This window comes from Hibiscus syriacus, unplaced genomic scaffold (assembly GCF_006381635.1).
Source record: "Hibiscus syriacus cultivar Baekdansim isolate YM2019G1 unplaced genomic scaffold, ASM638163v2 tig00110450_pilon, whole genome shotgun sequence".
Classification (NCBI taxonomy): Eukaryota; Viridiplantae; Streptophyta; class Magnoliopsida; order Malvales; family Malvaceae; genus Hibiscus; species Hibiscus syriacus.
Window position 1 is genome coordinate 6,401,920 of NW_024062743.1, and position 130,799 is coordinate 6,532,718.

The 130,799-nt window shown below is 34.7% G+C and overlaps 1 protein-coding gene and 2 pseudogenes across 2 annotated transcripts; 1 reads left to right on the forward strand and 2 right to left on the reverse strand.

The window, feature by feature from the left end:
* The first annotated feature begins 28,839 nt into the window (after positions 1–28,839).
* Positions 28,840–58,960, forward strand: LOC120126186 (annotated as a pseudogene).
* On the reverse strand, positions 45,228–61,391 carry LOC120126018. 2 transcript variants are annotated; one of them, XM_039144324.1, is made up of 4 exons: positions 60,461–61,391; positions 60,297–60,362; positions 46,836–46,844; positions 45,228–45,238 (listed from the first exon to the last, which is right to left on the reverse strand). In XM_039144324.1, exons 1-2 carry the CDS (start codon positions 60,998–61,000, stop codon positions 60,306–60,308), a joined length of 597 nt encoding a protein of 198 aa, XP_039000255.1. In that variant the 5' UTR covers positions 61,001–61,391; the 3' UTR covers positions 45,228–45,238; positions 46,836–46,844; positions 60,297–60,305. The 2 variants fall into 2 exon arrangements, with proteins under 2 accessions (XP_039000255.1, XP_039000254.1); XM_039144323.1 differs by lacking the exons at positions 45,228–45,238; positions 46,836–46,844 and adding an exon at positions 59,045–59,409 and having other exon boundaries at positions 60,285–60,362.
* Positions 61,392–86,134: 24,743 nt separating this feature from the next.
* Positions 86,135–91,949, reverse strand: LOC120126034 (annotated as a pseudogene).
* Positions 91,950–130,799: the final 38,850 nt, after the last annotated feature.

Genomic DNA, 130,799 nt, shown 5'->3' on the forward strand with positions numbered 1-130,799 from the left:
TAAAAGACCAAGACTTCCCCCGATGGTAAAATATAACCCAGAAAAGACATACTTGATCAGTTATCAGAAATATTGCATATGATTGAATTGAAAGGAATTGCTGAAATGTTCTCGAGCTTCGTAATAACTATAATAACCTCCATCGGTCAAAGGAACAAATACCCTTAACTCTAAAGGAACTAGAATACTTGAAGCCTAATATATCAGGACTAATGCCACTGATAGATTTAAATGAAATGACGATGATATGCTTAAAGTGTAAAAAAGCATAATGGATGGCTATGATAACAGAGACGACTTGAGAACTTATATTTTGATCCACTTGAACCTTGGAATCATCGATTTAAATTAGGATCTGTATTGGAATGTCCCTAAAGTGTAAAATAACCCAAAGAACGTCTAAGCACTAGAATAAATAAATAAATACCCTCTAGCTCTGAAATGAATAAATCAACCTCGAATACCAAATGACCTAGAATTTTTATTTTCTAAGATAACACACGGAGACTGAATTATTGAAGGTACTTTACACATATGAATTTTTTTAAATGACTAAATTAAATGACCAAGTACAACCGAAGGGAAGAACTATATGTATCCAAATTTGTGAAATGATGGAATTACTATAGAAACTTCGAAGTGATCGGGAGATACTTTACTACTAAATGACCTAAGTACCTTCAAAGACCTGTAATTAAGTGGATGAATCATACCAATTTGTAAACGATGATAAACTTGTATCTTGTACCGCCCTCAAGGGTTTTACACCCCGGATCAAGCAAGTCGACATTTATTGATATCGTTGCAATACAGAAAAGAAATAAATACCACTGGAATACATATTTGTCTCCTCAAAAACATATCAAGGATTATTTTGATATTGATCATATCATCTGATACAGTCAGTATTAAGAAATGAATAATAATAATGAAGTATCACAGTCCAAATGATTGACAAGTATTGTAGTGTTGGGATCTTTCGTTCAATTGGACTCAAAATCCTGATAATTCAATAAATAATCTTGAATACCCCTGATTGTTTGAGTAATAGAATCACTCTCAATAAATCTAAATCTAGCATTGTTATGATATAAAAGGTTGCTGAACACATTCATGAATGCACCTGAATAAAAAGGGGTCATAAGGTATAAAATTTAATGGTCTGATAGATCTGTTAGTAACCGATCCATTTCAATAGGTACTAGTTCCTGGAATCCGATCAAATTGGATAAGTTTCATGTTTTCCATTCATGTTACCTACTGAGTGCCTCTGAAAAATACTTGGATCCTCTAGTGTGTTCCTCATGTACTACATGACTGTCTTATACATTTTGAAATACGTTTCACTAAAATTATTTATTTACTGGCTTATGAACCATGGCTACATGGTATATGTTCTCTGATTACAGTTTTCATTAAAAAAATATGATTGTTCCTAATTTATGGAATCATGAAATTTACTGGTTTATGAACTAAGGTTTTATGTTTTCACTGGTTACTACTTGAACTGTTTTATTGGGACATTATCTGGGTAGGCGGAAGGTTAAGCTCTGATCAAGCTGATAAATCCTTATGAATCTAAAGTGACCATTGGGTAGGCTCTGAGACCCCGAGAAACTTTTTTGGGTAGACTCTCAAGCCCCAAGGAACTCCTTTGGGTTAATCATGGGACTACATATGGTGTACGGGTGGAGGGCAGTTATATGGCTCATTTCATTCACGTTTATGAGAATTTACTAGATCATGATCCAAATATTATAGTTTACGGTTAAAATTGATTTCTACTGGGTTTTTATATGGGTAGGATTCTAGAGTATGGAGGTTCGGCCCTGATCCAGCTGGTAAATCCTTACAGACCTAAGGCGACCATTGGGTAGGCTCCGAGATCTTTCTTGGGTAGGCCATGCAGGCCCGATATCTTTATTAGGTATGCCCTGTGTCCCCGAGTAACCTTCTTGGGTAGACTCTTCAGCCCCACCTTAGGGTTGTTCCCTTTGCTGTGTGCTTAGGGTAAGCCCTTATGGATGTAGTTCTGGGGAAATATATATCGATGTTCAGTTGGAGGGTTCCACTATGGTTTTGAAAACATGTTTTAAACGAATATTGTTTTAAAAAAGATCTATATCTTTTCATTAGTTTTGGTTGGAACACACAATACATCATAGTCCAATATCTTGATAACATGGCACTCTGAATGTTTCCTATTAACTGAGATCTTCATGACTTTTACTCGATAAAATACCAGTGGAACTGTAGCTCATTCTGAAAAACTGTATACGTCTGAGTCAACAAGGAAATTTTATGACTTTCCATTTATCTGCATGTCCTTCAGTATCATCTGGTAGTTTTGAATTACTGACCTTTCAAAGCTCACTCCTTTACTTACTATTTCAGGTTAAAAGAATCAACCCAAGGTAGCTATCGACTTCAATAAAGGAATTCCTCCGGTGTTGCTTGCGGAGTATGATGCATGTGATTATGGGGATTGTAGGATGTATTTTATTTTATAAACGAGTTTGAAATCTTTTTTATTTTTTAATAATGGTAAATTTTACTTTTGTAATTTTAAATTATTTTATGATTTTATAGGTTTTAACAAAAATTTTAAATTATTTTGGGATTTTGAAGGTGGGTCGCTCCAGTGGCTCTAATGTGACACCCCAGACCAGATCGTGTCACCCGCATCGGTCTGTGGAGGTTACAATACAATAGTAAAACCATGATACCTTAATGACCCTAGTGGAGTATTGTCAGTGTGCGAGGCACTTGAGGATCTAGCTAGGGCACGAGGCCCGAACACTCATGAGGAGTGGGTTAGCAGTGTCAGTGTTATTTTGCCTTTGGGCCTTAAATATGCATGTATAGATGCATCAGCCTAGTACCTCAGTTATCAGAAAAGCATGGCTTGATGATGTGTGATACCAAGCCAACGCTTTAGTTGAGTTGGAATATACGATGCTGTGTGATATCGGGATTCCTTCTCGATGGTCTACCTGATGCTATGTGATGCCAGGAGATCATCCAGCAACTTAGAGGGACCTTACTGATGTTGTGTGATATCGATACCCCTCTCAGTAGGCTAGTATATGATGTTGTGTAATTAGGGATGCAAAATCAGGTAATCATTTATGTTTCAGTCGAATCCTATCAGGTAAGATAAAATCAGATACAGGTCATGTGAGATTAATTTGATGGTTTGACTTGGATCAGGTCAACTCCAGTTTAAATCATATCGGGTCATTTTCAAGTTGATTTGACATGAGCTTAAGTTTGGGATCATGTCAAGTTAATTTCAGTTCGGATCGATGTCAGTTCAGGAAAAAATGGTTTAGGTTTGAAGCTGTTAAATACTAGGTTAATTCAGGTTTGAATGGACTTCAGTCGAATGTCGTTCAGATGGGGCCATATCATTCACAGACAAAATTCATATCGGATCTTACTGGATATGGATTGACATGAGATCGGGTTATTTTTAATTTTTGGATTAATTATTTTTTCCTTTCATGAACGTTGAATTGTAATTTATAATTGTATATGATTTAGAGTAAATTACAAAAAATATAAATAATTATATATCAATTTTGATAAAAATATAATTTTAAGGACTAAATTGAACAAGTATGAAATTACAAAAAAATTAAATAAATTAAACAACACGCATAGATGAGGGATAAAATCAAATTAATTTTAAAATGTGAAGTTGAAATTAATATAAAAATGTTCTAAATTGTATCAGATTTTAAAAGTTGGTGAATAAAATTTTATAGGGTTTGGAGATTATAATATAATTTATAAAATTTGTAAAGTTTATTATTTGATTTATATGGTTTGAAGTAAAGTACAAAAATATAAATAAGTAATAAGTATGGGCCAATTTTAGATCCAAATGTAATTTTAAGGGCTAAATTAAGCAAATATGAAACTATAAATAAAAATTTAAATAAATTAAACAACACATAGGGATCAAATCGAAATAATTGTAAAATATAAAAATTGTATATTCTGTATATAAACTAATATATATATAATATGTATGATGAATGCCATGATAATATAATTCATGTATAAATAATGTATATTATACATTTATACTTACGCATTCATTATAATTTATATGTATATACTTGTAAAAGTATATAATATAAGTGTGTGTCAATTATATTATCGGTTCAATTCGAATTCATGTCATTCTCAGATCGGGTGTAGGTCGGGTTCAGATCCACAATTTCCAGGTCCAACTCGGGTTCAGGTCAACATAGTTCAGACTCGAGTCGGCTTCGAATCACCACTGCTCGGGTCACAAACAATTTTGACTCGAGTATGTTTCAGTCAGTTTTATAGATTGGGTCAACTTTTTATATCCCTATGTGTAATACCATATACTAGTGTAGATGCTCATTTTGTCTAGGAATCTCGTCTGGATTTCGTTTGAGTTTTACATATATATATATATATGCTAACATATGATACTATTAATTAAGTTTTAGTGTTCTAGGTTAATAATTGCTATTAAATATATAGGTAAGTTAATTAACATATAAATATATACATACGAAAGTACGAGTGTGTGGGTTCATATTATTTACGTGTAAATATATATATTACGCGAATCTATCAGCATATATAAATAATTAAATCAAATATATTTACGTACATAAAATACTAATTAAAATGCATTAATGTTTATCAATGCAATTTGTAGACCATAATTACAAAACCAAAAACAAGAGTGGCCCAAACAGTAGCAAAACCCGAGCTGAAGCAAGCCCAGTGGATTATGGCCCCGAGAAAACCCTAACCTTCCATTCTTTTGTCTAGCGCCACCAGAAGCTTGGAGCCGTCAGATCTGTTAACCATTCTGACGGTCCAGATCAAGACTTCAAATTAGGGTTATTATAACCCTAAAAAAGGAAACATACGTAGCCACGGGTCCACCGTTGGATCTGATGAGATCAAATGACCCAAACGTGAGAACCATTAGGGTTTGTGTAACCCTTCAACGCCGCCTCTCCCAAGAACTATCATATATGGGCCCATCCAATAATCTAAATTGGGAACAACATTTAGGGTTCTCAAACCCTAGCCACCACCGTCGCTTATGGATGTCAATCATCAGATCTGACCCGCATTTGATGCATACAATGTTCTATCTTTAGATCCCCACAATGTTCTAGTTTCTACACATGCCTCAAACCATGCTCGGTACCCTCTGTGCCTGTAGCAGTCGAATGTCCCATACTACATTCCCCCTGCCATGGAAGTGGCAGAAGGACATAGCCACCTCGACGCATAACTCCAACAAAGCACGAAGGGGAATTTTGGGCCCTCATATCAGCAAGAAGAAAAATAAAAAAAACCCTCTCTGTTTATGAGTGAACAACCGACCAATAAAAAATCAATCCTAAAGAGAAATAAACTCACCTTCCCGATCCAGAAAATTTCATCGCCATCTCTAGGAGCCAAAACCCCATCAAGTCGAAGGTAAACCCTTTATCCCTTGGTCTTTTTCTGATAATTTTGGGTTAGGGATCATCCTTATAGGGGGTTTAAGTATCGAGTTGGGTTTTGGTCTTTAAGGGAGTTGGGTTTAGGACCTCTCAGTTCCTCATCGGAGCACCGTAGGGGAGGAGGCCATGGTGGATGCATGGTTTAGCGAGGAGAGTGGAAGTTTCGAGAGTCTTTTTTCCTTGTGGGTTTAGGGTAGTTTTGGTATCAGGTCTCGAAAAGGTGGATTTTTGAGGTATTTTGGTCCCTTATCAGAGCCATTGAGCGAGAGCGGCCATGGTAGCCGTTGGTTTAAGGGAAGGAGGTGAGGAAAAAAAGAGGTAAGAAATGAGAGAGAAGAGAGAGTGGCAGAAAGAAAATGGCTTAAGAAAAATGGTTGATATAAAATGAATTAGGGTTAGAAATTTTACCCAAAATAGGTTATATATTTAGTAGCCGAAACGATGTCGGTTCAGGGAATGAGGGAACCCACATCTGGTAAGCGGGGTAATAGCGCTTTAGGTCTCTGTTACCTTTGTAATTTTTTTCTTCAGTCATAAATCGAAAGTTTACATTTTTTATTTGTGCCGTTGATTTATTTGTGTTTATGTTTTAATCACTGTTCATTTTATTTACTTGCTTACTGTTTGAGTTTGTACATATGTAATTCTTGGTATATTTGCATGTTTGTCCCTATTAGCTCTGTTTAGTAGTGATTTTTAATACCCCAAATATTAGGTCAGTGACTTTATTAAAAAGATTTAAAATGTGAGGATTTATTTTATTAAATGTTAAAAGATGAGAAATGATTTGGAATAGTGGTCCTGACTAAATTGTAACAATGGATGATTAAAAGGGTATTTTGGTCATTTAAAATAAAATAAATTTAAAGTACATATCTTTATTAGGGATTTAATAGGGGAAAAGAGGAAAGGGAAGTTAATTACTCTTCTTATTCTTCTTCCCGTGGGTGGTACTCTTCTCCATAGTAAAAGGTAAATCTCATTTAATTAGTTTTTCCTTTCGATTATGGTTTGTTATTACAACCTTAAGTGATGTGTAAGCTTAAAGAAGGGTTAAATGAGGTTAAAACGAGGAGATAGATGAGTTATTATAGATTAGAGAAAATGGGTTTTTGAAGGATATGTTAGAATATGAGTTTTTAATGATGTTTATTAGTATATTTGACTTGTCAAAAAAGTAAATAAGAGATTATAAGCTTTAGATATGAGTAAAAACATGTTAGAAAAAGTGGTGTAATTCTTAGATTGAAATGTTCTTGGGAGATATTAGATGTTTTAAGAAGCAAAATGAAGGAAAGTTAATAAGGATAAGTAAAGAAGAGTTTAATAGTATTGTTGGGTGTAAACCTAAGGAAATTTGACCAAATTTGGGTAAGAATCAGGCTGAAAAATGGAAAATTATCGGTACTGATAGAACAGTACCGATACTATAGGCTTAAATGGGTAGAAATGTGACGAATAATATCGGTATTGATGCAAGTGGTATCGATATTGATGGGGTATAGATACTACAAAGGAAAGTATAGGGATAACAGAATGTCAAAATGGTATCGATACTGAAAGGGAGTATATGTACCATAGTGTAGTAGTATCAATACTGATAGAAAGGTATCGGTACCATAGTATATAAGTATTGATACCATGGTAGGGGTATCGATACTATTGAGTCTAGAACTATAAGATAGGTTAAAATTGTTATAGAAATGTAAATAATAGTACTTGTGAATATTATTAAAGTATAAATGTTAGGAAATATAGTAACATTTGATATTGCACGTATCTTTAATGGATGCTTGAATAGATCGAAATCAAACTCCCGAGTAAAGCAAAATGAAAGACAAAAGCGAAGTAGTTGAGTAATCAGATTTACATTCTCGATATAATCACGTGGCAAGCCCAGTGAATACATTTATTGTAATTATTGAGATGAATAAGATTCACAGTGATTCAAATTAGAACGTTTTAAGTTAATGTATGTTTTATAGTATTTAATATGTTATCGTTATATGTATGGAAAGGATATTATGAATGAAGTTTTGAGTATGAACTGCTCTAAAATGAATACATAAATGAAATGCATGAAAGGATGCATTAAGGCATGAAATGATGCATTAAGGCATGAAAGGATACATTAAGGAATGAAAAGATGCCATAAAATAAATGCATGAAAGGATGCATTAAGGCATTAAAGGATGCCATAAATGAAATTAACGAATAATTACTAAAGAAAAATGAAAGGAAATATGTATAAGAAAGAAATGTATGTTGGACATACTAAGGATGTTTATGATAATAGTATAAAAGAAGTTTGGTTTCAATAATAGGGACTTATCTAATCCTTATGGATGACACGAATTAGTTCAAAAGCTAAGAAATTCATAATAAGTTTATGAATTTTCGTATTGGTAGTGGGTATGCAATCCATGTAAATTATTGTAATGTTTGGGGAATGACTGTTTTGGCACTACAGTTGTAAACTATAGAATTTATAATGAAATTAAATAGTTAATTGATAATATGAATAATTATTAGAGTAGGATTTGTTCTAAGATAAAAGATTAATGGCCTAGTTGTGTATTTGACAGAAAGGTGTCAATCATGCCAGTTAGATGAAAGGTTAAATACCTTTGGCTAAAAGACTAAATGTCTAATGGTGTATTTGGCAGAAAGATACCAATAATGCAAATTGGATAAAGGACTAATTGCTTACTAATGTTAATTGATATGAAAGGATGCCACAAATAAAAATACATAACGATATATTAATGGTGTATAAGGCGCCACTCATTGATAATAATAAAAGATAAATGATTAATTGGCACTTTGGTGTAATACATATGCATTAATAAAGAATAATTGGGAAGAATATACGAAAGGATAGGTAGGTTGGACCTACTAAGAATAAATTCGATTAGTGTATAAAAGATAATTATGGAATATACGATTTAATTCGTCATTTAATAGTCATGAGATATGTATGTATAAATTTCAGTTTCTTTATAATATTATGCCTCACTAAGTAAATACTTAACGTGTGTTGATTTCACGCGTTGGTAAAAGCAATGACTAGTTGGATACAGGGTGCAGTAGCATCTATCATAAACATAAGGTTAACTCTCATCAGTAACGGCATGACATTCATTTTTATTTTGAACATTGTTGACATGTAATCAAAATTAAGAAAAATGCTTTGGAAAGTATGTAAAGTGAAAATTTTGGTAGTATATTTCAACAACTGTTTTATGATGGTACTAAAATGTTTTAGTTTAAATTTCGAAACAAAATTTTACGGGTTTTAAAATGAAAAAAATGTTTTAAAAGTGATGTGACATCTATATCTCGTGTACGGAAAAAGTATATGAGAGATGGGTGTTACAGATTTGATTCTTGTTTTAAATGGTTAAAATATATTTTAGTCATACTTTTCTTATTAAATATTTTTAGTCCCTATATTTTACATACACACCCACCCACATATATTTATAAGGCCTGTTAAGCTTAAATAAAAAAGATTACCTTTTATGTTAGAGTTTTAGGGAAAATCACGTAGAGGACCTCTCTATTTTGGCTTATTCTTACACTCTGGTCACTAGTCTTTGTGTTATTCTTTCTTTAGTCCTTATAACTTAGGCGATTTTCTATTTTGGTCACTGATTTGTGTTGTTTTGAAGTGATTTGCCTTTGATGTGTTGTTTTAAATTGAATCTTTGGATTTAGGTCTCAAATACTTTATTCCTAATTTAGATTACTTTATCTTTTAAATTTAGTCCTTATATTTTGATTTCTTCTAATTTAGTCTCTTGTTAGATAGTTGTCTTATTTAATTAGTTGTATATATTTGTTTTGCATGTTGATATGTTTACATATGTGCGAGTATACGAATGATTTATTCACATATCACATGATATCGTTTTTGTATTATATGTATGATACCCTCATAAGCATAACTCGACTTGACCAAATAATTGGACTAAGGGTAACCGCTCTTCATTTTAAGGTTGTAGTGGAACAACTATCTTAATGTATGAGAAAGTCGTTTACGACAATTTTAAAACGAAAGTATGTCCCACCAAGTGGAACCCTAAAATTTAACTACGCTTAAAAATTTGGGAACGAATGAATGAAAAATATTCGTCTATTAAAATATTTCGAGAAAATATCGTTAGAACTTATAAAAGGTCCGATCTTGACGTCTTTAAATAATCGAATATCCTTCTTCTTTTTAGGATTGGTAATTTTTAATTGAATTTGTCTAATTTATTCCATAATCCTTCATGCATTCGAATCGGTAACGAATTTTTGAAAGGAACTGTAATATTTCTTTATTTCGATTATAGTAGAAATCGATCGCCTCAAGGTATGAGAGGTCGTTTCTTTTCTATAGGAAATAATTAAATATTATTATGTTTCTTTATAAAATTCGAAGAATATTTTTTAAAGGAGCTTAAATTAAATTTGAACTTGTATGTTTCATTGTAAAGACAATTAATTAATCGACCGAGTACCAATTTAGGCTGCTATGGGGGTGTTAATCCTTCCCCACGCGTAACTGACTCCCGAACTCAATTTTATGGTACATAGACCTTAAAATGTTATTTTAATAATTTTTAAAAATTAAATCTTATTAAAATGACAAAATGTTTTTTGGTGCCCAATCATACCCTAATCAAAGATTGGTAGCGGCTCCTCGAATTGTTTTTCAATTTACTTTTAAAAAGGAATCCCAAATTTTTTGAGACAAGATTTTTTAAAAAATCACATTTCATTAATTTAAAAATGTTAAAATTAAATCTTGTGTGGATTTTTTTAAAAATCATAAAAAAATTGTTTCAACAGCTTAGCGACTCGACTGGGGACCTTTTTTTAGAGAGTCAAGCCGATAGTCAATTAATTAATTGTCTTTCCAAATTCTAATTTGATTTTTTATCCCTTGTTTGGTTTTAAATAAAATTTTGTTTGCAATTTGATTAACCACTAAATAGTTCTACAGACTTGTTTGCTAATGTTTTCAGATTAATTGTGTGTTTTTGGATTTGAGGAATGACTTTGTTGTTGTGTAACTGTTTATTTTTTCCTCTTTTCCTCACACACTGTGAACTTGCATTATTATAGCATGAGCTAAAACTCTGCTATGTCCTATTTAAGTAGGAGTGAGAAACTACTCCCTTGTGTGGTTTTCACCTTCGTATGAGATAGTGGATCGCTCATGGAGCTCACGCCTTATGGCCCTCCTAATGGTATTCACCTTCGTATAGACATAAGGAGGTGTGTTCCCTCGAATTGAACTCGATCTGAAAGCTTGTGATGGGCCAGAATTGAAGGTCTGATAGCCCAATGGGGCACTGAGAAGGACAGTTCGAGAACCTTTTACTTTAGAGTCGAACCCAAAATATAGTGAACCTAGAACATGAACATAAATAGAGCATAACCCAAATCTTAAGAATCCCGTGAGGAGAGTATACAAGGAAAAGCTTTTTGAGTCTTTTAATTTTTGTAGTATAATTTTAATTTTCGAATAAATGTATGAGAACTAGAGATCATGTGGTTATATTTTTTTTTTCAGAATAAGCATGCGAACTAGATGGCATCTAGTTAAAATGATATGAGAGAGCTAGAGGAGAAGTTGGGGAAAACAAAGAAGAGCTCAAGCAGAGTAGACATTAGGCGAAGATACTTTGCAAAGAAAATAATGCATTAGAGCAACAATGTAAGAGAGTTGAGCCCAAAATGAAAAAATTAAAATAATTGTCTTGAGTTTAGAGGTAGCACTACGAAAATACCAAAGCTGAGAAGGCAGCTTGAGTCATGGGGAGGTTGAAAGCTTGAAGAAGAAAGTGAATAAGCTTGAGACTATGGTTCAAGATTTTTAGAGAAGGGAAAGTGAACTTTGGATAGTCCCTTATGAAGGAGCTATACAATGGCGCTATCGTTGTGAGCAGGCTCAATGGAGAGTTAAACAAAGGGATGACCTCATCGCTAGCTACCAAAAACATGCTCAAGGAGTGGCTCAGTACTTGGTCGACTTAGCACATGAACATTTTACTGTGAGCGAATGATTGGAATCCGAGGATGAAGAAACCTAGAGGATTTTGGATCTACTTGGAAACATGCAACAATTAGGGGAGATAGATGAGATCTATCTGTTATATGTTTAAGACTTGTAATTAAACTTCATTTATAATATAAAAAAGTTGTTCTAATGAATTGTTATAGAATAATCACCTTGCATTTTGCATTTGCATTTTACTTTTCGCACTTCATTTTACTTTTTCGTTGCATTTTATCCATTCATAGTCATATTTCCATATTCATTAATAAAATATCAACTTTAATTAAAAAAAGGACTATGTGGCAGAATACTGGGAACTTTCAAGCATCCATACAACACCAGGAAAAAGGCAATAGATGACATAATCGCCTATATTGAGAAAACTCTTCAAGAGATACAAGAAAACATGAGAAAGATGCAAAAAGACATTTTAAATGCCCAGAGAGAGATATTTGCTAGGTTCGCTAGCTTACTTGAAGGAAGGAATTTTGAGCATGGAAAAAATGTGACTAAGGGACCACTCTACCCACCTGGGTTCACGCTGGCTCAATCCCAAACACTACAAGAAACACCTATTCACACAGGGAGGGTGCACATTAACCCAGTTGGTACCTCTGTGAACTTATGTACTGGAGTTATCTCACACCAAGAAGAACGTCAGCATCACCAAGTCCCAGATTTTGATGAGGAAACCAAGTTGGAGTATAACAAACGGATAAAAGAGAAGTGGAAGTAGTTAGAGGAGGACATCAAGGCTGCTAAGGAGTTGAGTTTGGTTCCTGACTTGGTGCTTCCTCCAAAAATTAAAGCTCATGACTTTGAGAAGTTTGATCGCATGAGGTGGCCCTCTGTCTACATTACAGAATGAAAAAATGAAAAAAAAAAATGAAATGAAAGGTCTTGAGTTTAGAGGCAACACTATGACTATACTAAAGCCGAGAATGCAGCTCGAGTCATAGGGAGGTTGAAAGTTTGAAGAAGCAAGTGAATGAGCTTGAGACTATGGTTCAAGATTTTTAGAGAAGGGCAAGTGAACTTCCGATAGTTATTATGAAGGAGCTATACAATGGCGCTATCATTGGGAGAACACTCAATGGAGAGTTAAACAAAGACATGACCTCATCGCTAGCTATCTAGAGATACTCAAGGAGTGACTCAGTACTTGTTGGACTTAGCACATGAAGCTGCTACTATGAGCGAATGATTGAAACCCGAGATTGAAGAATGATGATTTTGGATCTACTTGGATACATGTAACAATTAGGGGAGATATATCAGATCTATCTGTTATATGTTTAAGCCTTGTAATTGAACTTTGTTTCTAATATAAAAAGTTATTCAAATGAATCGTTATAGAATGAACACCTGACATTTTGCATTTACATTTTAGTTTTTACACTGCATTTTACTTTTGCATTGCATTTTATCTATTCATAGTCATATTTCCATAATCATTAATAAAATATCAACCTTAATAAAAAAAAGTCTGTGTGGCATAATACTAAGAACTACCAAGTATCCGTACAACACTAGGAAAAAGGTAATGGATGTCATAATCACCTAGATTGAGAAAACTCATCAAGATATACAAGAAAACATGAGAAATATGCAAGAAGACATGTTAAATGTAGGTAAGTGAGGTGAAATCACTAATGTATTGGGTTTGGGGTCAAATGATCAAGGCAAGCCTATTGGTTTCAGGCCTAGCAGTTGAACAAGTCAAGAATGGTAATATGTGACATTATCATAATTGTAAAGGACATACCATACAACATTGCCCTGAATTCTGAGATTTGGTGCAAATAATGATGGATGATAAAGAAAGGAGTTCTACAAAGAAGCCGCTGAAGAAGAAAAAGTGAATATTTGTGCATCTAAGGGTTCTTCTAAAGGAGTTTGCAATACCAATTTTCCTCTAATCATCACACTGAGAAATCGTGTGGCAGATAAAGTAACTCCTAAGGTGGTCATTATACCCCATATTCATTCCCTTATAAGGACATAATAAAATTTCGTGGAAATACGAGTGCAAAATGGATGACATGGAAAAGGAAAACGACGAAGTGAATGAAGTAGGTCATTTCACTAGGAGTGAGAGATGTTACTCTCCCAACTAGCCTAAGGAAAGAAGGTTGACCTGTAGTTGAAAGATGATGAGCCAACCATCAACAAACCAGTGACTGATATCGAGGTTGTGAAGTTTTTGAAATTTCTAAAACATAGGGAATTTTGCATTGTTGAACAGTTACAGAAGCTGCCTGCTTGCATCTCAGTACTTGCTCTCCTATTAAGCTCTGAGGCATACCGAAATGTGTTGTTGAAGGTTTTGAATCAAAATTTCGTGCCTAAAGTTGTACCTGTAGACAATCTGGATATGTTGGTTGCGAATATCCAAGCTGACAACTTCATTTCTTTTTCTTATGACGAGATCCTATTTGGGATGATGGGAAGCCACAAAGCTCTGCATATCACTATCAAGTGCAAAGGACATGTTCTGTCTCGAGTGTTAGTTGATAAGGACTCTGCCCTGAATATAATACCATTTGTAACTCTGAAGAAGTTTTATGTTGATAGTACTCATATGAGGAATTTTCAGAGTGTTATTTGAGCATTTGGTGGAATTAAGAGAGAAGTGATAGGTAAGATCAACATCCCTTTGACTATTGGCCCAACCATTTAAAAAGTTAAGTTCCTTGTGATGGATATCATGCATACTTACATTTTTTTGCTAAGAAGACCTTGGATTCACTAGGCAGGGGCGGTTCCATCTACATTGTACCAAAAGCTGAAATTTGTAGTCGAGGGGATGTTGGTATCCATCAATGTTGAAAAAGACATTATTGCTTTTGTTTCCATAATTACCCTTACGTTGAAGTAGATTAAAAAGTCGTGGAGTGTTTCTTCAGATCCTTGGAGTTTGTCAATACAACATTCGTGGCTGAGGGAAGAAAGATAGCCAAGCCTAGACTATCTAACTGCACCAGAATGGAACTCAAGCTGAACTTGAGGAGGGGAGCCTGATCTCTTGTGAATGTATATGCTAAGGCAAGCTAATCTGTGCAAGTATACACAATCGATGCAAGCAATATAGTAGTGAGTGAGTATCGTCTCCATAGGGATTGGATTAGAAATATCTTTTCACCACAACTAGAACTAACGCCACAAATTAATCCTACTAAGTATTAAAGCTAAGAACTAATATTAAGGAGCTAATAATAATGATTCAGTGATTTCAGACAAGTGTGGTTGAGACAAAGAAAATATGAATACAGATAAAGCAAAACAAAACAAGTATTGGATTAAATATAATGCAAACAACCTCACATATTCAGACGTGTCACAGAGCACTGATGCTAAACCATTGTCTCGGCAACAATTATTTTAAGCCCATAATGAATTATTATGACTCACTAAACTGCCCGACATGATTACTAGGTATTCTTAGACGGTTGTTATGGCAATGCCTCTCGGCGTTAACTATATACATTGTCTTAACCTACTCTAGCCTTTATCCCTTTTAGTCGTTTGAAACTCACTCCTTATCTATAAGGTAGACAAGTTAGAACTTCACCATGCCGGATTCATTCCTTTGCTCACGTTAATCTATCTTATTTCTCTCAAATTCAAGAATCACTTTATAGACAAAAGGCTATCTCTCGATGCTCTTACAATGCCAAACATGTTTTACCGAAACCCCAGGCAATCTCTCGATGCTCTTACAGTGTTAAGGCAAAATATTTAAACTATGAGAAAAACAGTCATAAGCAAACATAATTCATCATTCATAAACATAAAATATTGTTCAGGCAAAACAAAGTTTAACACCAAGTAAAGCATTGATGGTGTTATCAAAGATCATCCAAGATTAAACCGTTTAATATAACCCCAAATAAAATAAGAGTTTAAGAACAAAGGAATAACGACTCCCAAAACCAGGGGCTCTATCACGACAATCCTGATCAGCACCACACCTGCCTTAGTGATCACCCTCTCTCGAGGCCTGATCATGGCTCTGCTATCGTCTGGCTATGGAGGATACCAAAGAAGATTGGGGGGTAGACGGAGGGAAAGCACTGCAGTTGCTTGCTCACGCCTAAGGTAAAACGCTTATTTCTTCTTCCTTTCCCTTTTTTTTGTGGCTACGGCTGGTAATTATAAGGAGAATCTCCTAGGGCTTTGCATGCTTTTGGATTTTCCTTAATTACCGTTATTAATTTCCCAAACTTAAAAAGGAAAGGTGGTTGGCGGTTGGCGGGATATTTAAGGCTTGCTTGTACGTGAAGCAGGTCATCCAGCTGGCATATGACATAGGCGGTTTCGCCACATTTGCTTCAGACTTCTTCAGATAAATCTTGCCTCAGCGAGATAAATCTACTCCTCACACTTTCATCTGCTCCATTGGCCTTTGCAACTTTTCATTGTCACGACTGAAATGTTTTTCCTCTGTAGAATTCATATACAAACACATCTCAAACAACCCCTTCTCCTCAGCAGCATCAGTTAAGACAAATAAATCTTGCCTAGGCAAAACTTATCCACCACAACCTATATGTAACTAAATGCAACTAAAAATGCAGTACATACTTTGTTTAGATGAGCAATAACTTAAGTGAAAAGACTAGAATTTAAGTCTTTTTACGGAGTTATCACACCCCCAAACTTAACCTATTGCTTATTCTCGAGCAATGGATAATAGCTAGAAGAAAATCAAAATTATCATGGCAAAACAGTATTAAGAACATCATCAGGTTTTAGATTTCAGCCCTCAGAAAAAATATGTGGCCTCAACATGTTCGACAGTCATATTAGTCAAGTCCCTTCCCTAGTCAGGATCATTCGCTATTGCGTGTGCATGATTGTAACCAATCTATACATAGAGGTAATTAGAAAACTTAAAGTAAGCACTTCTAGGTTGTCAAGGCAATAAATTATTCATCAGGCTTAGTTAAACTCCTAGTTATTTATCAACTTTTATTCTCTTTATTCACACTTTTTTTATATAGGGGAGTCTGCTCATCACAACTACCGTTCTACACTCTAGGTGAAAGGGAACATACCTTCCACCCCAAGCTAGTCGGGTAGAGTCATCATGTGACTACTTTCATTCAATCATATGCCTTGACTACTCTTAATTTCTTTTGGAGTTTTTATTATTCATGTCTTTGCACAGAGGAGTGTCCCTTTGTATTTTTCGAGTTTTCAAGTTTTTAAACACTAGAGAGTTTTTACCTTACCCTTATAATATTTTTGAAGTCTCGAAAATTATAAAGTTCTTTCCTAAAAATGTTACAGATTACCTAGAGCAAAGACAACCTACAATCGTGTTTATAAATTTCAAAGGATCAAGACTAGGGTTGGTTCTCTTTTTCAGACAGTCTTTATAATAATTATGGCCTAGGAAATAAAATTTTGCATTCATCATTGGCATCCCTAATTCATTTCTAACAATAATCCTAACCTGCTTATGTCATGACAACCAAAATTTTCAACCAATTAACATCAATTACTATTTAACAAAGTATGGCAGAATAGAAACACCACCCCCAAACTTGAGGGATGCATTGTCCTCAATGCATGAAAACTACACTAAATGTTGTTATATACAAATGCAAAAAAAATGAAAACTATAAAAACTTATTGTGGTAGTGTGGCTTGACTGAACACCCTCCTGCGGCGTCATTTGGGAGGGGAAGGGCTCTCGGATCCCAAGTCTACTGCTTCTTGCTGAGAAAGACGGTTGAAGTATACGCCCCGCCGTTCTCTTCTATCGCTTCTTGTTGGTCAAAGCTCAGGCTGGAGTGGATTGCTCGGTCACAGGAGTTGGTTGTGCTGGAACTGGTAGTGGACTAAGAGATGTTGTTGGGGCTGGTGGTGTTGATCGAACAAGGGATGGAATAGGGTCCTGCTCAGGGTGCTTCAGTGCTGGCGTGAAATCTTCATCAGTGATGAAGTGGGGTGGAATATCACTGCTGCTTTCGGTGGTGGAGAATGATGAGGAACTGAGGAACTCCTCGGTGTCACCGTGGCTTTCTTCTGATACGGGTGGGGCATGGGTTACCAACTATGGCACATCGGTGGGCACCTCTGGTGGAAAGTCTAGAGGATGACACTGAGGAAGGTTGGCATTCTGATCATTGTGGTTGGGATAAACTCTTTGATGAAGGCGTTGAGTTGCATGTCCCTTGCCTTGGCGTATTCAAAGTAACTTTTCATGTGGTCCTCCAGGCGCCCGATCCTTTCACGCGTCTCACACGTGTGCGTGACCACAGTGGCCATTCTAGCCACGACAACCGATTTTGTTCCTCTCTCCAGACCCTCCTTTGGGTTGTCACCATTAAAACTCATCAACTCGGGGACATTTTTCTTTGTAATACCCTCATTGGGTTTGATGAAGTATTCGAATGGTTCCTCAAGAACCTTTTTCTTCCTGCACAACACGGTTATAAGGTTTGAGAACAGTAGGTTACCATGGTTCTTCTTGGCATAGTCATGGATCTGCTCAAAGATGATTTCACCCATATCGATTGTCCTACCATATATGATCGAGTGCAACAGCATTAGCCGCTTGATGAGGATAGTGGTGTTGTGGGATATTGGCATCAGCTTGCCTTTAAGAAAATGGTTCCACAGTTTCACATGTGGTTTGAGGGCTCAACGATCTACTCACTTTCTTGTGGGGGCATTCCCTTCGAACTTGGCCCACCCAAAACATAAATCCTGTAGAAATCCACTGTACGTTTCTTGATCTGCCTCGGCAACAAATCTCTTTTGCTGGTCATCCACTTTTCCCAACTTAAAGTATTTGTTAAGTACAGAAGGGGAAAAGCGAATGAGTTTTCCTCGAACATATACCGTGTGGTTGGAGGTATCCGCAAGATGGGCATAGAACTCCCTCACCATTGCTGGTGCTACGGCATTAGGATTACAAGCAAACTTCTCCCAGTTATGCTTCTTTATGACGTCCATTACCTCAGGGCCAAACTGCTCTTCTCCCTCGGTTGGAAAAACGAATCCATCTTCCAAATAGACTTGGCATTGGTGAATGGTTTTGAAGCGTGCCTCTACTTCGGTTGTTTGGAAACGTTCAAAACTCTGTCTGGGGGCTGGGGCCGGTCTCGATCTCACCATTTTTCTTGGCTGATTTTAGTGGTGGCGAAGGGGAGGTATTTTGAGAGAAAGAAAAGAAATTTTTTGGTTTGTAAAGAAATAAGGAAACACGATGAAAAAGAAGAAGAGATGATAGTTTTTCTTGGAAAGTGATGGATGGTTTCGGGGCATTTTGGTCTTTACACGGTGGGGAAAAGATTTCTCATTATATGAGAAATATTTGATAAGACATAAAAGGGAAGAATGGGTTTCTTTCCCTCTTTATTCTGCCGCCAAAACACGTACCCTAGGGCTTCTTTTTTTTCTTCATGCATGCTTCAACTCCCCATGCTGCCACGTGTTCCTTGCTCGCCTACAATATGAAATAAGAAAATAATAAAATAAAATGGATTAAAGAATAAAATAACTTAACTTATTTATGTACAGAATTCATATTTTCGTTTCCTAGGCAAGTAATATTTGCTCAATTAGGAAAAGCAAACTCTTGGGTGTCATGTGCCAACGATGCCAGTTTGTTGCGCATGACTGGGGCTCCTTTGTACTCATTGAGTCTATTCCCATTCACTTTGAAGATGGAACCATCATTTTGGTTCTAAATTTCAATTGCGTCATTAATATGGATTTGGTGTACGATGAATGGTCCTAACCATCGTGATTTTAGCTTGCTTGGGAACAACTTAAGACGTGAATTGTAGAGAAATACTTGTTGTCTAGAATAAAATTGCCTCAGAAATATTTTTGTCATGCCATCATTTTGTTTTCTCCTTGTAAAGGCGGGCAATCTCGTACGCATGTGCTCTACATTCATCCATCTCTTTCAGTTCCAATAGTCTTCTTTCTCCAGCAAGTTGAGCATCCATGTTTATCTTTTTGATGGCCAAATAAGCTTTGTGTTTGAGTTCAAAAGATAGATGACATTCCTTTCCATATACTAGCTTGAACGGGGACATTCCCAGCGGTCTCTTGAATGTTGTGCGATAATCCCATAGTGCTTCATCTAGCTTCGGCGCCCAATCTTTTCGACTTGGGTTGACCACTTTTTCAAGGATATGCTTGATTTCTCGGTTAGATACTTCGGCTTGTCCATTCGTCTGAGGGTGATACGCCATAGAAATTCTATGTCGTACTCCATATCTTTTCAGTGCCTTTGCAATCAATTTATTATCAAAATGTGTCCCTTCATCGCTAATGAGAGCTCTTGGTGTTCCAAAGCGAGTGAATATATTTTTGTGCAAAAACTTCAACACCGTCTTGGAATCATTCTTAGGTGTTGCAATAGCTTCAACCCATTTTGATACGTAGTCCACTGCCAAGAGAATGTACATATCTCTGAATGATGTTGGAAAAGGTCCCATGAAATCTATGCCTCACACGTCGAAAAGTTCAATCTCCATAATATTTTTCCATGGCATCTCATGTCATTTCGAGATGTTTCATGTACATTGACATCTATCACATGACTTATAGAATTCATGCGCGTCTTTGAATAGGGTTGGCCAATAAAATCCCGACTGAAGCACTTTTGCTGCTGATCTCATCCCACCAAAATGCCCTCCATATGGTGACGAGTGGCATTGGAGTAGGATATCTTGCTGCTCTTCTTCTGGAAAGCACCTTCGGATTATTTGGTCTCCGCACTGCTTGAATAGAAATGGTTCGTCCCAGTAGTAATGTCGCACATCATGTTGAAATTTTTGTTTTCCCTGGCTAGATAAATCAAGAGGAACAATACCATTAACAAGAAAATTAACGATGTCAGCATACCACGGTGCAGCCGTGACAAATAATATTTTCTCATCAGGGAAATCCTCTTTAATAACTATGATGTCAGGACAATCAGGTTTGTTATCTAGCCTAGACAAATTGTCCGCCACTTAATTTTCTATACCTTTTCTATCATTGATCTCTAAATCAAATTCTTGCAGTAATAATATCCACCGAATTAGTCTAGGATTTGCATCTTTTTTATTAATCAGATATTTAATAGCTGAGTGATCTGTGTGGACAATTACCTTAGTGCCTATTAGATATGGTCTAAACTTATCGAATGCAAATACTACTACTAAGAGTTCCTTTTCAGTGGTGGTATAGTTCACTTGAGCATCATTAAGTGTTCGGCTTGCATAGTAGATAACATAAAAAATTTTACTTTTCCGTTGCCTTAGCACTGCTCTGACTGCATACTCACTAGCGTCGCACATAAGCTCAAATGATTTATTCCAGTCTGGTGGGATAACTATTGGCGCTGCTGAAAGCTTTTTCTTCAAATCTGTGAAGGCATTCAAACAATCATTAGTAAACTCAAATGGATGATTTTGTTGAAGCAAAAGACATAAGGTTTAGAGATTTGAGAAAAGTCTTTTATGAACCACCTATAGAATCCTGCATGTCCAAGGAAACTGCGTACACCTCGCACATTAGTAGGAGAGGGAAGATTTGAAATTGTATCCACCTTGGCTTTGTCGACTTCGATGCCATGGCATGAAATTTTGTGTCCCAACTTTATTCCTTCAGTTACCATAAACTGACATTTTTCCCAATTCAGTACTAGGTTTGCTTCTTCACAACGTTTCAACACCTTGGATAAATTACTGAGGCATCGGTCAAAGTCATCACCCGAAACGAAGAAGTCGTCCATAAATATTTCCATGCACTCTTCCACCATATCTGAAAATATTACCATCATGTATCGTTGGAATGTAGCTGGAGCGTTACACAGTCCAAACGACATTCGCCTAAATGTATAGGTACCATACGGGTATGTGAACATTGTTTTCTCTTGGTCTTCAGGTGCTATGGAAATTTGGTTATACCTCGAGTATCCATCGAGGAAGTAATAAAATGCCTTTCCCGCTAATCTATCCAACATTTGATCGATGAAAGGGAAAGGAAAATGATCCTTTTTTGTGGCTTTGTTGAGCTTCCTATAATCTATGCATATGCGCCAGCCCGTGACTATTCTCGTGGTGAGTAACTCAGTATGCTCGCTTTTAACCATGGTTACACCACCTTTCTTTGGCACCCATTGGACTGGGCTAACCCATGAACTATCAGATATAGGATAAATCACTCCCGCATCTAGCCATTTTATTATTTCCTTCATGACTACCTTCTTAATGATCGGGTTGAGCCATCTTTAGGGTTCTACCGAGGTATTGTGACTATCTTTAAGATTGATTTTGTGCATGCATATGGTTGGACTGATTCCTTTCAAGTCTGCCATCGTCCATCCTATAGCTTTTCTGTGTTGTGACAAAACATTCAACAAATTCTTCTCCTGTTCGGAGGTTAGGTTGACAGAGATTATCACTGGTAAAGTTTCATCAACTCCTAGATAAGCATATTTCAAATGTGATGGTAAAGTCTTAAACTCCAATTTCAGTGCATGTTGTGAAGATGACTCTTGAGATTTAACTTCATCATAATCTAAAGGTTTGAATTTCATACCTGACCTATGAAGAAATCTCAATTGGTCCTTTCTCTTTCCTTCGCATCTTGCCTTGGTATTGCTTTCAGGTTATTCATTGTGCAGATTTTCGTTGTCGTAGCCATGATTGTCAGAACCATCTTCTGAAAATATTTCGTCAGGGCCAAAGTTTTTTACTTCATGTATTTCGGTTGTAGGTTCATGGTACAAATTGTTGTACTCATCGAGCCTTAGGGATTCACCTCGTCCTAGGATTGCTTTTTCTTCAATCTTATTAATGCATTGGCATTCCTCTAGATCGTGACACTTTGCTTGCCAACTCTCATGGTGAATTCTCCCTTTTCACAGTCTATTAGGATTCTGCCTGTGGCTAAGAATGGGCGTCCCAGAATTATTGGTGCGTTTTCATGAGCTTAGCAATCCAGAATGAGAAAATCCACTGGAAATACGAATTTATCTACCTTTACTATGATGTCTTCAATTATGCCCTAGGGTCGCACATAAGACCAATCAGCTAAATGTAGAATGACCGAGGTGGGATGGGTGTGATACCCGTCAATTTCATGAATATCGATTTTGGTATCAATTTTACACTTGCTCCCAACTCAATGAGAGCTCGTTCGATGAAATCATTACCAATGGAACATGGTATTACAAAGCTGCCAGGGTCTTTTTGCATTTGTGGGAGTTTGCTCAATGCCGAACAGATTTATGTTGCCCTGACAACACATTCTACCTTCATTTTTTTTGTAACAATTTCCTTCAGATACTTGGCATATGAAGGCATTTACTCGATGGCTTCGAGTAGGGGAACATTTATACACAACTGGTCTAGAACATCAACAAATTTCTTGAACTAGATGTCATCGTCATATTTCTTCAACTGTTGAGGGAACGGTGGTGGAGGTCTCACATCGACTACTAATGGTGCAGGGAAATCGTTGGCCTTGACCATGAATTTCTTATTATCCAGTTGATGTTTTTCTGAGCTTTCACTTCTTTCCTTCTCTTCATGCGCTTTCTCTTGTTTAGCATTCTCAGATTCCTCATCCGGTTGTGTTACGCCTTGGCGAGAATTGTTCAGCTGTTCTCCTCTAAACTTGTCATCTTGATCAACTTGTTTTCCACTCATTAGTGTAAGTACATTGCATTGCTCCTTCCTATGATGCTTAGTGACTTCAGTATCACTAGGGAGATTTTTGTGTGGGCGAGAATGTAATGCCGTGGAAATCTGTCCCACTTGATTCTCCAATGCTCTGAGAGATGAATTATGGCTTTGAAAAAGTGTTTCCTGGCTTTGTAACAAATTTCCTTGATTTTTTATTGTTGCAGAATGTTCGTTCATCAAGGTTTTTGTAGACACCATGAAATCTTTTGGCGAGGCCATGAATTCCTGCAAGGATAATTCCAAGGAGTTAGTATTGGAATGAGTGTTAGAGGAATAAGCTATACCTTTGTTGTTCTGCCAGGGTTGCTGATGCTGATTCTGAATATGCTGACGGTCAGAATTATTTTGCTGTGGCCTGTAATTTATGGCTTGATTGTTGTTATTCCCTTGATTATTCCACGAACAATTTGGGTGTTGTCTCCAACTAGGGTTGTACCTGTTCGAATAGGGATTATTGTTGTTCCGGTTATAGTTGCCCACAAAATTAGTTGACTCATGGTTTTCAGGACATTCACTCTCATGATGGTTGCCTTGATAGAATAGGCACACATTATTGGTCGCCTTGACTTCTCTTACCTCATTAGGACGTTGCAAATTTTTTAACATATTAGTTATGGCAGAATGTTTGGCTGCTACCGAATCTTTTCTTTCTAATTCATATGCTCCAGAAGTTTTTCTACTGGTTCCCAATCTTGCACTTGCAAATTGATAGTCATTATTTGCTATCTTGTCAAGGATGTAAAAAGCTTCCTCGGGTGATTTGTCTAGTAGGGTGCCATTTATTGAGGCATCTAACATCATTCGAGTTGGTGCGTTGACTCCATTGTAAAACATCACCACTTGCATCCAATCATGAAATACATGATTAACACATTTGCGAAGTAAACTTTTATACCTATCCCAACATTCGTACATTGATTCATCATCACCCTGGTAAAAACTCGCAATGTCGTTCCGAAGCTGTGTATTCATATTGGGCGGATTATATCAGAGTATGAAACTCTTGTATAAATCTTCCCATGACTCCATTGATCTGGAAGGAACTCCGCTGAGCCAAGCTTTTGCTCTATCACGTAAGGAGTAAGAAAAAAGTTTCAATTTGAGCACATCTTCATGTACTACTTGTTGTCTAAATGAATCACATACTTCAAGGAAAGCACACACATACTGTCTAGCGTCTTCATTGGGTGTACCACCAAATTGGCTGATAGAGTTCAGCATATTAAACCTCACCAGTTTGAGTTCAAAATGAGTGGCTTGTATCTCTGGTGCCACTATGACAGGATTGAGTTCATCGAGAATTGGGTTCAAATGATCTCGTATCGCTCTTGGTCTTGCAACTTGATCTTCTAAATCTCCCATGCCATTTTGCATTTGATTCAATTATTCTCTGGTTCTTTGGGAATGCAACCTTTGTCTGAATGATTGCTCAACTTCGGGGTCGAATGGTTCCAAACGCTTACCAGTAAATCTCAAGGTCATACAATAATAAAAACCTATAAAAGAAAATAATAAACTATGTTAGACTAAATAATTATAAAGTGACACAAAGAACTTGTTATGACAGGAAATTTCATCAGTTGCCAATCCCCGACAACGGCGCCAAAAACTTGATTGCTTGTGAATGTATATGCTAAGGCAAGCTAATCTATACAAGTATACACAATCGATGCAAGTAATATAGTAGTGAGTGAGTATCATCTCTATAGGGATTGGATTAGAAATATCTTTTCACCACAACTAGAACTAACGCCACAAATTAATCCTACTGAGTATTAAAGCTAAGAACTAATATTAAGGAGCTAAGAATAATGATTCAATGATTTCAGACAGTTGTGGTCGAGACAAAGAAAATATGAAAAAAAATAAACAAAACAAAACAAGTATTGGATTAAATATAATGTAAACAACCTCACATATCCAGACTTGTCACAGAGCACTGATGTTAAACCATTGTCTCGGCAACAATTATTTTAAGCCCAGAATGATTTATTATGACTTACTAAATTGCCCGACAACATTACTAGGTATTCTTTGACGGTTGCTATGGTAATACCTCTCGGTGTTAACTATAGACGTTGTCTTAACCTACTCTAGCCTTTATCCCTTTTAGTCATTTGAAACTCACTCCTTATCTCTAAGGTAGACAAGTTAGAGCTTCACCAACCCGGATTCATTCATTTTCTCACGTTGATCTCTCTTAATTCTCTCAAATTCAAGAATCACTTTCTAGACAAAAGGCTATCTCTCGATGCTCTTACAATGCCCAGACATGTTTTACTGAAACCCCAGCCAAACTCTCGATGCTCTTACAGTGTTAAGGCAAAATATTTAAACTATGAGCAAAACAGTCATAAGAAAACATAATTCATCATTTATAAACATAAAATAGGTTTCAGGCAAAACAAATTTTAACACCAAGTAAAGCATTCATGGTGTTATCAAAGATCATCCAAGATTAAACCGTTTAATATAAACCCAAATAAAATAAGAGTTTAAGAACAAAGGAAGAACGAATCCAAAAACCGGGGGCTCTGTCGCGACAATCTTGATCAGTACCACGCCTACCTTGGTGATCACCATCTCTCGAGGCCTGATCACCACTCTGCTATCGTCTGTCTATGGAGGACACCAAGGAAGACTGAGGGTAGAAATAGGGAAAGCACTGCAACTGCTTCTTCACGCCTAAGGTAAAGCTCTTCTTTATTCTTCCTTTCCCTTTCTTTTTTGCGGCTAGGGCTGGTAATTATAAGGAAAATCTCCTAGGGCTTTGTATGCTTTTGTAGTTTCCTTAATTAGCCATTATTAATTTCCCAAACTTAAAAAGGAAAGGCAGTTGGCGGTTGTCAGGATATTCAAGGATTGGTTGCACGTGAAGCATGTCATCCAGCTTGTATGTGATATAGGTGGTTTCGCCATATTTGCTCAGACTTCTTCAGATAAATCTTACCTCAGCGAGATAAATTTGCTCCTCACATTCTCATCTGCTCCTCACGTTCTCATCTGCTCCATTGGCCTTTGCAACTTTTCATTGTCACGACTGAAATATTCTTCCTCTGTAGAATTCCTGCACAAACACAACTCAAATAACCACTTCTCCTCAGCAACATCAGTTAAGCCAAATAAATCTTGCCTAGGCAAAACTTATCCATCACAACCTATATATAACTAAATGCAACTAAAAATACAGTGTATACTTTGTTTAGATGATCAATAACTTAATTGAAAAGACTAGAATTTAAGTCTTTTTATGGAGTTATCAGAGCCAGGGTTGGAAAGGGGCTAGGGAGCCACCTACAAGGACTCGTTAATCTCATTTTTCTCATCACTAAGAGAGACCTCTTTGGCTTAGGGTATCAGCCGACTCTCAGGGAGAAATTGAAGGACATCAAGAAGAGCCAATAGATGAGAAAAGCGAGGTTAGCTGGAGAGAAACTCAGTTGGGAGTTGATGACCTTCCCGCCATTGCATGACACATTTATGTCTGGAGGACATATGTTTCAAGGGGTCACTGAGACAAGGAGCCAATTTTTGAGAATGTCCTAGGGAATCTAGGCTTTAATGTCATACATGGCAATGAATTTGAGGAAGGGATAACTATAGGCATCTATCTCGCATCGCAAAGCTTTATGCTGAGCAATTTGATTGCAGAGGAGTTCCTGTAGTTTACAAATCTGTTTCAGAGTAATACATGAAAACTTTTCATGTTGTCTAAACCCAGGGCAATAGGCGATCTTATGTAATAGGCTAATCTATTTGTTCTTAAATTTTCAATGAAATATGCATTTCTATTAATTCACCAAGTGGAAAACTTTCTCCCATGCATTTGTTTATTCCTTATTATTTATATATTATTATTTATCTAGATATGGGATAGATTCTCCTGTATGTGTATATGTATATATCTCTTCTACTTCATTATTCTTTCAGGACCTCACATATCAATAGTTGATTTCGAGATGCCCATATATCAGGGGAAATCGAGGGTTATGATAATGATGTGGAATACAAATTGTCTTCTAAACTATTAAAAATATTGGAAAGGGAGGATAAGCAGATTCTACCTTATGAAGAGCCCACTGAAACTTTGAATCTGGGATCAGATGAAGATAGAAAATAGATAAAGATTGGCACCTCCCTACCTACCGAGGGACATCATAATCTAATCAAATTTCTTCGAGAGTAAAAATATGTATTTGCTTGGTCATATAAAGACATGTCGGGTTTGAACACATAATTGGTGGTACACAAGTTGTTGATAAAGCTAGAATGTAGACCTGTACAACAAAAGCTTAAAAGAATGAGACCCGAGATACTGCTAAAAAAATAAAGAATAAGTAAAGAAGCAATTCGATTATAGTTTCCTTAAGGTGGCCAAGTATCTTGAATGTGTGGAAAATATTGTCCAGTACCAAAGAATGATGGAAAAGTTCGTATGTGCGTTGACTATAGAGATCTCAATAGGGCCAGTCTGAATGATATTTTTCCTTTTCCACACATAGACATGCTGGTGGACAATATTTCTAGAAAATATTTATTCTCATTCATGGATGGGTTCTCTAGCTATAATCAAATAAAGATACACCTTGAAGATATGAAAAAAACTACGTTTATCACTATGTGTGACACATTTTGCTACAAAGTGATCCCGTTTGGGCTAAAGAATGTAAGGCAACGTACCAAAGAGCCATGGTAACACTGTTTCATGACATGATGCATAAAGAAATAGAAGTTTAGGTCGATGATATGAATTTCAAGGCCAAGATAGAGAAAGAAAATATTGAGAATTTGAGGAAACGCTTTCAAGGGTTAGGGAAATGCCAGCTGAAACTCAACCCAAATAAGTGTACCTTTAGGATAATGTGTGGGAAACTCTTGGGGTTTATAGTTAGCGGAAAAGGATTGAATTAGATCATGATAAACTCAAAGACATTCAAAATTTGTCACCTTTATAAACACAAAAACAAGTTCGAGGATTTCTAGGGAGGTTGTATTATATTGGTCGATTTGTCTCATAGCTAACTGAGAAATGTGATCCTATTTTTCACTTTTTCCACAAAGATAACTCAAGAGTATGGAGTGATGATTGTGAAGAAGCTTTTAAAGCAGTCAAACAATATTTGTCAAATACTCCAGTTCTAGTGCCACCTATCTGAGGCAAACCTTAATTCTCTACTTGTCAGTCTTTGAGAATTCCATGGGGGGTGTTAGGGTAACATGACCACACTGAGAAGAAAGATAGGGTAATTTATTATCTCACAATAAGTTCACTGATTGTGAGGCGAGGTACTCACCGATCAAAAATTTGTGTTGTGCTTTAGTTTGGGCTAATCGAAGGCTCAGACAATATATGTTGTACCACACCACTTAGTTGATCTCTAGACTAGACCCTTTGAAATACCTGATAGGTGTACCAGCTTTTTCATTAAGATTAGCTCGTTGGTAGATCCTGTGGTGAGAGTTTGACATTAAATACGTAAGTCAAAAACCAGTCAAGGGGAGTGCCATAGCATATTTCATTACAAGTAGGGCTTTAAACGAATATAAGCCGTTTAGTTTTGATTTCCAAGAAGAATATTAGATGGCCATTTCAGTTGAGGAAGCAGTTACGTCCACCAGGGAACATTGGAAATTGAACTTTGATGGTGCTTCAAATGCCTTGAGGTATGGAATTACGACAATTATGGTCTCACCGAATGGAGAACGTTATCCTTTCACCAGTCGGCTAAATTTTGATTGCACGAACAATATGTCCGAGTATGAAGCTTGTGTTATGGGTGTTAAAGTTACTATTTAATGTAAAATAAAAATACTCAAAGGATATTGGGAATCGACCTAGTAATTTATCAGCTTAGGGGAGAATGAGAAATAAAATATCCCAAGCTGGTGGAATACCATAAATTGGTCATTAGACTTATCAAAGAATTTGAAGAAGTAACATTTAATTACCTTCCCAAAGAAAAAAATCAAATGGCAGATGCTTTGGCCACTTTGGCAGCAGCCTTTAAAGTTAGTAAGCCTTCAAATATGATGCCCGTTGAGATGCATGCCTATAAGTATCCAACTCATTGCTTTAATATAGAACAAGAAGAAGATGGAAACCCCCTGGTATTATGATATTTTACAATACATCAGATATCATAGTTATCTTGAGCAGGCTACTGAGAATGAAAAAATAACTATTAGAATAATGACAGCATGGTATGTGCTTGATGGTGATATATTGCACTAGAAAAGTCAATATCAGTTTCTATTGATGTGTGTAGATGAAAAAGGGGCTAAAACAATTCTCAAGGAAGTACATAAGGGAGTATGTGGTACCCATGCCAATGGACATGCAATGGCTAGGCAAATAATGAGATTTCAGTGAAATTGGTCAATAATTAAGACTGATTGCAACAATGGTACCCATACCGATGACAGTGACTCGTTGATTGATTTCGAGATGCCCATATATCAGGGGGAAATCGAGGGTTATGATAATGATGTGGAATACAACTTGTCTTCTAAACTATTAAAAATGTTGGAAAGGGAGGATAAGCAGATTCTACCTTATGAAGAGCCCACTGAAACTTTGAATCTGGGATCAGATGAAGATAGAAAATAGATAAATATTGGAACCTCCCTATCTACCGAGGGATGTCATAATCTAATCAAACTGCTTCGAGAGTAAAAATATGTATTTGCCTGGTCATATAAAGACATGTCGAGTTTGGACATATAATTGGTGGTACACAAGTTGTTGATAAAGCTAGAATGTAGACTTGTGTAACAAAAGCTTAGAAGAATGAGACCCGAGATACTGCTAAAAAAATAAAGAATAAGTAAAGAAACAATTCGATTATGGTTTCCTTAAGGTGGCCAAGTATCTTGAATGTGTGGAAAATATTGTCCAGTACCAAAGAAGGATGGAAAAGTTCGTATATGCGTTGACTACTGAGATCTCAATAGGGCCAGTCTGAATGATAATTTTCCTTTTCCACACATAGACATGCTGGTGGACAATATTTCTAGAAAATATTTGTTCTCATTCATGGATGGGTTCTCTAGCTACAATCAAATAAAGATACACCTTGAAGATATGGAAAAAACTACGTTTATCACTATGTGTGACACATTTTGCTACAAAGTGATCCCGTTTGGGCTAAAGAATGTAAGGCAACGTACCAAAGAGCCATGGTAACACTGTTTCATGACATGATGCATAAATAAATAGACGTTTATGTCGATGATATGAATTTCAAGGCCAAGACAGAGAAAGAAAATATTGAGAATTTGAGGAAACTCTTTCAGAGGTTAGGGAAATGCCAGCTGAAACTCAACCCAAATAAGTGTACCTTTAGGATAATGTCTGGGAAGCTCTTGGGGTTTATAGTTAGTGGAAAAGGATTTAATTAGATCATGATAAACTCAAAGACATTCAAAATTTGTCACCTTTATAAACACAAAAACAAGTTCGAGGATTTCTAGGGAGGTTGTATTATATTGGTCGATTTATCTCATAGCTAACTGAGAAATGTGATCCTATTTTTCACTTTCTCCACAAAGATAACTCAAGAGTATGGAGTGATGATTGTGAAGAAGCTTTTAAAGCAGTCAAACAATATTTGTCAAATACTCCAGTTCTAGTGCCACCTATCTGAGGCAAACCTTAATTCTCTACTTGTCAGTCTTTGAGAATTCCATGGAGGGTGTTAGGGTAACATGACCACACTGAGAAGAAAGATAGGGTAATTTATTATCTCATAATAAGTTCACTGATTGTGAGGCGAGGTACTCGTCGATCAAAAATTTGTGTTGCGCTTTAGTTTGGGCTATTCGAAGGCTCAGACAATATATGTTGTACCACACCACTTAGTTGATCTCTAGACTAGACCCTTTGAAATACCTGATAGGTGTACCAGTTTTATCAGGAAGATTAACTTGTTGGTAGATCCTGTGGTGAGAGTTTGACATTCAATATGTAAGTCCAAAACCAGTCAAGGGGAGTGCCATAGCATATTTCATTACAAGTAGGGCTTTAAACGAATATAAGCCGTTTAGTTTTGATTTCCAAGAAGAATATTTGATGGCCATTTTAGTTGAGGAAGCAGTTACGTCCACCAAGGAACATTGGAAATTGAACTTTGATGGTGCTTCAAATGCCTTGAGACATGGAATTACGGCAATTATGGTCTCATCGAATGGAGAACGTTATCCTTTCACCAGTCGGCTAAATTTTGATTGCACGAACAATATATCCGAGTATGAAGCTTGTGTTTTGGGTCTTAAAGTTACTATTTAATGTAAAATAAAAATAATCAAAGGATAATGGGATTCGACCTAGTAATTTATCAGCTTAGGGGAGACTGAGAAATAAAATATCCTAAGCTGGTGGAATACCGTAAATTGGTCATTAGACTTATCGAAGAATTTGAAGAAGTAGCATTTAATTACCTTCCCAAAGAAAAAAATCAAATGGCAGATGATTTGGCCACTTTGGCAGCAGCCTTTAAAGTTAGTAAGCCTTCAAATATGATGCCCGTTGAGATGCATGCCTATAAGTATCCAACTCATTGCTTTAATATAGAACAAGAAGAAGATGGAAACCCCCTGGTATTATGATATTTTACAATACATCAGATATCATAGTTATCTTGAGCAGGCTACCGAGAATGACAAAAGAACTATTAGAAGAATGACAGCATAGTATGTGCTTGATGGTGATATATTGCACTAGAAAAGTCCATATCAATTTCTATTGATGTGTGTAGATGAAAAAGGGGCTAAAACAATTCTCGAGGAAGTACATAAGGGAGTATGTGGTACCCATGCTAATGGACATGCAATGGCTAGGCAAATAATGAGATTTCGGTATAATTGGTCAACAATAGAGACTGATTGCATCAGTTATGCTAGAAAATGTCACAAGTTCCATATTTATGGAGGCACAATTCATACCCCTCTTCATCCGTTGCACGTGATGACAGCTCTGTGGCCATTCTCTATGTGGGGCAAGGATGTTATTAGACAAATTTTGCCCAAAGCTTCAAATGGTCATCGTTTCATCTTGGTGACAACATATTATTTCACTAAATGGGTAGAAGTTGCTTTCTATGCAAACATTACTCAGTCAACAATCTGTAACTTCTTACTAAAGGAAATCATCTGTCGATATGGCTTGCCAGATAGAATTATCTCCGACAATACCTTGAATCTAAACAATAAGATGATGAATTCAATATGTGAGCAATTCAAAATAAAGCATCATAATTCCACCACTTATCGCCCAAAGATGAATGGGGCAGTAGAGGCAATTAATAAGAATGTCACGAGGTTTATAGAGAAAATGACAGAGACTTATAAGAACTGGCATGAAAAATTGTCATTTGTTATGTTTGCTTATCGAAATTCAATACGAAAATCAACTGGGTTAACTCCATTTTCTTTAGCCTATGGGATTGAAGTTGTTGAGGTAGAAATTCCCTCACTTCGAGTTTTGTCAGAGGTGAAGCTAGATGAGGCAGAGTGGGTACAAGCTAGATATGACCAATTAAATCTAATTGAAGAAAAGAGATTGAAAGTTATTTTTCATGGTCAGATGCACCAGAAGCGCATGATGCAAGCACACGATAAGAAAGTTCACCCCTGAGAGTTTCATGAGGGAGATCTGGTGCTTAGAAGAGTCTTACCCATTCAAAAGGATTTCCAAGAAAAATTGATGCCAGACTGGGAGGGACTCTATATTACGAAGAAAGCCTTATCTGGAGGAGCTATAATCCTTACTAATATGGATGGGCCAGAATTACCCAACCCAGTGAACTCCAATGTAATCAAGAGATATTTTTCCTGAAGATAGAAAAAGAGAAAGAAATATAAATAAAAGGGGGTTTTAGATGAAAATCTAAAAAGGGCGTCCTGAAACCAAAAGAAGTCTCAAGTTGAAAACCTGTAAATGGTGGGTTGAGTATCAATCAAATTTAGGATTCGTGCATGGTAAAGGTTTTAAATTGATTTTCAAGTCGAAAGAGCTCCTTATTTGAACAGTATCATCAAATATTAATCATGGTTAGGACTGAAGATTGAAAAGTCTCGATTAAAACAACCAGGAAAAATCAAGTGCATATGGGATTCAATACTGGTTTATAGCATCCAACGCTGGAGATTTGGTAGTCTAGAGAGAAATTCACACCCTTACACATTGTCACAACTCTCGAGATCCTTTCAACAGAAGCTACACTTGAGTCACTCTACGGCGTGCCAGTTCAAAAGCATTTGTATTATTGATATCTGGGAACGCCTACATCATTTTCTTTTACTTTTTCCAGTTAAAAGTTTGACATGTGTATACCCAAAAAAACTTGTTACATTTATATAAATAAAAAAAGGTATTTTCTTGTTAATACACCTTTTGCAAGCATCTTACTTTGAAAATTAAAAACATGTAGTTTAACTTGAAAGAATAAAATCATCGTGTATTATTGTGCAAAAGGTTTTGGAAAAGTGCAGGTGTTCTGAAGCTGACAATGGTTTTAGCATGAAGCTTGCATGATGACATGCTACATAAAACTAAAACCTTGGAGTACATAGAAAGTTTCAGCAAGTTGGGATAATCCAAGACATTTATCACTGATCAAGTAGCTGGTAATGAATACTGTATGATTTAAAGAAAGAAAAAAATCAAGGTCATATCCAACCAAAGAGTATCTGATCGAGAGTGTCAGACGGAGTGAACCAATCGTAATTTTGATTCCCAAGATTAAGCCGAGTCACAAGCCGGCCAACGATAGACGATTCTCCTTCGAAAAAGAAAATACACTAAAATTGCATTATTGCACACATTTTAGGCATAAACAATATCATGACATTCATAAATGCATGATAACAGATGTAAGTAAGTATCTACAGATAAACCGGGGAAAGATAAAGCCAAATATGTTTAAACCTCAAGATAAAAGTAACCAATTCAAAGTCCCAAGAAGGGATAGGTTCAAATGATGCTCGAGTCAAGGAAGATTCCCCATATCTGGTGGTTGCGAGATGAGTTCCCACAAGAGAAAAGGATTTTCAAAGATTCTCTCAAATTCTAAACCTTTGGGTATGCTGATTTCAAATTGTTAAACATACACTAATGATTAGTAATGTTTGATTTTTCAAGTTTGACCTTCGTAAAGATAAAAGCAATAAATCAACCTTGGTTCAATTCATCCCAAAAAGTGGTGGAGTGGATTAAATTTCTTTAAGAGGTTTGATTTTCCCCTAAGGAGTAGTGGAACATATTCTTTTTCTTTCAAATTTTGTATTCCTGAAGAACAGTGAACCAAATCGATTCTAATTCAATCTTCCATAAACAGTACCGAAGTATATCAAAATATTATGTCTTTGATCTCCCCTAATGAGTAGTGAAGCAGGCCCACCTTCTCTTAGATGTGGTCTTCCTAGAGAGCAGTGAAGTAAATCGATTTCGCTTCAATCTTCCCTGAAGTACAACGAAGTGGATTAAAATAATACATATCTGATCTCCCCTAAAGAGTAATGGAGCAGACCCATATTCTTTCAGATGTGGTCTTCCCATAGAGCAGCTAAGCAAATAATGTCTGATTTAATCTTCCCTGAAGAGCATTGAAGTGGATCAAAACATTACGTGTCTGATCTCCCCTAAAGAGTAGTGGAGCAGACGCATCTTCTTCTAGATTTGGTCTTCCTGGAGAACAGCAAAGCAAATCACGTCTAATTCAATCTTCCCTAAAGAGAAGCAAAGTGGATTAAAATTTAGAGTCTGATCTCTCCTAAAGAGTAGTGGAGCATACCTGCCTTCTTTCAGATTTGGTCTTCCTAAAGAGAAGTGAAGAAAATCAAGTTTCATTCAATCTTCCTTAAAAAACGGTGAAAAGAATTGAGCAGATCAAGTTTGACCTACCCTGAAATTATAGTGGAGCAAACTAACCTTTCAGATTCCTTGTAAACGAAAAAATATGACCATCATTTGATCTTTGCTCTAATCTCGTTTCACGACAATGAACAAAGAGGGGTAGCTATAGATGCTCATTTTGTCTGGGAATCTCGTCTGGATTTCGTTTGAGTTTTACATATATATACACTCACATATGATACTATTAACTAAGGTTTAGTGTTCTAGGTTAATAATTTTAAATAAATATATAGGTAAGTTAATTAACATATATATATATATATACACACGAAAGTAAGAGTATGTAGGTTCATATTATTTACGTGTAAATATATATATTACGCGAATATATCAACATATATAAATAATTAAATCAAATATATTTATGCACATAAAATACGAATTTAAAATGCACTGATCTTTATCAATGTTATTTGTAGGCCCTAGTTATAAAACCAAAAACAGGAGTGGCTCAAACCATAACCAAACCCGAGCTGAAGCATGCTAAATAGATTAAGGTCCGGAGGAAACCCTAACATTTCCATTCTTTTTTCCATCGCCATCAGAAGCCTGGAACCGTCAGATCTGTTAACCAATCTGATAGTCCAGATTAAGACTTTAAATTAGGGTTCTTATAACCCTAAAAAAAGAGGCATACGTAGCCACAGGTCCACCGTTAGATATTATGAGATCCAATGACCCAAACATGAGGACCATTAGGGTTTGTGTAACCCTTCGGTGCTTCCTCTCACAAGAACCATCATATCTAGACCCATCCAATGATCCAGATTGGGAAAAATAATTAGAGTTCTCAAACCCTAGTCGCCACCACTCATGGATATCAACTGTCTGATCTGACCCGCTTTTGATGCATGTGCGGGTTCTCTAGATCCCCACAACGTTCTAGATTCCACATGCACCTTAAACCATCCCTGGTACCCTCTACACTTATAGCAGTTGTATGTTCCCTGCTAGATTCCCTCTGCCATGGCAGTGGAAGAAGAAAAGAGCCACCTCGATGCATAACTCCAACAAAGCAAGAAGGTGCATTTCAGGACCTCAGATTAGCCACACCAGCAAGATCCCTCACATGTAAAGCCAAACTAAAGAGAAAATATATCAGAAACGAGGGGGATAACCGAGAGAAAATTAAGTCTAAAAGAGGGGACCAACCAAAAGCATCAAAAAGAAAAATAAAAATAAAAACCCTCTCTGTTTATGAGTAAACAAATGTCTAACAAAAAAACTAATCCCAAATAGAAAGAAACTCACGTTCCCAGTCCAAAAAACTTTTTCACCATTGCTAAGAGTCAAAACCCCATCGAGTCGAAGGTAAACCCTTCATCCCTTGGTTTTTCTCTGTTAGTTTTGAGGTTATAGGGATCGTCCTTATAGGGGGTTTAAGTCTCAAGTAGGGTTTAAGACCTCTCGGTTCCACATCGGAGCCCCGTTGGGGAGGAGGTCACGATGACTGTATGGTTTAGTGAGAATAGTGCAAGTTTTGAGATTCTTTTTTCCTTGTGGGTTTCAGGGTAGTTTTGGTTTCGGGTCTCGATAGGGTAGAGTTTTGAGGTGTTTTGGTCCCTTATCAGAGCCGTTGAGCGGCGGCGGCCATGGTGGCTGTTGATTCAAGGGAATGAGGTGAAGAAAAAAGAGGTAAGAAGGGAGATAGAAGATGGAGCGGCGAAAAGAAAAGGGCTTAAGAAAAATGGTTGATGCAAAATGAATTAGGGTTAGAAATTTTACCCAAAATAGGCTATATATCTAGTAGCTAAAATGATGTTGTTTCAGGGAATGATGGAACCCGCGTCTGGTGAGCGGGGTAATATCGCTTTAGGTCCTTGTTACCTTTGTAATCTTCCACTTCATTCATCAATCGAAAGTTTTCATTTTTTTTTATTTGTGTCGTTGATTTATTTGTGTTTATGTTTTAATCAGTATTCATTTTAATTACTAGTTTACTATTTGAGTTTGTACATATATAATTCTTGGTATATTTGCATGTTAGTCCTTATTAGCTCTGTTTAACTGTGATTTGATCCTTGTTTTAAATGGTTAAAATATATTTTAGTCCTCATACTTTTCTTATTAAATATTTTTTAGTCCATATATTTTACATACACAGACACCCACATATATATAAGGGTTGTTAACATGAAATAGAAAAAATTACCTTTTATACTAGAGTTTTAGGGAAAATCACACAGAGGTCCTCTCTATTTTGGCTTATTCTTACACTCTGTTCACCAGTCTATGGGTTATTCTCTCTTCAGTTCTTATAACTTAGACGTTTTTCTGTTTTGGTTACTGATTTGTGCTATTTAGAAGTTATTTACCCTTGATGTATTTTTTTAAATTGAATCTTTGGATTTAGGTCTCAAATATTTTAGTCCTAATTTAGATTACTTTATCTTTTAGATTTAGTCCTTACATTTTGATTTCTTCCAATTTAGTCCCTTGTTAGATAATTGTGTTCTTTAATTAGTTGTATATATTTATTTTGCATGTTGATGTGTTTATAGATATGCAAGTATACAAATGATTTATTTACGAATCACATGACATCATTTTTGTATGATATGTATGATACCCTCAAAAGCTTAACTCGACTTGACCAAATAATTAGACTAAGGGTAACCACTCTTCATTTTAAGGTTGTCGTGGAACGACTGTCTTAACGTATGAGAAAGTGATTTCTGACAATTTTAAAATTAAAGTGTGTCCCGCCAAGTTAAACCTTAAAATTTGAATACACTTAAAAATTTGGGAATGAAAGAATAAGAAATGTTTGTCTATTTAAAATTCTTCGAGAAAATATCGTTAGAACTTATAAAAGGTTCAATCTCGACATCTTTAAATAATCGAATATCCTTATTCTTTTTAATAGGATTGGTAATTTTTAATTTAATTTGTTTATTTTATTCCATCATATTTCATGCATTCTAATTGGAAACGAATTTTTGAAAGGATCTGTAATATTTCTTTATTTTGATTGAAGTAGGAATCGATTGCCTCAATGTATGAGAGGTTGTTTCTTCTCAATAGGAAATAATTAAATATTATTATATTTTGTTCTAAAATTCTAAGAATATTGTTTTAAGGGATCTTAAATTAAATTAAAATTGAACTTGTATGTTTCATTGCAAAGATAATTAATTAATCGACTAGGTACCGATTTAGGGCGTTGTGGGCTTGCTCATCCTTCCCCATGTGTAACCGACTCCCGAACTCAAATTTTTTGTAGGTATACCATAAAATATTATTTTAATAATTTTTTAAAATTAAATCTTATTAAAATGACAAAATGTTTTTGGGTGCCGAATCACACCCTAATCAAATATTGATGGCGACTCCTTGAACAAATTTTCAATTTACTTTTAAAAAGAAATCCCAAATTTTGTAAGACAATAGTTTTTAAAAAAAAAATCAATTTTCTTTAATTAAAAAGTTGAAAATTAAACCTTGTGTGGTTTTTTAAAAACAATTGGAAAAATATCAGTTTGACAACTAGCATAACAGAGCCAGTGAGGCTAGTATCTGATGTTGCATGATACTAGATACTAGCATAGCAGAGTCAGTGTTGCATTTAGGACATGCATAGTGGTGTCAGTGTCGTATTTAGATAATGCGTAGCAGATATAGTCATTAGGGTTAGAGTCCCTTTATAGGTATTCTAATAGCAAGGCCCTTGTCCGAGGATAAAGGGAAGTGTAAGACCCCTACTTCAGCGACAGTACAGTTGAACTTTAATTTGGTAACACGTGATCCAGATCATTCATGAACCTATTGTTTAGTACCCTATCTTCAACATGCTTACGTTAATGAAACTCTTATGTTGCTCTAGATTAGCGATTATACTGTTGGGCTTTGTAAGCTTAGCCTTCGGAGTTTTTAATGGGTAGGTCAGTAGCTTGGGCAGTTCTTGGAGCGCCGTCGAAGCAGGACTTCCAGTATTTCTTTTATAGCATTGTATTGTAGTTTAGAGGGCATGTGTATTTACAAGACCATACTTATGTATTCAAATTTATAAGAAAGTATTTGTATTAATTTGATTTTAATTATGTGTCACGGAGCTCCTATTTTTTAAATTTTTCTATTTCAATTATGTATGTTTTAATTATGATACCATTGATTATATTTTCAAAAGAGAACGAGCAGATTTTGTAAAATCAAGGGTTGCCTCGGTTGCCCAATGTGGCACTTTAGGTCCAATCGGGTCTAGGGTGTTACACAAACGCTTCGAGATAAAAGAAGAAGGCCACAAAAACAATTAAATCCTAAAGAATCTGAAACCACCTCCAAAGAGGAATTGACACAGTCAACAGAAACATAATCGCACAACATTCCTAAAGTGTCACACGCTATACCCAACACCATGCCTAATGCAAATCACACAATACCAGAACCAATAGCCAACCCAACGATCCGGGAGCTAGCCGTAGCCCCCACAGTTTAACAACCTCTTTGAATCACCTTTCCTCAAGGTGAAACTCCTTCTCAACTAAAGACGGGTCTCAATCATTTTCGTCATACCTTCAACGGTCTTACCAGTGAAAGTCCGCATAAACATTTAGTAGAATTTCGTTTGGTCTGTTCAAGCATGAAGCCACAATGATTTTTTGATGACCAAATTAAATTAAAAGCTTTCGCTTTTTCTTTAGCTGAAATTAATAAAGAGTGGTTATTCTGTTTACCGCTGAATTATGTTCATACTTGGAATGATTTAACCCGAATTTTTCTTGACATGTTTTTCCCAGTAGTAAAAGTAAGTGAATTGAGGAGAACCATTATAGGAATTAAACAAAAATATGGGGAATCATTCTACGATTATTGGGAGCAATTTAAAAAGCTTTGAGCAAGTTGTCCGCATCATAGATTAACCGAGCAAACACTTCTTCAGTACTTCTAAGAAGTGCTCACTCTCTTAGAGATGAAAATGGTCGATGTAGCTAGTTGATGAGTTATAGCCATTATGACACCAAATGCATCAAGGGAATTGATTTCAACAATGGCGGTAAATTCACGACAGTTTTCAAGTGAACCAAGTCGACGAGTTCAAGAGATAAATTCTATTTTGCTTGAAACTAAAATTGATAAATTAATTGACGTAATTAATTCTCTTATTGTAGGTAAAAATGGCATCATAAGATTATGTGGTATATGCACGATGCCCGATCATCTGATTTATTATTGACTGATGCTACAAGAAGAGGTGAACGCTCAACTTAATGTCGTGGGTAATTTTTCGAGACTTCCCCAAAGGCCTTACAACCCACACGGAAATACATACAATCCTGGATGGAGAGACCACCCCAATTTTAGATATGCATGAAATGTGAGTCCAAATCAAGCCTATCAACTGAGACCACCCCCACAATAACCGTATAAGCCACCAAATACATCCTTTGAATCCATAGTTGAAAGTTGGCCCTATCTCAAGAAAAATTTCAGATTCGAACTGAAGCGCACTTGCAAGAAATGTTTAAACAAATAAGCCAATTGGCTTAGACTATGGGGCGTCTAGAGTCACAAGGGAAGTTTATGTTATAAACTGAGATAAACCCGAGGGAGAATGTGAATGTCATTACCCTCCTAAATGGAACAATTTTTGCACAACCTATCGCAGATAATATAGATGTGCAATCCCAAAGAAAAGAGAAAAAAATGAAATCCTGGAAGGAAGATGAAGTAAACGTAAATTTCCAAGAGAAAAATAAAGTTGGCACAGAATCCCGAAGGAAAAATATGGATGAATCGTAAATCGACTCCATACTATCTCTTTATGTCGTTTCACCACATTTCCTCTCAATATTGATGAAAAGATACAAAGAAACCAAGGAGAAAGAGATCTTGGATGTATTCCAGAAGGTAGAAAACATTCCACTTTTTGAAGTTATCTAGAAGGTTCTGAGGTATGCCCGATTCCTTAAGGATATTTGCACAATAAAAAGAAAACTTACCAGGCACGAGAAGGTTAATTTGGGAGAGCATGTTTCAACCATTCTTCAACGAAAACTTCCACCAAAGTTGAAGGACCAAGGTATGTTCGTCATTCCTTGTAAAATCGGTAAGGTTGGAATAAAGTGTGCAGTGTGTGATTTGGGTGCCTCTATTAACGTAATACCTTTATTCATATATAATTGAATTTCTGTTGAGCCCTTGAAGGATACCAAAGTTACGGTACAATTGAAAGATCGCTCAATAATTTATCTTGAAGGGTTGTTGGAGAATGTCTTAGTAAAGCTAAATGAACTAATATTTCTTATGGATTTCTATGTCATTGACATGGAAAATTACTTGACAAATATCGCTTCTAAAATTCTCCTTGGGTGCCCATTCCTTAGTACAACACATACGAAGATCAACGTAAGCAGAATTCTTAGAATGGAATTTGATGGTGAGGTCATAAAATTCAAGGAACATCCCGATAAAGTTGATAGTTTAAATTTTGTAGATATTTTTGAGCTTGTAGTTGACGAATTTATGGAATCCAATTTTTTTTATGATTTGTGAAAGGAATTGAATGATGGAAACAACAACATTAGGGAGTTGAAAAACATTTCAATTGTTGATTCATATTTACACTTAGCTCCTTTAAAAACTAAATTGTTACTTTCCCTTTTTCACACACCAAAAATAAAGTCGAAACCATCGTAGAAACGTTTGAAGAACTAACTTTTTTGTAAAATAAACGTATTGAAGGCCGTTAATTTCGATAGATTTTAAAATTGGGAAAGTTCTGAAGAAATTTTATGAGAATTTTCAAATTTCGCATAAGGAAATCCTTAGTTGGAAAAAGCAAATGAAGTGGAAGTGTCTGTCGCGGAACATGTAGTCTGAACTAGGTCACCGAGCTAAACAATGTTCAACAAAGCGCTTTAATTGGAGGCAACTCATTTTTGTTTTAGTTTCTTTTCTTTATTTTTATTTATTTATTGTTATCAAATATTTATTTCATTTTTATTTACCTTGAATTTTTAGGTACCCCGATATTTTTTATCAAATTTGAATGAACGATATAGCATCAAAATTACATGGAAAATAATGTGAAATATATAACGAGGATGAAACAAAGATGGCTTGCAATTCTTTAGAGCAGTGGTACAAAAAAAAAAGAAGAGAAAACCAATTTTCCCATTATGTTCATCAAAACCCACGTGCCTTTTTATTAAAATCCCAAGTCCCACACGTATTCTGCTTTTGTAAAAAAAAACCCAAACCCTAGCGAAACATATATTTAATGCTTTTTTTCCTTTCCTTCATTAACCCAAAAAAAATTGACCATTTTTCTTCTTCTTCATCATCACATATTTTTATCACCCTCAAACCTGATTACACTAATCTTTATACCACGCAACATCGTTCCTCGATATTTGTCCACTCTTGCAAACCAAGATAGTTTGAACTAAGAACTTAAGACGTCGATGATTTGATACATGCACCACACACCCTAAAGCTAAGGATGATGAATTTACTATACCACTTGGCCCTATCACACGAGGCCGGACCAAACTTCTTAAAAGACAAGCTTCAAATCGCAGTTCAAGCATTCATCCGTAAGGGTCTAATAGCAGCAGATTTGAAACAACGTTTTGAAGGGGATACAGTTGTTATCTGGTCAACATTTCTTCTGGATATACAACCTTCTGTCTCTTATCTTTCCAAAGGTTCTTTAATTACATCAATCCGATATCGGGAACTCAAGATATGGTCATTTTACTGAAGGCGGTGCATGTAGGAAACCCTATACGGGATTAATACGTGATTTTGTAAATATTGCGAATTTTAAATATTTATGTTGATTATTTGTAATATAATTTAATATAGGATGATCAATTATCTTTTAGGATCAGATTTATTATTTTATTAGGAATTAAGGTTGGGTTAAAACAATATTTTTAGTTATTATTATTTTATTAGGAATTAGAGTTAAAACATGTTTAGTTTATTATTATTTTATTCTCTAGTTATTTAGGACCTTTAGGATTCAGCCCCTATATAAAGGAGGCTTTATTCAACTTTGTAACTCAGATTTCTTTGATTAATAATACAACGAGAGTTCGTTTTTGTAAGTGTTGATTGCCTTGTGCCTTCAAAGCTTCTTCTCCTTGAGTTCTTTCAAGTTCTTGTGAGGGAGATTAATCTTCACACTCCAATTTTCCTTTTAATTGTGACTAGGAGGGTTGGTTAGGCCATATTATCATGTTTGCCTTTTCATTGCGACTAGGAGGGCTCGATAGGACATTATCCATCGATTTTCCACATATCCATCCACGCCATCAATCATCTTTACCGTTCACTTTCATAAGTGATATCTTTTGATTTCTTGGTTATTTTTCTTTATTTTCAATTCCTTTATCTTTTATTTATCTTTTTTAATCTTGTTTCTTATCTTATTTCTAGCACCAAAAAGAAACCCTAAAGAACCCTAGCTATTTCTGCCACCTTCCCCCATTCATCCCTTATTATTGTTCATCGAGTCTAGAGATTTTCTAGGTTTGATTCTTCAACAACAGCAACGTTCATCAATCTACCACCGCTTCCCTATCATGATTACCTTTCATCGATTAATCGCAGGCATTGCCACTGCCGAATCAGAAAACTTGAGGTAAATAAACGAGCTTATTTTTTTTATCCATTACTAATGATATTTCCTTTTGGCTTTGTAGGAAACTTTAACATCGATTCGTACTCTGAAAACTTCTATTTTAAATGATCGAGTCCAATCTAGTGTCTCTCATCGTGACCGACATTAAATAGAGGAGTATTTTTGTTCCCTCTCTTGTGTATTTAACTTTCATACTAGGACAATATGACTTAAGTGAGGGGGTGGAAATTGCATCAAATTTCACTTTGCTTATATAATTGGTTGGAATTAAGTTTCCTCTTGAATTGATGTGTTGAAAATTTTCTCATTGCCTATCTCATTTTCACATGGTTTCTTCGATTTTTCTTGTGAATTTTAATCTCTCTTTTGTTGGAATTTAGGAAGCATGATAGCAATTGGAATGATTAATTGGTTTTTCTTTAAAATTTTTGGCATTCCATGAATTTGTTGGTTAAATTGATAGCATGACTTAGTGTAATTAGCTTTTCATGTGAGTTTTGAGCCTAGTGAGAAGACATTTACTTTCTTGCTCTTTATTTCATTTGAGTGTGGTGACTAATTCTTTGCATTCTATAACTTGTAGCGTAATGTTTATCGAGACTACACGATTGAATGTGATGCTTTAGTGTGATAGAGGCATTAGGATTTCACCCCTTTCTCTTACCAAAAAATAGCCTATCCTCTTGTTTTTTTACCCCTTAGATAGCCAATTTGAGCAGAATCCTTTTCTTTGTTTTTCACAATATTAACACGAGCCTATTTTATTTTGTTTTTCCACTTTTTTACCCTTTTCAGGACAAATATGAGGTTGTTTCGAAACGAAATAAAGATAGGAATGTTTGGAAAAAAACCAAAAAAATGTTCGAAATAGTGTCGATCAAACAAAACAATCTAGAAAATTTGAATGTTCGAAATGAAAGAAAAAACAGTGTATTTTGGTTTAAATAGTGTAAGAATTCAGTGTAGAAAAAAGCAAACAGTGCAGTGCAGATTCAATTGAGTAAAAAATACAGTGCAGAGAGAAACATATTCGAACAGCAGAAAAAAAGAGAAACATTCGAAAAGAAAAAAGACAAGAAAACATGAGAGTCAATAAAGCTTGATTGTTTGATTTATTGTTTCCCTTTCTTTGATTTTATCTCCCTTTGAATAATTCTTTGGAATGATCTTCTCTTTGTCTTGAATTTTTAAACCCAAATTTTTGGCCTTTATCATACCCGAACCTTAGCCGCATTATAGTTCTTTTTAAAGACTTCTTGACTATTGCATCACGTTCATAATTAGTAGTGGAGATTAAATTTATATACAAGCCTATGATAATGCTTTGATTGGTTTGGCATTAGCGATTCTTTTACATGAAACACTTGAGCGGATTGAGGGAACCACGGTGAGGTACTAAGTCTTGTTTCTTTGAGATTGACGAATAATTGTAATGTCATACTTTGCTTAAACTTTCTTTTAGATGTGTCTTTTTCTTGATTGCTCTTGAATTTTATCAATTGCTATGATTTTGATTCACTTGGAAGTCTTGGGAATTTTGAGAAATTGGGATGGCAATGTAAGATTTTGATTCATTGATCGAGAAATGCTTGAGGACAAGCATTGAATAAGTGAGTGGAATTTGATGAGTGTTTAATTTCGTTATTATTTTAGTGTTAGTCGCTCCTTGTTCGTCGGTTTATGTTGCTAAGTTGGGAATTTTGTGTTATTTTCTGTGCAGGACAATGGATTCCATAAACTATGCTAAAAATGGACGAATTTCTGAAGTTTTTGTTTTTCTGGAATCAAGGCTGAACTAGTGGGCATGACTTGGGGCATGACTCCGTTGACGTAGCGTCTAGTCAGAACATTCTAGAAGGTTCAGTTAACATTTTCGTGCAAGTAGAAGACTCGGTCGCAATTTCCAACATAAATTTAAGAATTATCTTTATTTTTGGGATTTTATTCAAACAATTTAGGGAATTATCTTTTGTGTTTTTTAGGGATTATCTTGATCATTTTTAGGGTTATAGGAAGCTATAAATATCCCTTGGGGTAAGCTTAGAACATATCTTCCACCTTTTTTTACTTTGTTCTTGTTTACTTTAGTTTTACAAAATTTCATTTTTTTTTTTACTTTTGTTCTTTTTTTATTTTTAAAAGTTTTCTTATTTTATAATGTTAATCTTGATTTATATCATGCTCAGCTAAGTTTTTCTTTCTTTATTTACTTAGTTTTTCTTATTATAAAATGTTAAGCATGAATTCAGATTAGCTATGTTATCAAGTAATAAAAGGTTGCCATTAATAGGTGAAGTTCAGTGTACTCACTCGACGAGATAATTCCACTTTGGATTCAGTGCCTCTTCTTTTCGAGACAGACTCCATTTCAGATGGTGATAGTAGAGAGTGGTTCTGGGGCACCCACTCTTCGGACGGTATAAGGTGTATGGTTACATTTTCATTTGTATATTAGTTAGACTGTGAACATACTATTAGTTCATATTGTACTTTGGACTTGTGATTTGAGACTTGTGACTATTTTCACTTTAGAGATACGCTAAGCATAATAGCTTACACCCTTTTGGTTCTCTTTCAAATTCTCAGATTTAGGCAACCTGGTACTTGGAAGGTTATGTCATTTAATTTCAGAGAATGATGTAGTGTTACCTTGATTGTGGATATAGGAAGGAAGCAAGTAAGACCTACAGCAAGATAGGATTCAAAAGTGGTGGTTAGGTAGGTAAATGAAAGGTATAAATATGTGGACTAGAAAAAAAACAAAATAAAAAGAATTGAGTAAAGAAATAAATGAACTGTTTTTGTATGGAAGCCATGGTGATGATTGAATGAATGAAATGGATATGGTGATAGTGGAATGAAATATAGTATGAACTCTGAAGCAAGGTAGACTCAATGTTATAAAGAGAAAAACCCCTAGCCTTATGTATTCAATAGTCTGGGTCATAGAAAAGGACTTGGCCCCTTTGATTATAGAACAATCAAGAAACACAAGTATCAAATAGAAAGATTGACACCACAAGAACTAAGGCATGATAAGTCGATAAAGTTCTAAAATAACTTGAAAGAGAATTATCACAAATAGGATTTAAACAAAATGGGAGATGCCTTAAAAATGCCAAGGCATTGGAAATTTATCGAAAATGAAAGGGAATGGCCAAAAAGACACACAAAGATTTGGCCATACTTGTGTCTTAATGAAGATAAATGATTAATTAATGAAAGAACATGTCTAAATGCATGGTGATGGATTGACTAACTCCATCAATGCATAGAACTGTTTGGTGATTACTTTAGTTGAAAAAAGAGGAGTTGTTTAGTGTTGGAGTGTTTTGAATGGGTGAACTTAATGCTTTGGTCGAATAGTGCTTGTGATGCTTCATCTTGGCACCAAATTGAATAGATATAGGCCTTGGCCGAATGGTGAGGTCCTTTGGATGTTTGGCACATAACTTGATGTCACATAGAGTGCACATTTTGTATGAATACACATGCTTACTTTTTCAAAGCATATAACCTTCCTTGGATACACATGACTTCCTATGCCCAAAGGTGATGATGGTTCAGTCATAGAAGGATTCTTGGCACATGGCTTGTGTTAGATGCCAAGGTAAGTGCTTATGTAGCTAACTAGGCGAGTTGTATCAAGGTAGGCTTAAGATAGCTAGCTAGTGATACTCTATATACTCAGCTACCATCTTAGCTACCCTCAAGCTACCTTTAGTCCCTAACTTAACTATTAACTCCTCAACTATTTTTCAGTTCGATTCAGTTCCCCTTAAGCACATTTAGTATCCCTTAAGATCCTTTTAGCTATTTGAGCTAGCATTCCTTATCATTGAGCTAGTATGAGATTCCAAATCTTGTGTTCATTGTTCCTGATCTGCCATAGTTTACCTTATCATCTAATTCACCTACGTGAATCATGAAAACAAGTAATTAGATATGAAATAAGCTAGAAATGCAATGAATGCATGTTGTATGCCTAATACATTAATGAAAATGATATGAAAGCTAAAGTTAACAATGTGTAACACAAGATATGCATTAATTAAGCTAACTAATGATGTAAATCATATAATATGCTAAGCAACCTAGGTGATATGCATAACACAAAGACTATAGTATATAATTATTAATCCTAGTATAAAATGCATATCATAAGATGTGTAGATGATATGATAATACATAAAATGCATAACATGATAAGTAAGATATGGAATTATCAACCTTAACATAGTGTAAATCATATGAATGACATAATGAGGTAAGATGAGCATAGTATAATGATCATAATATAAGGTATGATGAATGATATATGCAACACAATAATATAAAGTAATTGTAAAGATGTGAGAGGTAAGTAAAAGATCCATTGTCTTTCATCCTTGTGGTACAAGATAAAAGAATTATAAACATTAGTAAGTGCATAAGTAGGAAGACATCATCCCTCATTCTTTTAGGCGATTTGTCCTCAAATTGAAGTTCATCACCATTGTTTTCTTCTTCGATATGGGAATGGTTGAATCAATACTTCTCCCTTCAATTCAAGTGCTCAACTCTCTTTGTTCATCATGCAACATTATAAAAGAAAGATTTTTGAAAGAATGGTTAGTGTAGATCATATCTTGTGCCAAATGACACTTCCTAGTCAATTGTCCTCCCGAATAAACATATATCTCTTGAACTCCACCATGGTTTACATTACCTTGTCTTGAAAAGGTAAAAACCTTTTTGTAACCTCATTTTAAAACTCCATGTCCTTTGGTTAAATGACTCGTCTCTTAAAATTCCTTTCTAAACCCATTTGTAGTATTATGTCCTTTTGGAACTTCTTCTTTACTTGAAACGCCATGACCATTAGTGAATGTACTTGTTTCTTTACTTTCCTCCTTTGGATCATCACAATTCTTGACAAAAGTACCCAACTATTCAATTTGTCCCTTTAACTCATAATTTTTATTGGCAAAAAGGCTTGTCTGTTTGGTTTCGACCTCCGTGGACTTTGAATCATCATGGTTCTTCTTCAATGCCTCAAAGATTATTTTCATGTGTATTTGATCATTATGAACTAGTTTTGGTGACAAAGGTGCCAAAATGATCTTTCTATCTTCATGCTTAAAGGAATACTAGTTGGTGTAGCAATTATGAATCATTTCCTTGTCATAATAGCACATTCTCATAAGTAAGATATGGCTTGCATAGATAGGGACCACCTTATACAACACCTCATTCATGTACTTGCGAATATTTAATAGAACCAACATTTTTTGTCACATTGAGTTCATTTCCATTTTTTAGCCATTGTAGCCTGTAAGGGGCATGGTGCTTCAAAGTCTTCAAATTTAACTTTTCCACCATTATAATACTAGTCACGTTAGTGCAAATTTCACCATCTATAATCATAAATCATACCTTCCCATTGAGGTTGCACCTTGTGTGAAATATATTCTTCCTTTATTGCTCCTCACTTGCCATTTGTGTGTTGAAAAGTCTAATGACAACAAGTAGTTCCCCATCTACGATAATCTCAATCTCTTTTTCGATTTCTTCAAGTGCTTACTCATCTTTTTCTTCTTCATAGTTAGATGAAATTTCTCCATTGTCAAAAATCAACATCACATTCTGATTTGGTCATTGATTATCAATATGACCTTTTCCTAAGAACTTGAAGTATTTGATATACCATGTCCTTTTAGAATTCACTTGCTTGTCTTTACCCTAACCATTATCCACATTGGTTTGTTTTAGCTCACAAATGTTTTCTTGTGTCCTATAATTATTTCATTGACTCAACTTAGATGTAGATGAATTGTTTCTTCTAGTGTTGGTTCTCCTTTTGATTTGTCTTTCTACCTTCGTTGTCGTGTTCACCATTTCGTTCATTTGAACATGGTGCTACAATTCAACAACATTAGCAATTTCACGATTCAAACTAGCCAAAAATATTACCACTTCTTCAATGTTGGCACAAATCATGGCAACTTCCATCTCCTTATAGTAGTCTTTAACGCTCATATTCCTTTGTTTGAGATTTTGTAACTTATGGAACAAGTTATGATGGTAATGCACAAAAATGAATCTTCTCTTCATTATACCTTTCATCTCATACCAAGTATTGATGGATCTTTCTCAATTTCTCCTTTGAGATATTGTTAATTGATCTTACCAAACCAATGCATAGTCAATAAAATACATTGCTTTCATCCAGACATTCTTCTGTTTTGAGTAGTTGTGACACTCAAAGATGTAACCCACTTTTACTTCTCAGTTCATATATGCTTCAGGATCAACCTTTCCTTGAAAAGGTGGATTCTTGACTTTGATCATTAGAGAAAATTCGGCCTCCTTGGTTCCTTAGAGCATTTATTCTGAAGTCTTGAGTAGATGTGTTATCAACTTCAACATCTTGATCTTCTTCATAATCTTTAGGGTACTCCTCTTTTTAACTTGATTGTCTTCTTAAATTGTTTTGAGTATTGCCTCTTGAAGTCTTGATTCTATCAACCCTTTCATTGAGAGGCTCAAGTTCCAACCTTAGCAATCTCAACATCTCTCTTATTGTTGCTTGTGCGTGAAGATTTGGTATAACCCCTTGACATGAATTCTTTGAACCTTGAGACATTGTTAGTGAAGATAAGAAATATAAAAGAAATGTGTAGAAGGACCTTACCAAAGTACACTCACGAAACCTTTCAAGATCACTCTAAAGTAAATGGTAGTCAGCTACTCGTGTTTGCACTCAGGATTTGATTGACTTTTATTTATTCCTCTGCTAATCTCACACGCTCAAATGCATTTTACTACTCATTTATCTCTTATGAAGTCCTTTTGAGAATCTGCTCAAAACCCTATCAAGATTTTGTACTTTGTTGCATTGGCTGTAAATATGATAGGGTAGGAAAGAAACAAACAAAATTATTGAAAAGGTGACTCAGAATATGAAGAAAAGAATGAAAGATGGCTTCAAGACTTGACGGTGACAATGGTGTTGTAGTGTTTTTATCCCTTGTACTTATTGTGCTTTCCTTTGGTATTTCTTTTTGCTTTTGCATTTGAACTCCCTTTTGATGATGCTTAGAGTCTTATTTGCTTTGCTTTGTTCCTTGGTCATTTTGCACTTATCTTTTTCCACTTTTTGTCTTTGCTTTTCTTTTCTTCTTATAAGGGCTTACCTTGTGCACTTGCTTATTCCACCAAACCTTTGAATACCGCTTGATGTAGTGTTGCCTTGATTGTGGATCTAGGAAGGAAACAAGTAAGATTTGCAGCAAGATACGCTTCAAAAGAGATGGTTAGGTAGGTAAATGAAAGGTATAAACAGGTGGGCTAGAAAAAAAAAATAAGAATGTAGTAAAGAAGTAAATGGGCTATTTTGTATGAATTTTATAAAGAGAAAAACCCCTAGCCTTATGTATTCAATAGTCTAAGTGGTAGAAAAGGACTTGACCCCTTTCAATATAAAACAATCAAGAAAAACAAGTATCAAATAGAAAGGATGTACGCCATAAGCACTAAGGCCTAATAAGTCGATAAAGTTCTAAAAGAACTTGAAAGAGAGAAAATTATCACAAATAGGATTTAAGCAAAATGTGAGATGCCTTAAAAATGCTAAGGCATTGGAATTTTATAGAAAATAAAAAGGAATAGTTGAAAAGGTACATACAAATTCAGCCATGCTTGTCTTAATGAAGATATATGATTAATTAATAAAAGAACATGTCTAAATGCATGGTGATGGTTTAACTAACTTTTCCTCGATGAATAGGATCCTTTGGTGATGACTTTGGCAGAAAAGAGAATATTTGGTTCGTCCTTCGAGTGCTTTGAATGGGTGAACATAATGTTTTGGCCAAATAGTGCTTGTGATGCTTCATATTGGCGCCAAATTGAATGGATACAAGCCTTAACCTAATGGTGAGGTCATTTGGATGTTTGGCGCCTAACTTAATGTCACAAAGAGTGCACATTTTGTATGAATGCACGTGGTTACTTATTGAAAGTACATGACCTTCCCTGGATGCGCATGACTTCCCACGCCCAAAGGTGATGATGGTTCAGCCATAGTAGCATGCTTGGCACATAGCTTGTGTTAGATGAGAAGGTAAGTGCTTAGGTAGCTATCTAGGTGAGTTTTAACAAGGTAGGGTCAAAATAATTAGCTAGTGATACTTCAACTACTCAGCTACCATCTCAACTACCCTCCAACTACCTTTAGTCCTAAGCTCAACTACTCTCTAGCTAGGTTCATCTCTCCTTCAACTCCTTTAGCTATCCTTTATGCTCCTTTTAGCTATGTGAACTAGTATTTCTTATCTTTGAGCTAGTATGTGCTGCCAAAGCTTGTGTTCTTTGTTCCTGAGCTATCATAGCTTGCCTTATCATCCAATGCACTTATGTGAATCATGAAAACAAGTAATTAGATAGGAAATGAGCTAGGAATACAATAAATGCATGTTGCACGCCTAAGACATGAATGCGAATGATATGAAAGCCAAAGTTAACAATGTGTAACAGTACATATGCATAAATTAAGCTTAGTAAAGATGTGTATCATATAATATGCTATGCAACCTAGGTGATATGCATAACACAATGACTATTGTATATAATTACTAAGCCTAGTATAAGATATACATAATAAGATGTGTATATGATATGATAATGGATGAAATGAATAACATAATGAGTAAGGTATGAAATCATCAACATTAACATAATGTAAAGCATATGGATGACATAATAAGGTAAGATGAGCATAGCATAATGATCATAATATAAGGTAGGATGAATGATATATATAACATAATCATATAATGTAAAGTAATTGTAAAGATGTGAAAGGGTAAAAACTCTTGTTTCCTTCATTCTTACGACACAAGATGAAATAATGATGAACATTAGTAAGTGCATGAGTAAGATCACTTCAAAGAAATTTTTATTTTCACTATGGAGTTTATTCGGGTTCCCTTCGTCGAATATTTATTTATTAGTTTTGTGTTATGTGGCATTGAACATTATTATTTTTTGCTTTAGTTAACGTTGGCATTTAATGATTTATTTTATTATTTATATTATTATTTTGGCTAATGCAAATTCTTGAAAACAATAAATGCGAAGGGTATTTTTAATACTTTTTTATTTAATTTTGGGTTTACTTTTAGAAACAAGATAAGTGAGCCTTCTGGATCCGACTAATTACCTCTAGATCAGATAAAAGGGTTATATTAGACATTTATTTTTGTATTAAGCATTTGACGAATGCTATAAGGTCAAGGCTCAAGAATCAAACGGTAGAATAGTTATTTTTAGGGATTCAAAAGCAATTCGACTTGAATTCATTAAATTTATCAAGTGGTCTTAATAGTTAAAGTTATTCAAATTATATCGAAAGAATGATTCAATTTCGAGAGAGATGGAACAGCTGCAATTTACTTAATGTTGGATTTTCAGGTACAAAATTTACTTGGGTGTAGCGTCTACACGGGTGAGAGGTATTAACAAGAAAGACTCGGTTGGATGCTAGTTAACACAATGGTGATGACGGGCTTTCCGAAACTTCAAGTGGTTAATATGCGAGACTTTACTCGGATCATCATCCGGACTAGATAAATACCAATGCGACAAGCATATCGGCGAAAGAAAAATGCCCATTTAGATTTGAAACAACGTGGTTTACATCGAACTATTTTTCCATAGTTATCGGTTTGATCACCAATTTTTTAATTAAGTGCGCTTAATCCATTACGTTATCAATTTGTTCACTTTAACTCAGTCAGTCGTTAACTTCCATTAATTCATTAACGGAAGTATGAGTTAGTAATTAAAAATATAAAAAAAATCAAAAAAACCCACGTGTAAGATTTCTTCTTCTTTAAATCCAGTACCTTCAAATACTTGAAAATATGGAACCACGGAAGAATCTCAAACATAAAAAAAAACGAAGAACCCAAGAAATACTTGAAAATACGGAACCACAAAAGAATCTCAAACATAAGAAAAAAGAACCCATGAAAGTCTGAAAACTATCGTATATATGCATTGTCGTTTTGTCCCAACAGACTGCTTATCGATCGAGCTTTAACCATCCTGAGCTTCATCACTTTCTTTTGATCACTTCCTTATTTCGACAATGGCGGCTGCAAATCTTCCTTCTTTTCTGCATTATCATTCGATCGGTTTTTAGCACTGGTGATACTCCTCAGCCTCCCTTTTCCCAAATGATGCTCACAAAACGAGTAACCGACGAGTACTTGTTGGCAACACCGTCATCCCCTTCCATTAACTCGACTACACCTCGAACCTTCTACTAATGCTTCGTTTCGACCTCTGATATTTTTCCCACTCTTTTCATTATCGTTATCTTCATGCGTTATTCTCCTTTCTTCAATAGAAACGCCTTCTCTCCTTAACACCAACTCCCCTCAACTTTATTCAATGCAACAAAAAAACGACACCCTTAAATAATCAACATTATATAAAAACACTATAATTGGTTTTATAACTTGATGGGATAGAGTAAAGGGTCTAGAAATTTTTTTGATTGTGGGCACATGTATATTAATGTCAATGTACATCCGTCACTGTTGGGAAAAGAAAAAAATAGTCATCTGTAGAGGTCATGGAGGAAATTTTTAAAAAAAGTAAGCGAGCGGAAGGTTTAAGAATATTTTTGAACAAAATAAAATATTGATTTGAAGGTCGAAATGCATTCAAAGCTCGTCGAACTTTATCCATTCAAAAAGGTGCAATGGTATTAAGAGAGAGGGTTTGGGATTTTTAGTTTTCAAGGAGACGATCAAGCTCATTATGTTTAATTATTCTTGTAATAATTAATTTTCGAATACATAACTTCTAAAATTAACAACGATTATTTTATTTTAATCATGATTGAAATTTTGTTTTAATTGATTATCGAAGTTTGGGCGGATTGCTGCCGTTTGAAATTCGGTTGATATTTTTAGTACATTTTACCTCCACGGCTCCACCACGAACCCCCCCCCCCCCCCCCCCCCGCGGACAGCTTCACCACGATTCAAAGTCCAGCTCTCTCGGTCTCGACCGAAGCCAAAGAGGCAGGCAGCTTTACAATTGCCCCATGATTGCCGCCACAGCACTCTCTCTCACTTTCTCTCTATATCCGATGTTGCGAAAAACCCTTTTCATTCTCAAAAGCTCTCTACAAATCGCAATTTCTCATTCTCAAAGGCAACTAAAAACAACAATTCCTATACTTCGCTCGAATCGTCACGGCAAAAGCAACCTAGGAAATCTCGGTCCCCTCTCCCTCGCGAACCTGTAAATTTTTCCGAATCTAACCCGTCTTTTTCGCTTTTTGGCCGGTTAAGGTACGTTTTTTTCTGACTGATAATAATTGTTAAACTTGCTATGTTGGGGAAGCTTCAAACATTTGAGAGTCCTTTTACTTTGTTGTAATCTGTCTGAGAGGGTTTTGCAGAGATGGGTTTAAGATAGATGAGCTTGGTTTGTATATTTTATCTATCGCACTGCCTGCTGCTTTGGCTTTGGCTGCTGATCCCATTGCTTCATTTGTTGATACAGCCTTTGTTGGCCATTTGGGTACTCTTATTTTTATTATTATGATTATTCCATCATCTTGGTATTTATGTTCTTGTCAAGCTTTCATTTGTAGCTTTACATGCTAATCACACTTACCATGTATTTAGCATTTTCCCTAAAATTGAAATTGAACAGTGGCTAATAAGTTTTGGGTTTTGTGGTGCAGGGTCGGTTGAATTGGCGGCGGTTGGTGTATCAGTATCAATATTCAATCTGGTCTCAAAATTGTTTAATGTTCCTTTACTTAATATCACAACATCTTGTGTTGCTGAGGAGCAAGTGTTAATTAGTAAAAGCAATTATGGTAATTTAAAGTGAAAATATATTAAATAAGCAATTACAATTTTATCATGATATTATTTTGTTTGAACTTTTAATTAACTTGGGGGTTTTGTTATGATTAAGATGGTGAATTTGAGCATCAAGGCAAGAAAGTTCTTTCTTCGGTATCCACTTCTCTGGCACTTGCAGCTGGCCTTGGCATTGCAGAAGCAGTTGCACTTTCAGTTGGTTCGGGTTTCTTACTGAATATCATGGGTATACCTATTGTATGTCACGCTAGCTGATGATGTATTTTTGTTATTATCTTTTGAAAATTTTAAGGTCTGATTTGATATATCATCTTATTTTGTTTCTTTCCTTTCTTTTCCTTACCTTATTTCTTAGGATTCACCAATGCGTGGACCAGCTGAGCAGTTTCTGACATGGAGGTCCATTGGTGCCCCGCCTATTGTAATTGCACTTGCTGCTCAAGGCACTTTCCGTGGATTTAAGGATACCAAGACACCTTTGTATGCCATTGGTAAGTATTGCAGCGGGCCTTCTGTGTCAATTTCTTCCTTTGCTGCTTATTTGAATTATGTTTTACTGCAACACAGCTCATTTGTGGAGTCCAAAACCTGGCCAGCTCTATTTTCTTATCGGCAAAAACCAATGATTTACTAGCATATGAGAAGATTTATAAGATTTCTGTTATTTAAGAATTGCTGCACCCCAGCCAGTAACCAATGACCAAGAAAGATTGAAAAAGTTTGCTTGACTTGTGAGCAGAGCAGATCAGAGGCTACATTTTTACCTTTATACTTTTTCATTTTTCCACTTTAAATGTGTAATTTCAGCTTCTCATACTAACTCATTTACCTATTAGTTTGTAAACAAATTGCCTGTCATCCCACTATGGTTGATTTTTTCCAAGAAGTAGCTCCTACTCTTCTTGAATAGCATTCTTCCCTAAGAGAAGTATTATAGTTTATAGCCTGTGGAACAAATATCAGGCTATAATGTTAGTCATTGTTTGATGCAAGTAGTTGATTTCTTCCTTGAATTAACTGGTGCAGGCAGCTTACTAAATGCAATATTGGATGCAATCTTGATATTTCCCTTTTGGTTTTGGTGTTAGAGGTGCGGCAGTTGCTACTATGATTTCTGAGTACGTCAAAAATGTGGTAAACTTAATGATTATTGTATACTTGGCTCATAACATTTCTACTAATTCTGAATTTTCGGTTAATATTTTACTTCTACTAAACCCTTTTTTCTCTAACTACATATTTGATTGCCATCATTCTTCTCTGGGAGTTGAATGGGAAGGTTGCACTGATCTCTGCAAATGTTGACTGGTGAAAAGTTCTCCTCTACATTAACTCTGGTACATTTCTTGCCAGCTAATTTTAGCAATGTTCTGTTTCGTTGGATGCTCCCTAAATACAAATTTGTGTGTCAGTTTAAAGTAAATAGTCCAGGTTTATCTTATATGGAAGAACATTGCAGCATAAAAGTTTCAAGAGAAAAAAAGAGCATCTTTGGAATGCATTTTGTACAATATCATCATATTAGGATGTATTAGATTAGTAGCTCAAGTAATTTTTGCTCTAAAGGTATCATAGTGAAACCTGTTCAACATAATTCTATTTGAGGTTAGAATATCTTAGTCATACAATGTCTTAGATGAAGGCTAACCGTAGCTGTTATTTTCTTGTTGATCTTAAGTATTACTTTGAGTGTCTGCCTATTTCTTCTTATAGTTAAGCCACATAAAATGAGCCTAAAAAACAGACAACCTCTAAAGTACTTCAATTTTGAAACAATAAAATTTTAGTATGGAAATGGTTATGGTATCTGCAGGTGGACTTCTTATAGGCAGGACAATAGCGACCCTTGTAACTCTGACACTTGCAACATCACTGGCAGCTAGGCAGGGCCCCATTCCTATGGCTGGTCATCAGATTTGCGTTCAAGTTTGGTTGGCGGCATCTTTGCTAACTGATGCTTTAGCACTCTCTGGTCAGGTACCATGTCCTGTGTTTTTCATTACGAAGGCCCAAATGTATATTTATGGAAATACCATATAAAGTAACACTAAATGGAACCTGGTTTTTCTTTTAAATCTACTTATCAATCATCTTTTCGGTTTCTGCAACAGGCTCTTCTTGCCACTAATTACTCCCAAGCAAATTATCAACAAGCTCGCGAAGTGATTTACAGTGTTCTTAAGGTTTATTAAACTTAGCTGTCAATTTCTTTGAAATTAATTTCCCTTGCATCTAACTAAGCTAGTTTTATTGTATTGTCCCTTGAGTTTTGAGCAGATTGGTTTGATAACGGGATTTTCTTTGGCTGTCGTCTTATTAATTGGATTTGGAGCAATTTCTGGCTTATTTACAACAGATTCAGCTGTTCTCCAAATTGCCTGGTCGGGTACTTTGGTAAGTAACGTTGTATATGTTTACAAGAACTTGTAGATGGGTTCTGGTTCTCAGAATCTTTTTGAAAGTTAAAAGAGTCTCTAGCCACCTCGAAACAGCAGCTTGAGTTTTTTGGCTGTATTCGAGTGAGTTCGGTCGAGTTGTTAACATCAGAGGAATCTGCTTTCCAACACGTGCATCAAGTGTTGTGACTGGTAGGCTATCTAACATTGATGCTATTTTGCATGCAGTTTGTCGCCGGGTCTCAGCCAGTGAATGCCATAGCTTTAGTTCTTGATGGGCTCTACTACGGGGTTTCAGACTTCGAATATGCTGCTGTGTCTATGGTTGATTTAACTTCCTTTCATGCTAACCTATGACTATGAGTTTTGCTGTAATAATCTTCGATAAACTGATATATTGCACATATGTGATTGTGTAGGTGGTAGTTGGATTGATCTCATGTGCATTCGTAGTGGTGGCTGATTCTTTGTTCAGTCTTGGTGGAGTGTGGACTGGCCTATTTCTCTTCATGACCTTGCGTGTGGTTGCTGGATTTTGGAGGTAACCTAATCTGTTAATTAGGAAAGGAAAAATAAACATCCTATGAACTTGAAATCTCATCAGATGAGTGGATTGTTTAATGTGCTAGGTTGGGTACAAAAAGTGGGCCATGGAAAATGATTTTTTGTGAGATGGATAGAGGAAAGGGATAAGATTAAGAAGAATGCATCTAAGTAGGCAGGCCGAAGCTTTCAAGCTATGAGAAGGTGGTGGAAAGCAGCATTCATATTTAACTTCTAATTGAGGCTAATTGGATTCAGAATGAACACAAGATTTGCCAGACTTTTAAGATGGCATCACCCGGATACAAGTCAGAATTGAATTGATTCCACCTATGTGAATTTGTTTACAGCCCAGGTTAATGTATATACTTTCATATAATTGAACTTTGATAGTACATTTATTCTCTTTATCAGGGCTTATTCTTATCATATACAGCATTCATAGTATTATCATAAACTGGATAAATTGTTGAAGAGAATTGCCTAACAAAGTAACAATACATGATCAGAAATGAATCTCATTTCTTATTTGTATCATTAACCATACTATTGCGTCTCCAAAAGTACAAAAAAAAGATCTTAGAGAAAAGGCTGAAGAAAGATAATAACTTACAACACCATAGGTAATTGAAAAACACAGTCAATCTTCAAATCCACCCTTGGACTGATGGACCACCTTAGGAAATCTTCAGTTCATGCGTTACTGGCAGCGACTGCAGGTTCAATACATCAACTAATGCTCAATTGTCATGAAATAAACACAACCTTAAGAAACATCAAAGTTGAATACTTTTTCAACGGTCCACTCCAGCATCACAATTTTCTGTCTTTAAAGAATCAGCAAGGAAACCAATAAGTCCAACAGAAGCCGAAGAAATAAAATGTAGTGATACCAATTGTTTTTTTTTCTTTCTTCTTTCGATTTTTTCCCCAGCAAAATCTAGCCATTCAACTTCTGATGGCGCAAAAGTATATCACATCATACAAACAGCAGCAGCATATAATGTGAATGTATACACCAAGCTGCTGGTGACAAATTTTCCAATATCTACCTATAAACTTTTGGTACCAGAAAAGCATTTAACTTGATTAATCATGAAAAAGAAAAGGATCCATATACCCCTTAGCCAGGTTAAAACATAAACATAACAAGAATAACGCTATATCACGATTTTTCTAAATCATTGAAAGGAAGAACAATATTTTTTTCCTGGACGTAGATGAATATGAATCATAATGCTAAAGAACAGAACATTACAAACTGATTTCAGGTAAAAGCTACCAAAATCCTTCCAAGCACATCATGTAGCTACAAACCTTTTAGTCCACAATCTTACCTCCATCATGCCCATATTACACCTAAATATAGAGAATCTTCATCATGGCCTTATGGTATTAAATTTTATTTTAATAAAGCCAACTACAGAGCATTTCATTGTAGTGTAACAGGCAAACATGAAATGAGGTGCAAAAGGAAGAAACTAGTGTCTCCAAATAGTAAAAACCCTGAAACCATCTAGCATTATCCATAAAACACGCATCAAAAACAAACAACACTGGAATTCAATAAAACAAGGTGTATTAGCACATTTAGTCCATAAACAACAAGAAACTAGTTAATTTAGTTATGCCAGAAACTAGTTAGTTATCCTTAGTTCATTTGGAACATAACAAATCAAATAAAATACAAGTAATTACCTATCATGAAATAGGAAGCAATTATTCGATCCCAACAGACCTGGCAACTTTGTACCGTAACTTCCTATTCAGATTTTCCTGGAAAAAGATTTGTTTAGAAATTAGCCTGAAATGAGCTTATCCAAAAATATATAGCCTGTCATACACAAAGGAAACAACAATAATAATAAGCTCACCTGTTCAAGAACCTTAGCGGAGCTGGCTTCAACGAGCCTGGCCAAGCTTTCGGTCTTCAAAAGCATTTTCTCATATAAATCCTCTAATCCACCGGTGTAGTTAGTGGCTTCCAGTCCGATTAACCGGCTCAATCTCCCAACATGCATTCCCTCGGCGCACTTATCCAACAAGGATTGATCCTTCTCCGTTTGTTTCATTCCAATTAAAGTCTCCTCATTTCTATCTTCATTCATGGGTGTTGAGCTCCTTAACTCGCAGCTCAAAAAGAGTAGCCCGGAAGTGGGGCTAAACGACCCGTAATGTCCTCTAAAGGCTGGTCCAATGTTAACGACATCGATTGACAGCGGATTAAAAGAGGGTCTGGCCGATTGGAAGTGGAAGGCCCGATACTGGTGGGATTGAATGAATTGGTCTTGTAGGGGAGTGGTGAAGAGGAGGAAAATGGACGGAGGGAAAAGGGAATCGGGATCGGAGTTTTGGATCGGAAGGGAGATACCGGGGGTGGAGGAGAGAGAACGAGTGACGCAGAACTCACGCATGGAAGGGCGGAGGGGGGTTTTGCGGCGGGAGGAGAACCAGCCGATGAGGGGTTTGTGGTTGAGGTGAGTGATAGAGGAGAGTCGGGAGGAGTCAACTCGGCTGTGTGAGTCGTAGAAGGAGAGAAGAGAAACAGAGGAAGCCGAAGACGGTGGCGACGAGTTGCGAATCGGGAGAAGATTGGGCAGAATCGTCGTCGGGGAGAGTGGAAGGGACGACGTAAGTGACGTGGCCGAAGACGCGACCGTCGACGTCGGCGGCGGAAGATGAGAGGCGTTGGATCATGGAGGCGAGAGTGGGACCTGACATGGCTAATTTATGCAATGCCAGATCGTCCATGACGTGAAAATGGTGGTGAGGGCAACAATTCCTGAAACTAATTTCTCAAGATTAATGAATCAGGCAGATGAGTTTTCCCTTCTCTATCCACACTTGTTCTTGCTTATATATTAATGGCGCTGTTGGTCCTCTGATAGACCTTGTTAATATACAATGAATTTTACTTTCTCTGGTTTTACTCACCATAATTTTAATGTTTTTAATATGTTCATTGAACTTTAGACCTTTAATTTTTTATTATCAATAAATGATGATATGAATTATTTTATTATTTTTTTCATACATGTCATATTTTTATTAATATTTTAATATTATTTAGGATTATAATAAAAAATAAATTTAAAAATATTAAAATATAAGTCCAAACACTAAAATTAAAATTTCCAACCCCGCACATTCAAGGTAAAGCTCTCTATTTTTTTCTTTTTGATTTCTTTGCTAAATGGTCAATTTCTTACTTTTTATCGGATTTTTTTGGTGTTGAATCATTGATTAAGTCTAAGTAATTCTTCTTCTCTTTGATGTTAAATCATTGATTTCTTTGATAGAATTTTTGTTGTGCTTGGGGTTTGGTTTTGAACTAAAATCCACAAAAGGTTAATTCCATGGTTGTGTTGATTGGTTTGGTTGAGGGTCGTGATAGATGAACAAGAGAGTGAGGGGTCGAAAACTGGTCCTAGATTTGTCAAGAGGTAAAATCTAATTTCTTGTGAGGTACTCAATTCAAAATATGATTTGCCGATAGAATGGCTTCCCCCAATATATTGTCATACAACCCAACACTTATCAACAATGAGTTCATCATTTATTTTAAAGTTATATTTTTCCTCTCGGCTATACTGTTCATTTGAGGAAAATAGGGAGCTAATGTATCGTGAATTATGTCATTATTCTCACACACCTCTTTTAAAAATTTTGATATGTATTCACCACCTCTATTGGATCTAACCCGTTTAATGCTTCTATCTAACTGATTCTCAACTTCTACCTTATAAATAAGAAAGATGTGCTCATCTTCATCTTTAGTTCTAAGGAGATATAATTTTGTGTATCTCGAGAAATCATCCACAAAAATGATGCAATAGTATTTTCTTCCCTTACTTCCAGTGTTTCTAAAGTCTACTAGATCAATATGTATAAGTTCTAACAGTTCAATTTTCCTATTAGAAACAGTCTTAAAGTGAGGCTTAGCATGCTTGGCTTCTACCCAAATTTCACATCTGTTAAAGCTAGTTATGTCTAGTTTAGGCAGAATATTCATTTTTATCAGTTTCTTTAAAGATTAAGGGGTTGTTTGTTTACTTCAGAATGATTAAGCGCTGAATGATTCAAATGCTGAATGATTCAGAGGCTCTGTATGAATTAGTTCTAAATGTGATATGTTGTTTGATAATGTCTCTGAATCATTCAGAATGTACTTCTGTGCTAAATATTCAACATTGTTTTACAGAATTAGTTAGCATTAAATCATTCAGAGGTGCGAAACAAACGCGTTGAATGTTGAACGGTTCAGCATTCAGCGCTGAATGGTTCCATTAAGAGTCAAACAAATAGCCCCTAAATATTCACATGTCATAATTTAACATGCCACATATCAACAGATTCAACGGTGTAAGCAGAAGTGGTAGCTTTATTTTCATTCAGTTGAGTTTATATGACAAATAAAAACCTGTTTAAAAACCTTTCCCAACATAATCACCATTTCGAGAAAGTACAAGTTTATCTTCCTAAAAAACCTAACTTAATGCTTGCCTTATTCAAAAGTCTGCCACTAATTAAATTTTTACGTAGGGCATGTACATACAGGACATTATTCAGGGTTAAAGTTTTACCAAAAGTCAGCTTGAGTAAAATCTTGCCTTTACCCAGTACTTCAGAGCTGCTAGAGTTCCCCATGTACACAGGTTCACCTTCGTCTCCATCCTCGAACTCAGTGAAAAACTCCCTCGTTGAGCAGAAATATCTAGAAGTGCTAGTGTCAACGACCCACTCAACATTGTTATCAACCAGATTCACCTCTGAAACCACTGTTGCGATGACATCAACATTGTTATCCGTAACGTTCAGCTATGGTTTGTTCTCATTTTGACGGTCGAAACGGTGTTAACACCGGTAAGATTTGTGGCCCTGACTGCACATATAACACTTGATGGATTTGCCTTCAGCCTTGGTCTTTTTGTTTTAATACCCCTTTTTATGGTCCTTTTATACTTAGACCCTGAGGCAACACCAGATTCAACCAAGTTAGCTTTAAAGGATAAATTACTGATAGAGTTAGTAACCTTATCTTTTAACTGATTAGCCTCCTCTATTTTCCTGTGGCCCACCATCTCCTCAAGTGAAATGTTTCGCTTTTTATGTTTTAGGGAGTTGCGATAATTGGACCAGGACTTGGGGAGCTTCTCGATCAGAACGTTGGCTTACAACACCTCACACATCTGCATTCCTTCAGCAAGGATGTTAGAGACCAGATTTTCATAATCATGGGCTTGGTCCATAATAAGCTTGTCATAATTCATCTGGAACCTCATTCACTCGCCCATAATATACTTCTTGATGCCTGCATCATCAGCGACATACTTTTACTCGAGTGTATCCCATATGATCTTGGCGTTCTTTTCTTTGAAGAATATGTCAAAGAGCTTGTTAGACATATGGCTTAGCAGATGGCCTCGCACCGTCTTGTAACCATATTCATACTTCTCGGCAGTAACAACAACGTCAAAAATGAAAACGACATCGGGGTGTCATCACCAACAGTAGCAGTTGCAACTGGAGTAGTCCCCGGAGTAGGTGGTGGGAGCTTCAACATCACATAATCGAGATAAAGTTGCTCAAGGAATATTAGAATCAGCTGGGACCACCTTCAGTATTGGAGCCGTCGAGTGCATCGAGTTTGGACAAGTCAGGGATAAACTTACTTAGTGGTGTCGACATTTTACAGTAATGAATTAGTTTCTAAATTTTTGGAAATGTATAATGTAAAATTTACATGTTAAGACTGATAGGATAAATAAATAATAAAGAACGATCGAATCAACTAAAATGGTGCCGTAGTGGAAACCACTACCTTAGAAAGAAATTCGCCCCGATGTGTGGAATAGTTGCTTTAGGCAGATTGTCCCCCGAGGTTAACACAGTAGCTCCGAGAATTTGTACAGCCGAAACTGGAGTGGGTTGTTGGTTATATTGCTCTTTTGAATCACCAAAGGAACTCTGAAAGTTTCAGGAAGCTTTGAATGTATTGAGATAGATACGAGAGCTCAGAAGCATTCAAAGCTTCTCTATTTATAGGTTGTGCGTTAGGAGCAAAATGGTCCGTGCATCAGATTATTTCTAATTAATTTCTGAATTAATCCTTTGTTTGGAAGTTGTTATCACAACTAGTAAACTTGGCCTTAAATCAGTCCATGTTCGAAAATTTAAAATCTAGTCATTTTTAACTCATGCATTTATATTCGTAACTCTTGCATTTACTCTATAGTCGGCTTGATAAAACATTCAAAACATAGCATGATACTCGTCCAAGTTCACCAATGTTTCACAAACACTTAATTCCAGAAAATAGTTGTTATAGATTTAATTTTTAGAAATCAAAACATTTCACACCTACTTAATCAGCTGTTACCCTCTGTAATTTAAATCATTCAGACCACTGCAACCTATAAATATCAAACACATTTCTTTTACAAGTTTTTATGCTAAGAAAATTTTAGAATTTTCTCTAATTCAACATGTATTACCTCAACCACGATCACATCCAAGAGCATGAGATGATACGGATAGATAGCGGCGGCAACAACGCGGAAGATTACCCTTGTTCTCCATAACTCAATAAGGGAGGGGAGAATGCACACTATTAATACACAAGCCAATGATATTTCCCATTTAATGTGGGATAGTGTATTTCGCGTTACAACATTTTTTCTACTTTAATCCCATTCAATTCAATTACTAGAGATAAATAAGCTAAACTTTTGTTTATTTATTACTAAATCAATTGATATAATGATAATCTAATATATGAATAAACACTAAATTGGGAACTAAACATATATGTACCACTAATTCCCACTAAAATACACTTTTAGGCTTAATTGACATGCAAGCTTCAACATTTCCCATTATTTCAATTTAGTCTTTAAACTTTCAATTATCACTTTTCAATTTTCAATTGAGTTTCAAATCAAATCATATTTTACTCTGACTAATATTAATCTTTTAGGCACAAAATTAAAGGCCTGATATGAATAAATTAATCTTAAAAAATAATCCATTCTCATTGGACTCCGAAAATTTCTAATTCAAAATTTATTAGTGTTACACTATATTATCGTAAGATGATACACACCGACTAAGAGAACGTTTGTCGCTACAATATAGACACGTTGAAGAAGAATAAATAAATATGATACGTCTAAAGGCCTAATATAAAAAAATAATATGATGTTATATATGTAACGTACCATCGATTACTAATGAAGCATAAAAAGTTTATTGACTTTAGAATCTTTAAAGGAATTTCAATGATTAAATAAAGTCTTATTCTACTTAGAGATACCGTATTCAAGTAGTTATGTTTATGGGGTGTGTATGTTGTCAGTAGCTAAGATGATGTACATTATTTTATTAAAAAAAGGTAAATTACACACTTACTGAACTTTACTCTCTCTTATTTCACTCAACGTACTTTCAATTTTTTTAATTTGCTCACTGAACTTTAGACATTGAGTTTTTTTGCTCACTCTAAAATGATGTAGATTATTTTATTATTTTTCTCATATGATGTGTCATATTTTATTAATATTTTTAATACCAAATATGATTAAAAAATTTTAAAAATTAAAATTATACCCTTAAATTATATCTAAATTCTTAAATTATATCCTAAACACTAAACCTTAAATTACAACCCCACCCACCATCACCCTTGACAAGTTCACCCCTCCACCGGCGATTACCCTCCCACCAACGTACTTTAGACATTGTAGCGTGTAATCTCTTTCTTCAACGTGTCTATATTGTAGCGACAAACGTTCTCTTAGTCGGTGTGTATCATCTTACGATAATATAGTGTAACACTAATAAATTTTGAATTAGAAATTTTCGGAGTCCAATGAGAATGGATTATTTTTTAAGATTAATTTATTCATATCAGGCCTTTAATTTTGTGCCTAAAAGATTAATATTAGTCAGAGTAAAATATGATTTGATTTGAAACTCAATTGAAAATTGAAAAGTGATAATTGAAAGTTTAAAGACTAAATTGAAATAATGGGAAATGTTGAAGCTTGCATGTCAATTAAGCCTAAAAGTGTATTTTAGTGGGAATTAGTGGTACATATATGTTTAGTTCCCAATTTAGTGTTTATTCATATATTAGATTATCATTATATCAATTGATTTAGTAATAAATAAACAAAAGTTTAGCTTATTTATCTCTAGTAATTGAATTGAATGAGATTAAAGTAGAAAAATGTTGTAACAAGAAACACACTATCCCACATTGAATGGGAAATACCATTGGCTTGGGTATTTATAGTGTGCATTCTTTCATCCCTTGTTGAGTGATAGAGAACAAGGGTAATCTTTCGCGTTGCTGCCGCCACTATCTATCCGTCTTATCTCATGCTCGTGGATGTGATCGTGGTTGAGGTTGAGGTAATACATGTTGAATTAGAGAAAATCCTAAAATTTTCTTAGCATAAAAACTTGTAAAAGAATTGTGTCTGATATGTATAGGTTGCAATGGTCTGAATTATTTAAATTACAGAGGGTAACAACTGATTAAGTAGGTGTTAATCGTTTTGATTTCTAAAAATTAAATCTATAACAACTATTTTCTAGAATTAAGTGTTTTTGAAACACTAGTGAACTTGGACGAGTATCATGCTATGTTTTGAATGTTTTATCAAGCCGATTATAGGGTAAATGCAAGAGTTACGAATATAAATGCATTAGTTAAAAATGGTTGGATTTTAAATTTTTGAACCTGGACTGATTGAGGCCAAGTTCACTAGTTGTGATAACAGCTTCCAAACAAAGGATTAATTCATAAATTAATCAGAAATAATTTGATGCACAGACCATTTTGCTCCTAACACACAACCTATAAATAGAGAAGTTTTGAATGCTTCTCAGCTCTCGCATCAATCTCAATACATTCAAAGCTTCCTGAAGCTTTCAGAGTTCCTTTGGTGATTCAAAAGAGCAGTATTACTGGCAGTCCACTCCAGTTTTGGTTGTACAAAATCTCGGAGCTACTGTGTTAACCTCGGGGGACAATATGCCTAAAGCAACTATTCCACACATCGGGGAGAATTTGTTTCTAAGGTAGTGGTTTTCACTACGACACCATTTCAGTTGATTCGATCGTTCTTTATTATTTATTTATCCTATCAGTGTTAACGTGTAAATTTTACATTATACATTTCCAACAATTTAGAAACTAATTCATTATTGTAAAATGTAGGCACCACTGAGTAAGTGGAACCTTGACTTGTCCAAACTCGATACACTCGATGACTCCAATACCGAAGGTGGTCCCAAAGGATTCTAATATTCTTTGAGGAACTTGATCTCGATTATGTGTTGTTGAAGCCACCACCACCTACTCTGGGGACTACTCCAGCTACAACTGCTACTGTTGGTGATGACACACGTATGATGTCATTGTAATTTTTTGACGCTGCTGCTACTTTTGTCACTACTGTGGAGAAGTATGAAAAGGATAACAAGACGGTACGAGGCCATCTGTTGAACCATATGTAAAACAAGCTCTTTGATATGTTCCTCAAAGAAAAGAATGCCGAGGTCATATGGGATACGCTCGAGAAAAAGTACGGCGCTGATGATACGGGCATCAAGAAGTACATCGTGGGCGTGTAAATGAGGTTCCATATGAATGATGACAAACCGATTATAGACCAAGTTCATGATTATGAAAATTTGGTCTCCGAAATCCTTGTTGAATAAATGCAGGTGTGCAAGGTGTTTCAAGCCGACGTTCTGATCGAGAAGCTCCCCAAGTCTTGGTTCAATTACTACAACTCCCTCAAACATAAAAAGATGAACATTTCACTTGAGAAGCTAGTGGACGACATGAAAACAGAAGAGGCTAATTGGTTAAAGGATAAGGTTACTAACTCTATCAGTAATTTATCCTTTAAAGCTAACATGGTTGAATCTGGTGTTGCCTCAGGGCCTAAGTATAAAAGGACCACAAAAAAGGGAATCAAAACAAAAAGATCGAGGTTGAAGGCAAATCCATCAAGTGTTATGTATGCGTTCAAGTCCACAAAGCTTACCGGTGTTAACACCGTTTCGACCGTCAGAATGAGAACAAACCATAGCTGAACGTTACAGATAACAATGTTGATGTCATCGCAACGGTGGTTTCAAAGGTGAATCTTGTTGATAACAATGTTGAGTGGGTCGTTGACACTAGCACTTCTAGATATTTCTGCTCAACGAGGGAGTTTTTCACTGAGTTCGAGGATGGAGACGAAGGTGAACCTGTGTACATGGGGAACTCTAGCAGCTCTGAAGTACTGGGCAAAGGCAAGATTTTACTCAAGCTGACTTTTGGTAAAACTTTAACCCTGAATAATATCCTCTATGTACCTACCCTACTTAAAAATTTAGTAAGTGGCAGACTTTTGAATAAGGCAGTAATTAAGTTAGATTTTTAGGCAGATAAACTTGTACTTTCTGGAAATGGTGATTATATTGGGAAAGGTTTTTAAACAGGTTTTTATTTGTCATATAAACTAAACTGAATGAAAATAAAGCTACCACTTCGGCTTACACTGTTGAATCTGTTGATATGTGGCATGTTAAATTATGACATGTGAATATTTAATCTTTAAAGAAACTGATAAAAATGAATATTCTGCCAAAACTATACATAACTAGCTTTAACATATGTGATATTTGTGTATAAGCCAAACATGCTAAGCTTCACTTTAAGACTTTTTCTAATAGGAAAATTGAACTGTTAGAACTTATACATATTGATCTAGTAGACTTTAGAAACACTGAAAGTAAGGGAAGAAAACACTATTGTATCACTTTTGTGGATGATTTCTCGAGATACACAAAAGTATATCTCCTTAGAACTAAAGATGAAGATGAAAACATCTTTCTTATTTATAAGGCATAAGCTGAGAATCAGATAGATAGGAGAATTAAACGAGTTAGATCCAATAGATGTGGTGAATACGGATCAAATTTTTTAAAAGAGGTGTGTGAGAAGAATGACATAATTCGCGAAACATTTGCTCCTTATTTTCGTCAACATAATGGTATAGTCGACAGGAAAATAGAACTTTAAAATAGATGATGAACTCATTGTTGAAAAGTGTTGGGTTGTCTGACAACATTTGGGGGGAAGCCATTCTATCAACAAATCATATTTTGAATTGAGTACCTCATAAGAAATTAGATTTTACCCCCTACGAGTTGTGGGAAAGATACCCTCCAAATTAGCAATACATGAAAGTGTGGGGATGTTTGGCTAAAGTGGGCTTCCAGACTTTAAGAAGTCCACCATCGGACCTAAAATCGTTGATGCAGTGTTTATAAGGTATGTTTTAAATAGTGTCGCATATAGATTCATATGTTTAAAAGACTACTCTATTTGTGAATCAAGGATGCCGTTTTCTTAAAAGATTCTTTTTCATTAAAGAAACCTAGATTAAATGAGGAAACACAAATAAAAAAATTATCATCTACTTCTTCTAATGTACCTGCTAGGTATTCTCAAAAAATTAAATTTGAACCTAGAATAAGTAAAAGACAAAGAATTGAAACATCGTTTGGACCAGATTTTATAACTTATTTTATTTCTTAGATAAATGATTTAGACACGCTTTCCTATCCCATATCTCAAGTGTTTCTGTTAGATAAGAATCCTAATATAAATAAAGAAGCTATACGATCGATTGATGCTAGTTTATGGAAAAATGCTATCAATGATGAACTATAATCAATAATGTCTAATCATACTTGGGAATTGGTAGACTTACCTAGAGGGTTTAAAACTATCAGCAACAAATGGGTTTTCAAAAGAAACTCAGACCAGATGGTTCTATCCAGAGATACAAAGCAAGGCTAGTCGTCAAAGGGTTCACTCAAAAATTCGGTCTAGACTTCTTCAATACCTACTCTCCAATAACAAAAATATCAATGATCCGTGCATTATTTGAATTAGCCTCCATTCACAAGTTGCAAGTACATCAAATGGATGTAAAGACTGTATTTCTGAACGGATATCAAGATAAGGAGATCTATATGGAGCAACCCCTTGGTTTTAAGGCACCTGGTATGGAAGGCAAAGTTTATAGACTCAAAAAGTCTCTTTACGACCTCAAACAAGCTCCTAAACAATGTCACAAAACTATCTTTAGTTTTGGTTTTTTTTAATGGTTTAGATGCATGCATGTATTCGAGGATGTTTGGTACTGATTGCATCATCATAAGTTTGTATGTTGATAACATGTTGATTTTCAATACTAACATTGAGTCAATTAACAAAAAAAAGATTTCATGTCTGTTAAGTTTAAAATGATCGATTTGGGAGACGTCGACGTAATCTTAGGAGTCAAAGTTACCAAAATTGAAAAGGGGTTTTCTTTAAATCAAGTTTATTATATTGAGAAAGTGTAAAAGAAATTTGACAATTTTGATGTCATCCCTAGCATACATTTCTTTAAAAATAAAGGAATTAGTGTTTCCCTAACATAATATGCTAACATAATTGGGAGCATGATGTTTTTAATGAACTATACTCGATCTTATATTTCCTATGTTGTGAGTAGACTTAGTAGATATACTTACAACCCAAGTGGTGAACATTGGATCGATCTTCGTTGCTTACTTAAGTACCTTTAGAGTACGATGGATTAGAGACTTGATTTTGTTGGCTATCATGTGGTGTTAAAAGGATTTTGTGACACCATCTGGGATTCTGATAATGATGAAGTAAGCCTAACGAGTGGGTATGTTTTTACTTTAGGTGGAGTAGCGATCTCATGAAAATTTGTAAAACAAACTTATATAGCTCGTTGCATTATGGAGTCAGAGTTTATAGCTCTTGACATAGCTGAGTAAGAAGCTGAGTGGCTCAGAAATTTATTAGTTGAAATTTCATTGTGGGGAAGATTGACTCCTCCAGTTTCCCTATTGTGTGATTCACGTGCTGCGATTAGTTTGGCTAAGAACCAAGCTTACAATGGTAAGAAGAGGCACATTCGCATAAGACATGAATCTGTTAGACACTTGATAAGAAATGAAGTACTCACTTTAGAGTATGTGACGTTGAAAAAAACCTAGAAGATCTATTTACCAAAGGGTTAAGTCAGAAATTGGTCCTAGATTCATTGAGAATGATGGGTTTAAAGCCCTGGTGGATACCCAACTTAGTTATCTAAGTTCATTATGGTTAAACAAAACCATGAAAAGACTCATAGCGTACATTTCCCTACCTATCCCTATGATGAACAATGTACATGCACAGGTTGAGCTTAATTGCTCTTAATAAATTCATAGCCCAGGTTTTGGGTGGTTTTAGTGAGAAAGACTTGATGAATTTACCGACTTTGGCTGCATATCTATTCTTAATAAGTTCATAACCTAGAGTTGAGTGGGTAATCCTAATTGACAAGGACAAATTAACTTGCCGCTAGAAAAGGTTGAGTTTTATATAAACTCTTAATGAATTCAAATCCAAAAGTTTGGATGGTCCTAGTAAGAAAGACATATTGAATGAGGTTGAATATTTATTCTTAATGGTTTCTTATCCTAGAGTTTGGGTGGTTCATTTTATAACGAACTTGAAGAAAATCACCATAACCTTTATGAGGTTGAGCTGTTGTAAAAACTCTTAATTATTTCATTGCTCGATTTAAGGGTGGTTTATATTGAGATAAATTTGATGAAATAACTACGTAAGTGAGAAGAATTATCCACCTTATATGAAAAAAGTTTGGGCAATTTTTCTAGTACACTTACTGAAATCCTGAGGTAAGATGGTGAAATATACACTTGTGTATATATATCTTACACATCGAGGACTTCGTTGGATGAAGGGGTTAGTTGTGTGTTATGAGTTTCACCCTATCTTAGAAAGTTCAAGACTAGTTTCACTTAGCTAAGATAAAGATCACTCATAATCACTATGTACTAGTTCAAGATACGTTCACTAATGCTTAACCAACTAGCTCCATTATTGCTCTTTTGTGAAGATTATATTTTGAGTTTTGGAAGAATTCTTTCGCATTAGTGGAGGAATGTTGTTAACATGAAATACACTTTCCCACATTGAGTGGGAAATACCACTGGATTGGGTATTTATAGTGTGCATTTTCCCTCCCTTGTTGAGTGATAGAGAACAAGAGGCAATCTCGCCCCGCCCCGCCCCTACCGTCCATTCGTCTCATGGTCGTGGTTCGTGGCAATACATATCCATAGAACATTTGATGTGACATAGATAATGAATAAATAGGAGTTAATATTATTCCACTTGCCTATACGATAGTAATTAGTATTTTTGGCATTAAAAAATATTTTTGGCTTGTAATTATTCCATAAAAGACTATCAATTATGCAATAAAACCGTCATGCCTAGTTATTCAAGAGAAAATATCAATAAGATACTGAACATTGTAAATATTTTTGGAATTGAAATTGTCATTCCACCCATTTCGTCGAGATAAACAAGATGCATTCTATCATAACTCGTTAATGCCAAGAAAGAAAAGTGTGAATTCTATTTTTTTTTGAAAAAAAGCGTAAGGAATTTTATGAGCATAAAAAGACTTGTTGATATTTATAGGTTGCAGTGGTCTGAGTGATTTAAATTTCAGAGAGTAACAATTGATTAATTATCAGTTAAAACATTTTTATTTTTTGAAAATTAAATCTATAACAACCAATTTCTGGAATTAAGTGTCAGTGAAACGTTGGACGAGTATCAGGCTATGTTATGAATGTTTTATTAAGTCGGTTACAGAGTAAATGCAAGAGTTGTGAATATAAATGCATGAGTTACAACCAGTTTGATTTTAAATTTTTGAACATGGACTGAATTGAGGGTAAGTTCACTCATTGTGATAACAGCTTCCAGACAAAGAATTAATTCAGATATTAATCAAAAATAAATCTTATGCACGTTGGACCATTTTCCCCCTGACGTTCAACCTATAAATAGAAAAGCTTTGCATGCTTCTCAACTCTCACATGTCTCTCAATACACTCAAAGCTTTCTAAAGCTTTAAGAGTTTCTTTGGTAATTCAGAAGAGTAGTACCACCAACCGTCCACTCTGGTTTCGGGTGTACGAAATCTCGGAGCGACCATATTAACCTCGGGGGACAATCCATGTAACCCCCTCAGACTGATACGGGTAACCCGATCCGATCCGAGAAGTCACATTAGGGCCACCGGAGCGACCCACCGTAAAATTAGTGGAAAATTTAAAAGTTTTATTAAAACATGTAAACTCATAAAATCATTTATAAGTTTAAAAATAAACTTTACCAATATTCATAAATAAAACAGATTTTCAGACTCGTATATAAAACAAAATACAACCTACATGCCCCCTAATCACATGTACTATGTAAGTAACACCGGAAGAACTCCCTTACGGATGTCGATAGATGCACAGATATGATTCTTTTAACCTGCAATGGTGAGTAATAGAGTGAGATTTGGGAAGCTCAGTAATATAATACTACTAGTTGATGCTATATGACATGTAGACAAATGGAAGCCATATAATTTCCTTATTTAATCAGACGTATACAAATTTTTGGGATAATCTGGAGTACCATTGGTAGTTCATCGGGTAGAAGCCATGAAGATATCAGTTTATAGGAAGCATTCATAGTATCACGTTTTCAAGAGTTCAAATAGGATGTCTAGTGTGTTCTAAATCAAAACTAGTGAAAATATATAGATCTTTTAAAACCATAGATGAACCCCCAACCAAACTCCATTATGCAATTCCCCAGGACTACGTCCGTAGGGCTTACCCTAAGCACATAGCAAAAGGGAGCTAACCTAAAGATATTCCTTGGGGCCTATTGGCCTACCCAAGGGTATCCTTAGATCCGTAGGGTTACCCTAAGTACACAGCAAAGGGAACCAACCTAAGGATATGCCTTGAGGCCTATGGGCCTACCCAAGGGTATCCTTAGGTCCATAGGGTTACCCTAAGCACACAGCAAAGGGAACCAACCTAAGGATATGCCTTGGGGCCTATGGCCTACCAAAGGGTAACATTAGGTCCGTAAGGTCTTACCAGCTGGATCAGAGCAGTGTCTTCATACTTCAGAATCCTATCCATATAAAAATCCAATAGAAATCAGTTTAGCCGTAAATCGTAATACCTGGATCGTGATCTAGTAATATGTCATAACCTTGATAATGAAATAAATAATATAACCAATTTCCACAAGAACACCATAAGTAGTCAAATGGTTAACCCTAGGGAGTACCTTGGGGACTAAGAGCCTACCCAAGGATCCCCTTAGTCCGTAAGAAATTTTCAGCTTGATCAGAGTTGTACCTCCTATCTATCCATATAATATCCAGTAAAATAGTTTGAGTATAATCAGTGAAACATAAAACCATGGTTCATAAACCAGTAGTTTCCATGATTCAATAAATTAGAAACAATTTATATTTTTCGATAAAAACCATAATCGTAGATCACTTACCATATTGCCATGGTTCATAAACCAGTAAATCAATACATGCGTTAAAACTCATTTCAAAACATATAAAACCATCATGTAGTACATATGGAACACACTAGAGGATCCAAGTATTTTTCAGAGGCATTTTGTAGTTATCAGTATGGATAACATGAACTTGTGCAATTTGATCGGATTACAGGAGCGAGGTCATATTGGAGAGAATCGATTACTAACCGATCTAATCATAAATTTAAGGTTGATACTTTAGAATCCCACTATATTTTCATGTGCATAAGGAAAGTGTTCAAGAATGCCCGGAGTGATTTGAGTTGATAAAGGGGAAATGAAGAATCATGACATTTATCATCCATGGCAATCGATCGGTTTATCAAATAACTTGAGATGAACAACTCCCAAAACTAATGTCTGTCGACTGGTCAATTCATTGCCCTTCCTGGGTAGTCACTCTTTAATACCTATAATTCTTGTCCATTGATTATCTTCTTAATCATCGTTGATTATATCTTAAGGAATCGAACAAATATCCCAATAATATTTATTTTTTTCCAAATTGCAACAATATCAAGTATTGTCGATGTATTCAATTCTTGGATCATAACTCATAGAGATCGTACATCATGCAAGTTCATTGGTGTTTCCAGAGTCATCCAATCACTTACTAAATTCTCAGTCATTAAAGTTATTTAGTTCAATTAGTAGTTAAATCTATCCCAATTACTTCAGAGTCTTCTTGAGTAATTTAGACGCTTCTAAGTTTCTGATACATGTTGTATTTCCGTTCAGTTCACTTTGATCATATAATACAGTCATTTTGGTATTCGTGGTTGATTTATCTCATGAATATCCACTTTTTAATATCGAATGCTCTCTAGCGTTGAGCTGAGCCGAGTACTTCTAGAATTATCATCAATCAAATCTTGAGGAGACAAACGAGCATTCAAGTGGTATTTACGCTATAAGGGTATTTTGGTTATTTCGGTGCTTAAGGTTATTTCAATCATTTCAGAGCTTGAGGATATCCAATCATTCCTAGTATTGGTGATATTATTGGGTCTTTTGCATTCTAGGGGTATTTAGATCAATTTACAAATCTAATGTATTTCAATCATTTCTTTCCATCCAATCTTATTATTTAATCCGCCCTTATCATCTATTTCAGTCTTTTCAAATAATTCTGACAAAAGAGTATCCTCGATAAATTATTCTTCATGCATTTACTTAAAACTCGGAGATTTACGTATTATAAGAAATTTTCTATATAATCGTGTGAACTTAACGATTAAACTGGTAATTCATCGATTTAGGCATAACTTCTTGAGTACTTTTCCTTTCAGGGTCAATTCGGGCTACTTTTTCCTCTCAGGGGTAATTTAGTATCTGAACTTGAAATTATTCCTTATCAACTTCTAGTATCTTGTACAAGCCATCTTAGGTTTAGAAATCAGTTACCCAGATTTTCTATGTAAAACTAGTATTTTCTATGCAAATCAGTAGTTTCGTCAGATCAATATGTCTTTACAAAGCTCTTATCCAATTTTCATGGTCAATTCTTGTCTTTTTACAATATAAGGGTATTTTTATAATTTTACCAAATCGAAGTATTCTCATAATTTATCATCCAAGTTCCTTTAATGATATAATTTATAATTTACATATCCATGGTTGATTCTTTTATCACTTAATCCTAGAACTTGAAATTTAATTCCAAATGTCCTCCAATTTCTTATTTTAGTCATTTGAGTCATATTCAGTTACCTACTTTTTACCGCATTCGTATCGAGTGTAGGAATTAATTAACTATCCAATAATTTCAAACATTTTTATTCATGCATTTACCAATAACAACAAGTTCCATAAAGCATGAAAAGATAGTAATGTATTACCTTGATTTCCGTGCCATATCGATCGATCATTTAAACTCTATTCGAACACCCTCAATCTTGAAATCAACTTCCAATAATTCCTCGGTTACAACTCAACATAAATTTAATAAAAAAAACATAGCTTAATTAAGAAAAACAGATCGAACCGAGTGATAAATCAGTGAAAAACAGTTTATCGGGTTCAAATTTGGTGAAACATACATCAAAATCGGATTAGGACGTCGAAAAACATGAAATGTGACTTTTTGAAAATTTTGACATTTTAGTCAAAGTTAACGGGTTGACTCGGTCAAAGTCAACGGGTTGACTCTGTCAAAGTTAACGAGTTGACTCATTGAGTTGACTCAGCCGAGTTAACTTAGTGCAGGTTGACTCAGTCAACTTGGCTCGGCTTGGCTCAATGGCTCGGCTTGGCTCAATGGCTCGGCTTGGCTCAGTGGCTCTGCTCAACTGGCTCACCAAGCTGCCATACGAAGCCCACTCGTAGGTGGTGGCGCGTGGGGGCGCATGCGGTATTTTACGGTGTTTGAAAAATTCCACAAAATTTCTAAAATAATTTTAAGGCATTTTGAGACACTTACCAAGCTCGGTTCACAATTTTGAACGGTGGAGAGCTCGATTCCGAAACATCAAAAACTTAAATGTCCTCACCTCCCTCACGTGCCGGTGACAACGGAGACAAAAAGGACATCGGTGGACTCGAAACGATGCAAGGAACACGATGGTGCGAGAGGTGAGGAAAACGGGTGGCCGAATTGACCTGAATCAACGGAAAGCCAAAGGAGATTGAGTTAAAACTGATGATACTTTCGATTGAGATTTACGACAAACGACGCCGATTCACGAAGAGAGGTTTGTGGGGTTTGGTTCATTGGTCGATAACGAACACGATGATGGTTTTGGATCGACGAACGGTGGCCGGACGGTGAATAGATCGGAGCTCAAAGTAGTTGACTGGGAAGAGGAAAATGGGAAAAATTATGCATAAAACATACGAATGAGAGAGTTTATAATTCTCTCCTAAAAAAAATGGTTAAATTCAGGACTGAGTCCCTGAATTTCCTACATTTCTTTAAAATTGTGTGCCAACTTTGCGATTTTACAATTTAATCTTTCATTTCTCCCAAAATACCAATTAAATCCAATACTTCATAATTTCTAAAATTTAGCCCCTAAATTGGGTTTTACAATTCTCCCCTCCTTAAAAGAATTTTGTCCTCGAAATTCATTCATATCACAGAATTGTAGAAATGGAACTTTCATCTGTTCTTTCATTCCTTTAAGTAGCTTTTACAGAAATACGGATCCTTTACTAATCATTAACTAGCTGAGTATACCCTTTCGTCATAACTCTTCCTCATTCCAATAAAAAAATCAGAACGGAAATATCCTTATGGAATCAATTCAGCCTTGGTTACGAAAATAGGCTTATAAAGCGGTAACATATCCAAATTGCATTTCTAGAGTTGGATTAAAATTTCTCAGATTAGTAACTCTCACATGGCTCGTTAGGTACTTTACAGAATTCAGATAAATGTTACTGGTATTCATTTATGCAATGGTAGAGTCCTAACGGATAGAAAATTTTGGTTTGGTCGTTACAGATAGGGACTCAACCTTGGAGTTTCAGCTTAGAGAAGTACGATGATAGTCTAGGGGCATGTACTGATCAGACATATTTTGAAATTCGACTGGCTGATCTATTTGGAAAAAAATTGACTCAAACCTAGGCTCTGATACCACTAAATATAACCCCCTCAGATCGATACTGGTACCTTGATCCAATCCGGGAAGTCACATTAGTGCTACCAGAACGACCCACCATAAAAATAACGAAAAATTTAAAAGTTTTATTAAAACATGTAAACTCATAAAATCATTTATATGTACAAAAATAAACTTTACCAATATTCAAAAATAAAACAGATTTTCAGACTCGTATATAAAACAAAATACAACCTACATGCCCCCTAATCACATGTACCATACTCTGTAAGTAACGCCGGAAGAACTCCCTTACTGATGTCGATAGATGCACAGATACGATTCTTTTAACCTACAATGGTGATTAATAGAGTGAGCTTTGGGAAGCTCAGTAATACAATACTACCAGTTGATGCTATATGACTTGCAGATAAATGGAAGCCATATAATATCCTTATTGAATCAGGCGTATACAAATTTTCGGGATAATTTGTAGTACCACTGGTAGTTCATCAGGTAGAAGCCATGAATATCTCAGTTCATAGGAAGCATTTATAGTATCACGTTTTTAGGAGGTCAAATAGGATGTCTAGTGTGTTCTAAATCAAACCAGTGAAAAGATATATATCTTTTAAAATCATAGATGAACCCCCAACCAAACTTCATTATGTAGTTCCCCGAAATTCCATCCGTAGAGCTTACCCTAAGCACATAGCAAAAGGGAGCCAACCTAAGGATATTCCTTGGGGCCTATTGGCCTACCCTATGGTATCCTTAGATCCGTAGGGTTACCCTAAGCACACAACAAAGGGAACCAACCTAAGGATATGCCTTGGGGCCTACGGGTCTACCCAAGGGTATCCTTAGGTCCTTAGGGTTACCCTAAGCACACAACAAAGGGAACCAACCTAAGGATATGCCTTGGGGCCTATGGCCTACCCAAGGGTATCCTTAGATCCGTAGGGTTACCCTAAGCACACAGCAAAGGGAACCAACCTAAGGATATGCCTTGGGGCCTATGGGCCTACCCAAGGGTATCATTCGGTCCGTAAGGTCTTACCAGCTGGATCAGAGCAGCGCCTTCATACTTCAGAATCTTATCCATATAAAAATCCAGTACAAATCAGTTTAGCCGTAAATCTTAATACCTGGATTGTGATCCAGTAATATGTCATAATCGTGATAATTAAATAAATCGTATAATCAATTTCCACCTGTACACCATAAGTAGTCAAATGATTAACCCAAGGGAGTACCTTGGGGCCTGAGAGCCTACCCAAGGATCCCCTTAGGTCCGTAAGCTTGATCAGAGTTGTACCTCCAGTATACCCATATAATATCCCAGTAAAACAGTTCGAGTATAACCAGTGAAATATAAAACCATGGTTTATAAACCAGTAGTTTCCATGATTCTATAAATCAGAAACAATTTATATTTTTTTGATAAAAACCATAATCGTAGATCACTTACCATGTTGCCATGGTTCATAAACAAGTAAATAAATACTTGCGCTCAAACTCATTTCAGAGCAAATAAAACCGTCATGTAGTACATATGGAACACACTAGAGTATCCAAGTATTTTTCAGAGGCATTTTGTAGTTATCAGTATGGATAACATGAACTTCTGCAATTTGATCAGATTATAGGAACGAGGTCCTACTGGAGAGAATCAATTACTAATTGATCTAATCAAAAATTTAAGGTTGATACTTTAGAATTCCAGTATGTTTTCATGTGCATGAGGAAAGTGTTCAAGAATGCCCGGAGTGATTTGAGTTGATAAAGGGGAAATGAAGATTCGGGACATTTACCATCCATGTCAATCGATTGGTTTATCAAATAACTTGAGCTAAACAACTCCCAGAACTAAAGTTTGTCGACAGGTCAATTCATTGCCCTTCCTGGGTATTCACTCTTTAATACCAATAATTCTTGTCCATTGATTATCTTCATAATCATCGCTGATATCTTAAGGAATCAAACAAATATCCCAATAATCTTTATTTCCTTTCCAAATTTCAACAATATCAAGTATTATCGACGTATTTGATTCTTGGTTCATAACTCATAGAGATCGTACATCAAGCAAGTTCATTGGTTTCCCAGACTCATCCAATCACTTACTAAATTCTCAGTCATTAAATTTATTTAGTTCATTTAGTAGTCAAATCTATACCAGTTACTTCAGAGTCTTCCCGAGTAATTTAGACGCTTCTGAGTTTCTAATACATGTTGTATTTTCGTTCAGTTCACTTTGGTCATATAATACATTCATTTTGGTATTTATGGTTGATTTATCTCACGAATATCCACTTTTTAATATCGAATGCTCTCTAGCATTGAGTTGAGCCGAGTACTTCTAGAATTATCATCGACCAAATCTTGAGGAGACAAACGAGCATTCAAGTGGTATTTGCGCTATAAGGTTATTTTGGTTATTTCGGTGCTTAACGTTATTTCAATCACTTCAGAGCTTGAGGATATCCAATCATTCCTGGGATTGGTGATATTCTTGGGTCTTTTGCATTCTAGGGGTATTTAGATCAATTTACAAATCTAATGTATTTCAATCATTTCCTTCCGTCCAATCTTATTATTTAATCCACCCTTATCATCTATTTTAGTATTTTCAAACAATTTTGATAAAAGAGTATCCTCGATAAATTATTCTTCATGCATTTACTCATAACTCGGAGATTTACGGATTATCAGAAATTTTCTGTATAATCGTGTGAACTTAACGATGAAACTGATAATTCATCGATTTAGGCATGACTTATTGAGTACTTTTCCTTTCAGGGTGAAATCGGGCTACTTTTTCCTATCAAGGGTAATTTCATAATTTCTTAACCATATAATTTCGTTATTAAAACTCTTAACAAAGATAATAATAATTTAGAGATTCTAGGGTTAATCGCTTACCCGAATAATATCTGAACTTAAAATTATTCCTTATCAACTTCTAGTAACTTGTACAAGCCATCTTATGTTTAGAAATCAGTTACCCAGATTTTCTATGCAAAACTAGCATTTTCTATGCACATCAGTAGTTTTCTCAGATAAAACTCTTAACAAAGATAATTATAATTTAGAGATTCTAGGGTTAATCGCTTACCCGAATAATATCTGAACTTGAAATTATTCCTTATCAACTTCTAGTATCTTGTACAAGCCATCTTAGGTTTAGAAATCAGTTACCCAGATTTTCTATGCAAAACTAGCATTTTCTATGCACATCAGTAGTTTTCTCAGATCAATATGTCTTTACAAAGCTCTTATCCAACTTTCATGGTCAATTCTTGTCTTTTTACAACATAAGTGTATTTTTGTAATTTTACCAAATCGAAGTATTCTCATAATTTATCATCCAAGTACTTTTAATGAGATAAATTATATTTACATATTCATTGTTTATTCTTTTATCACTTAATCCCAGAACTTGAAATTTAATTCCAAATGTCCTCCAATTTCTTATTTTAGTCATCTGAGTCATATTCAGTTACCTACTTTTTACCGCATTCATATCGAGTGTAGGAATTAATTAACTATCCGATAATTCCAAACATTTTTATTCATGCATTTACCAATAACAACATGTGCCATAATTCCTCGGTTACAAATCAACATAAATTAATAAAAAAAAACAGAGCTTAATTACGAAAAACAGATCGAACCGGGTGATAAATCAGTGAAAAACAATTTACCAAGTTCGAATTTGGCGAAACTAACTTCGGAATCGGACTCAAGACGTCGAAAAACATAAAATATGACTTTTCAAAAATTTTGACTTTTTGGTCAAAGTCAACGGGTTGACTCAGTTAAAGTTAACGGTCAACAGATTGACTCGTCAAAGTCAACGAGTTGACCCAGTGAATTGACTCAACCGAGTTAACTCAGTGTAAGTTGACTCAGTCAGCTTGGCTTGGCTCAACGGCTCGGCTCGGCTCAGGGCTCGGCTCAACTGGCTCACCAAGCTGCCAGACGAAGCCCACTCGTAGGGGGTGGCGCTTGGGGGCGCGTGCGGTATCGTACGGTGTTAGAAAAATTCCAAAATTTTTCTAAAATTATTTTAAGGCATTTTGAGACACTTGCCAAGCTCGGTTCACAATTTTGAACGGTGGAGATCTCGATTCCGAAACGTCAGAAACTTAAACGTCCTCACCTCCCTCACGAACACGACGGAGACAAGAAGGACATCGGTGGACTCGGAACAATGCAAGGAACACGATGGTGCGGGATGTGTCGAAAACGGGTGGTCGGATCGACCTGAATTGACGAAAAATTAACGGAGATTGAGTTAAAAGCGATGATACTTTCGATTGAGATTTACGACAAACGATGCCGATTCACGACGAGAGGTTTGAGGGGTTTTGTTCATCGGTCGATAACAAATACGATGGCGTTTCGGATCGACGAACGGTGGCAGGACGGTAAATAAATCAGAGCTCAAAGTAGTTGACCGGGAAGAGGAAAATGGGAAAAATTTTGCATCAAACATACGGAGGAGAGTTTATAATTCTCTCCTAAAGAAAAATGGTTAAATTCAGGATTGAGTCCCTGAATTTCCTACACTTCTTTAAAATGGTCTGCCAACTTTGCAATTTTACAATTTAATCCTTCATTTCTCCCAGAATACCAATTAAATCCAATACTTTATAATTTCTAAAATTTAACCCCTAAATTGGGGTGTTACAATCCACCTGAAGCAGCGATTACACACATCGGGACGAATTTGTTTCGAAGGTAATGGTTTTCACCACGACAATGTTTCAGTTGGTTCGATCATTCTTTATTATTTATTTATCTTATCAGTATTAACGCGTGAATTTTGCAGTATACATTTCCAACAAAAAAGAATCCATCTCCTTTAGGCATTCAAAGGGAGAGGAATATCGTGTTGAGTGTTAGATACAGTTGATATATCATATGATTTATAATATGTGTACGGGTAAATTAGGACTTTGGTCTTAACGAAACGTCGGAATGTCGTGCTTTTAGACTTCGATCTTGAAAAGACAGGAATATATCTTGATTTTATATCATACTAATATTTAGTGAGAAGGCGAGCTTCGAATATTTATCGGCTACTAATTAACGATTGAGCTATAAATTAACTAAGAAGAATTGCAAAGCATGTCATTTATTAATTAGTTCACATTACCTTTGTTTTATGCATGTTCAATATTTATGTGATTCATTGAGCTTCATAAATATGATGTTATATTTGTCTTGATAGAGTTGACTACCTCACTAAGTTTTCGTAAATTTACTATGTTTATTCTTCCTTCTTTGTAGGAGTTCAAAAGCATTAGATTTGAGAAGAATCGCCATAGGGATTATAAATCCTATATGATCTTCTTTTAACCTAATTATTTTTAGGGTAAATTACGTATCTAGTACTTAACCTAATATGAATTCATTAAGAATAAATCAATTTAATTTTTTTTCTTGTAGATGAGTTCGTAAAATCATTCTCAGTACACTTACCATACCATATGAGTATTGAGAAGGACTTAAAAAATAGAATAAAGCCTAATTAATTATGGTATTTATGTCAAATCATGACTTAAAATTAAAAAAAGTTGCATAAAATGTATGATATCAATACCTAGGCATCAATACTCACCTACTTAAATAAAATTTCTTAAACCCCAAGAAGGCCATTAAAAGCTTGACATATTTTACAGATAACATTCAAGAACACCTCTAAACCATAAAACACATCATCAATTAACTATAACACTAAGCCAAACTTGCCATAGCAATTCCGTACTTACTTACAACCCAAGAAAACATAGATACAACAAGTTCAATCAAGCCACATATATAAACATATACGTGACACTTCAACCACAGGTACTTACGGGCATTATAGCAAAATATCACAAAATATTTTAGCTGTATAATACTATAAACAAAGACTCTGAACATGACACCATTATAGAAGTTTAGAATAAAAATAAAGGTAAATTACGCATTTAATGCGTAAACTATCAGTTTTGGTCCCATTCGGTAGTAACTTTTTGGTTTGGTCTGATCTGATTGTGTTTCTTTTTAGACACAATTATATTGATATAATATTTTTTAGAGTTTATATTTAGCAGTTATTATTTTTTATAAAATATTAAAACATTTTATAGTCATCAAAATAATATTTATAATAATTTATTAGTTTGTTCACTACTATTGATTTTTTATGATTCTTCCCTTAGTTTAAGCCTATAAAATAAAAGTTATTTTTTAATTTAATCCAGATTAAATTTGGAATGCCACAAGTATTTATTATCATCACATGGAAGTAATGACGTGGATTATAATTTTATTGATTGACATTATATGTTAACAATGTTTAGTGGATGTGCCATAACATTTTAATATGTGTTTTTAAAATATTTTAAAATTTTAAAATTTGAATTAAGAATTAAAAAATTTAAACTCCTCCCTGACATTTTCAATGAATTGTTTTTGAATTGGAGGTACCTTGCTTGTTCTCTCTCTCTCTCTAATTTTGTGTGTGGTTAATTTAATAGGATTCCTCCAATGTTAGTTGGATTTTAGGTTTTGAACATGGGATACATGTAGGTATTTAATATGGCACATTCAAACTTTTTAAAAAAACTTTCATATAAATTTAAATGATTTTATTTTATAGCTTCGAATAAGTTAATAAAAATAAAGAGTCTAGACAATATTGTTATAAATTAAATCATATTTTTATAAATGAAATCTTTTATTAGTAAAAATTTAAAAGCAAAAGCTGGTCTATTTAATATAAACAGTTCATTGTTTCATAGTCTATGTAACCAATCCTCTGGTCTTATGTGGTACATTATGTATCAAAACAAACGTAAACGAGAGTATGTTTGTATTTGTTCGTTTAATTTTAATCGAACGAACGAACGAAGATAAATTAAACAACTAAACAAACATATTTTTTTGTTTGTGTTCATTCATTAAGGAAGGTAATTTGTTCGTGTTTGTTCTTGTTCATTTGTTAAAATGATAAAAGAACGCAAATGAACATAAACGCACAAAAAGAAATAGTAAAGTATTCGAAATAAGTAGAACAAAGAGAAGATGAGGGAAGAGAAGAAGAAGAGAAAAGAAGGAGAAGGATAAGGAAAGAAGAGAAGAAATACATATGTGAATAAATTTAAACGAACGGATTATCGAATGTTTACGTATATAAATGAACAAACGAGTCCTTTGTTCGTGTCCGTTCATTTAATTAAACAAACATAAAATCTTGTTTATGTTCGTTTATTTAATAAATAAACAAATATAAACGAACCTCCTACCGAACGGTTCATGAACGTTTGACTAAAAGTTCAATTTGTGTACAACCAAAAAATTGTTTATAAGGTAAACCTAAAAAATGTTTAATTTTAATATAAAAATATAACAACGACAGCAACAGTAACAACAACAACGACAATAATAACGACGACAACAAGAATAAGGTTTCAACTTTTGAGCAAGCTGTGAGGCATTTAGTCCCATCTAGTGGAGATATTAGCCATCAGTCCATGCTTGGTGTGCAAGATGATGGATATATCCGGAACAATTGGAGTTTGATCCGATACATGCATACGGTAGTTGTAAGCTATGGCGAATGCCACGAATTTCATCTGAACTGTTGACGAAAACGGGTAAAGAAAACGAAAGAACACGAGAATTTTACGAGGTTCGGCAATGTGCTTACGTCCTAGGCGTTCGCTTCGCTCACTCCGCTCCATCTCCTGTCCTCTTTACTGGTATATTTATGAGTCATACCTAACAAATCTCCACCTTGGCGAATATCCTGCCCCTTGGAAACTTCAATGTGGGTTGGGTTACCTTGCTTCTTTAACAACTCGAAACATTCAACAAGTCCAAGCAATGCTTGAACTTGTCTGTCGTAACTGGCTTGGTGAACATATCATCGACATTCTCATCAGTATGTACCTTCTGAAACAAAACCTCTCCAGATGCAACCAACTCTCTGATCTTGTGGAACCTTACATCAATATGTTTAGTTCTAGCACGATACACCTGATTCTTAGCCAAGTGAATAGCACTTTGATTATCACAAAGCAACTGAACTCCACCTTGTTGAACACCCAACTCCTTCACTAAACCAGTAAGCCATAAAGCTTCTTTTGCAGCTTCAGCCGCTGCCATGTATTCAGCTTCAGTTGTAGATAGTGCCATGACAGATTGAACAGTAGACTTCCAGCAAATAGGCCCTCCACCAAGAGTAAACACATACCCTGTCGTAGATCTTCTATTATCCAAGTCACCTGCATAATCTGAATCCACATATCCTACAACCAAAGGATTATCCCGCTGACTCCCAAAAACAATTCCATGTCCCACAGTACCCTTTAAGTACCGAAAGATCCACTTGACTGCATCCCAATGTTGCTTACCAGGTTTAAACATGTACTTACAAACTTGACTAACAGCATGAGCTAAATCAGGACGAGTACATACCATCGCATACATCAAGCAGCCAACAGCATTAGAATACGGAACCTTTGCCATATTTTCAGCTTCCTTATCTGTCTTAGGGCACTGTTCTGATGAGAGCTTAAAGTGATTCGCCAATGGAGTGCTAACTAGTTTCGCACTGCTCATCGCAAACCTTTCTAGCATTTTCTCAACATAACCCCGTTGAGATAGCCGCAGTTTCCTTGAGTCTCTGTCCCTGCAAATTTCCATTCCAAGAATTTTCTTTGCAGCACCTAAATCTTTCATATCAAATTCCTGACTCAATAAAGTTTTCAAACCGATGACATCATCCATGTTCTTCGCAGCAATCAACATATCATCAACATACAGTAATAGAAAAATAAAAGAACCATCATCAAGGCTCTTAACATAGACACAACAATCATACTCACATCGGTTGTAGCCAATCTTGATCATATAGGAGTCAAACCGTTTATACCACTGTCTCGGAGACTGTTTTAACCCGTACAAAGATTTCTTCAATCTGCAAACTAAATGCTCGTTTCCAGGTTGAGTGAAACCTTCAGGTTGCCGCATGTAGATCTGCTCCTCTAAATCACCATGCAAAAAGCAGTTTTAACATCCATCTGCTCTAAATGCAAATCCCAACTAGCCACCAATGCAAGTACTGCTCGGATTGAAGTGTGCCTGACCACAGGAGAAAAGATTTCATCATAATCAACTCCTTTCTGCTGTGAAAAACCCTTCGCTACCAAACGAGCCTTGAACTTCTCCCCCTCTTTTTCTGTTACTGCTGGTTTCTTCTTATACACCCATTTGCAACCAATCGGCTTCTTACCCTCAGGAAGGGGAACTAACTCCCATGTGCGATTGTGATTCAAAGACTCCATCTCCTCAACCATGGCTGCCATCCACTTGTCGTTTTCCTGACTAGTAACGGCATCATGAAAAGTAACTGGATCATCACTGCTAACAGTAAGTGTAAAAGATACCAAGTCTTCAAAACCCAATCTGTTCGGAGGCTTTATATTCGTCTGTCTCACCCTGTCTCTGGCGAGACTATAATCCTGCAAATCATCCGTAGTGGAACCACCAGAAGTCGGTTGAGAAGTTTCTGGTTTCTCAACTGAAAACTGCTCGAAATCTACCACTGTCGTGTCTTGCTTCTGCTGCAACATAGACTGTTCATCAAAAACGACATCTCTACTAATCATAACTTTCTTCGCAACTGGATCCCAGAACTTGAATCCTTTGACACCTTTCTTGTAACCCAGAAAAATGCACTCCTTCGATTTTGCATCAAGTTTGGATCTCTCATCAGCAGGTACATGCACATAAGCAGGACAACCAAAAATCCGTAAGTTATCAAAACTAACATCATGACCAGTCCATACCTCTTCTGCAACTTTCCCAGCCAGCGATGCCCTTGGCGATCTGTTGATAAGGTAACACGCCATGTTAACAGCCTCAGCCCAAAAGTGTTTGGGAAGCCCTGCATTCAACCGCAAACATCTGGCTCTTTCATTCAACGACCTGTTCATTCGTTCTGCAACACCATTCTGTTGTGGTGTCTTGCGCACTGTAAAATGCCTCTGAATCCCATGCTCCTTACAGAATTGTAGGAACTGTGAATCTGTGTACTCCGTACCATTGTCAGACCGCAAACACTTGATTTTTCGTCCTGTTTGGTTTTCTACCTCAGCTTTTCACAGCTTGAACTTCTCAAAAACTTCAGATTTCTGTTTCAAAAAATACACCCAAACTTTCCGTGAAAAATCATCAATAAAAGTAACATAGTACCTAGATCCACCCAAAGACGATGTCGTGGAAGGCCCCCATACATCAGAATGCACATAATCAAGAATCCCTTGAGTTGTGTGCTTCTCAGTCTTGAAACGGACTTTAGTCTGTTTACCAAGAACACAATACTTGCAAAAATCGAGCTTACAACTTTTGACACCATGCAACAAGTTTCTCTTGTGTAATTCTGCCATACCACGTTCACTAAGATGAGCAAGGCGCATATGCCACAATTTTGTCGTATCATCACAGGACTCAACAGAGTGAACTCCACCTGCAACGGTACTCCCTAACAATCTGTAGATATTCCCTGCAGTCATCTTGCCTTTCATCACAGTCAATGCTCCTTTAACAATCCGAATGGTTTCCCTATCCTCGTTTGCCTTAGGGATAAAACCATTCTTGTGCAAAGTGCCCAAGGAAATCAAATTTTTCTTCAAGTCTGGGATATGTCGAACACCACTCAACGTCCGAACGGAGCCATCGTGCATCTTAATTCTGACATCACCAATACCAACAATATTGCAACATCGATCATCACCCAAATAAACCAAACCAGAATTAACCGGCCTGTATGTCGAAAACCATTCCATATTTGGCGTGATGTGATAAGAACATCCAGAATCAAGAATCCAAGCATCCGTCAATTGTGTCGTTGAAATAGAAAGCATATCACCCTCACTGCAATCAGAAGTATCATCCTCGACCACGTTCACAGACTTGGATGAGCCATCACGCTTCTCATCAGTCTGCTTTTTCAACTTCGGATAGTCTTGCTTCATATGTCCCGCCTCCTTGCACTTGTAACAGTGAATCGTCTTCTTATCCCTGGATTTGGATCTGGAATTCCGCTTCCCGGACCCTGCCTTCTCTGGCTTCCGTCCACGATCTCGATTACCCTTGACATATAAGCTATCGGCTTGAAAGCTTTCCCCTGCATTCTGCTTCCGCTGGTTGTGAGCCAACAAGGCTGCAGTAATCTCCTCAACGTTGATAGTCTCTTTCCCATATGTAAGAGTAGTCACCATGTGTTCGTAAGAGGAAGGCAACGAACACAACAGAATCATCGCTCTGTCTTCATCCTCAATTTTCACATCAAGCCGAGCCAGATCAGAAACGATTTGATTGAAGACATTCACGTGTTGCGCCAAATCGTGATCGTCCTGCATCTTCAGCCCATACAGCCGCTGCTTCAGATACAGTTTTGTCGTTAAGGATTTGGACATAAACTGACTTTCCAACTTCCTCCAAATTTCTTCCGGAGACGATAGATGCATAACGTGATACATGACCTCGTCCGCCAAGCATAATCGTATGGTTCCTGCCGCTCGCTGCTGCAATTCTTCCCAATCTTCCTCATCCATCGACGCCGGCTTTATAGGTCGCAAAGCCTTCAAGATCCCTTGCTGCGCCAATAGATCCTTCACCCTCGTTTGCCATAATCCGAAGTTACCCTGACCATCGAATTTCGCGACTTCGAATTTTGCTCCTGACATCTGATACCAATTGTTGACGAAAACGGGTAAAGAAAACGAAAGAACACGAGAATTTTACGAGGTTCGGCAATTTGCTTACGTCCTCGGTGCCTAGGCGGCGCTAGAATTTTTATTCAATGATATTTTAGGTCTAGGTTACATCTCTATTTATAATAGAAAACCCTGGTACATAATTACAAAATCAACCCTGTACCGTACCGCGGGGGCTACGCCCCCGCACCCCCATCTCCTATCCTCTTTACTGGTATATTTATGAGCCATACCTAACATGAACAAATGCAATTTCCTTCCCTCAACATGTCCTCCGCCCTGTATTGAAAGACAAGAACTTGAACGATGGCTCATGTTTAATGCCTCGCTCATTAATCCATCTTTCAGGCTTGAATTCAAAGCAATCTTCCCCCAGTCGACTTCATCCTACCCATTGAATACATGTTGAACACGATTTTCATATTCGGATGAACCAGATGCCCGCTAGGAAGCACGTCTGGTTCGAGAGGTTCCTTGTGCTGGAAAGGAACCAGATTTTCATTAATGCCTCACATCCATGTAGATAAACCAAATTCTTCACTTCCTCAGTCTTGAACAGTCGTCTCTTTTTGGTTTCCTCTGTGGGTATTTTCGATTGAAGCTCTTCTATGATCTTGTTTTTGACTACCGGATGAAACGAAACCAGCCAAATGAACCAATAGCGGAGCTCGTCGTGTTCCTCCCTGCAAGCATCATACTCAAAATGGTGTCTCTCAAGAATTAAACTTCACATTTCAAACCTGTCGACTTCTCTTCGGTTAGTACGATGTTAAGAGATCCATGCCTTCTTTGACAATTTCCGATATCGAATTTGACCTTCGTTTCAAATATTTCATCTTCTGGCATTTATACTCGGCTATTATATCATCAAGAACTTGCCATGCCTTTCTATATTTCCCTTATTGTCCCATGTTCAGCCATCTCTGCAAATTAACAAATCATAGCGGCCTGGCATGCCGATAAAATATCCCTTCCTTGGCATCGTCCAAGGCGTCGGAGAAAGGCACTTCTTGGAATTCGACGGAGAGGCAACCAGGGTCGTGGCCATTAACCAAGATGCATGTAGCATCGAACGTGAACCTTTGGAACACATCTTCTAGGTCTGCCACCAGGCCTAGTTTGGCAAAATGGTCCATAACAGGAATGAGCGCCCCTTCCACCTTATATTGGGAAGTCCTGGACAAAAAATCATGAAACCGAATACGTCAAACATCTGTTTGAACTCGGATCCTTTCGGGAAGTTGGCAAAGTTGGAGGTCATAATGTGGTGAATGTCTGCAGGGTCGCAGGTCACCAGCATGATCATATTAGCAAACCAAGGGCCTTTGAAAAGAAGTGTGCAGTGGCATCGCTCGAGGACCTCGGTACACCAATCGTGAATCCGATGAACATTGACGAGAAGCTTCGGCATCATCCCCACAATCGGATAACTCTTTGGACACCCATCTTTGTTTCTCAAGCGGTATAGAAACAGAAAGCAAACAAGAGCCAAGAAAACTTCTAAACAACTGACTAATGCCATGAAATTGCAATGCTTTGGGAAATTGTTTAATTCCTTGTTAATTTATAGGGAAACATTCCGATAGTTATATTTTAAAAGCATCCCGTTCATGAGAGATTGACGTGTCTCTAAAACGTAGAGGACTGGACTTTTCAAATGGCAAATGATAGTTTAGAGTTTTAACTGATAGAAAAATTAAAGAGGATTGAGCGAGAGATAAAAGTAAAATATAATCCTCCTTTGTTATAAATAACATTTATTAAAGTGGACGTTCATATTCACTTCATTTATATTTCATTTTTATAATAAAGGTATATTAGAGGAGGATTTGTCCAAGTTGGGTTATCATATTCGGGAAGCTCGTAGGATTTTGGGTGTTAATTCGAATTACAAAGTGTGTTTTGTTCCTAGAACTTGTAATACTATGGCACATACTTTGGACAATTGGGTTTTTTGTTCTGGAAATGCTTGTATTTTAACTCGGTTAATTCCAAAATTATTATGTTCTTTGTATCCAATGATTTTTCTTCTAGTACTACAAGGTCTTAGGACACACTTTTACTCTTATAGATTTTAAAATGATTTTTAATGAGGTCCTTTTTCTTTCGAAAATAATTAATTCTAATAATTTATAATTTTAGAGCATATAAAAGGATGCGTGTATATGCTTATATGATGAGTAATGAAGTATTACTAACCATTCTCACATCGTGTTCCACATTTATATATAATTTTATAACATATTATTGGCACGAGTGTTCTACCATATTGCATTTTTTATGGGCCTAAATCAATATGAAAGTTCTCAAATCAATTCAAAGATGCTACGCTTTTTATAGCATTGGAACGAGGCATGTAATATATTTTATCATGATATATATACATATATATATGATCAATATCTAAAAGCTTACATGTATAATATACATATATTTATTTACTATAAGGTAAATGGTTCTAAGATTAATTTAATACTAAATATTTTTTACTTGTTTATTCTAAGTCATTTTTTTGTTTTATGATAGTATATCAATGAGAAATATTTCAAAACTAGAATTCGCTACTCCATATAGTTTCAGAAAAAAAAAATATTTGTTCTGGATTTTAGATGCCGAACTACACCTAAACGCAAATGGTCTATGTGACACTATTAAACAAGAAAATAAAGAATTTGCTCAAAATAAGGCTAAGATCATGATATTTCTTGCAACACCTAAATCGCATGAATTCGAATATCACACGGAATCAATGAAATGATTAAGCATTTTTTTCTTGAAACCATACTCAACTTTTAAAACATTTACACAAAGTAAAAAAAATGCAACAATTTACAAAAGCAGAGGCCCCAATTTAAAAACGCAAATATACTCATTTCTAAATCATAACCTCTACATGTCCACCAAGTTTTCATCACTATACTCTGGTACTTCGCTGAGACTCCTTCGATGCTATCGTTGTCCCATCACACTTCACATAACCTAAAACCTACAAATGAAGACACATTCCGAACGTTGAGCACGCAAGCCCTGAACCACACAATACCTTTACTATACTATATGCATTCATAACATAAACATGCCAATAAGTATAGTTAGAGAAGCAATACTAACAATTTCAAAAATGCTATCTAGCCATCTATCCAAGATACATCCACAATCACAATAGTATGAGTCTCATGCTTCCTTTATTCTTAACTAAGGGCCTAGCCATTAACATAAATATATTATGTCTCTAACCATAATATCATACAACTATGCATCATCATATGTGTTATCTCTAATGAACAACCAAAAAAATGCAAGAGAGTGGGTGAATTGGCCTTTTTAAGATTTTGGTGAAAGTAATCAAAAAATAAAAACTTTGCACAATGATTTAGAGTGGTTCCACTTCTAAATAATGTCTACATCCATTACCTTAGCTATCCACACTAAGGATTTCTCATATCCACTAGATTTACAAACCTTTAAGGATGAGGTGTAACCTTACAAAGACACACAAGGTTTATACCTCAAAACCTTGTTTACACACTCTCCCAAAGAGAAATTACAAACTTAGCAAACAAAAGAAAACCTCACAAAAGCAAATGAGTTTGCAACTAATTAAGCACACACCCAAATTACACTTGAACAAAAATAAACAATAAGCTCACAAATGTATTTACAAGAATTTGACAATTTAGCATTGACAACTCTTTCGATGTTGAAATGATCTTGCAATTGACTTTCTTGTTGTTCTCTATTTGAATCTTGCTCCCTTTTATGTCTTCTAACATCAATCTAGTCGTTTGGAGTCTTTGGGGATTGAATAGAACCGTTAAATTCATTAATTTTGAGCATTTAATGCTGACCTACACATTTGGTATCGATACCGAGCCTTCCAATGGTCAAATTTATAGTCGTTAAGCCTTTAGTATCGATATTGCTTGGATCAGTATTGATACCCACCCTTCGGTCTCGAGACTAGGGCCTTGGTATCGAGACCAAAAAGTAATTTGGCATTTTGGTATCGAGACTGAATGGATGGTCTCGAGACTGGCAGTTGTTTTGGCAAAAATTAAGTGTTTTAAGCTTTAAAAATAATGTTTATAAAAAGCGGATTAACTAAAAAACAATTGGGATTATTTTTCACACTTAAAAATACTTAAACTTTTTTATGACAAATCATATATAAATAATATGAAATTGCAAATTTTAACAATTTAAAATATTATAGTAATCATGTTATATCAAAAATCAAAATTTAGTTCAACAATCTCCCCCTTTTTGATATAACAAAACTTTTGTGAAATTTTGCTTTTAAAAGATTTGTCATATTTTGTGAAAAAAAAATTCCACCTTAGAAAAACAATTTTTGGCTAGCAAATTTACACGTATACATATTTCTCCCCCTTTTTCTTATAGCAAAATAAATTAAGCTTCAAAAGAGAAAATATGTTAGTGTAATAGGGAACTCAAATATTCAACATAAAATAATCAAAAGTCAAATTATGGATATCATAAAATAATCAAGTTTAAAACCATAATATCAACATCAATCCATAAAGTACCAACAAACCAAGTATCTGACATAAAATAACATAAAATTCCAAAATAAGTCATAAAGTGCATAAGTCCAAATCAAAATGCAAAAGTCCTAAAATGAAAAATAAATGCATAATTTTCTAGAGGCGGTTGAGAAGAAGAGGGAGGCAAAAAGTGATGATGTATCAAGCGGTCACTCCCAAGCACATCCAAGCGAGTATTTATGCTCCCGAGAATTTGCATCACGTGATCGTGCAAAGTCTTCATCAATATCTCCTCTTGAGGTGGGGGCACCAATTGCTCTTCCATTTCATCATCTTTCTCCTCGATGTCGTCCATGTTTGGTCTAAAAGGATGCCACACACCGGACATGGCATTAAAATCCCAACTCCCCTTATGGGTTGATTTGATGTCAATGACACTAACGAGGGGAATAGAAGGGTCAAGGGCAATAGACACTCTAAGTTTATCCCTAAAGTTGTTGCTAAAAATACAAGCATAAGGAAGTGTCTTGGTATAATTGGACCCTTTATGGACAACATAAACAAGTTCTAAGAATATGATCTTTGTAAAGTTTGGGCAAACGTTGTTTTTAATATTATAAAACCATCAATAGTCGTGAGTGCCATATAGGTAGCCTTACCACTCAAAGGATAAAAGAACCAAGTGATGAGGAGCAGCAAGAGACGATCTAGAAAATCAAGATGATTAGGACTATTATGTTGGAATCTCTCGAAATTAGTAGGGAAAACTTCTTTCAAAGGATCATCATCCCTATCAACGATATTTAAGTGGGCAGCGATGGAGGATGGACTATGAGTAACGGTTTGACCCATGAGGTATGACTCAATTCCATAAATTCTATCCTTATTTCCATGGGCATGGATAAGAATGACATTAGCAAAGAAAGAACGAACAAGGTTAGGATGAACCTTGGGAGAAATGAAAAAAAAGTCCAACCATCCCCACAAGACGAATATTTCAAAAATAGGAAATTGATACACTTCGGGCATGAGAAAATGAGGGTCTATGATATACTCGGAACATATTTTTTTATGTATGTAAAAACTATTGTACCTATCGAGAGCATCGAGATTCTTAATTCAAGTGTTTTTAAAGCTTGTGGAATTATAATATTGACCTTGGAGGATAGTCCTATAAGTCCTAGGACGCTTGGTATTTATTCTAGGAGGTATTTTGAACAAAAACAGAGGCTAAAGACAAGATAAAAGTCTTTTAGGAATTTTGTTGAACACTTGGTGGATAATCCTAAAACAAGGGTTCTAGATAAAAAAAATATAGTGAATGGGTTAACATCCTGCAAGAAAACCACATTTAAAACAACCCAATAAACCAAACAATATCATCAATTTTGTTTAAAAATGCATAAGTTTTAAAAAAAAAAATCGAAACTATATTAAAAATTTTGTAACTTTTTTTCTTCAAATAAACATGTTAAATATATGTAAAATAGTTCAAACAATTCATATATAATTTATAGAGTCAAAAGAAATCTTAAAAACATGATTTAAAAACAATTTTAAACCTAAAATAAAAAAAATGGGTTTAAAATTGATTACCTCAAGCTTTAATGAAAACTAGTGAAGTTGATGAAGCAAATCCACTGAGATTGATGAAAGAGTGAAGAATTAAGCAAGCAGTTGCGATTGAACGGAGTAGAAAAATATGGTTTTTAGAGGATTTAGGGGATAATCTATTAGGGCTTTGATATAAATAAGTTTATATGTGGATTTTGAGCTTTAAAGCACAAAAACACGCAAACAGAGGCCCTGGTCTCGATACCGATACAGGCGGTCTCGAGACCCCTTACCTGGTATCGATGGTGAAAGGTAGTATCGATACCGATTTTGGATACTAGAATTTCGGTCTCGATACCGATTTACTGGTCTTGAGATTGACAGCTTAGAAATGCCAAATTTTGCATTTTCCCCCTCAAATGCTTCCAAAATGAGCACCTAATGATTTTAAGACTATAGAATGTATGAGAAACATATTTAAGTATTAAAAGTTATAATTTGATTTGAAATTTAGTGTTCTTCTAGGTAATGCATATTATGGAATTTTTAAAGAGTTTTCTACTTTGAACAAATAAGGTACAAAACATACCACAAGGATTAATTAAGGCCAAAGAATATTAAATTAAGCATACAAGACCATAAAAATATAATTCACGCAATATTGACTCCCCCTTACTAATTGCAATTAAGCATAACTTGGGGACACACAATCAAGCACAAAAACACATGTAATCACATAAAAGCATTAAAAATGCATGAAATTAAAACATTTGTCACTTGAATTAAGATTGATTTGTTAAATCTCCCTTTTTTCAAGTGTCTTTCCTTAGTGTGTCTAGAGCCCTCTTAATGCCTTGACTTTGTTCACCATTGCTCCAACACACTTACAACAGATAATCAAGCAACTTTTGGTACCCAAATCTTTTTGGGTCTACTAATATTAGTTTCAAGCAATTTAGTCCCCTTAGGTATCCATGAAGATAGGATATCCTTGTCTTTAGTAGCAATGAGTTATGATATCCTTGTCTTTAGTAGCAATGAGTCCTTTTGGGACCCATATACATATAACCATTTTTTCTTTAAAATATTTAGGGGATAAGCATGTCTATAGTAAAAACTATTTTTGACAAAATTTGATTTTAAGTAATCTTTTCTTTCAAATTTATTTTAAGATTTTTTTCAAAATTAGACTTTTCTTTCTCAAGATCATCAATTTTCTTTTGATGATTCTTATGAATTTTGGAAAGCAAATTTCGCAAGTCTAAATTATTTTTCTAAAAAATATTTAATTTCTCTTGCAAATCCTTGACTTTGCTTTCAAGTTCACTATTAGTCTTAGAAAGTGAGTCATTTTCAATTTTCAATGAATGTTTTTATGTTTTGAAATCATGACTTCACATTCTAATACTAATTCATCATAGGCATCTTGTAACTCATCAAATGAATATGAATTTGAATTAAATGAGTTTGAGGATACATTTAAATCTTCTTGGATGGCCATGAGGCAAATGTGGTTACTTGTTCATTTTCATCATCGTTGACGTCTTCATCACTCCAAGTAGCAACAAAATCCTTCTTCTTTGGCTTGCTAGATCCTTTCTTCTTTAAGTGAGGGACAATCATACTTGAAGTATCCCAATTTTTGGTAATGATAGCATATGATAGGATCCTTCTCCTTATTTGATTCATGCTTCCTCTCTTTTTATCTCGATGACATGAATTGCTTGAATTTCTTGAAGAGCTTGGCCATCTCCATCTTGTTCAGCCACCTCTTTACTAGAATCCTCTTTATCTTTTTTGGTGGACTTAAGATAAATTCCAACATCCTTTTTCTTCTTTTTCTTTTCTTATTTGTATTCCTTCTTCTTTTTCTTTTCTTATTTGTATTCCTTCTTCTTTTGGAGTTTTACTTAATGAGTGAGTAATGAGCCAATGAGCTCATCGAGGGAGTATAACTCCAAGTCCTTGGCTTCTTTAATGGTATTAGCTTTATCTTCCCAAGTTGTAGGCAATGAGGAAACCATTTTTCTCACCATCTCTTCATTGGGACAAATCTTCCCAAAATTCTTAAAGTCATTTATGATCATGGTGAATCGATCAGAAATTGTCTTAATGTCTTCATCGGGCTTGATTTTAGCGTTTTCATAGTTGATAGTGAGAATGCCAATCTTGGACTTCTTGACTTGTCTTGTTCCTTCATGAGAGACTTCAAGCTTATCCCAAATTTCTTTAACATTGGATCGTGAAGACACTCTACTATACTCATCGGGGCCAAGTGCACAAAATAGAATGTGCATGGCTTTGGAGTTGAGTTAAGCTAGCTCTCTATCTACGTTGGTCCATTCTGACTTATTTCTTGTAAGAATAGATGAACCATTAATGATGACATCCAAAACCGACTAATCGGTAGCTTGAACGAACAACATCATCATATTATTACGATATGAATAATTTGCACCATTAAAATATGTGGGTATTGTAATGTATTGAGAATATTTAACATTGTAGGAGCCGAAAGTTGAAGCCATCTCTATTGGTTGATTGAAGAAATTGATAGAGCTCTTACATTATCTTCATAAGAAACTTAAACCATCGATTATGACACGATCTGGTACCAATTGTTAACTCTAATGAATAACTGAAAAATTCCAAGACTAGGGTGAATTGGTCTTTTTAAGATTTTGGTGGAAGCAATCGAAAAATAAAAACAATTTACAATGATTTAGAGTGGTTCGACTTCTGAACCAAGTCTATATCCACACTAAGGATTTCTCAAATCCACAAGATTTGCAAATCTTTAAGGATAAAGTGTAACCTTACAATGACACACAAGGTTTACACCCCAAAACCTTGTTTACATACTCTCCCAAAGAGAAATTACAAACTTAGCTACAACAAAAAACCTCACAAAATCAAATGAGTTTACAACTAATTAAACACACACCCAAATTACACTTGAGCAAAAATAAACAAGAAGCTCACAAGTGTATTTACAAGAATTTTAAAATTTAGCACTAAAAACTCTTTTGATGTTGAAATATTCTTGAAATTGACTTTCTTGTTGTTCTCCATTTGAATCTTGGTCTCTTTTTATGTTTTTTAACATCAATCTAGTCATTTAGCGTCATTGGGGATTGAATAGAGTCATTGAATTCATTAATTTCAGCAATTAATTTTCACCTACCCATTTGGTATTGATACCAACAAGTTGGTATCAAGATCGAGCCTTCCAACGGTCAAATTTATAGTTGTTAATCCTTTAGTATCGATATTACTTAAATCAGTATCGATACCCAACCTTCGATCTCGATACTAGGCCTTGGTATCGAGACCAAAACGCATTCGGCCATTTTGTTATCAAGATTGAATGTATGGTCTCGAGACTGCAAGTTGTTTTGGCAAAAATTAAGTGTTTTAAGCTTTAAAAATAATGTTTATAAAAAGCGGATTAACTATAAAAACACTTGAGATTATTTTTCACACTTAAAAATACTTTAAAATAGTTTATGACAAGTCATATATAAATATTTTGAAATTTCAAATTTTATCAATTTAAAATATTATAATAATCATGTTATATCAAGATCAAAATTTAGTTCAACAATATGCAACACATATAATCTCTTAGTTTAACATTAGGGGTGTGCAATTTTGGTTATTGAATCTTATCCGATCCAAAAATTTGGATATCATAAAATTTTGAATACCTAAAATAGTGATATATATCTGATCCGAAAAAATAGGATATCAAAATTTTTAGATATCTAAATATTTGAATCCAAATTTAAAATTTAATTTTAAAAATAATTTAAATTTTGTGATTTAATATAACTTATTCGATACTTCAACTATAGTTTTTATAAATTTAATTACTCACACACAATAAATAATTAAATATCCTAATTTTTATTGGGTTAGTGGGTTAATTATTTATTAGGCTTAAGAGTATCTAAATTCTAAGGGCTAAATTTTTTCGGATTTTCTAATAATCTGAAATTAAAATTTATCTTATCTGTATCCGATATGATTATCCAAAAAAATTGGTTTATCGATCTGAATTATCCAAAAATTAAAAAATATATTGGATGTCCGAATATTTGGATCGGATCACCAAATCAACGGAGCGGATAAAATCTTTTTGTACACCCCTAATTAACATAGTTATCGAGTTTAGATTATGGACAATATAAAGATATTAACACACAAGTATAAGTAGGCATCATGGTGTTATTGGGGGTCACACAACATCCGAGACTCATGATAACTCTATAAAAAGGTTATATTTAGGGTCGTTTTCACTTAAGTTATTGACTATCTTAAAGCACATGTAGGTTTATATAGTTGTATTTATGAGCATATAATTTTATTTGGTGGTTTATGTTTATCGTGGCATATTATTTTGTAAATGGTTTAAGGGGAAGGTTGTATTTTGTTGATGATGTACAGGTTGATGAAGCAAAGGCTAAGCATGGAGAATTGTCGCAGCATTTCCAGATAATGAGCAAAAGAGAATTGCCAAAGAAATTTGGGATGACTCCTGTGCGCAGAAAAAGACAAAGATGAAGAAGATTTTTTATGGGAGCTGGCAGCTGTCCAGCACTCACGTGTTCTCTACTGCTAACCACCTTGGAGGGGACCACTGTCATCCTTGTACCTTAATTCACATGAGGAGAATGTACCTTAGGGTAAATTAGGAATATTTCTCTGAAACCTAGGACATTCCCTTAGTATAAATAGAAAAGGTAGCCACACAATTAGAGGGAGAATTCTTTAGAGGGAAATAGTGAGCTCAGTAAGAGGCGGCTAAAAGTTCTTAACTTTCTTTCCCCTTTCATATTTTCAAATGGTTTCCCCATGCCAAGCTCAAGGGAGTGGCAAGCTAGACCTCCGAAAGGAGCTAGCACACTAAGATGTCATTCGTGGTGGTCTGAGGAGCAACCGACAGCGTGCGTTGGGAGTTTCCTCCACCTTATGCTTCATTTTTATTTCGATTAATTGGGTTGTATGGAATGAATTTGTAATACCACAAATATCAGGTCAAGGAGTTTATTGAAAAGATTTAAGAATTTGAGGATTTATTTGAAATATGACAAAAGAATGAGAAAATGATTTGGAATAGTGTTTTAGACTAAATTGTAGCAATAGATGAATACAGAGGGCATTTTGGTTCTTTAAAGGGGAAATGAATTTAAAATTCAATTTTAATAAGGTATTAGAGTAAAGGAAAAAGGGGAAAGTAAGTTAACCAAAAGCTATATATTTTCTTCTCCTTTCACGTGGAAGAGCTCTCCTCCATAGCCAAAGGTAAGGATTCATTTGGCTAGTTTTCCCTTTTATTTTTTGTTGGTTTTTGGATCATGGAATAATATAGAGGCTTAAGGAAGGGTTAAACAAGATTAAAACTAAGAGATGGATGAAACATTTTAGATTTAGGAAAATCGGTTTTTGAATATTTGTTAAGATATAAGTTTTTATTGATGTTTACTAGTATATTTGACTTGTCAATGAAGTAAATAAGAGATTAGAAGCATTGGATGGGTTTAAAAACATGTTAGAAAAAGTGGTATGATTCTTGGATTGAAGCGTTCCTTAGAGATTGTAGATGTTATAAGTAGCTAAATGAAGTAAAGTTAATTGGGTTAAGTAAAGACGAGTTTGATAGTATTGTTGGAGCTAAAAATAAGAGAAATTGGCTAAATGTGGGTCAATATCAGGCTAAAAATGGAAAATCTGGGTAAGGGTATCGGTATTGGAAGAACAATACTGATACTATAGGCTTAAATTGGAAGAACTCAGCTGAACAATATCAATACTGATGCAATTAGTATCGATACTTAGGTAGGTATCGATACCATGAGGAATGTATCGATACCATTGATTTACAAAATGAAGAAATGGTATCGATACCGTAATAGAGTTTCGGTACCATAGTATAAAAATATCGGTACTAAGAGACAGATACTGATACCATGGATTCAGAATGTAGAAATGGTATTGATACTGAAGGGGAGTATCAATACCACAATATAGAAGTATTGATACCATGGTAGGGGTATCGATACTATTGAGCCATAAATTTTAAGATATGGTGAGATTGTTATAGAAAATTAAATAATAGTACTAGTGAGTATTTTTAAGTATAAATGTTAGGGAATATACAAACATTTGGTATGGTATGTGTCTTTAATGGATGCTTGTGTAGATCGTAACCAAAATCCAGAGTCAAGCCAGAACAAGAGAAAAGAAACAGTTGATAAATAGTAGGACAACCTTAAAGCATTCGAGCGAGGCATACCAAGTGAGTGCATTTATTATGTACACTAAGAGTTATAAATGTGTGTGTTAGAAGTATATGTTACAATTATATTTTGACACTATGTGTGAAACCCATGGAATTCATCATAAGTTGATGAAGAATCGTTTTGGCACTATGTGTGCAACCCACAGAATTCATCATAAGTTAATGAACAATCGTTCTGGCACTATGTGTGCAACCCACAAAATTCATCATAAGTTTATGAACAACTATTTTGGCACTATGTGTGCAACCCACAGAATTCATCATAAATTGATGAATAACCGTTTTGGCACTATGTGTACAACCCCACGAAATTCATCATATGTTGATGAACAACCGTTTAGGCACTATGTGTACAAATTACAGAATTCATAATATGTTTATGAATGATCATATTGGCACTAAAAGTGCCTCTCAATGAAAAGATAATGATTTGAAAGTAATGAATTAGTATTTGATCGATATGAAATAATGATGTAATGATATCATCGTACTAGCATTCTTGCCTCACTAAGTAAATACTTAACGTGTGTTTATTTCATGCGTAGGTTACTATACAAGCGGAGTAAGGAGATAATCTGGCATCACCAAACAAAGGTCGCATCATCAGTAACTATACGACATCCATGTCTACTTTTGATGTAATTAGTTGGCATGTAATATATTTAGCAAAAGCGCTCTGAAAAGTATTTGATTTACCATGATGTAAAATGATGAAATATTTGAACATTACTTTTTATTTACCTATGTAAGTTTAATGAATGTTTTATTAACACTAAATTAAAATATTTTATAAAAAGAAAAGAATTTTTACAAATATTCAAATAAGGAGATATTTTAAAGTGATGTGACATATGTATCTCGTGTACAGAAAGGTATACGAGAGATGAGTGTTACATTTATTGGTATCAGAGCTATAGTTTTAGTCATTTCTTGGCTGAACTCAAGTGTATTTTAATGTAAAAAGGGTTTATATGCCACTAAGATATCAATGTTATTGATAGGGTATAAATAGAATATGATCGATGTCTCTCATTACTAATTTCAGTTTTATTTTTTATTTATATTATATTAGATGTCGGATTCTTCGAATTATAGAAGAGCAGCTGAGCAAGAAAATAGTAATGGATCGGGTGATTAAAGTTACGAAAAGAATAGTAAGCATCCGATTCCATCCGAGAACGCCAGCGCACTGGCACCTCATTGTATGCATGTTCAGGAGTTTGGGGCTTTTATGCAAGCTCTCGATGCTATCTTGACACGGTTCTAACCTACTCCGCCTCCCTTTTTTCCTCCAGCACCGAGAATATTAATCCCAAAATAGTTAAGAAGTTTGGGAGCTCCTGAGTTCAGGGGAGAAGAAGTTGAAGGTTCGATGGATGCTGACTTATGGTTAAACGATGTTATGGTGATGTTGGAAAGTCTACAATGCTCAAATTATGAAAAGATGGTGGACCTGTATCATTACTCCGAGGATCAGCTCGGGTGTGGTGGTCAAATACGACGATGTATGCATCACATGAACAAGTGAACTTGCAATTCTTTCAAAATGAGTTCAAGAACAAGTACATCGAGGAGCAGTTTATGAGATCAATGTTGCTGAAGTTTCTTAATTTGAAACAAGGTGATAGAGCAGTGTATGAGTATGAGGCTGAATACAACAAGCTTAGTCGTTATACTATGGAGGTAGTTCCTAATGATAAAACCCAACGTGATTGGTTTATTGAGGGTTTAAGGCCTAAGTTGAAAGAAATGATGTTGGCGTTAAACTTGCCTAGCCTGTAGGAAGTTATAAACTGAGCTAAGGCTATTGAAAGAGCTCAAGAGGAGACTTTAGCAGTGAAGCAAAATATGCGGACTGGAAAAAGAGTGAGAATGTCTTCAACTTCCTATCATGCTAAGAGAGGCAAGGGATCGAGTTCCCGATATACTGACAGAGAGTTTTACTGTCGTTTTTCAAAAATTTAAACAATCACAATCTGTTGATGCTAGCTTGAGTAGAGCATATGGAGAAAGAAGTAATCCATGTCAGACATATGGAAAATTTCACCAGGGAGTATATAGAGTTCTCTCTAGCACTTGTTTTCTTGGTGGAGAAATGGGTGACTATGCTCAGAACTCTCCACAAAGATTCGGAGATAGATCAGTGCAAACTGAGAGATCAGTAGCAGCCCCTAGTAGAAGCAGAGGAAGAGGGAGATCAGGCGATCAATCTGAGGCTAGTCAGTGACAAGAGACTCGGGGAGTGACCCAAATTTATAATATAAAGACCAGTGAAGATCGGGATGATCTGAAGATCATAACAGGTACATTCCATCTTTTTGATGAGCATGTCTTTGTTCTAGTTTACCATGGTTCTATGAACTCTTATATTTGTACAAAGTTGTTTAGAACTAGAGGAATTCCTTTAGAACCAATTTCTAGTGAAATGATAGCGGTAAACCCTATGGGTCATAGTGCAAGGGTATCTCGGGTATATAGAAAATGTCCAATTAAGATTCAAGGGGTGGTGTTCTCGAAAATTTTGATGGAGTTTAACTTTAATGAATTCGAAATCATTTTGGGCATAGATTGGTTATCTCCAAGTCTTGGATGGGTAGATTGTCGTAGGAAGAGGTTATTCTTAAAGGATACGGAAGGCTCAGAAATAGTAGTGATAGGTGAAAAAGCGAAATTATCATCCAATGTGATATCAGCCATAACTGCAAAGAAAATGATGTCAAAGGGATGCATAGCTTTTCTAGCTAATATGATAGACACTAGAGTGCCATTAGTGAGATTAAACGATATTCCAACGGTTAAGGAGTTTCCAGAGGTCTTTCCAGAGGAATTACTAGGTTTACCTCCAGATCATGAAGTGAAATTCAGGATTGAGGTTTATCCAGGTACCGAACCTGTTTCTATGGCTCCGTATCGAATGGATCCAACGGAGTTAAGGGAATTAAAAGCCCAGTTGCAAGAGCTACTTGATAAAGGATTTATCAGACCTAATATTTCTCCTTGGGGAACACCTGTTCTATTTGTCAAAAAGAATAACAAGTTTATGTGGTTATGTATTGACTATCTTCAATTAAATAAAGTAACGATAAAGAACAAGTATCCTCTTCTGAGGATTGATGACCTGTTTGATCAATTGAAAGGTGCAGTTGGGTTCTCTAAGATAGACTTGAGGTCAGGATACCATCAGTTAATGATCGAGAAGGATGATATTTTGAAGACGGCTTTTTGGACTCGATACGAATATTACAAATTCGTGGTAATGCCATTTGGATTGAATAACGCTCCGACAGCATTTATGGACTTAATGAGCAGAGTATTCCAACCTTACTTGGATCAATTCGTGGTGGTATTTATAGATGATATATTAGTGTACTCCAAGTCAAGAGAGGAACATGATGCGCATCTTCGAGTGGTTCTTCAGATATTGTATGAAAGGAATTTATATGCGAAACTATCCAAATGTGAATTTTGGTTAGCTGAGATTGCTTTCCTTGGTCATATAGTCTCTGCGGAAGGCATAAGAGTAGATCCTAAAAAGATACAAACCATAGTGGATTGGTAACCACCAAAGAATGTTACGGAGGTTCGGAGTTTCTTGGGACTTGTTGGTTATTATAGACGATTCATGAAGAACTTCTCAATGTTAACTTTTTCATTAACTAAGTTGTTACGAAAAGATATGTCTTTTGTTTGGACGGAAAAATGACAAGAAAGTTTTGAAATGCTAAAGAGAATAATAATAGAGGCCCCAATACTTGTGCAACCTGACTCAGACAAAGATTATGTCATTTTCAGTGATGCATCCCATAATGGATTAGGATGTGTGATGATGCAAAAATGGAAAGTTGTGGCTTATGCCTTAAGACAACTGAAGAATTATGAGAGAAATTACCCGACATATGATTTGGAATTGGAAGTAGTAGTGTTTGCTTTGAAAATTTGATGCCATTATCTATATGATGAGATTTTCCATGTTTACACGGATCACGAGAGTTTAAAGTACTTGTTGACTCAAAAAGAGCTAAATTTGAGACAGAGAAGATGGATTAAACTTCTAAAATATTAAGATTTGATCATCGAGTATCATCCAGGAAAAGCTAATGTAGTAGTTGATGCACTCAGTCGAAAGACTTTTACAGCACTACGGGCTTTAGATGCGCGTGTATCCTTAAAGGAAGATGGTGCATTGATTGTTGAACTAAAGTTAAAGTCGATGCTCTTGGATCAGGTAAAAGAGCTGCAAGGTTGAGATGATAAATATTTAGCGAGAATGGCACAAGTCAAAAATGATGAGGCCAAAGACTTTGAAATGAGGGTCGATGGATGTTTATATTATCATGGAAGACTTTGTATTCTAGATAATGATGAATTAAAGAAAGATATTCATTACGAAGCACACTATAGTCCTTTGACGATGCATCCAGGCGGGAATAAGATGTACCACGATTTAAAGAGTCGTTATTGGTGGCCTGGAATGAAAAGAGTTGTATAAGAGTTTGTTGCAAAATGTTTGACATGTTAACAAGTGAAAGCTGAACACCAAGTGCCTTCCAGATTACTACAACCGATATCTATTCCCGAGTAGAAGTGGGAGCTAGTTACAATGGATTTTGTTTCGAGGCTACCATTGTCTCCATGTAAAAAGGACTCGATATGGGTAATTGTAGATAGATTGGCCAAGACGGCTCATTTTATCCTGGTTCGAGTAGATTACTTGATGGATAAGTTTATGGAGTTGTATATAAAAGAGATACTTAGACTACATGGAGTGTCTATATCTATAGTGTCCGATCGAGACCCAATGTTTACTTCAAGATTCTGGAAGTCTTTTCATGAGGCATTGGGTACTGGATTGAACTTCATAACAGCTTTTCATCCGTAGAAAGATGGGCAGTCAGAACGAACTATTCACATATTAGAGGATATGCTAAGGGCATGCGTGATTGAATTTACAAGATCATGGGAAAGGTATTTGTCGTTAGCGAAATTTTCTTATAACAATAAATACCAATTGAGTATTAAGATGGCCTCGTACGAAGTTTTGTATGAGAGGAAATGTTGAACACCATTAAATTGGTTTGAACTACATTAAATTGGTTTGAAGTAAAAGATCGAGACCTAGTTGGCCCGGATTTGATGAAAGAAATGGAGGAAAAAATAAAAATTATCCAGAGCAATCTAAAGATGGCCTCCGATCGCCAAAAGTCTTATACAGATTTAAAAAGAAAAGAAATTGAATTTCAAGTGGGAGACAAAGTATTTCTAAAAGTGTCGCCTTGAAAGAAAGTTATAAGATTTGGACGTAATGGAAAGCTGAGTTCGAGATTCATTGGACCTTATGAGTTCTTAAAAAGGGTTGGACATTTAGCTTATCAATTAGCTTTACCTCTGGATATGGACAAGATTCAAAATGTTTTTAAAGTATCGATGCTTACAAGATACATACCAGATCCATCCTATGTTATCACTCCTAAAGAGATAGAAATCCGACCATATTTATCTTGTGAGGAAGAACCAGTTCGGATCTTGGAAAAGGAAAACAAGGAATTACATTAACAAGAGTATTCCATTAGTTAAAGTGCTCTGGTAGAATCATAAGTTAGAAGAAGCCACTTGGGAAAGAGATGAGGACATGAGAAAACAGTTTCCACATCTCTTCGTTTCAGGTACTTCTTTAAATTTGGGGATGAATTTTCTTAAGGGAGAAAATTGTAATACCCCAAATATCAGGTTAGAGACTTTATTGAAAAGATTTAAGGATTTAAGAATTTATTTCAAATATGACAAAAGAATGAGAAAATGATTCGGAATAGTGTTTTAAACTAAATTGTAGCAATAGATGAATAAATAGGGCATTTTGGTCCTTTAAGGGGGAAAGAATTTAGAATTCAATTTTAATAAGGTATTAAAGTAAAGGAAAAAGGGGAAAGTAAGTTAACCAAAAGTTATCTCTTTTCTTCTTCTTTCCCATGGAAAAGCTCTCCTCAATAGCCAAAGGTAAGGTTTCATTTGGCCAGTTTTCCATTTCATTATTTAGTTGCTTTTTGGATCATGGAATAATATAGAGGCTTAAGGAAGGGTTAAATAAGATTAAAACTAAGAGATTGATGAAATATTTGAGATTTAAGAAAATGGGTTTTTGAATGATTTGTTAAGATATGAGTTTTTATTGATGTTTACTAGTATATTTAACTTGTCAATGAAGTAAATAAGAGATTAAAAGCATTCGATGGGTTTAAAAACATGTTAGAAAAAGTGGTATGATTCTTGGATTGAAGTGTTCCTTAGAGATTGTAGATGTTATAAGTAGCTAAATGAAGTAAAGTTAGTTGAGACAAGTAAAGAAGAGTTTGATAGTGTTGTTGGAGGTAAAAATAAGACAAATTGGCCAAATGTGGGTAAATATCAGGCTAAAAATGGAAAATCTGGGTAAGGGTATAGGCATTGGAAGAACAATATCGATACTATAGGCTTAAATTGGAAGAAATCAGTTGAACAATATCAATATTGATGCAATTAGTATCGATACTTATGTGGGTATCGATACCATGAGGAAGGTATCGATACCATTGATTTACAAAATTTAGAAATGGTATCGATACCGTAATAGAGTTTCGGTACCATAGTATAGAAGTATCGGTACTAAGAGACAGATATTGATACCATGGATTCAGAATATAGAAATGGTATCGATATTGAATGGGAGTATCTATACCACAGTATAGAAGTATTGATACCATGATAGGGGTATCGATACTATTGAGCTAGAAATTTTAAGATGTGCTGAGATTGTTATAGAAAATTTAATAATAGTACTAGTGAGTATTTTTAAGTATAAATTTTAGGGAATATACCAACATTTGGTATGGTATATGTCTTTAATGGATGCTTGTGTAGATCGTAACCAAGCTCCAGAGTCAAGCCAGAACAAGGGCAAAGACAAAGTTACTAAATAGTTGGACATCCTTAAAGCATTCGAGTGAGGCATACCATGTGAGTGCATTTATTATGTACAATAAGAGTTATAAATGTGTCTGTTAGAAGTATATGTTACAATTGTGTTTTGGCACTATGTCTGCAACCCACAGAATTCATCATAAGTTGATGAACAACCGTTTTGGCTCTATGTGTGCAACCCACGGAATTCATCATAAGTTGATGAACATCCGTTTTGGCACTATGTGTGCAACCCCACGAAATTCATCATATGTTGATGAACAACCGTCTAGGCACTATGTGTGTAACTCACAGAATTCATAATATGTTTATGAATGACCATATTGGCACTAAGTGTGCATCTCAACGAAAAGATAATGATTTGAAAGTAATGAATTAGTATTTGATCGATATGAAATAATGATGTAATGATATCATCATGCTAGTATTCTTGCCTCACTATGTAAATATTTAACGTGTGTTTATTTCATGTGTAGGTTACTATACAAGCGGAGTAAGGAGATAATCTGGCATCACCAAGCAAGGGTCGCCTCATCAGTAAATGTACGACATCCATGTCTATTTTTGATGTAATTAGTTGGCATGTAATAGATTTAGCAAAAACGCTCTGGAAAGTATTTGATTTACCATGATGTAAAATGATGAAATGTTTGAACATTACTTTTTATTTACCTACGTAAGTTTAATTAATGTTTTATTAACACTAAATTAAAATGTTTTATAAAAAGAAACAAAATTTTACAAATATTCAAATAAGGAGATGCTTTTAAAGTGATGTGACATCTGTATCTCGTGTTCAGAAAGGCATACGAGAGATGTGTGTTAAAGAATTATTCTTTTGGATATTTTAAATCCCGCCATGAACTAACCCTTACACGGTGTGGGTTTTTATATATGATTAAGAATTTGCTTTAATGAATGATTTGAGTTTTTATGTTTATCTATTTGTTTTGCTCATTGTGCTTAATAACTTAGGATTTTAATAGCTATGAGAGTAGCCTTTTCTTAGGTAGAACATTTAGTGTTAGACATAAACTAGGTGAAAGATCCTTAGTGTTCGAGAAAAAATAAGGGATGATAAATGTAAGCAATGGGTTTTAGATGCTAAATAATACCTAATCCACCTTAGAGATAAGGATAAAATTTAAACAACTAAAAGGAGGAGTGCTTATTCGATAGGTTTGATGTTACTGTTCACAACGAGAGGTATTGTTATGAAATTTTTATCTATCAGGCCTCATGACTAGAGATAGCTTAGGGGCACTCTTAGTAAAATTTGTAAATCAAATAGACCATGGAAGCTTGAAACGTTCTAAGAGGAGAGGATTAGAATTCCTTAGTAACATCTTCATTCATTCCTATAGTAGCTTGTTGTGTGAGGATTACATTTCAAATGCATCTTCAATTTCAACAATATTTCCATTTTCCACACTGTCATCACATTTCACAATGCCATAATATTTCCACAATACCATTACACCCCCATTTACACACATTCCATTTTTCCATTACAGTTTTATTTTTGCATACCACCACAGTAACTATACTTAGATTATTTAGTATGCGTGTATTAAATTAACTAGCAATTTTCTCCAATCCTCCTGGGAATGATACTCACTCACTCATTATTAATTGTGTGATTGTGTATACTTGCACATAATTTGTGTCCAATTTTTAGTACTCACAACACACAATAATTCACACCTCTCTAGCTTACCCAATTTACTCTAGATCAGAACTGGTTCACACAACATCAGAATCTTCCTCTAGAAATACCCTCATTGCAAAGTACCTAGGTGAGGTTTGAGTCACACAGCATCAGGTACATACACCCAACAGTCCACCCCTAGGAGTATTTGAGATACCTCTAGGTCATATAACATCATAGCAACATCGACTAGAAAGCTTTCAAAGCCTTAGCATGACTCTTAGGATATTGGGATAACCCATCATACAAATCTATCAAACCAATATATGATCATCACACACAAGTTACTAGGGTGTCCTTAATATTTTTCGAGTGTAAAAAATGCTTAAGTCTATTAGAGTTCTTATGCTTAAACACATACATTCAATTAAGTTTGCATTATCAACACAACTTATTAATTATTCTCAATCACTATTAAACCTACTTACTTAGGTCTTGCTCATTCTGGAGTTTAATAGTTGATTCTTGCGACTAGTATCAATAATACTACCCAAGTAGTGATAAGAGTATCGATACTATTCCCAATCCTGGTATCGTTAAACTTTCAATAGGCGTCTCAGATGTATTCTAGTAACTTTCCTCCCTAAAGGGAAATTTGGTCTTTTTTTTTACTCTTATACATACTTTACACACTTTTCTATACAAGATAACTCAAATATCTCATTATTCAAAGGTTTATTAAACATTTGACTCATAAGTGTATATCAATCATTTTAGATTATAAAGACGATTTAGTCACTTTTACCTCCTCTTTAGGGCATTCTAGTAATTCACCCCACTTACAAGTATTTTGGATGTTTAAGATGTACGTAAAGAGTACCTAATTAATTATCAGGGATTTAACACATTTTTTATACGTTATTAGGCTTTTTATATTACTTATTATAACAAAGGGTATTTTGGTTATTTTACCTATTCAAGGGTATTTCAAGGTTCTTCTCATGTTTTAAAAGTAATCACTAATGAATTACATCAGTTCTTAAAGTCTTATGATTTTAGAGGTATTTTTATATCAATATAAGCCATTATTCACAAATAGGGGCAATTTGGTAATTTAGTCCTCTGAAGGCATTTTAGTAATTTCTCACATTCTCAAGTTATATGCTCGATCTAAATTGTTATTAAAATCCTCTATTCAATATCACAAATCCCATTAAATAATCATCATTAATGGTATTAGTACCTTTACATGGGTATCGATACTTACCCTAGGGTATCAGTACTCCCCCTGAGTATCGATACCAAAACTAACCTTGAAAGTCTCATAAAATACCCTTAGTATCTATATCATGAATGTATTATTATAATCTCTTGGATGTTTAAGATGTACGTAAAGAGTACCTAATTAATTATCAGGGATTTAACACATTTTTTATACGTTATTAGGCTTTTTATATTACTTATTATAACAAAGGGTATTTTGGTTATTTTACCTATTCAAGGGTATTTCAAGGTTCTTCTCATGTTTTAAAAGTAATCACTAATGAATTACATCAGTTCTTAAAGTCTTATGATTTTAGAGGTATTTTTATATCAATATAAGCCATTATTCACAAATAGGGGCAATTTGGTAATTTAGTCCTCTGAAGGCATTTTAGTAATTTCTCACATTCTCAAGTTATATGCTCGATCTAAATTGTTATTAAAATCCTCTATTCAATATCACAAATCCCATTAAATAATCATCATTAATGGTATTAGTACCTTTACATGGGTATCGATACTTACCCTAGGGTATCAGTACTCCCCCTGAGTATCGATACCAAAACTAACCTTGAAAGTCTCATAAAATACCCTTAGTATCTATATCATGAATGTATTATTATAATCTCTTGAGTATCAGTACCAAATTTAGCATTGAAATGGCCCAAAATTCACTGTTTTTATTTTTCAAATGAGTAGTATCGGTACTACCATCTGTAGTATTGGTACTACCCTTATGAAATAGCCTAATTTCACCTAGAATATGAATAATGTCGATACTCATACATTATCAATACTAAAACCTTAAAATAAATTGTTTCATATATGTAACATCCTCAAACTCACCCCAAACACTTATTTTTAAGTATGAGTTGATTATTAAAGCTTGTGAAAGTCATTAAGGGTAACAATGCATCATTTTTACACCACTATAATATTAAAAACATCTAACACAATCATTAAGAACTTAAATCCCCAACATGTTTCACCACCCATATAAGCAAGCAAACTCATGTAGATGACATATAAGTAGTAAGATAGGGTTAGAGTGTGTTAGCTCCGCCTTCAAGCTACCTAAAATGTCTTAAGCTAACCCTATAATCAAGTATTCATAGCTTTTACTCCTTAAAGGTTCTTTGCACCACTTTATCATCACTCTTAAGGCTCCATAATGTTCCTTGAAACAAAAGAATGATTACCACTTTCTCAACAATAACTAATCTTAGGTAAAATATGATAGAATCATATAAGGAAACCCCTTGGAGCTCAAACCCTCCTAAAAACTAATAGGAGCTCAAAAAAAACATTAAAAAAGATGGCGAGCTCTCCACGAAGCCAGCTATCTCTATATTATAGATCTTACATCTTAATTTTTTAATGGATGAAGATGATTAAGAAATTTGGAGCCTTTGAGTGCATTAGCGGAGACAATACATGTTGAGTGTTTCAATTAACACCCTAAAAGTTTATATTTTTTATTTATATAAATTATATAAATATATATATAATATAAAAGAAAAAAATGGCACCCCTTTCTTATGCTTTGAAAGCATGATATCAAATTCTGAGGTTAACTCATCATAAACTTCTTGAAATTCATCAAAAGAATATTCATTTAATGTAGATAAATAAGAGTTTACCTTAGAATCGTCCTATATGGCCATCAAATACAAATTGGCTACCTCTTGCTCCTCTTCATCTTAGCACTCTTCATCACTCTATATAGAATATGCACCTTTTGTTTCTTCTTGTTAGATCATTTTCTCTTTAATTGAGGGTATCCAAATTTGATTTGCCCCAACTTTTTGCACTCATAACAAACAACAAGATCCTTTTCTTTGGATTTATTATTAGTCCCTTCATTCTCTTGAACCTTTTTCCTCTATTGAACCTCATGAATCTCTTGAATAATTTGGCAAACATTTTCATCTCATCATCTTTTTTTTATTTGAATCACTCTTATTTTTGGTAGATTTGAGTGCAATGTCAATCTTCTTCTTCTCCTCCATTTCTTGCTTTTCTTTATCTTTTTTTCTTGGTTTTCTTCTTCCTTACCATCATCTCGTGAGTAAGCAAAAATCCAATGAGTTTGTCTAGATTGAGAGCCTTTAGATTCTTTGCTTCAACTATGGCAATCATTTTGGCTTGTCATGATCTATGAAGACTATAGATCATCTTCCAAACTAACTTTTTATTTGGGATGGCCTCTCCAAATCTTTTGAGGCCATTGAATATAACCACAAGTATATCGATCATAGTTTTGATGTCTTCATTCAGCCTCATCTTGAAGTTTTCATAATTATGATTCTTTTACCTCATTTGTTCATTCATACGTAACTTCAAGCTTATCCAAATTTCTTTGGCATTTGAATAAAGACATTCTCTCATATTTATCAGGGCCAAGTGCACAACATTCAGTGAACATCGCCTTTGTATTAAGCTATAATATTTTTCTCTCTTCTTCATGCCACTCGTCCATATCTCTAGTTGGAGTAGTGTATCCTCTCATCATGATATTTCATGCTCCCAAATCTCTTATTTGAATAAATAACTTCATTATATTCTTCCAATAGGTATAGTTGGCTCCATTTAAGTATAGAGGCTTGTTGTTGGGCTTTAAATTATTAATAATGTCAAAATTTGAAGAAGATATCATAGTAGACTTGAATAAAGATTAAACTCTTCTAGGATTCCTCAAGAGGTGGTTAAACCTTCCAATGAGTTAGGCTATCATATCAATTGTTGAGTCAATCAAATGAATAAAATAACCAAGAGAGGGTGAATTGGAAAACTAAATATTTGGTGGAAGTGATTAGAAAGATAAAAAATTGAACACAAGAATTTGGAGTGGTTCAACTTTCTCAACCAAAGTCGACATCTACTACCTTAATGATTTTCATAAATTCACTAATTTTAGCAAACTTTAAGAATAAGGAATAACCTTACAACTCCCTCAAGAATTATACCTCAGATTCTTGAGACTCTCTCTCAATTGCTAACTTAGAAAAACCTCAAAAGAAAAATATTAGCACCATTCTAGAATAAATAAGAACACTAGAGAAATAAATACAAATGAAGTAAAAAAGTGTTATTTGAAAGCAAAAAGAATGTTTGAGAATAATGACTTGAATTTTGGCTCTATTTTATTGCTTTGGCTTTCTTTGTGATCTCTTATCTTCACATATGACTTGGAATCTTGCTTTTATACTTTCATATTCAATTCTAGTCGTTTGGGCAGTTGTAGGAGTAAAAAGAGTCGTTGGATGAAGTTTTCCTACAATAAATGTTGTCCAAACGTTTGGAGTATCGATATTCATACTTGAAGTATCGATAATACCTACATTAATTACAAAAATATAGTTATTGGGAAATATGGGTATCAGTATTACATAAAAAGAGTATCAGTCTTACTACTATAATTAGTATCGATGCTAAATAAGTATCGATACCAAAATTGCTTACTAGAATTTGTCACTTTCAAAAATATAAGGGCAGTATCAATACTACCATTTCGAGTATCGATATTGTTTTTAAAAGTAGTATCGATACTGAAATAGTATTTATACCAAAATAGCTTACTAGAGTTTTCAAAACAAAAGGAATATCGGTACTACCTTGAGTAGTATCGATACTATTGTTAATTTTTAAGCTTTCAACATCGATACTCATCGATACCGCATGAATAGTGTCGGTATTGTTCTTGTCGTATTGATTTTTGATAACTCCGTAAAAAGGTCACATTTTGTGACCTTTTCATTTAAGTTATTGAATGTCTAAGAGCTCATTTAGGACCATGTAGATGCATTTAGGAGCATATAGTTGCATGTGATGGAATTTTATTTGCCGCGGCATTTTATTTTGAAATCAGTGCTGCTTTATGGGAAATGTGTTTGTCCAATGATGTGTAGAAATTGAGAGCAAGGAAAAGAGAAAAGGAAATGCCGTTACATAAGGAGACTGCTGAGCAGAATGAAAATGACGAGTTGGATTGGCATTTCGAGAGCGAACAAAATGATAGAAGTTATTTTTGAAGCCAGTTGTCCCTACTTTCACATGACCTCTGACCGTGAAATCCGCCTCGAGGATCCGCCTGGAGGCATCAGCGCTGCTATAGTCGATCTTGCTGACCGCGTCGCCTGTTACAGATCTTGTCTATCCGTGAGCCTCTGCAGCGAGATTATGTCGGGTAATCAACCAGTAACCCAGGTGGATCAATGCCAGCTCTGCCCGATCCTCACGTGATATAAGCATGGTTTGGGGTATCCTAGGAATTTTAACACCAAGTCCTAGGGTTAATCTTCCCCTATAAATAGAGGATGAAGCCACAATAAATAAAACTTTGGTTCCACGCTGTTTTTAGCTTAAAAAACAGAGAGAAAATGTCTCACATTTCTCTTTCAATCCTATTTGTCATGGCATTTCTCCGTGACAAGCTTGAGGGAGTGGCGTTCTAGGCATCCGAGAGGAGGTAGTTTGTTGGGGGCAGTTTTTGGTGGCCAGAGGAAGCTCCGATAGTGCACGTCGAAGGGTTTTCCCCTTTCATTTTCTCTTTGCTTTAATATTTTATCATTTGGGTTGTAAGGAACGGATTAAATTGCTTTGTGCTTGCTTATTTCAAACCCCACCATGAACTAATCCTATTTGGTGGGAGTTCATTTTGGATATTTATGTTTTATTTCAATGAATGGTTGTTTTTCTATGCTATAATTTGTTTTGTTTATGAAACTTAGTGCCTTAAGGTTGTAGGAGCTATGAGAGTAACTATTTCTTAGGAGATTACTTAGGGTTCGAGAGAATATCTAGGTGGCACATCCTTAGTGTTTGAGAGAAACTAGGGAGAAACCACATAAGCAAGTGGTTCTAGATAGTAGCTAGGCCTAATCCATCTTAGAGATAAGGCTAGGATTTCATTCGACTAAAAGGATTTATGCATGAACGATAGGTTAGATGTTAATGTTGTCGCAAAAAGGTATTGTTGAGACATATCCTATTATCTGGACCAATAAGATCACTGCAGGGGTTTACGCTAACCGGTTTTGCCAGGGCATCTTCAATCTATCATTCCCTTACTAGAGATAGCATAGGGCACCTCAGTAGACTCTGTCGGGCAGACAAGGCATAGAAGTAAGACCATTCTGAGAAGTGGACTTAGATTTTCCTTAGTGACTCCTATCACTCATTCCCCTAGTAGCTTGTCATGTGAGAAAGACAAAGTCCTAGAATTAAATCCAACCTTTACATTTTATTTTTCCGTTGCATTTCCATTTGTTTGCACTCAATACAATTTAATTTGCCAATACATTTCCATCCAATTTGCCATGACCTATCCATTTGCTACCATATAACTATTATTCCATTTCCACCACATCCATCTCAATTTGCCATAGCATTATCATTTGTACATACCATCACTAACTTTACTTATGTGACAAAGTAAAGCGCTTTGATAGAACTTAATAATTTCCTCTAATCCCTGTGGAGACGGTACTCACTTATCACTATATTACTTGTTTGATTGTATATACTTGCACATAATTCTGCACCCATTTATAGTACTCATACCGAGCGGACAATTTTACTATGTTTAAAAATAATTTTTGACTCGATTAAAGTTCGAAACCTTTATAAAAATTATTTCAAAATTATTTCTAGTATATGACTCAATTTTTCAAGAACATAAGGAATAAAATAAAGTTTTTAACACCTGAAAAAGTTTTTATATTCAAAATGTTAAATTGAATATAATCTTAAATTTTTTTTAAAATCATTAGTTACATTTGGTATATCAAAATATCAAAGTATGTTCAATAATGTGATTCGTTGTATCCTATTTGGTGTTCGGTTGATTACAAATTCTGGAGAACTCTTTCTGTGGAGCTTAGCGAATGATTGGATAGTTTGGCGCTTACTAACACATGTTTGCATTCTAGTTTGTCTGTGTTTATATATTTGTTTTGAATGATTGTAAGATTTATTAAGTGTAACGCCCCAAATCCCAAGTTAATAGTTTGGGCTAACCCAAGACTTATAATTTGAGCCCAATAGACTTATAAAATAGCTTGGATCAAATTAATTTGGATTGGGCTTGAGTTGGGCCCAAGTGATAGAGAATTTGGGATAATTTTATTTTTAATATGAATAGAGGTGGATTAAAGTGTAATTAACACATTTCTCAATTTAAAAGCTAAAAATCCTTAAGTCTGGTGATCTCATGTGTACTCTCTCTTCCTCTTTATTCTCACCAAACACTTTTCCTTTGTCTCATCTATTTCTTCTTCTTCTTCATTTTCAAACTGAAGCAAAGGTGGAAGCTTTAAGGATTTCGAACTTAGTTTGGTTCAGCAAAGGTAAGAATATGATTCTCCATCTTCCAAGCTTTCTTTTAAGCCTTAAAAAGTAAGATTTGGCCATATAACCAAAAATGTGTTTAGTGGGGGTTTAAGAACCTAAGGGATTCTAGCTCATTTTTTGGGGTAAGACGAAATTAAGAAAGTACTCTTAGACTCTTATAAGAAAGTTAGTAACATGTTTTCCATGTTGCACTAGTGAGAAAAGTTTGAGAAGGTTCCAAAGATAAAGGAAAGAAGAAATTAGCCCTTGGGTGATTTGAAACATTTTTCAACTAACAAGACTTCAAGATAACACCTTTCAAACCTTCCTATACCATTTCTAGGCCTTATAGTGTATTGGTTTACCTTGCATTAGATTTTGAAACATATAAGCATGTCCATGGTAATTCTTAGCCTTATGTGTTTTTAAATTGTAAATTGACACTTTTTTATCCTAATAAACTCAAATAAGACCTTAATAACAATTGGGTACCTCGTTAGAACTTTTAGGGTGGCTTAGAAGGGATTTCATATGCCAAAACATGGAATTTCAAGCATGGGTATCGGTACTAGAAGAACAGTACCGATATTGTTCTTATGAAAGGAAAAACCCAAGGGAAATTTATGGAGAATCTAAGAGTATTGATATTGGGTTCGCAGTTTCGAGACCAACAGAAAAGTATCGAGACAAATTTTCTAGTGTCCAAATTTGGTATCGATACTCAAGAAAAGTATCGATATTAGGGGTAGAGTATCGATACTCCTATGAGGAGTATCGATAGAGAGGTAATTTTTTCAAACATCAAACCCAAATTTAATATTGATACCTAAACTTGGGAGTATCGATATTGATTTAAGAGTATCGATAATATCCTTTTTTTCATAGTTAAAATAAGTTGTCAAGTATCGATACCTTATGTGGAGTATCGATATTCATGGGTCAATAATGATACTGAGAGGATAAATATCGATACCATCGTACTTTCATAAAAAAAAATTATGAGGAAACTAGAGACATTGTCAAGGTACCCAAAAACATCTTTTAATTCTCCAATAAGATATCAAGTGGAAATAATATTAATAATTTAAATTTTCATCTAGAAACCCTATGACTTAGGGAGACATAAGATTTGCCTTGTTTGATGCCAGAGAAATGAATTGGACACCCGAGCTACTCTAGTACTGGATGAACTATTATATATTAAAATGTTTGACCTATCCCAAGTTAGTACATAAGGAACTTCTTTGCTAATTGTGCGTAGATACCCCAAGACTTGACGAAGTATGTTAGTCGAGTGTGTGTTTCTGATATAGAATTTATGATCCCACCCTAGGTAGGCCAGAGGGGTATGAGAGCTCCGAGATATAGCCCCTCAGCTGCACCATGATGCCTACCTCTGTATGTATAATTTAGCTTATCATATTGTATGCTAATAGTTATGTTTTCTAGCATGTACATTAGAGGATGCATGTAGTATAGTATGGTTATTAGTGTGGCGCTGAGCTTCTGAGATCAGCGTTCAGAATTTTTTTCCATGCGCATGTTAGTAGGTGGAGCTTTTGAGGAGCCATCGCCTAGCCTACCTTCTAGACCGCTGCCAGCTTTTGAGTACGTCTCGAGTTTATATTTAGTGGGCATGTAATGTATATAAACTATATATGTTTGAATAGTAACTTTATTGGAACTTTTATAAAACTAGAATTGTAAATCATTTGGGGGCTCCCATATTTTGTAATTCAAACATTATGAAATCATTTTGTTATCATTTTTATGGATAAATTTTAAGTGAATTTTGTGTCATTTTTTAAAAGAAAAATTTTTGGTTTATTACTCCAGCGATTTCATGTGATGCATGTCCTTCGATCTTTGGGTCGTATTGGATTAGGACGTTACACTAAGTATTATGTTTATCCATACATTTTGACCGCACTTAGCTCTATAGCTCAACCCCTTTATTTCTCTCTCATATATTCTAGGGTGTTAAGATCGAAATCAACATATGGACGATCTAAATGTCAAATTTTTATTTATAATTTGTTAAATTATTTTCTAATAAATTGATAAAAGTTAAATAAATTATTTTAAAATATGATTAAATATATGTTAAATTTTTTTGAGCTAAAATCTATAGCACTTTGATGATTAATGTAACCTTCGGGATTCAGTCGTAATGCCTAAGTTTTAGGGATTACAATAAATAGTAAAGATTTATGATTAGTAGACAATGCAACTACTCATACTATAATTAAGCATAATGAATATTTCTAATTTAACAATGTAACAAGCTAATGTGAGTATTATATACTAAAGTACTCAAATCATAGAAGATCTCGAAGAGCAAATATATTATTACCAAATGAAACTAAATTTCAAATTCACAATGTTTTATACTCTCTGAAGTCTCAAATAAATATTTTAAGTTTTAAAGATATTCGTCGGAATGGATATCATATTGAAACTATAAATAAAGGGGTATTGGATATCTTTATATTACAAGCATAACTCAAGGCAATAAAATAATCTTAGGAAAATTGTTTGCACTCTATTTTGGATTGTACCACACTAGAATTAACACAATTGAAATAAACGTTATTATAAACCAGAAGTTTACTGATAACTTTATTATTTGACATAATTTATTAGGCCATCTCGATTGAATTATGAAGTGAAAAATTACTGACAATTCATGTGGTTATTCATTAAAAACCAACATATTATTCAAAGTAATGTATTTTCATGTGATGCTTGTTCTCAAGCAGTGGCGGATGCACTAAGCCCTCATAGGGGCCAATTATTTTGGAAAAGGGGTTAAATTTAGCTTAATGTGTTAAGGAAAAAAGAAAAAATTATAATTTTTGCATACTCATTATTTTTAAGAAAAGAAAATTAAAATTTTGGATCACCATTCTTAAATTTCTGGATCCGCCACTGTTCTCAAGGCAAATTAATTAGTTGACCATCACCAGTTAACATAGATTATGAAGCTATTAATTTTCTAGAACGAAAATAAGGTGATATGTATGGGAACATGCATTCTGTTTGTTGACCATTTAGATATTTTATGGTTTTAATCGATGCATCGACTAAATGATCGCATGTATTTTTGTTATCAACTTGCAACCTAACAATTAGGATTACTTGTTTAGTTCATTAAATTACAAACATGTTTTCCAGATTTTCTTATAAAGATAACTCGTTGATCATAAACTTGTCAAAGACAAGTAATTTGAAGTTAATTGTTCAAAGGTGTTTGATCACTACTTTCATCAACAAAATAAAACCCATTTTCTCACATGTCTTCGTCACTGCTCAAAGTAAAACTCATTTTTTTCATATGGCTGAAATCAAAAGACACTAACCCAACTTTGTAAGCTATGTAATATGGAAACAGCTAAACAAATGAACATTTAAGGGGAAGAAAAGGAAGACCCGTGTAAGAATTTCATCGATTTTATATAAGTATACATCACATATAGTTTTCACATACCAAAAAACTTTGCCATCTAATACTTTAATTCATGGAGTGATGATCATCAAGAATGACGATGAAGCCATCATTGGTCAGTGTCTTAGGATTTTAGCCTTTCAGACCATCAATTCTGCTATGGACAACAAAGGCTATTGAGATTGCCAACTTGTTGATGTCTCCATTGTTCATATGTTAGTTTTGTGTCCAGCAATTCAAGTACATCATGTTAGAAATTTGAGAGATAAAAATAACCAAAGTGATTTAAAAAAAAAACAAGAAATGCACAAGAGACGATATTTAACTTGGTTCAACTTTGCCTACCTCTATAGACGAGATGAATAATACTCTATTATAAATGTAGAGAACATGAATACTACAAATACATGATAACAAGTGTATCCTAAAACTTGATGTAGTTATCAAAACATGGTATATCCCAAAACACTCTTCCAACAACCCTACAAAATCCCAAAAAGGATTACATCTCTCCAAAATAATTATTTTTTAATAATAATTCTTGCTTAAAAGAAATATTTACTTTATTAAATAAACCTAATTACCAATTAATATTCAACCATTAAAATTACAATAAATCCCAAATTAGTTCCAACTATAATTTAGGTCAAAATATAACAAATCTCCCTCTTGACCTAAATTTCATTAAAAATTGGTCTTCAAATCTTCAACAGCTTCAATCTTTATGTAAGTCGTGTATCCATTTAAGCACCACTGTCTCAACAACTTTAATTCTTACTAGTATCCATTGAAGTATCATTTGATCAATCGAGAAATACTCCCCTGCAACTGAACTCATTAATGCAAAAACATATTGTATGTCTCCAAAATCGATAACAAATAGTTGCAACGATAAATTCTTTCAAAATTTCATACCCCAAACCACAACTCTAATTTTGTTTCCTTTACATAATTTTTTTCATATAAGGAATTTGCTGTAGAAAAATATATTTCCTTGTCGGCGTTAATAAGTTGATAACTGGAAATTCATTTGAAGCCACAATCTATATGAAATTCTAATGCATTTGTTATAATACCCCAAATTTTGGGTAGTAACCAAAATGTAAGTTTTGAAAGTTTAGTGGCTAAAGTATAAATTTTGAAAAGTTCAAGGACCAAAAATATAATTTTTTAAAATTTACATATATTAGCCCATAAATGAATACTTTTTCCTAAAAAATAATTTTTTTGGGAATCAGAATTTTCATACGAGATTTGTATTAAAATGTATAAAGTGGTGAAGTCCGGTATAGAATCGGATAATCGGATCGAATCATAATTTCAAAAAAATTTGAGGGATGCTAGATAAAGGTTGGAAATATTATTTCCATATTTTATATCAAAGAAATTTAGAATGGATTAACGGAATTAAAGTCAATTTATCATATTTGGGCCAAACATTGAGAATTTAGTGACTAAAATATAATTTTCAAAAGTTGCATGGCTAAAATAGAAAGTCAACTTCAAGTTGGTTCATCTTTTACTATGGGATCTTTTAATGTAAGATATTTCAATAGAATTTGGTAATTATCATGATTCATTAATGGTAATTTTGGGATTTCTCATTATTTGAATTTTTAATTCAGTTATATTAGTATAAAGACTAGTGTCTTATGAAATAATACTAGAATAATCAAGATAAAGGAAAAATTTTCAGCCATTTCTTCTTTCTAGGGCCGAAACACCATAGCTCCCAAAGGTAAGAATTTTGTTTTGATTTTTAAGCTTCAATGGTTGATTTTTAGATTAAGCTATTAGATAGAGAATTAATTCTCTTGAAATCCTCTATCATTTGGTATAAAATTACATGGAAATCATGCTTGGATGATGAAATTGGTGATTAGGGTTCATGAAGAACATGTTTGATTTTAAAGAATTTCTAAAAGATTTTTATGTTAGTGATGTTGTAGATTAATTCTAAAGCATGTGTGATGATTAAAATTATGTGAAAATCCTTATGTTAGGTTTGGCCAAATTAGGGTTCATAGAGATTGGATGGATTTTGATTTAATTTGATGCTAGAATGATTGGAATATCATGAATTTAATATTAGGAGGTTGAATTCATCCTTGATATTTGAATGGAAATCAAGTTCTGATGTATTAAGGGTATTCATCCATAAGGGAAAAATTTGAGGAAAATGTTAAAAAATTTCCTATGGTCTAGAGTTGATATTGGATGTATTCTATATGCTTTGGAGATCAAATTGGATCAATTTAGAACCTTGAGATAGAAAAAGGGTTATTTTGCAAGTTTTGGGAATTGTGGCACATTGATGCACAAATGTGTAAATTGGGGTATTCAATGTTTAATTTTAACTATGAAGTGTTGAAATTTCAAGTTAGAAAGTTGATTGAAACCAAATTGCAAAGTTAGCTAAATTCCAAGGTAGAGTTCGAATAGTCTCAAAAAGTTGGGACTTAATTGTGAGTTTTCAAATGTGATGGTATTATTTTAGCATGATACTACAAGGCTGGAAATTTATTATTTGAATGTTGATATTTAAGTTTAAATATTGGTTTGGGATCAAATTGCAAGTTTGCTAAAGTTGATGGTTGAATTCGAAAAGACTAAGGAAATTTACTATGAAATTGCAAGTTTTTAAATGTTGAAGTATTGGATTTAGTATATTATTTATGTGCTGGAAATTTTAGTGTTTTATGTGAAGTAAGTAAATGGGTGAAGGGATATTGTGAATTAAATGCAAAAGTTGATGTGAATTCTAACAAGAATTCATAAATGGTGGTTTAAATGCAAATATTGTGAAAGTTGAAGGACCAAAGATGAAATGAATATTTAAGGAATTTGATAACTATTTTTGGGAAGTTTAAATTTATGATGGGATTATGATTTAGTTTTATATCGATGTAGTATCCATTATTTTTATAGAATTTATTTTATCGAAATTAGATTATGTTAGTGTAATACTAACATATGTATTGGATATTGTATTATTTTATAATGATGTTCAGACCACGAAAAACCTAGCGATCTGAGTGATTCGAAAGGGAAGGAAAAAGTACGGGATTGAAAAGATTATGGTATAAAAAGTTCGGTAGTGAGGCAAAGGTGAGTGCAGTCTATTTCTTTAATTGATTTGATTGAGGAAGACTTATGATAAGTCAAACTCGTATTATTTTTAAAGTGTGATTTTATTTTTAATTAAAGAATATCTCCATAATGTTGTTTAAAGGATTTATGACTATTTTGGGTATGAAATTACTCAATGTGTTATAAATTATATTTTTTGAAAATATGTTTGAATGAATTTTCTAAAGTGATTTTAAAGTATGATTCGAGATCTTAATGATGAAATGTTTCTTTAATGATTTCAAAAATGTTAATTGAATTATTTTAGGGTATGGACTGCTCAAGTTGTGATTTTTATGATAATGATTGGAAAATGATTCTAAGTTGAAATGTTCATTTATAAATGAATACGATATGATCTAGAAGCACATTATATGATGTATTGAGAATCGTAGGTACACTTTGCATGCCATTGTGTTGAGTAATTCTGATTCTGATTCTGAGCTGGTACATTATGACTAGCACCATTGGTTATGATTGCACTTGGAGTGCATATTCTGGTTCTGATGATAGCACCATGAAGTTCTTAGTGTGCACATTTTGTCTTACTCACATACTTTGCATTCTCTTACATACACATTGGGCTATAAAGGTAAATATGAAAGTATCTGAAAGAAAGAATATGAAAATGAAAGTTTTGAATTATGTACGAATGAAAAAGAATATTAGATAGTAGCTATATCAGATGTTGATTTACATGATTTTAATAAAATCATGAGATGATGATTTCAGATTTTCTGAAGAGGAAAATGACTTGAAAATATCGGTTTGAGAGTTCAATAATCTTATTTAAATTTATTTTATTTATGATATTTTATGTTTTATATCACCTTAGATGTGTTTCTGCCTCACTAAATTTTACTTGGTGCGTGATAATTTTCGTGCGTAGGTTTAAATAGAGAAAAGAACGTGAAGTGAGGAGCCTCTCGAGCATCTTTCCAGAAAATCGTACCTAATATCAGTATTAGTAAGACATCCTAACTTTGACTTATTAGTGGCATATATATTATGTTCGTATGGTTGTTTTATCGGATTTATTTAGAAGGACTTGTAATAGTAAATTAGAACCATCTTATTTTAGCTAACTTTAATTATATCTGGAAATGTGAATGAATTGTATATTTAAAATATTATGTTTTAAAATGGAAATTAAACTAAGTAGTATTTAGACAATTTTATTTAGTTTATGAAACAGTATAGAACTTATTTGCTGCCTAAAATCGATTTTGTTTAAAAAGGATAAATTATTACTTTATGATTTTACCTGATTAATTAATTGAATATAGATTTTTTTAAAATCAAGATTTTAAAAGTGGTTCAAAATTTAAAGGGTTTTCATATAAGGAATGTCTGTAAAGTTATTGTAAAATCTTTAACTCATATTTAAAGACCTATATGGATTGTAGGTGTTACAGTTACACTTGCTGTCATGCAAACTCTGCTCAAATAATTTATCTTTATCTCTACTTTCTCTGGATTCTCAATTCTTTAATGTCCGTTGAAAATGAAGATGCAGAACCCTCTATTGTATATAAAAACCAGCGATGAATTATCAGTTGGTGACGATGGTGGTTAATTTTTGAGAATTTTATCATTGTCAAAACCGATTTGGGAAAGTGGCAACCTTGGTTTCGGGTTTTACCAGTGACAAAGACGTGAGAAAATGGGTTTCACTTTGCGGGCGAAAGTAGTGATCAAACACCTTTGAGCAGTGAACTCCAAATTCCTTATCTTTTGCAAGTTTATGGTGAAAGGAGAAGAAAAAGAAAAAAAACACGTGAATTTTTTTATTTTTAATTGTCAATTCATATTTCTTTTAATGTGTTAACGAAAATTAACGGTCGAGGAATTAAAACCGAACAGACCGATAACGTAAGGGGTCAAATTCATCTTTTAATCTGTGATCAAATTCGGATAGACTGAAAACATAAAGGATCATTTATGTAGTTAACTCAAACAATAAATATTTTAAACACACATGATAACCTTAACAAATTTATTAAATTAAAGTACATTTTATTAATAGATATTTTTATTCAATAATGGATATGCTTCTTACCATAATAAAAATTATGCCAAATATGGGTGTTTTTACCTAAAAATCATCCTGAAAAGAATTAATTACATGTCAGGTGCCGTTTCGGAAAATGTTACTGATATAGCATCTTTTCTGACAAGGCGCGGATGATAATTCACGCCTTTATGGGATTCCGACACGTGTCACGGATGGTGATCCGCGCCTTTCAATTAATTTTCAACCGTTCACAGCTCCCACATTAATTACCCCATCCGTCCAAACCCATCCCCTCTCCCTATAAATACCCCCTCCCTACTTCATTCAAACACACCAAATTCTCAAACCCTCTCAAAGCCCAAACCCTCTAAAAGCTCAAACCCGATCAAATTCTATTTAGAAGGTATAATATTTTACTATATTATAACAAATTATTAATTTAGTATTTTATTAAATTGTATTATATTAACTTTTTATTATTTTTTGTAGTTATAAAATGGAAGGTGGTCTGCTTTTTTTAGATGGACATCATATCTCGAGGCATTTTTTTGATACGGTAACATTTTTAAATTCTATTTTAATTTTAATTTTAATTATTGTTAATATTTTATTTATTTAAATTTTTTAGTATTAGTTTATATTTTAATTTCTATAATATTTTTTAAATTAGGAGAGAGATCGTATATTAGATCTCGTCATCCGTAATCTTAAGTTAGAGATATCAACCCATGTATGGTCGTATTTAGTCAAGGCTTGATTCGGTTACGTAGGAAGATATGATGGGCACTGTAACCTATAATCCAACCTGATTTCTGCATTGGTCGAGTGGTGGAGACCGGAAAGACACATTCCATCTTCCGTGCGGAGAGTGCACAATTACGTTGGAGGATGTTTCCATGCATTTAGGGCTTTCGATAGATGAAGATGTGCTTTCTTGGGTGGCGCACAGTGACTGCATTCATTGTGCCATGAGTATCTTGGAGGTGTCCCGCCTAATTTCAACGGTGGTCGAAATATGTTAAATTGGTTGGATGCAACTTTCAAGCGTTTGAGTAGCGAAGCCTTGGAGGAGCAGGTTAAAATGTATATAGGCTTGCATACTACAGCTGATAGGAGGGCTCTTGATGTCGAACAAATCGCGCAACCAAGTTCACTGTATGTTGTTGTGTCACCTCACTGATTTTCATCAGGCTGGCACACTGAGTTGGGGCACGGCAGTTTTGGCATTTCTTTATAGGGGAATGTGTCGAGCTATTGACTATAGAAAAAAAGTTATCGGCGAATGTCTCCTTATGCTGCAGTCTTGGGCGTGATATCGCATGCCCTTTTTATGCCTGGCTGTGAAAATTCCGTTGGTCTTCCCGCTATTATTGAGGTAATTACAATATTGATTTCGTATATTAATAATTTTATTTAGTATATAATAAAAATTATTTCATTGAATAAGTGGTATACTGCAAGGAAAGATCATCGAGATTTACCTGATGAATTAGAACTTGATGGGATGGCACCATGATGTGGATTTCCCATTATGGCGTTAAAGCCATTACACATTACTGTAATGACATACCATGAACAGCACGCACTTTAACAAATTTTACATGCATCTCTGTATCAGCGTCTGAATAATGATTTTGATAATCAACCATCATTGCAACATCGTCATCGTTCGATAGTTTGAACGCTGTATAAGTTAACGGAAACACTGATTTGGAAATTTGTACTGAAGCGAGGACAGTCTTCTAGTACTTCCAACATGAACTTTCCTTGAAATCTTCGTTATCAGCTCCTCAAGAGTTGTGTTTCTCTAGAAAGATATTTTGACAGAATGATTTGATGCGAACACGACGCCGGTTTCATCTTCCCGAATTTCTCCATCATAATAAACAATAATTAAAATACGTGTCATTCTGAGAGTTTGAAAGATTGACAATCTTATTTGAAAAATAATAGCTAAAATACGCCTAATTAAATAAATAGTATATGACTTAAAATATAATCTAATAAAAAATTTAAAAAAAATATTAACAATAATTTAAATAATATAATTTTATATTGTTACCGTATAGGCAAAAAATATCTTGACGTATGATCCCACTTTTCAATTTTACAACCGCAAAAAATAATAGAAAATAATTAGTGCAATAAATATTTTTCAAATAATCATATATATAATAAATAAATATATTAAAAAATTACCTTACAACAAAAGATCAAAGGAACTAGTGAAGTAAATATAGGAGGAATAGATGTGGTGATGTTTACGGTTGAATGAGGTGTTATTTATAGGCGACGAAAGAATTTAAAGGCCGATAAATTCAGAACCAATAATAAAAGGCGCGGATCACCATCCGCACCTTACTGGCACATGTCAAAATCCCAAAAAGATGCGAATGATGATCCGCCTCAAATATGATATATAATAGTTATTTGTGAATCCCAAACTAAAAAGAAAAAAAGGATATTTGACATTATAAAAATATGAATAAACATTAATGCACAATGTTTCAACATTGATCCAAAATTTTATATAATTAAATCTTGAACACGATTATAACATCATAAACAATATAATAAAAATATACAAATTCTATAGAAAAAAGAAAATATTCAGTCGATTTTTTAAAAGGCACAATTCTATACAAATTCTTTTAATAAAGCTATAAAAAGGCATGTGTCATTGCTTAATTCATATTAAATTTCAACATCCTCACTAGATCCACCCACCAAGAATTTATGAAAATTTAATATTCTATCAATCATTTTGGTTACCTCATCAATTATTTCAGGATTTAATTATTCGATTATCGATACTCTTTACATATAAGTTAGATGAATAATTAATGGATTTACATTAAAATATAATTTTAAATGTAAATGAAAGTACTTTTAACTAGACCTAATGATAAAATCACTTTTAATACTTGAATAAGTGATCTCATTGTTACTTGTTATTTTTTTTTTTTAGCATTTTAGCTTCTAAAATTTTAACTTTTTCAAAATATACTCGTTGGATGGAAATCATTAATTGACTAATGGTCAACACATGTTACTAACGTGATATTTTCACATATATTCAATTGTTGATGTGGCATATGCAATGTCAACCATAGATGATAATGTGACACTTACCACGTCAGCAATTGAACGCTTGTGAAAATATCATATCAACAACATGTGATCATTGTTAGTCAACTAACAGGTTTTATCTAACATAGAATATTTTGACCAA

Coding starts and splice junctions, on each gene's coding strand:
- LOC120126018 (XM_039144324.1), bottom strand. CDS start 61,000: ATGCGTGAGTTCTGCGTCACTCGTTCTCTCTCCTCCACCCCCGGTATC. Junction 60,363..60,460: donor CCGCTAAGGTTCTTGAACAG/GTGAGCTTATTA, acceptor ATCTTTTTCCAG/GAAAATCTGAATAGGAAGTT.